The sequence below is a fragment of the Chiloscyllium punctatum genome, chromosome 37 (assembly GCF_047496795.1).
Source record: "Chiloscyllium punctatum isolate Juve2018m chromosome 37, sChiPun1.3, whole genome shotgun sequence".
In the NCBI taxonomy this organism is placed as follows: domain Eukaryota; kingdom Metazoa; phylum Chordata; class Chondrichthyes; order Orectolobiformes; family Hemiscylliidae; genus Chiloscyllium; species Chiloscyllium punctatum.
Genome location: NC_092775.1, coordinates 14,111,505 through 14,255,683, shown reverse-complemented (window position 1 = coordinate 14,255,683; position 144,179 = coordinate 14,111,505). Strand labels below are relative to the sequence as shown.

The window sequence follows — 144,179 nt, the reverse complement described above, 5'->3', positions numbered from 1 at the left end:
ACTCGCCGTGTCGAGTCCAAAGGCCAGGAATTGAGAATCCCACAACAAGAACCCGGACAAAGTTTCCCTGCAGTCAATGCACTTCACTGTCCGGATCCGAGCAGACCGGCTACATTTTCTCTCCCTTTTCCCAGTGACACCATGTCGTCCCAAAAGTACTTCTGAGGGGAGGTGTGGAGGACAAGGGTGATAACTTTAAGAAGTACCAAATTCTAACTTTTTTTTAATGCTCTGGAGCCTCAAACCTCATGTCCGTCAAGAACTTTAAACTCCTTTTCCCCTAGAGGACTTTAAGCCCTTTCTCACTTTATTTCTCATGGGGACTCTCACCCTGATTTAACCGTGGTTAGCGCAAAGCGACTTGTTGGTGTACAAGTATGTGAGCTACCTCAAAGATTCTGTCACCACCAAGTCCCAGGAGACGAGGGGTTGACTGAGCGTTAAGTTCAGAGAGAGTGATCAAGGTGAAGTTTAGCTTGTGGGCCCATCCGTCTCATGCAACCAACACTCAGACAATCGCTTATTCAGTCCACCTAGAAGCTCCATGTATGTTGGAATTCCACCACTGCTACCATATGGTAGGTTTTTTTTCCTGAGGTTTCACACATGAGGTGCGATTCACACACCCCGACATCTGAAAACAGTTAAAGTTTATTAAAGCCTGTACAATTTAGGTGACTCCGTTTGACATTCTTCGCAGGCATGCAAACTCGAGTCAGAGAGGCCAGAACAAAGAAAACACATCCCCTTTTTACAGGTCAGTTGGTAATGCTTACAAATACTCTGGCCACTCCCTCACAGTCACATGCCACTCAAGCCAACCCCCAATTCTGGTCTCCTTTCTATCGGAAAGATGTTGTGAAACTTGAAAAGGTTCAGAAAAGCTTTACAAGGATGTTGCCAGGGTTGGAGGAACTGAGCTATAGGGAGAGGTTGAATAGGCTGGGGCTGTTTTCCCTGGAATTTCGGAGGCTGAGGGGTGACCTTATCGAGGTTTATAAAATCATGAAGGGCATGGATAGGATAAAAAGACAAAGTCTTTTCCCTGGGGTGGGGGAGTCCAGAACTAGAGGGCATAGGTTTAGGGTGAGAGGGGAAAGATGTAAAAGAAACCTAAGAGGCAAGCTTTTCACTCAGAGGGTGGTACGTGTATGGAATGAGCTGCCAGAGGAAGTGGTGGAGGCTGGTACAATTGCAACATTTAAGAGGCACTTGGATGGGTATATGAATAGGAAAGGTTTGGTGGGATATGGGCCGGGTGTTGGCAGGTGGGACTAGATTGGGTTGGGATATCTGGTCGGCATGGACGAGTTGGACCAAAGGGTCTGTTTCCGTGCTGTACATCTCTATGACTCTAAGTTAACAACAGAGAGATTATTCTTAAACTTTACTAATGAAATAAAGCAATGATTCAACACTTTGCTATTCCAAGGTGTTTCTATTGTTACTTAAATTATAATGTTACTAAATTAACTTAATTACTGAGAAATATGTTTAAAATGTGGCCTGTTATTTACTTTCCTGTCATGCTTGAGATAGCACATTCCAAACTACTGCTATCTCAAAAGAAAGGCAGCAGATACATGAGAACACCATCAACTGCTCGTTCCCCTCCAAGTCACTTACCACCCTGACTTGGGAATATATCGCTGTTCCTTCACTGTTGCTGTGTCAAAACCCTGGCATTGTGGGTCAGACTACAGCACATGGACTGCAGTGATTCAAGAAACAGCTCACCACACAAGGGCAGCTAGGAATTGGTAATAAATGATGACCCAGCCAGTAATGTTCACATCCCTCAAGGGTATTTGTTCTCGTTGCATGTAACACATTTCAGTGAAGCCATCAGCCCTAATTCAAGGTTTTTGTTGGTCTGTGTAGAAATGTGTAACCACTGCAATTTTGTGTATATCTATCACTTATTAGAAACTGAGAAGCATGTCACATTCTCCAGATATGACATTGAATATACCTGTTTTTCTTTCCATGCTACCTGACCTGATGGTTTTTCAATGGCATTTTCTATTCATATTTCAGATTTCCAATATACAGTTTTGCCTTTCATATGGAATGTACTGCATTGAAGAAGGTTAATGGAATGTTGGCCTTTATTTCAAAGGGGTTGGAGTTTAAGAGTAGGGAAGTCTTACTTCAACTATATAAGGAGCTGATGAGACCACATCTGGAGTACAATGAGCAGTTTTGGTTCCCTTATTTAAGGAAATATATCATTTTATAGAGTCATACAGCATGGAAACAGATCCTTTTGTTCAACTAGTCCATGCTGACTATGTTCTGAAGCTACATTAGTCCCATTTGCCTTCTTTTGATCCATACCCCTCCAAACCTTACCTAGTTTTGGGAAGAGCAGTTGCCAAACCATATGTGATGCATCTAGTTAGGATACTTTCTATGGTTTATTCTATGGTCTTTCTATGGTTTCTATTCATGTATTTATCAAAATGTCGTTTAAATGTTGTAACTGTACCTGCATCTACCACTTCTTCGGGCAGTTCATTCCACATACAAAGCATTCTGTAAAATGTTGCTCTTCACATCCTTTTTAAAACTTTCTCCTGTCACCTTAAAAATATGCCCCCTAGTTTTGATAATTTCCACCCTAGGAAAAAGACTCTCGCTATTCACCTTATCCATGTCCCTCATGATGTTATAAACTTCCATAAGGGCACCCCTCAACCTCCTATGCTCCAGGGGAAAAAAAATCTCAGCCTATTTTTATAACTCACACCCTCCATTCCCAGCAACAGCCTGCTAAGTCTTTTCTGAACTCTCTCCAATTTAATATTTTCCTTCCTATCTCAGGGCAACCAGAACTGGACACAGTACTCCAGAAGAGGCCTCACCAATGTTCTGGACAACCGCAACGTGATATCCGAACTCCTATACTCAAAAGGTCTCAGCAATGAAGACAAGCATGCTGAATGCCTTCTTAACCACTTTGTCTACCTATGACGCATCTTTCAAAGAATTATGTACCTGAACCCTAGGTCTCTCTGTTCTACAACACTACCCAGGGTCCTACCATTAATTGTATAAGTCCTACCCTTGCTTGTTTTACCGAAATGCACATTTCAGTAGAGCCATCCCAGTTCATAGAAGGTTCACTGGGATAATCCCTGCTATGGAGAGATTGTCTTATGAGCAAAGGCCAAACAGGTTGGGACTCTACTCATGGAGTTTAGAAGAATGAGAGGTGATCTCAGTGAAACAAAAAGGATTCTTAAGGGGCTTGACAGGGTAAATGCTGAGAGGATGTTTCCCATCATAGGAGAGCCTAGCCTGAGAATAAAGGGGCACCAATTTAAGACTGAGATGAGGAGGAATTTATTCACTCAGAGGGTTGAGAGTCTTTGAAACTCCTTGCCACAGATAGCTATGGGGGCAGAATCCTTGTATATATTTAAGGCTGAGATAGATTATTGATCAGTTGAGGATGCAAGGGCTTTGGGAAAGGGCAAGCAAGTGGACAGGAGGAGCGTTGAATCAGCCATGATCCTATTGAATGGTGGAACAGGCTCAAGGGACAAATGGCCAACATTTATTCCTATTTCTTCTGGTCTTATGTTCCAAGCCATTTGGACCATCATGTCATTGTTAAAGCTATTCACTTAATACTGTTCACTTGATCTTTCCATTAGCCGTGCATAATTTTTCTTTCAAGTATTTACCTAATTCTCTTTTTGAAAGTTATTGAATCTGCTTCCACAGCTGTTTTAGGCAGAGTGATGCATAGCACACTCGTTGCATTAAAATGTTTCTTCATGTTGGTTTAGGCAAGCTCAATATTAGATAGGGTTATTCTCTATTTATATCACAACCTTTCATGGTGCAGCGGTAGTGTCCCTATCTTTAAGCCAAGAGGCCTGAGTTCAAATCCTATCTGTTCTAGAGGTATGTAATGACATCTCTGATCAGCTTGATTTGAAGTATCCTATATCACATTCCACACAGAATACAGGCTTTATCTAGTGAGGCCTCCTGGGGCAGGTGGGACATTGAGAGAGGACTTCACACAGGGGAGTTACATAACCCCTGTGAATCCTCCCTGGAGAAAGGCTTCATTGTCAGGCTAGGGGTGGACAGAGAGGTTTGTGAAAATTGAAATAGAGATAAAATTTCTCAACCAAGATTTGCAAGCATAGGCTTAATACACGATAAATAATTGTTCTCCTAGTTTTAGCTCTAATTTCTCTTAATGCTTATAAAAGCTTGGTACCAACGAAACAAAGATTCCCAGCTTCATAATATTTGGGCCAGCCATGTGCTTAAATCTCATATTACACTTTATTTACAAGGAAATGGAGTATAAAAATAGAGAAGTCTTCTTACAAGTATATAGGGCATTGATGAGACTGTATATCAAGAACAATGTGAAGTTGTCACCTTAAGGGGGAATATACTTTTTTGAAATCAGCTCAGAGGAGATTCACTGAGCTGATTTTTGAAATGAAGGTATTTATTTTATGAGACAAGATTGAGCAAGTTGGGCCTATCCTCATTGGGGTTTTCAAGAATGAGATGTGATCTTACTGAAACTATTAAGAATCAGAGGGGCCTTGATTGGATAATGCTGAGAGAACACTGGGCACAATTTCAAAATAAAGGCTATTTCAGTTAAGACAGAGCGATGAGGCAGAATTTCTTCTGTCAAAAGCAAGCAATGGAGGCTGGGTCATTGAATATATTCAAAGCTAATCTTTGATTGACAAGAGAGGCAAGGTTTATGGAAGGGGAGGATGATGGGCAAACAGGATATTGAGTTAACACCACATCAGATCATCCATGAGCTTACTGATTGCTGGAACAGGATTGATGGGCAAAGTGGCCTACTTCTGATCCCATTTCATATGTTCTTACGATTCCCTTCCCAACCCTATTGTACTTTACATACAGTCTCATCAATGCCCTATATATTTGTAAGAAGGCTTCTCTATTTTGTCCCTGGGGAAAGAAATAAAGAAGAACTGTGCCACATGAAGACTGATGAACACTTGGAATAACTCACTGGTTAAGATTAGGTTAGGCATAAATTCTTGAATTGTTCAGGAGTCAAAGCGCTGGGAGGGGAAGTCTTTGCAGGTTTTGCCTTTGGAAAGAATAACTGCTAACTTCCTGGTCAGTATTTTCCATTCGATCTTTTAGGCTGCGTTTAAAGAACTCATTCTGTGCCTCTTTCCTTCTCTCAGTGTTTTATCGAGAAATCAATCAGGTTCAAATTACTTCATTGGGGCACTTAATTTGCTTACGTTGCCACATTGAAAATTTTAATTACAATAGGATGACCTTAATTCTCAGTGCTTTGTATATTGTAAGTATCTTCTTGTATATGAAAATTAATACACACCCCATGATTCACCAGTCAATTCATCCCTGTGAAACCTCCTGTAGCCACACCACCATTAAGTTAAATACCTGAGGTGGTTTAAGACCCACCCTCTACACAAACATGTGAACACTTGGCAGCTGTTTAACTCAAGATGGTGACAGCTTAATTTGTTTTCTGCTTCCTTCCTTTACATTTGATCAGGTATTCACTGAAACTTGCTTTTGCAGCCACATGTCCTTCCTCAGTCACTATCCCTGGCTTTGACTTATTCCAAATGAAATTTCACCCTGACTAAAGATAATCAGTGTTCCTCAAAGCACTGCCACATCCTCAGATCCAGGTTCCATACACTACCTCAGGTGACTTCTCTCCTCAGTAGCACTGAAATCCATATATTTCAGTCAATCCTGGTTTGGACTTGCATTTCATGTTTTGCCTCATCAGGAATGCAACTTTCAATTACTTTTTTTCCAATCAATTGTCAAATTTCAACATCCCTTGGCTATCAAATCTTCTCTGTATCCTTGACTTCCTGGATGTAGGTTTGTTCACTGAGCTGGAAGGTTCCTGAAATGAACCTCCCAACTCAGCGAGCAAACCTACATCCAGAACTTCAACCTGAGCTACAAATCTTCTCAAAACTTGCTAACTCCTTAACGGCCATTCAATTCCATCCATCCTTCAAATCACAGCCCTTTCTCACGTTTCCAGTATTCCGCCTTAGACCCTGAATGATCAATCCTTTGCTGAGGCATCAACTTAAACCCCATACACTCCCAACTCAATCACATTCCACCTCAGCATGGGTTCAAATGCCACCATGGCAAACGATGGAATTTGAATTCGATAAAACTTTGGAATTAATAGTTTAATGATGATCACAAAACCAATGCCAATTATTGGAAATCCTATCTGGTTCACTAATGAGGGAAGGAAACTTTTGTCCTGACCTGGGATGGCCTACATGTGACTCCAGACCTACAGCAATATGGTTCACTTTTAACTGCCCTCTGGGCAATTACAGATAGGTAATAAATGCTAACAGGTGATGCCCACATTCAGTGAATGAATTAAAAATGAAATGACATTGAGCTCTTCATCTGACATCTTCATCCCTGCATTCCATCAGGGCTCATTGCCCCTTGCCCCCTTTTTAAGAATGATTTTAACTCCCGAATCCTCCTGCACATGTACCTTGCATTTAAGATATCTTACCATTAAGAATTCCATGTGTAGTGTGTACACAATGTTGCAATTTTATTGTTCTGCATTGGGTTTGCAACCTGTGTGCACAAATCAGTTTGTTTACTGTAATACCTGCTTTATAATTTGTAATGTGTTTTACTAATTTAAATAAATTGACTCATGGAGTTAATTAATCCCTGACAAGCAACTGATTTTTTTGATCATTATCTTGAATATGATAGATTCCTGTCCCTGGCCTCCTACCCTTTTCATTGGGAACTCTTAGTGTAACATTGGCCACAACAATTTTCCTACAACCCTCAGCCACTCTGACTTACTTCTGTTTGAATTTTGAGCAGCACTTTGTTCTCCTAAGTTCAACCCCAACATTGTCATGAAGCCTGCTGACATGAGTGGTGTACTGTTTAATGAATTGATCTCTGCAGAGTCAAACATCAACTCCCTTATCTCCCACCTTCCTGGGACCCTGACCCCATTACGGAACGTCAAGTCATTGTTTCCCATCTTCTCTGAAGATCTTCCCTCCAGCTGAGACAACTGATTTCTACCTCTTCCCTGCAACAATAATTTGGGCTGCCTTGGGAGAGCCATCATTTCAGCCTTAGAATTTACTTTCTCCTAACATGACTCGATTTTACTTCCTTTGTCCAATCTTTTCACATGTACTTGGCAGCTCTGGACTCTATGGGCAGAATGATGTGTGATTTCAAAGGGAATTTGCAGGTTGTGTTATCCCCATTCGCCCCCTGCCCTTGTCATTGTGGGTTTGGGAGGTGCTGCGTAAGAAACCTTGGTGAGTTGCTGCAGTGCCTCCTGTAATCACTACACTCAAGGTTAGCCAGAGGTGGATGGAGGGAGTTGGGTTGGTAAATGGGATGTTGATCAAACAGGGCCTGATTTTCATTCTGGAGGGGGTTGAGGTTATCTTCCTCAAGTTCCATTGCCTTACTGGTCCTTTCAAATCCATCAGTCACTGTTGAGTGTAGAGTTGAACGCTTTCTTCTTCTGAGTACTCACCCAATATTTGGGGATCAAAATGAAGAGGCAGCTGCCCTACTCTCCAATAAGTGATCAGAAGCTTTGCACTTGCTTCAACACGGGTGGCTCAGTGGTTAGCACAGCTACCTCATAGCACCAGGAACCTGGGTTTGATTCCAGCCTCGGGCAGGTTGTCTGTGTGGAATTTGCACATTGCGTGGGTTTTCTCTGGGTGCTCTGGTTTCCTCCCACAATCCAAAGGCGTGCAGGTTAGGTGAATTGGCCATGTTAAATTGCCCATAGTATTCAAGATGTGTAGGTTAGGTGCATTAGTCAGGGGTAAATGTAGAGTAATGAGTTTGCGTGAGGTGCTCTTCAGAGGGTCCGTGTGGACTTGTTGGGCCAAAGGGTCTGCGCCCACACTATAGGGATTCTATGATGTCAGGACAGTAGATTTCTAAAGGACGTTAGTGAACTTGATTGGGATTCTAATTCTAACAGAAGACAATTGACTCTTTGCAGCTTGTTACTTACTGTTCATTCCTGCAATGCTAACAGTAACTACCAGGAGTCAATGTGAGCTCAGATCACAGGGCCTGCTCAGCATCACAGATTGTTTCAGCTGGAAGGAAAGTCTTACATTTAAGTAGTGTGACCACTGGACATCTCAAAATGCACACCAGCCAACTCATACTTTTTTGAGTGTCATCACTATTGTCACAGAGGAGTCAATTTGTACACAGCAAGATCCCAAAAGCAGCAATGAGATAATGACAAGATAAACTGATGTTGATAGAGGGATAAACGTAGGATGGAACACTGGGGATAACTCCTCTGCTCTTCCTCAAAATACACTCATGAAATCGTTGAATCCACCTGAGCAAGCAGTTGGGACCTCAGTTTCACATCTCCTCTCTTAGATGGCCCCTTCAACAGGGCAGCATGCCCTCAATACTGCACAGGAGCCAGATCAAACATACTGACATTGAGCAGTAACATGGAGAGTAAAGAAGGACTCAATTTTCAGCCACAATTTTGTCTTTTCATGGAATGTGGGTTTCATTGGCAAGGATAATAGATGTTGCCCATTCCAAATTGAACGAATTAGCCTATTTCAGAGGGCAGCACAGGATCAACAATGTTCCTGCAGATTAGGTGAATTGGCCATGCAAAATTGCCCATAGTGTTCAGGGATGTGTAAGTTAGGTGCATTAGCCAGGAGTAAATATAGAGTAATAGCGTAGGGGAATGGGTCTGGGTGGGTTACTCTTCACAGGGTCGGTGTGGACTTGTTGGGCTGAATGGTCTGTTTCTGCATTGTAGGGATTCTATGATTCTATAATGTCAGGACAGTAGGTTTCTAAAGGACATTAGTGAACCTGATTGTTTTTTTCACAACAATGGAGTACCTAGTACTAAGACCAGCTTTAAGATCTAGAGTTTATTTTCAAAAGTGAAATTTAAATTCCACTAGCTGCCATGGTGGGATTTGAACAATATGTCCCAAAGGTTTAGCTTGGGCTATTGGATTAGTAACAGTGGTTAGCACTGCTGCCTCACAGCGCCGGAGACCCGGGTTCAATTCCCGCCTCAGGCGACTGACTGTGTGGAGTTTGCACGTTCTCCCCGTGTCTGCGTGGGTTTCCACCGGGTGCTCCGGTTTCCTCCCACAGTCCAAAGATGTGCAGGTCAGGTAAATTGGCTATGCTAAATTGCCCATAGTGTTAGGTAAGGGGTAAATGTAGATGTAGGGGTATGGGTGGGTTACGCTTCGGCGGGGCGGTGTGGACTTGTTGGGCCGAAGGGCCTGTTTCCACACTGTAAGTAATCTAATCTAACCACTCCAACACAGTCTGTCTTGAAGGCACTACCTGATAATACACTGTCACATCTAAAACTCAGGGAATGCTATGAGAAAGGAGCAGCCAGTGTTTATTTTAAAATGCAAGCCATTTTACATGTCTTATTTTGAAAATTAACAGGGCAGAGTATTTCAAATGCTCTCAACTCTTTAGGATTGTTCCAGAGTCCCTTGCAATTGGACGATAATTTGCAGGACACTCCTACAAGTATAACCCAGAGAATAAACCACAGTAACCATTAAAATAAAAAGCCAAGTTTATGTATTAGTCTTTAAAATGTTAGAATTAGGTGCAGGTGCAAAAAGGCTGCTTGATTGGATGAGGAGGTTGGTGAGCAGAACATAGTGAAACCCGTCAAGAACAGGTCTAACCAGAGGTGACAACTCCAGCCAGTCACTGGCATTAATCTCAAAGTTCATTACCATTGCCTTTGGTAGTAGATGCCAGAAGATGCAGGAATGCAAACCTCACCAAATGTGATAATTTCATTGCATATTTACATCAGTTAAGTTTACATGCTGACTCAACAGAGTTGCAGCAATATTTTGCTGATCAAAGCCAACCAATTTTGATTTCTAAGAAAAACTCAGAGCATGATTATTAAGCTGTGAAGAGAGGCATTGGCAATAGTCCCCGCTGTGAAGAAAATGGTCAAGTGAAAATCAGGAAAGCAATCAGGAGCAATTAGAAGCAATCAGGAAACTGAGGATATATTTCCCTCCCCACCCCTTTCCGCCTTCCGCAAAGACCGTTCCCTCCGTGACTACCTGGTCAGGTCCACACCCCCCTACGACCCACCCTCCCATTCTGGCACTTTCCCCTGCCACCGCAGGAACTGTAAAACCTGTGCCCACACCTCCTCCCTCACCTCTATCCAAGGCCCTAAAGGAGCCTTCCACATCCATCAAAGTTTCACCTGCACATCCACCAATATCATTTATTGTATCCGTTGCTCCCGATGCGGTCTCCTCTACATTGGGGAGACTGGGCGCCTCCTAGCAGAGCGCTTTAGGGAACATCTCCGAGACACCCGCACCAATCAACCAAACCGCCCCGTGGCCCAACATTTCAACTCCCCCTCCCACTCTGCCGAGGACATGGAGGTCCTGGGCCTCCTTCACCGCCGCTCCCTCACCACCAGACGCCTGGAGGAAGAACGCCTCATCTTCCGCCTCGGAACACTTCAACCCCAGGGCATCAATGTGGACTTCAACAGCTTCCTCATTTCCCCTTCCCCCACCTCATCCTAGTTTCAAACTTCCAGCTCAGTTACTGCCTCCTTGGCTTGTCCGACCTGCCTATCTTCTTTTCCACCTATCCACTCCACCCTCTCCTCTTTGACCTATCACCTTCATCTCCTCTCCCACTCACCCATTGTACTCTATGCTACTCTCTCCCCACCCCCACCCTCCTCTAGCTTATCTCTCCATGCTTCAGGCTCACTGCCTTTATTCCTGATGAAGGGCTTTTGTCCGAAACGTTGATTTCGCTGCTCGTTGGATGCTGCCTGAACTGCTGTGCTCTTCCAGCACCACTAATCCAGGGTTATAATCTGGAGTACATTGCCTGGAAGGGTGGTAGAAGCAAATTCAGTAAAAACTTTCAAAAGATGTTGAAATAAGTATTTGAAGGGGAATACACTAAAGGTCAATAAGGAAGGAGTAGAATGGATCAAATGAAGGAGCTCTTTCACAATGAGTCAAATGGGAATGCAAACCGTAAAGGGCCAGAAATGGCTAGAGTTCAACCTGTACATTTGGGAGAGCAGTGGAATTTTTGAGGCTGTCCTTTGCTTACACAATGCAACACTGCAGCTGATGTGACTCAGTTCAAGTAAATAATTGCAATAACGCTTCTGGACATAATTGAGGAAAGTCACAATCCCTGAATGAATCTGGTAGCAACTGAAAAAGCTTGGATTACAAGTGTCTGTTTGTAGATTAAAAGCTCATTCACCTCTCCTTGCCATTATTGAAGAGCGAGGAAATTGAGTGCCTGAGAATGTGTCAATTTGTAGATCCCAGTCCAGCAGTGAGAGGTCTGGTACCACAGGGACACCGATTGGAGAGATCTGTTCTTTCACATTATTACATCACTTATGACTGCAAAGGCAGGAGGTGAAGTCTTTTGACCATCAAGTTCATGATAGCTTTCTGTGCAGCAAGCCAGTCCTATTCCCAGTACTTTTCCCCCTCACGTGCTCATCTAATTTCCTTTTCGATATCATTGAACATCTCCTCTTCCACCAACTTTATAGGCAACCAGTTCTAGATATTAACACTTGCTACCTAAAACAGGTGGGATGCTCTTCTGAGGGTTAGTGGAGACTCAGTGTCCTGAATGGCCTCTATCTACACTGTAAGGATTCTACAGTTCCATGAAATGTCATACATTCAAAGCTATGGCCAAGAGCTGGAAAGTGAGACTAATGTAAATTTAGGGTAGTCTTAATTGGTGCAGATTTGATAGGCCTCTTCTGTCCTGGATGATTCCAAGATACACATTGGGTGACTCTCGATTATGACTGTACTCTCTCAGTCTCCCAACAAAAACCTGGTGAAGCAGAATTTCTTTGAAAGTCGATCCCCTCAATTGTACAAACTGCCTTTACATCATTTTTAAAACAATTCCTCAGTAAAAGAAACTAACCCAACCTCAAATTTGATCTGCTGGAGAGGTCCACAGTGCCAGCTTGTCTCCAAATTTGATATCAAGTCTCCATTAAAGCTGAAGCCACAAAACACAGAGAAACCCTTAATTTCCGAGACACTTTTTTTCACAATAACTGAAGCACACTTCTACATATGAAAATCCATCACCCTAAACACATTGCCTGCAGACTGACCGGTCAGCTCACATCCCAGGAGTGAATAAAAACAAGTTCCTCTTCCGGTGTGATCTGTCCAATTTGTACAGATCCTGTCCCCCCCAGAAATGGTCCTAATGCTTAAAGAAGCTATAGCCCTCCCTCCTGCGCCAACCTCTCCAGCCACACTCTATCCTCCTGTGTTTGGACTCACTTAGTGCCTGGCAGTGGGTGTAATACGGAAACTGAACTCCTGCTTTTCAATGTCCTAGTTGTCCAGACTTGTGTAAAAGATGCAAATTCTTCTACCACATCAAACCCCTATTAGCCTAAAAGAAATGTTACTTAAATTGCTGAGACCGTAACGTTTACTAATTGTTTGTGAAATTAATTCTACTCAATGTGACGTTTTGGTCTTTGATACAGGGATTCAACGTTGCAATATCATCTGTGTTTTTGGATGAACTAGGTCAAAAGACTTCACCTCCTGCCTTTGCAGTCATAAGTGATGTAATAATGTGAAAGAACAGATCTCTCCAATCGGTGTCCCTGTGGTAACAGACCTCTCACTGCTGGACTGGGATCGACAAATTGACACATTCTCAGGCACTCAATTTCCTTGCTCTTCAATAATGGCAAGGAGAGGTGAATGAACTTTTAATCTTCCTATCAAACAGACACTTGCACTCCAAGCTTTTTCAGTTGCTACCATTCCTGCAAACCTCTAGGAACATTTAAAAACTAAGGAGAGCAATAGGAAAATCGAGAGTCCGTTAGATTTCACTGTGATCCTGGTGAGCTCTCTGGTTTTTAATGTACAGAACCTTTCTGTTTTGCTTGACATTAGAAGTCACCTGTTTTCAATCACTTGGGTGTCTGGGGGACTTTCTCCAGCAGTCTGTGATGGTGAGATTCAGTAACACAGCATTCGCATTGTTTCATTGAGCTGTTGGAAATTTGTTGCTGGGGGAGAGACTGAAGCCTGTGTAGGATGTGCTTGGAGATAGTTTTGCCCAAGGGTGCAATTTAGGACACGCTGTCATTGCTCCAGCAAACAGGGTTGGATTGGGGTTAAAGTCGAGCAAGGACCTGCCTCACTCTACTTCATTCATGTTGAACGATTTGAGGGTGTCAATTCTTTCCAACACTAATTATTGTCAAATATGAAGCAACAACTGGTTTGAGTGGAAACTGTCCTGACAGCAGAGGCACGTCAAATAGATGTGTTTAAAAAGAAACTGGACATGAATACCAGAGAGCAAAGAAATAAAAGCAGGCTTACTGGAACTGAAATGTTAACTCTGATTTCTCTGCACAAATGCTGCCAAACCTGCAGAGTTTTTCCAGCAACTTTTGTTTATGTTGCAAGTTAGATGGAGCAGGGGGTTGACAGGAGGCTGCAGTAAGTTAAATGGCCAAATGGCCTGTTTCAGTGTGGGATATTCTAGATACTTTATATTTGTTGTGCCAGGTCATAACCCTGGCAGTGGAGGTTCAATTCCCACACACACTTGCAGTAAGATGGGCATCTACACCTTCAGCAGAAGGCCCCAGAGCTCAGCTAGGAACATCATATGCCTTTTCCTTGCCTTCGATATCTTACTGCTGGGAGGAACAGTGGTCAAAGTGCTGACCTACTTCACCATCCGCCAGCACTGCACAACCAGGAAGACATTAGTTGGATCTGAACACACTTCTCAGCCCCTCACCACCACCCAGAAAAAACATCAGCTTTTCAGACATAACCACGGCCAAATCCATCGCCTCTTTTCACCATGCTATGATGCAAGTTCCCCTGCTACACCTTTTGGATCCTGACCTCCAAGAATGACAGGAATGTCATCACCTACAGCATCCATGATCACAGGTTCCATCTCAGGTTTCGGGCGCTGTCCACTATCTTGGTGCTGAATCCCAGGTGTAGCAGAGAGAACTCAGCCAGACAGTGTGGGGCAAGGAGGACCTTGTGCCTTGGTCCTGAAATAGATCACCAATCCCACCACACTTTGAAAGGTCTGCTTTTATCACTGGGATGCTGAGTAAAACTTATCCATCTTAATTAAGCTTTGATCCTATTTGCTGCTTTTATGTTTGTGCACTCTGTCCCTTCTTGTCCCACTCTGGGATTCATTATCCACTAGTTGCCACACAATGCCGTCATATTCCTTTGCTTTATCAGCTTATGTAACTAATGTCCTCTCTACACCTTATTGCTGTGAAGTGCATGCCCTGTTGAACTCATCTGTTGGCCCTGTGGTGGAACTTTAGAAGTATCCCACTTGAAGTAGGTTATTAATTGCTATCTTATTCCACCTGCCTCACCATTAATAGCTGGACAGTAAGGAAGGGAGATGGGATGGGAGGAGAAATGATTGCACCCAATGTGACCATTTGGTGCTCAATGTTTCCCTCCCCATCCATATTATCCCATCTCCACCATGAAAGAAGAGAGATAACAAAACAGAAGACTTAAAGAGAGAGTTGGGAAATATGAGATGGAGACAGCATGTTGCAGTGTAAGTATAGTGAGGACAACCCAGTGATAGCACTCCAAGCTTTACAAGCTCCTTATGGGCAGCAAGTCTCACATTGCACCGATAGTTTGTAACTCACACACTGTGTTGAAGTTGTTTTTGCTTCATCTGTTCCCTTTCAGTGTTGCCACTAAACTTCATTGTCACTTCAGTCAAACATTTCTTCACAAGGATACAGACTGACCAACTTAGCGATTCAAACGCCTTGATTTTAATCTGCTCATCACAATATTGCAATTATAGATATCATTGCCACTCACTAAATTCACCAGCAGTGTTTGAGGGCATGGAAGAAAAATAACAAGGGACAATATGATAAAATCAGAACAAGATGTTTGGGATTGAATTTCTCAGCATGATTTATGCAACTGATGAGTGAATATCTCTATTAGCGTTCCATTTAAAGATTAGGAATTCATCACTTTAGCCAAAATTGCAAAGATTTATATTGTCCTTTGGATATTTTCTAATCAATCTATTTCAAGATGTTATTACAGACCTGTGGAGCAGGTGGGAATTGAACTCAGGCCCCATGCAAGGTCACTGTTACTGCACCACAATAGCCCTCAACGTACCTGTTTATTTTATTTTTATTTACATATTTCATCGACTATTTAAAAAGCAGCAGGTGCCATTTAAATCACTGCATAAATTGGTCAGAATAAAACTCTGATGTTGCCGTGGAGGGGGTCATTAGGGCCAATTGCCTGCCCCTCTTCCGCGGTTATGTTAGAGCCCGGGTGTCTCTGGAGAAGGAGCACGCGGTGTCCACCAACATCTTTAAGTTGTTCAAGGAGAGATGGGCACTGCAGGGAATGGAGTGTATTATTGCCCCGTCCAACTCTATTTTGATTTAATTCCTGCCCCCTTCAATGTTTGATCACGCAGCATTTCCCTTTGATGTGAAGGGCACGGCTTATCACTGGCCACTTGGGTGTTTCTTTTCTTCCCAGTGGTGGAAATTGAAAAAAAAACTCTGATGTTGATGTTGAAAGGGTAAGGGAGATAATGGTATAAACATTTGTAGGAAGATAGCAATACAGCAGCAGAGTTACTGGACGAGTAATCCAGAGATAGATGCTCTGGAGATATGAATTCAAAGACTCGTACAGAGGTAAAAGGAAAATTACCCAATAAAATCTAGAATAAAATGATAGTTTTATGATTATATATTGCATCCACCCATCTTGAGAGTTGATGGATTGTACCATAAGTGAGTGCACTTCTAGAATGAACGTTGACTGTACGGGCTGTTTTATAAGTCACGGTCCCTTTCTACAGGTTGCATAGTCATCTCATGTTTCACTCCAACCCCAAGCTTTCTTTTTCACTATCTGGTCATCTATTTTGTCTGCTGTTTTTCTGCCATGTACTTCCTGACTATTGTCTCCAGGAATTCTGGTCAGCAGTGAGGACTTCCGAGCATTGATTCCAGTCCGTTTGAGTTCTTGTTCAAATGTATCATTGTACAGCAGACATTGATCTGTTGGTGTTCTGAAGAAGGTCACTGGACTCAAAACGTTAACTCTGCTTTCTCTGCATAGTTGCTGCCAAACTTGCTGAGTTTCTCCAGCAAGTTCTGTTTTGTTTCAGATCTTTAGCATCCTCAGTTCATTATTCTATTGATTTGATGGTCTTGTGCCAAAACTGAGTTCATTGTGGAGCATAGCTTCATACATATTTGATTTGATTTATTGAAAAAGTTTTTGTTTTGTATGCAGTACAGGCAGATCGTAGCATAAAGGACATGCAAATCATAGGGTGTTTAGTCAGACAGAGGCATACAAAATTACAGCTGCACAGGAGGTGCACAAAAGCAAGATCAACAGTGGGTGAAATTAGAGGTCCATCCAGAAGCCTAATAATAGTAGCGAGAAGCTGTTCTTGAACCTGTTAGTATGAGTGTTTAAACTTCTTTATCTTCTTCCTGATTGAAGAGGTTGGAAGAGAGGGGTAGGAGGGGTCTTTGATGATGTTGAGAGCCTTTCAGCGTCGATTAGAAGTATAGATGGATTCCATGAATGGGAAGTTGGCTTGCGTGATGATCAGGGCTGATTACCCAACTTTCTGTAGTTTCTTAAATCCTGGGCAGAGTGTTGCTGTACCAAGCCATTATGCACCCAGATAGAATGTAACTGTAAAGACTGGTGAGGGTCCTTATGGACATGCCAAATTTCCTAAACCTCCTGAGGAAGGTGTCGTGGTGCCTTCTTGACCCTTGCGTCCATGTGAGGGTCAAGGATGGATCGTTGGTTATCATCACTCCTGGGAACTTGATGCTCTCGATCCTCTCCACCTCAGCTCCCTTGATATAGACAAGGATGTGTCCTCCTCCTTTCTTTCTGGTCAACAATCAGTTCTTTTGTTTTACTGACATTGACGGAGAGAGATTGTTATTATTGCACCATGACGTAAGGCACTCTATCTCCTTCCTGTATTTTAACTCATCATTGTTTGATATCTGGCCTAAAATACTGGTGTCGTCAGCAAACTTGTAGATGGCAGTTATACAAAATTTGGCCACACAGTCGAGAGTATAGCAGGGGGCTAAGTATGCACCTTTGTGGGGCACCTGTGTAAGGAATATCATGGAGGAGGTGCAGTATTCTATGTTCACTGATTGTGCCACGTTAAGGCCATGATCCATTCCATTCTTGTAAAGAACTATGTGGTCACCGCTGACTTGAAGGGAAACATGTTGGGGTCTGTATTACCAGAGCACTTCTATCTTTGGCCATCTGACCTGCCTGGCGATGACCAATATTCACCTGAAGTAGTGGAGGGAAAGCTGTTCAAATGTTTCACATGGCTTACCTAAGCTATTCTTGATTTACTGCAGAAAAGGAGGGTTCACTTTGGGTCCACACCCGACCATTCAGCTTTGATTTGATAGCTGTGGCTCTGGCTGATTTCAACAGCAAGGAACAGGTTTATGGCAATAGTTGAAACAAGGAATATGAAGCTTCAGATGTGCAGAGTTATCCAAATTGGTAGGAGTTGGAGTCATCATGCTTAATCCTAAGTTTTGCCATCCTGACCCTGATCATTAGTCCAAAGTCCCTGCTGCCTTGGGAGAACACATCTATAAGCTGTTGCAAGTAAACCCGAATATAGAATGTCAGTTCATCATGATCAGCAAACAGCAATTCATAGACTAGAACATTATTGGCATTGATTTTGGGATGGAATCTTGCTAAGTTGAACAGCTCTGACATGTGGGTAGATGTAGGATAATGGGGTTAACAACAGCAGTATACATAAAAGATGATGTATAACGATATAATGACAATGTCAACATAATATGATCATGTAGAGCAAATTGGAAGGAAGTAGAAACTCCTTAACATATTAACAGAATGTGTGTATACATAAAGCTGTAAATAAAGTGTTCTTCTAGAAAGGTCCATGATCTCCAGCAGCAATACTTTGGAAACCTAAATAAAGTTAGATATCATATGTACAAGAAAACAGAGGACAGTCTCTTTTGAGTCAATGGCAACAGGGGGAAAAAAAATGTCAAGGAGATTTGGTGCTAGTCCTTTCCATTTATTGTTATATGTGGGTCTGAAAGGGTTAACGTAAGATATCTGTGATGTTGTGGTGGCATCCCTACTTCTGAGCTAGGAGGAGAGGGTTTAAGTATCATCTGCTCCAGAGGTATGTTATCAAATCTTTGAAAAGATTAAAGAGAAAATATCTGGGTGAGTTAATACTATGGATTTCCATAAGCAACACTGATTATGAGGGTGTTATATGGTGCATATGTGAGCAGAACAACTCAGAGGTTTGAAGGGGAAAGCTAATATTTGTTCCCTCTCAAGAGTGAACAGAGCTCAGAATAGGTGACAGCTATCCACTCTCCATGTAATCACCACTGGCCTTTCTTGCAGTATCAATGTTGATTTTCCCTTTGAACTGGCATCTTTGCAAATTGCCCAGATAAGTACAAGATGGGTTGTTTCAACAAGATGTGTCTTTTTTTAAACTAATACTCAAAGTGTAATTTTGGGTAGAATATAAAAGCTATGTTTGACCTAGTCCAATGAATTGGCTATCTGGGGGATGCCTTAAAACAACAATGTCTAGCATATCAATGTAATGGGTAACTAGTTGCCAAACACAATAACTTGGTAAAAACAATGACTGCAGATGCTGAAAACCAAATACTGGATTAGTGGTGCTGGAAGAGCACAGCAGTTCAGGCAGCATCCAACGAGCAGTGAAATCGACGTTTCGGGCAAAAGCCCTTAACTTGTTAACTGCAAAAGACTATTCTAGTTAGACCAGGAAACATTTTTGCTTGACCACATTCAGCCAAGCAGGCCCTGTAGTTTCCTGCATTTAAAGCAACATTCACTGCAAGCAGCAGTTCAGAGAGTGGGTTGAGCTGGCATGGTGTGATGAAAGGTTTTGACCTGAAACGTCGACTCCCCTTCTCCTCTGATGCTGTCTAACCTGCTGTGCTTTTTCCAGCTCAACTCTATCCATATAATGAGCCAGTCAATCAACATCACCAGATAACTATTAGAGAACATGTAGACAAAAGTTGCATCCCAATGTGCCATTCTGTGCAGTTCTAAAAAAGGTTTGCACTCAAGAATGGAAAAAGCTGCTCGACTGAATGACTTCATTGTGGTCTTTTATTTAAACTCAGCATTTTGCTAGAAAATACTGCAATGATTTAATAACTTGCTTTTCTGCGTCGAAGCTAAAACTAAAGTAAAAACTGCTGGCTGAAAAAAATCTACCGGTTATGACAGCAATGCTATTATCCCTCAGTCAGCCAGTCCACTGGATTAGGTCAAACATCGCTTTTACATTCTACCCAAAATTACACTTTAATATTAGTTAAAAAAGACAATCTTGTTGAAGCAATCCATCTTGCACTCATCAGGACAATTTGCAAAGATGCCAGTTCAAAGGGAAAATCAACATTGATACTGCAAGAAAGGACAGTGGTGATTACATAGAACACAGAACATAGAATGGTACAGCACAGAACAGGCCCTTCAGCCCACGATGTTGTGCCGACCACTGATCCTCATGTATGCACCCTCAAATTTCTGTGACCATATGCATGTCCAGTAGTCTCTTAAATGTCCCCAATGACCTCAACTGCTGCTGGCAACACATTCCATGCTCTCACAACTCTCTGTGTAAAGAACCTGCCTCTTACATCCCCTCTATACTTTCCTCCAACCAGCTTAAAACTCGTGTTAGCCATTTCTGCCCTGGGAAATAGTCTCTGGCTATCAACTCTATCTATGCCTCTCATTATCTTGTATACCTCAATTAAGTCCCCTCTCCTCCTCCTTTTCTCCAATGAAAAAAGTCCAAGCTCAGTCAACCTCTCTTCATAAGACAAGCCCTCCAGTCCAGGCAGCATCCTGGTAAACCTCCTCTGAACCCTCTCCAAAGCATCCACATCTTTCCTATAATAGGGCAACCAGAACTGGACGCAGTATTCCAAGTGCAGTCTAACCAAAGTTTTATAGAGCTGCAACAAGATCTCACGACTCTTAAACTCAATCCCCCTGTTAATGAAAGCCAAAACACCATTTGCTTTCTTAACAACCCTGTCCACTTGGGTGGCCATTTTAAGGGATCTATGTACCTGCACACCAAGATCCCTCTGTTCCTCCACACTGCCCAGAATCCTATCCTTAATCCTGTACTCAGCTTTCAAATTCGACCTTCCAAAACGCATCACCTCGCATTTATCCAGGTTGAACTCCATCTGCCACCTCTCAGCCCATCTCTGCATCCTATCAATGTCCTGCTGCAGCCTACAACAGCCCTCTATACTGTCAACAACACCTTCAACCTTTGTGTCGTCTGCAAACTTGCTGACCCATCCTTCAATCCCCTCATCCAAGTCATTAATAAAAATTACAAACAGTAATTTGTGGGCGGCACAGTGGTACAATGGTTAGCACTGCTGCCTCACAGCGCCAGAGGCCCAGGTTCAATTCCCACCTCAGGCGACTGACTGCATGGAGTTTGCACATTCTCCCCGTGTCTGCGCGGGTTTCCTCCGGGTGCTCCGGTTTCCTCCCACAGTCCAAAGATGTGCAGGTCAGGTGAATTGGCCATGCTAAATTGCCTATAGTGTTAGGTAAGGGGTAAATGTAGGGGTATGGGTGGGTTGCGCTTCGGCGGGGCAGTGTGGACTTGTTGGGCTGAAGGGCTTGTTTCCACACTGTAAGTAATCTAATCTAGAGGCCAAAGGACAGAGCCCTGTGGAACACCACTCACCACAGACTTCCTGGCAGAATATTTTCCTTCTACTACCACTCGCTGTCTTCTGTTGGCCAGCCAATTCTGTATCCAGACAGCTAAGTTCCCCTGTATCCCATTCCTCCTGACCTTCTGAATGAACCATGATGAGTGGATAGTTGTCACCTATTCTGAGCTCTGTTCACACCACAAGTATAATACTGAAATCATTTGCATCGAAGCCAGTCTGCTCGATAACAGCTAGCTTGATAAGGTAATTTTGCTGTATATCATGCAAACACATGAAAGGGCCAAAGATGAACCTGAAATGTGCCCATACAACTTTAGATTATTTTGGAGTATGGGCTTTCGAAGGCTTAAGCAACATATGAAGCATGCTGTTTCACTCTGCTACAATGCAGTAGCAACACAAGTGGTATTTGCCACTAACAGGATGTTGTTTGCCTACCAAATAAATAAGTAGTGTGGCATGTGAATTTCAATGCTGATGTGATGCCAGGTATGAAGGCCCAAAATTGGCAAATTGCATTAAACAGCATAAGCTTTCAGCTGTTTACAATAAGCAAGGCACTGACAATACCCAAATGTTGCAAAATTCTCAAGAGTGTCCAATATTAGATGCGATTCTGCAATTGGACAACACTTGCTTGATAATCCTAACTGTGGGAAGAATTACATTGATATCCAATTTTGGGCTGTCAATCAGGCTCACAGTCTGATCCAGTTATGTGTACCAGAAGTTACATATATCAATTCACAGGGTCCTGTTCTTTGCAAATGGAAAAGCCAGCACACTTTGCACCTGTTTCAGCTCAACAAAAGCTGACAGCGAATACTGCCTCATTTTTCAGGACAATGGCACAACCAGAGTTATCCTGCCTGGTTTTAAAATGTAAACAAAGCCTGGTTGTTAACTGTCAATCACCGTTAACTGATACAGTCTCCATGACAACACTTCTACTAAGCAGAGTCCACTAGTCAACCAATCAGCACCCTTTCTCTTGCAGGATAAATGTTGCAGCCCGGGTGTCCTTGGAGAAGGAGCACGCGGGTGTCCACTGACACCCTGGAGTTGTGACTGGCCACTCGAGTGTTTCCTTCCCTTCTGGAGAGACTGGATCATTCTGTGACTGTAAGAAAAGAAAAAATAAATGTTGCAGCCCGGGTGTCCTTGGAGAAGGAGCACGCGGGTGTCCACTGACACCCTGGAGTTGTGACTGGCCACTTGAGTGTTTCCTTCCCTTCTGGAGAGACTGGATCATTCTGTGACTGTAAGAAAAGAAAAAATAAATGTTGCAGCCCGGGTGTCCTTGGAGAAGGAGCACGCGGGTGTCCACTGACACCCTGGAGTTGTGACTGGCCACTCGAGTGTTTCCTTCCCTTTGGAGATTGGATCATTTTGTGACTGTGACCGTGCAAGGACTGTTCCTGTTGCTGCTTGGGGCCTGCCTCCCTGCTGGTGCCTGGGGCTTGCCTTGGGGCCCCTCCCCAGGACTTCCACCACCACTACCACTGCTGCTGTGGCCTGAGGAGAGGCCTGCCTCTACTGCTGCTGCCCGGGGCCTGCCTCCGCCTTTGCTGCCTGGGACTCGCCTTGGGGCCCCTCCCCAGGACCTCCACCACCACCACTGCTGCTGCTGTGGCCTGAGGAGAGGCCTGCCTCTACTGCTGCTGCCCGGGGCCTGCCTCCGCCTTTGCTGCCTGGGACTCGCCTTGGGGCCCCTCCCCAGGACCTCCACCACCACCGCTGCTGCTGTTGCCTGAGGCCTACCTCCACCACTGCTGCCTTGGGCTCGGTTTTGGGGCTGCCTGGGACTTTCCTTGGGGACCCTCCCCAACAGGCCTGCCCCCCACTGCTGTGACTGGAGGAACTGCCCAGGACTTGCCGGAGGCCTACTTTCCACCACTGCTGTTGCCTGAGGCCTGCCTCTACATCTGCTGCCTGGGACTCGATTTTGGGGCTGCCTGGGACTTGCCTTGGGGACCCTCCCCAACAGGTCTGCCCCACACCGCTTCGACCGAGGGCCTACCTGGGACTCGCCTGAGGCCTGCCTCCACCGCTGTTGTCACCTGAGGCAGGTCTCCACCTTCGCTGCTTGGGGCTCTCCCTGCGACCTCCACCACTGCCGCTGCCAGAGGACCGACTCCACCACCGGCAGCAGAGGATGGCGAGCCCGAAGGTCGCGGGGCCCAGCCGCACCTACGCCGGGGTAGCCGCTGCCTTAGGCTCGGCTGGCCCAGCCCCGGCTGCGAACCACACCCCCTTCAGGCACCTGACCAAACGCCTGGGGGTCAAGGCCTATCCCCACCCCAATATGAGCATCGAGGCCTGCAGCAAGGCTATGGCTAGTGTGGTCGGCCCACTGGCCATAGTCGCTGCGGCCCGGATGTACGGGAAGGCCGTATTTTTCCTAAAGACCGAGCAGGCGGTCCACCTGGCCGTGGAGAGGGGGCTCGCTGTGGGCGGGACGCATTTGCCCGTCGACCCTCTGGAGGTCACGGCCCAGAGGGTCGTGATCTCCAACGTCCCGCCCTTTATTGCCAGCGAGCTCCTTCTCCCCCACCTCACCACCTTGGGGGAGATCCGGTCAGGGATCCAGCCGCTCCTGCTCGGTCTGAAGGACCCCGCCCTCCGGCACATCTACTCCTTCCGTCGCCAGGTGTTTATTTGCCTGGCCCGGGAGGAGGTCACGGAGGGCTCCTTTACCCTCCTCCACGAGGGCGCGGCCTACCGCGCCTTCTGGACGGCGGACGGCGTGCGGTGCCACCTGTGCCGCGAGGTGGGGCACATTAGAAGAAACTGCCCCACCCAGAAGGCCGCCCAGCCCTCGCCAACGGCTGACGGTGGTGCCGCCGCGCCCACTCCCCCTCCCCCAAAGTCAACGCCACAGGCCCCGGCACCGGAGCCTGAGCCGGAGGCTTCCGATCCTCCAGCCTCCGGCAGGGAGGGTGGTGAGCGTCCAGCCGGCCGGAAGGCGCTCAGGAAGGCGCGACGCGTCAGGCCCGCCCACGGGGAGACCACCCTATCCCCATCCCCGACACCCAGCCCGCGACCTGCCCCGCCCCGGCACGACGATGCCCCTGCGGCCGTGCCAGCGTCGCCCCGGCGCGGGAACCCTGACCCCCAAACCCCCGGACCCGTACCCGACCCTGACCCCACGTCTACCCCCCGCCCCGATGGAGAAACCCCTGGGGCTGCGACGCCTGCCCCAGGCCCTGCAACGCCTGGCCCCGGGGACCCCGAGCCCGAGCCCGAGCCCGAGCCCTGCCCCGCCCAGCCACACCCTGGCACTAACCTGGGGGGGACCACTGCTGCCCACTCTCCTGCAGCCACCGTGTCTCCGGGCCCCGGAGAGGGAACTGGGCCCCTGCCCCGCCCGCCGTCATCTGATAAACCAGGGGCGGGGCAGGAAGTGACACGGCTGACCCTCCCCACCCTGGCCACGCCCCCTGCCTTCCCCCAGCCAATCGTATTCCGGGAAAGGCTGGGGGGAGGGGCTTCAGGCCCCATGACCACCAAGGCGGGCGGGGAGGGGAAGGCCCATAAATCCCCCCCTGTCTCTCTGGGGAAGAGGGGCTGGCCCTTGGAGGGGAGAGACAGTCCTGCAGCGCGCCGGCGGCGCTGCCCCTCTCCAGGGGATGGGCCCACAGGACCCACCAACGATCCCGCACCGCGGCCTGACCTGCCCAACAACGACGACGAGGGCCGCGGTGCGGGCGTCGACAAAGGACCCTTTACTGGGTCGCCGAGCGGCGGAGGGGAGGTAGGTGTTATCCCCGCTCCTCCCTCCCAGACTGTTCTTCCGGGAGCCTTGGCCCTGGGGGATGACCTTTTCCTGGGGGATGACCTTTTCCCCGAGGAGCCAGGCGTCCCGGTGTCGGGAGGAGAGCGGGGCCCCGAGCCTCCGCCGCCCGACGACCCGAACTCGGGGCGTTCCGGGACGGGGTGCGCCGAGGAAGGTACCGCCGGTGACCCTGGGGGTGGGGTCGCCGGGGGTTCGAGGCCTGTTGGCGGCGCCGGACCAGCCCCCATCCTCTCGGTGGGGGAGGGGTCGGCGACCGAGGGCGACCTCCCGGAGGAGGGTTCGGGATCGGTGGCGGACACCGGGGACGACGCGGACTCCGTCTGCAGTGACGTTTTTGAGTCCCAGGTGCCCCCCGCCGATCTCCCCCTCATCCCCCTCGAGGAACTCCGGGAATTTGTCGAGGAAACTCGAGGTCGCCGGGATAGAGCCCAACTGGCGCTCGACCGCTGGAGCTCTTATGAAAAAGTTTATTGGTCGGTCCACGCTGCTCGCCAGGCGCCTGGGCTCGACGTCAACGAGCGAAAGCGAGTCAGGAACTTCCTGGGGGCGCTCCTGGTGAGGGCGAGGGACTCCTGTGCCCCTCCCTCGTCCTCCCAGTAATTGTATTTGTTTTTAACTGTACTGGTGGTGGTAGCACAATGCTTCCGACATGGAGACTACTATAGCCAGCCTCAACATCAACGGCAGCAGGGAGTCACAGCGCAGATTCCAGACCCTCTCGGTCCTTCGGGACGGGAGGTATGCGGTGTGCTTCCTGCAAGAAACCCACACTACCCCGGGAGACGAAGCCACCTGGCTCCTGGAGTGGCGAGGGGGGGTCTACATGAGTCACCTCACCCGCAGATCTGGCGGGGTGGCTATCCTGTTGGCCCCGCATTTTCAGCCCGAGATCTTGGGGGTCAGGGAGCCGGTGCCAGGCCGTTTGCTTCACCTGACGGTTCGGCTGGGGGGCGCGGTGCTTCACTTGGTGAACGTATACGCTCCCCTGGCCGGGCCGAGGCAAGCGAGCTTCTTCGAAGAACTGTCCGCTCATCTGGCTTCCATCGACGAGAACCAGTGCGTCGTCCTCGGGGGAGATTTTAACTGCGTCCTCGAGGGCAGGGACCACGGCGGTACCCGCACTGGCTGCGCGTCGGGGAAGAGGTTGGGGGACTTGGTCAAGTCCTTCGACCTGGTGGACGTCTGGCGGACTCTCCATCCCGACTCCATCGCCTTCACCTTCGTGAGGCCTGGGGTCGGAGCGTCCAGAATCGACCGCCTGTACGTTTCGCGGGCGTACGCCTCCTGTTTTCCGAAGGCCTCCACGCGGCAGGTGTCGTGCACGGACCATCACCTGGTGTGGGCGGAACTCCTTCCGTTCGGCGCCAGGCTCGGCTCCGCGTACTGGCACTTTAACAACCTGCTGCTGGAGGACGAGCGGTTCCGGGACTCGTTGCGTCGTTTCTGGGCCGGCTGGAGAAGGAAGCGGGGAAGCTTCCCCTCCCTGAGGCTATGGTGGGACGTGGGCAAGGCTCACGTCCGCGTCTTCTGTCAGGAGTACGCGAGGGGGTCGACCAAGAGGCGGAAATCCAGGATCGCGGAGTTGGAGAGGGAGATGCTCGACCTGGAGTCACGCCTCGGTCAGCCCGACGCGGACCCGGCCCTGCGCGGGGTGTACGAAGAGAAGAAGGCCGCGCTCCGGGACCTGCAGCTCGTCGGGGCTCGGGGCGCGTACGTGAGGTCGCGGATCCAGCTCCTGCAGGACCTGGACCGCGGCTCCCCCTTCTTCTACTCGCTGGAAAAAAGGCGCGGCACCCGTCAGCAGCTCCTTGTGCTGCTGGCCGACGACGGGTCCCTCGTCTCGGATCCGGAGGGCGTCAGGGCCCACGTCCGAAACTATTACACGGCTCTGTTCTCTCCGGATCCGTCCAGCGAGGACGCTCGCAGAGTTCTGTGGGAGGACCTGCCGCAGCTCAGCCCGGAGGACGCCGGAAGGCTCGACGCTCCCGTCACCTTAGAGGAGCTGACCGGCGCCCTCGACCGGCTCTCGAGGGGCAAAACCCCAGGGCTGGACGGGCTGACTGTGGAGTTCTTCAGGGCGTTCTGGGACGTCCTGGGGAACGACTACGCACAGGTCCTGGGGGAGTGTCTAAATGCCGGACAGCTGCCCCTTTCTTGGCGCAGGGCGGTCATCGTCCTGCTGCCGAAGAAGGGGGACCTTCGTTCTTTGAAGAACTGGCGTCCGGTCTCCCTCCTCAGCACGGACTACAAAATCTTCGCCAGGGTGTTGTCTTCTCGCCTGGCTTCCGTGCTGGCCCACATGATTCACCCGGACCAGTCCTACACGGTCCCGGGCCGGAGGATACACGACAATGTCCACCTGGTCCGGGACCTGATCCATTTCTGTCGACGGGCTGGTCTGCCGAGCGCCTTCCTGTCCCTCGACCAGGAGAAGGCGTTCGACAGGGTCGATCACGAGTACCTGCTCGGGACTCTGCGGGCGTTCGGGTTCGGGACGCGGTTCGTCGCCCGGATCCGACTTTTGTACGCCGCCGCAGAGTGTCTGGTTAAAGTTAACGGGTCCCTGACGGCGCCCCTTCGCTTCGGGAGAGGAGTGCGTCAAGGCTGCCCCCTGTCCGGCCAGCTGTATTCCCTGTGCGTGGAGCCTTTCCTGCGCCTCTTGCGGAGGAGGTTGTCGGGGCTGGTTCTGCGCGGCGCGGGCACGGGGGTGGTCCTCTCGGCCTACGCCGACGACGTGCTCCTCACTTTCACCGACCCGGCTGACCTGGGGAGGATGCGCGAGTGCCAGGCCGTGTACTCGGCGGCGTCTTCCGCCAGGATCAACTGGGCCAAGTGTTCCGGACTACTGGTCGGCCCGTGGCGGGTGGACTCTCTGCCGGAGGAGTTACGGGGGTTCAGCTGGAGTACCACCCATCTCCTCTACCTGGGGGTCTACCTCAGCCCGGCTGAGGAATCCTGGCCGGCCAACTGGCAGGAGCTGGAGGCCAAAGTCTCGGCTCGCCTAGGCCGCTGGACAGGACTGCTCCGAGTGCTATCTTACAGGAGTCGAGTGCTGGTCATAAACCAGCTGGTGGCCGCCATGCTGTGGTACCGGCTGGTCACTTTGGTCCCTCCTCCTGGCTTTGTCGCTGACATCCAGAGAACGTTGGTCGACTTCTTCTGGGACAAAAAGATGCACTGGGTCGCCGCGCAGGTTCTGAGTCTCCCTATCGAGGAGGGCGGTCAGTCGCTGGTGTGCGTCCGCACCCAGGTCGCGACGTTCCGCCTTCAGACCTTGCGGCGATACCTTTACGTCGAGCCTCCTCCTAGGTGGTGCGCCCTGGCGACGTATTTTTTCCGCCAGGTGCGTAACCTCAACTACGACACGCAGCTCCTGTTCGTCGACCGTGACGGTTTGGAGGTCGCCCTCAAGGTGCTGCCTGTCTTTTACCAGGACCTGATCACTGTCTGGAACATGGTCGAATCGCGTCGCGCCTACCCTCCGGCTGGAGTAGCGGCTGTCGTCAGGGAGCCGTTGCTCAGGAATCCGCACCTCCGTACTCGCGGGTTCGAGTGGCTGTCGGAGGGGAGGGCGGTGGCGGCGAGGGCGACCAGGGTCGGGGACGTGCTGGGTGCCGGGGGCCTGGGCTGGACGCTGCCGCAGGACATGGCGAGCAGGGCAGCGGTAGACGTCCGGTACGTGGCCACCGCCATCCGACGCCTTAAAACGGCGGTGCTCGGACCCGACGTAGTGCACCGGTTGGAGGACGCTCAGGTGTGCGGTGGGATCCCGTCCGCGCTCACCCCGGCCCGGACGGAATTTCACATTGGCCCCAAGGTCCCGTACTTCCCGCGGGAGCCTGTGCCCCACAACCTGAGCCGCCTCCGGAATTTTAATTTTGTTTCTTTTAAGGATATTAAAAGGAAGGCCCTGTATAGACTGCTGCTGCACACCGTCCACCTCTTCTCCCTCATCCACCGTCCGGACACGCCTTGGCGTGCCCATTTGCCACCGGGCGGCGGAGATCCCCAGTGGAGGGCTCTCTACGCGGGAGTCCTCCCCCTTTCTCTCGGGGATCTGGGGTGGAGGGTGCTGCACGCAGCAGTCCCCTGCAACCGCAGGTTGCGGTGGTTCACGGACTCCCAGCCCAACTGCTTGTTCTGTGGCGCTGTGGAGTCCGTGGACCATGTATATATTGGTTGTGGGCGTTTGCACTCCCTTTTTGATTTTCTTAAGAACCTTCTCCTCTGTTTCTGGCTGCACTTCAGTCCCACGCTCCTGATCTTCGGGCACCCGGTACGGAGGAGGGAGGGCAGGTCCGAGGACCTCCTCGTGGGTCTGCTCCTGGGCCTGGCCAAGCTGGCCATCAACAGGTCCAGGCAGCGGGCCGTGGAGGGGGTCGTTAGGGCCGACTGCCTGCCCCTCTTCCGGGGTTACGTTAGAGCCCGGGTGTCCTTGGAGAAGGAGCACGCGGTGTCCACCGACACCCTGGAGTCGTTCAGGGAGAGGTGGGCGCCGCAGGGAGTGGAGTGCCTCATTTCCCCCTCCAACTCTATTTTGATTTAGTCCCTACCCTCCCCTTCACTGTTTTGATCACACAGCATTGCCCTGTGGTTTGAAGGGCAGTGCTTGTCACTGGCCACGCGGGTGTTTTTCCTATCTTCCTGGTGGTGGAAATTGAATAAAGATTCGTACACTTTGTGTCTTTCACTGTGTCTCACACCTGCACACACACACCATGGGTGCTGGGGAAAAAATAAGCACTACCGCACTTAGGCGGTAGTGTGGGGGTTAATAAAAAAAAAAAAAAAAAAAAAAAAAAGAAGAAAAAAAAAGAATAAAAGAAAAAAAAAAAAAAAAAATAAATGTTGCAGCCCGGGTGTCCTTGGAGAAGGAGCACGCGGGTGTCCACTGACACCCTGGAGTTGTGACTGGCCACTCGAGTGTTTCCTTCCCTTCTGGAGAGACTGGATCATTCTGTGACTGTAAGAAAAGAAAAAATAAATGTTGCAGCCCGGGTGTCCTTGGAGAAGGAGCACGCGGGTGTCCACTGACACCCTGGAGTTGTGACTGGCCACTTGAGTGTTTCCTTCCCTTCTGGAGAGACTGGATCATTCTGTGACTGTAAGAAAAGAAAAAATAAATGTTGCAGCCCGGGTGTCCTTGGAGAAGGAGCACGCGGGTGTCCACTGACACCCTGGAGTTGTGACTGGCCACTCGAGTGTTTCCTTCCCTTTGGAGATTGGATCATTTTGTGACTGTGACCGTGCAAGGACTGTTCCTGTTGCTGCTTGGGGCCTGCCTCCCTGCTGGTGCCTGGGGCTTGCCTTGGGGCCCCTCCCCAGGACTTCCACCACCACTACCACTGCTGCTGTGGCCTGAGGAGAGGCCTGCCTCTACTGCTGCTGCCCGGGGCCTGCCTCCGCCTTTGCTGCCTGGGACTCGCCTTGGGGCCCCTCCCCAGGACCTCCACCACCACCACTGCTGCTGCTGTGGCCTGAGGAGAGGCCTGCCTCTACTGCTGCTGCCCGGGGCCTGCCTCCGCCTTTGCTGCCTGGGACTCGCCTTGGGGCCCCTCCCCAGGACCTCCACCACCACCGCTGCTGCTGTTGCCTGAGGCCTACCTCCACCACTGCTGCCTTGGGCTCGGTTTTGGGGCTGCCTGGGACTTTCCTTGGGGACCCTCCCCAACAGGCCTGCCCCCCACTGCTGTGACTGGAGGAACTGCCCAGGACTTGCCGGAGGCCTACTTTCCACCACTGCTGTTGCCTGAGGCCTGCCTCTACATCTGCTGCCTGGGACTCGATTTTGGGGCTGCCTGGGACTTGCCTTGGGGACCCTCCCCAACAGGTCTGCCCCACACCGCTGCGACCGAGGGCCTACCTGGGACTCGCCTGAGGCCTGCCTCCACCGCTGTTGTCGCCTGAGGCAGGTCTCCACCGTCGCTGCCTGGGACCCTCCCTGCGACCTCCACCACTGCCGCTGCCAGAGTCCCGACTCCACCACCGGCAGCAGAGGATGGCGAGCCCGAAGGTCGCGGGGCCCAGCCGCACCTACGCCGGGGTAGCCGCTGCCTTAGGATCGGCTGGCCCAGCCCCGGCTGCAAACCACACCCCCTTCAGGCACCTGACCAAACGCCTGGGGGTCAAGGCCTATCCCCACCCCAATATGACCATCGAGGCCTGCAGCAAGGCTATGGCTAGTGTGGTCGGCCCACTGGCCATAGTCGCTGCGGCCCGGATGTACGGGAAGGCCGTATTTTTCCTGAAGACCGAGCAGGCGGTCCACCTGGCCGTGGAGAGGGGGCTCGCTGTGGGCGGGACACATTTGCCCGTCGACCCTCTGGAGGTCACGGCCCAGAGGGTCGTGATCTCCAACGTCCCGCCCTTTATTGCCAGCGAGCTCCTTCTCCCCCACCTCACCACCTTGGGGGAGATCCGGTCAGGGATCCAGCCGCTCCTGCTCGGTCTGAAGGACCCCGCCCTCCGTCACGTCTACTCCTTCCGTCGCCAGGTGTTTATTTGCCTGGCCCGGGAGGAGGTCACGGAGGGCTCCTTTACCCTCCTCCACGAGGGCGCGGCCTACCGTGCCTTCTGGACGGCGGACGGCGTGCGGTGCCACCTGTGCCGCGAGGTGGGGCACATTAGAAGAAACTGCCCCACCCAGAAGGCCGCCCAGCCCTCGCCAACGGCTGACGGTGGTGCCGCCGCGCCCACTCCCCCTCCCCCAAAGTCAACACCACAGGCCCCGGCACCGGAGCCTGAGCCGGAGGCTTCCGATCCTCCAGCCTCCGGCAGGGAGGGGGGTGAGCGTCCAGCCGGCCGGAAGGCGCTCAGGAAGGCGCGACGCGTCAGGCCCGCCCACGGGGAGACCACCCTATCCCCATCCCCGACACCCAGCCCACGACCTGCCCCGCCCCGGCACGACGATGCCCCTGCGGCCGTGCCAGCGTCGCCCCGGCGCGGGAACCCTGACCCCCAAACCCCCGGACCCGTACCCGACCCTGACCCCACGTCTATCCCCTGCCCCGATGGAGAAACCCCTGGGGCTGCGACGCCTGCCCCAGGCCCTGCAACACCAGGCCCCGGGGACCCCGAGCCCGAGCCCTGCCCCGCCCAGCCACACCCTGGCACTAACCTGGGGGGGACCACTGCTGCCCAATCTCCCGCAGCCACCGTGTCTCCAGGCCCCGGAGAGGGAACTGGGCCCCTGCCCCGCCCGCCGTCACCTGATAAACCAGGGGCGGGGCAGGAAGTGACACGGCTGACCCTCCCCACCCTGGCCACGCCCCCTGCCTTCCCCCAGCCAATCGTATTCCGGGAAAGGCTGGGGGGAGGGGCCTCAGGCCCCATGACCACCAAGGCGGGCGGGGAGGGAAAGGCCCATAAATCCCCCCCTGTCTCTCTTGGGAAGAGGGGCTGGCCCTTGGAGGGGAGAGACAGTCCTGCAGCGCGCCGGCGGCGCTGCCCCTCTCCAGGGGACGGGCCCACGGGACCCTCCAACGATCCCGCACCGCGGCCTGACCTGCCCAACAACGACGACGAGGGCCGCGGTGCGGGCGTCGACAAAGGACCCTTTACTGGGTCGCCGAGCGGCGGAGGGGAGGTAGGTGTTATCCCCGCTCCTCCCTCCCAGACTGTTCTTCCGGGAGCCTTGGCCCTGGGGGACGACCTTTTCCTGGGGGATGACCTTTTCCCCGAGGAGCCAGGCGTCCCGGTGTCGGGAGGAGAGCGGGGCCCCGAGCCTCCGCCGCCCGACGACCCGAACTCGGGGCGTTCCGGGACGGGGTGCGCCGAGGAAGGTACCGCCGGTGACCCTGGGGGTGGGGTCGCCGGGGGTTCGAGGCCTGTTGGCGGCGCCGGACCAGCCCCCATCCTCTCGGTGGGGGAGGGGTCGGCGACCGAGGGCGACCTCCCGGAGGAGGGTTCGGGATCGGTGGCGGACACCGGGGACGACGCGGACTCCGTCTGCAGTGACGTTTTTGAGTCCCAGGTGCCCCCCGCCGATCTCCCCCTCATCCCCCTCGAGGAACTCCGGGAATTTGTCGAGGAAACTCGAGGTCGCCGGGATAGAGCCCAACTGGCGCTCGACCGCTGGAGCTCTTATGAAAAAGTTTATTGGTCGGCCCACGCTGCTCGCCAGGCGCCTGGGCTCGACGTCAACGAGCGAAAGCGAGTCAGGAACTTCCTGGGGGCACTCCTGGTGAGGGCGAGGGACTCCTGTGCCCCTCCCTCGTCCTCCCAGTAATTGTATTTGTTTTTAACTGAACTGGTGGTGGTAGCACAATGCTTCCGACATGGAGACTACTATAGCCAGCCTCAACATCAACGGCAGCAGGGAGTCACAGCGCAGATTCCAGACCCTCTCGGTCCTTCGGGACGGGGGGTATGCGGTGTGCTTCCTGCAAGAAACCCACACTACCCCGGGAGACGAAGCCACCTGGCTCCTGGAGTGGCGAGGGGGGGTCTACATGAGTCACCTCACCCGCAGATCTGGCGGGGTGGCTATCCTGTTGGCCCCGCATTTTCAGCCCGAGATCTTGGGGGTCAGGGAGCCGGTGCCAGGCCGTTTGCTTCACCTGACGGTTCGGCTGGGGGGCGCGGTGCTTCACTTGGTGAACGTATACGCTCCCCTGGCCGGGCCGAGGCAAGCGAGCTTCTTCGAAGAACTGTCCGCTCATCTGGCTTCCATCGACGAGAACCAGTGCGTCGTCCTCGGGGGAGATTTTAACTGCGTCCTCGAGGGCAGGGACCACGGCGGTACCCGCACTGGCTGCGCGTCGGGGAAGAGGTTGGGGGACTTGGTCAAGTCCTTCGACCTGGTGGACGTCTGGCGGACTCTCCATCCCGACTCCATCGCCTTCACCTTCGTGAGGCCTGGGGTCGGAGCGTCCAGAATCGACCGCCTGTACGTTTCGCGGGCGTACGCCTCCTGTTTTCCGAAGGCCTCCACGCGGCAGGTGTCGTGCACGGACCATCACCTGGTGTGGGCGGAACTCCTTCCGTTCGGCGCCAGGCTCGGCTCCGCGTACTGGCACTTTAACAACCTGCTGCTGGAGGACGAGCGGTTCCGGGACTCGTTTCGTCGTTTCTGGGCCGGCTGGAGAAGGAAGCGGGGAAGCTTCCCCTCCCTGAGGCTATGGTGGGACGTGGGCAAGGCTCACGTCCGCGTCTTCTGTCAGGAGTACGCGAGGGGGTCGACCAAGAGGCGGAAATCCAGGATCGCGGAGTTGGAGAGGGAGATGCTCGACCTGGAGTCACGCCTCGGTCAGCCCGACGCGGACCCGGCCCTGCGCGGGGTGTACGAAGAGAAGAAGGCCGCGCTCCGGGACCTGCAGCTCGTCGGGGCTCGGGGCGCGTACGTGAGGTCGCGGATCCAGCTCCTGCAGGACCTGGACCGCGGCTCCCCCTTCTTCTACTCGCTGGAAAAAAGGCGCGGCACCCGTCAGCAGCTCCTTGTGCTGCTGGCCGACGACGGGTCCCTCGTCTCGGATCCGGAGGGCGTCAGGGCCCACGTCCGAAACTATTACACGGCTCTGTTCTCTCCGGATCCGTCCAGCGAGGACGCTCGCAGAGTTCTGTGGGAGGACCTGCCGCAGCTCAGCCCGGAGGACGCCGGAAGGCTCGACGCTCCCGTCACCTTAGAGGAGCTGACCGGCGCCCTCGACCGGCTCTCGAGGGGCAAAACCCCGGGGCTGGACGGGCTGACTGTGGAGTTCTTCAGGGCGTTCTGGGACGTCCTGGGGAACGACTACGCACAGGTCCTGGGGGAGTGTCTAAATGCCGGACAGCTGCCCCTTTCTTGGCGCAGGGCGGTCATCGTCCTGCTGCCGAAGAAGGGGGACCTTCGTTCTTTGAAGAACTGGCGTCCGGTCTCCCTCCTCAGCACGGACTACAAAATCTTCGCCAGGGTGTTGTCTTCTCGCCTGGCTTCCGTGCTGGCCCACATGATTCACCCGGACCAGTCCTACACGGTCCCGGGCCGGAGGATACACGACAACGTCCACCTGGTCCGGGACCTGATCCATTTCTGTCGACGGGCTGGTCTGCCGAGCGCCTTCCTGTCCCTCGACCAGGAGAAGGCGTTCGACAGGGTCGATCACGAGTACCTGCTCGGGACTCTGCGGGCGTTCGGGTTCGGGACGCGGTTCGTCGCCCGGATCCGACTTTTGTACGCCGCCGCAGAGTGTCTGGTTAAAGTTAACGGGTCCCTGACGGCGCCCCTTCGCTTCGGGAGAGGAGTGCGTCAAGGCTGCCCCCTGTCCGGCCAGCTGTATTCCCTGTGCGTGGAGCCTTTCCTGCGCCTCTTGCGGAGGAGGTTGTCGGGGCTGGTTCTGCGCGGCGCGGGCACGGGGGTGGTCCTCTCGGCCTACGCCGACGACGTGCTCCTCACTTTCACCGACCCGGCTGACCTGGGGAGGATGTGCGAGTGCCAGGCCGTGTACTCTGCGGCGTCTTCCGCCAGGATCAACTGGGCCAAGTGTTCCGGACTACTGGTCGGCCCGTGGCGGGTGGACTCTCTGCCGGAGGAGTTACGGGGGTTCAGCTGGAGTACCACCCATCTCCTCTACCTGGGGGTCTACCTCAGCCCGGCTGAGGAATCCTGGCCGGCCAACTGGCAGGAGCTGGAGGCCAAAGTCTCGGCTCGCCTGGGCCGCTGGACAGGACTGCTCCGAGTGCTATCTTACAGGAGTCGAGTGCTGGTCATAAACCAGCTGGTGGCCGCCATGCTGTGGTACCGGCTGGTCACTTTGGTCCCTCCTCCTGGCTTTGTCGCTGACATCCAGAGAACGTTGGTTGACTTCTTCTGGGACAAAAAGATGCACTGGGTCGCCGCGCAGGTTCTGAGTCTCCCTATCGAGGAGGGCGGTCAGTCGCTGGTGTGCGTCCGCACCCAGGTCGCGACGTTCCGCCTTCAGACCTTGCGGCGATACCTTTACGTCGAGCCTCCTCCTAGGTGGTGCGCCCTGGCGACGTATTTTTTCCGCCAGGTGCGTAACCTCAACTACGACACGCAGCTCCTGTTCGTCGACCGTGACGGTTTGGAGGTCTCCCTCAAGGTGCTGCCTGTCTTTTACCAGGACCTGATCACTGTCTGGAACATGGTCGAATCGCGTCGCGCCTACCCTCCGGCTGGAGTAGCGGCTGTCGTCAGGGAGCCGTTGCTCAGGAATCCGCACCTCCGTACTCGCGGGTTCGAGTGGCTGTCGGAGGGGAGGGCTGTGGCGGCGAGGGCGACCAGGGTCGGGGACGTGCTGGGTGCCGGGGGCCTGGGCTGGACGCTGCCGCAGGACATAGCGAGCAGGGCAGCGGTAGACGTCCGGTACGTGGCCACCGCCATCCGACGCCTTAAAACGGCGGTGCTCGGACCCGACGTAGTGCACCAGTTGGAGGACGCTCAGGTGTGCGGTGGGATCCCGTCCGCGCTCACCCCGGCCTGGACGGAATTTCACATTGGCCCCAAGGTCCCGTACTTCCCGCGGGAGCCTGTGCCCCACAACCTGAGCCGCCTCCGGAATTTTAATTTTGTCCCCTTAAGGGATATAAAAAGGAAGGCCCTGTATCGACTGCTGCTGCACACCGTCCACCTCTTCTCCCTCATCCACCGTCCGGACACGCCTTGGCGTGCCCATTTGCCACTGGGCGGTGGGGATCCCCAGTGGAGGGCTCTCTACGCGGGAGTCCTCCCCCTTTCTCTCGGGGATCTGGGGTGGAGGGTGCTGCACGCAGCAGTCCCCTGCAACCGCAGATTGCGGTGGTTCACGGACTCCCAGCCCAACTGCTTGTTCTGTGGCGCTGTGGAGTCCGTGGACCATGTATATATTGGGTGTGGGCGTTTGCACTCCCTTTTTGATTTCCTCAAAAACCTTCTCCTCTGCTTTTGGCTGCACTTCAGTCCCACGCTCCTGATCTTCGGGTACCCGGTACGGAGGAGGGAGGGCAGGTCCGAAGACCTCCTCGTGGGTCTGCTCCTGGGCCTGGCCAAACTGGCCATCAACAGGTCCAGGCAGCGGGCCGTGGAGGGGGTCGTTAGGGCCGACTGCCTGCCCCTCTTCCGGGGTTACGTTAGAGCCCGGGTGTCCTTGGAGAAGGAGCACGCGGTGTCCACCGACACCCTGGGGTCGTTCAGGGAGAGGAGGGCGCCGCAGGGAGTGGAGTGCATCATTTCCCCCTCCAACTCTATTTTGATTTAGTCCCGACCCTCCCCTTCACTGTTTTGCTCACACAGCATTGCCCTGTGGTTTGAAGGGCAGTGCTTGTCACTGGCCACTCGGGTGTCTTTCCTATCTTCCTGGTGGTGGAAATTGAATAAAGATTCGTGCACTTTGTGTCTTTTCACTGTGTCTCACACCTGCACACACACACCATGGGTGCTGGGGAAAAAAATAAGCAAAAAAAAAAAAAGAAAAAGAAAAAGAAAAGAAGAAAAAAAGAAAAAAAAAATGAAAAGTATAAAATGTCCTTGGAGAAGGAGCACGCGGTGTCCACCAACACCCTGGAGTTGTTCAGGGAGAGGTGGGCGCCGCAGGGAGTGGAGTGCAAAAAAAAAAAAAAAAGTTGCAGCCCGGGTGTCCTTGGAGAAGGAGCACGCGGTGTCCACCGACACCCTGGGGTCGTTCAGGGAGAGGAGGGCGCCGCAGGGAGTGGAGTGCATCATTTCCCCCTCCAACTCTATTTTGATTTAGTCCCTACCCTCCCCTTCACTGTTTTGCTCACACAGCATTGCCCTTTGGTTTGAAGGGCAGTGCTTGTCACTGGCCACTTGGGTGTTATTCATATCTTCCTGGTGGTGGAAATTGAATAAAGATTGGTGCACTTTGTGTCTTTCACTGTGTCTCACACCTGCACACACACACCATGGGTGCTGGGGAATAAAAATAAGCACTACCGCACTTAGGCGGTAGTGTGGGGGTTAAATATAAGAAAAAAAAAAAAAAAAAATTAAATAGGAATGCTGGCCCGAGTGTCCTTGGAGAAGGAGCACGCGGGTGTCCACTGACACCCTGGAGTTGTGACTGGCCACTCGAGTGTTTCCTTCCCTTTGGAGACTGGATCATTAAAAAGAAAAAAAAAAAAAAAAAATAAATGTTGCAGCCCGGGTGTCCTTGGAGAAGGATCACGCGGTGTCCACCGACACCCTGGGGTCGTTCAGGGAGAGGAAAAAAAAAAAAAAGAAAAAGAAAAAAAAATAGAAAAAAATAAACTGGACTGTCTCCCGGGTGTCCTTGGAGAAGGAGCACGCGGGTGTCCACTGACACCCAAAAAGAAAAAGAAAAAAAGAAAAAAAGGAAAAAAAGAAGATAAACTGGACTGTAAAAAAAAAAAATAAATGTTGTCTTTCCCCATGAAGTGCTATTCTTGTGAATAGTCCTACTGAGTTTTTAAAAAATTCAGTCATTGGATGAGGGTGTCGCTAAGCAGTATTTATTGCCCATCCCTAATTGCCCAGAGGGCAGTTAAGAGTCAACCATATTGCTGTGGGTCTGGACTCAAATGTAGGCCAGACCAGGTAAGGATGACCAGTTTCCTAAGGACATTAGTGAACCGGATGGGTTTGTCAGTCAATCGACAATGGATTCATGGTCATCATTAGATTCTTAATTCCAGATATCTATTGAATTCAAATATCACCATCTGTCATGGCAAGATTTGAATCTGGGTCCCCAGCACATTATTTGGGTCTCTGAATTAACAATCCAGCAATAATGTTATTAGGCCATTGTCTCTCTGATTACCAGATGAAAACATTCAACAAAATATGTTTTTGTTCAGCATTAATCAAGTACTATACAATCAAATGATTAATTACACATTAATTTAAAATGGAGAATGAGATTAAGCAATGTATAAAGCCAAGAGAAAGGACTGCAGATGCTGGAGATCAGAGTCGAGTGTGTGGTGCTGGAAAAGCACAGCAAGTCAGGCAGCATCTGAGGAGCAGGAGAATCAACGTTTCGGGCATAGGCCCTTCATCAGGAATCAGCAGGAGAATCGCGTTTCGGGTAAAAGTCCTTGATCAGGAAAGCTGGAGAATCGGCATTTCGGGCATAAGCCCTTTATTAGATGCAGTAGAATCGACATTTCGGGCATAAGCCCTTCATCAGGAATCAGCAGGAGAATCAGTGTTTTGGGCATAAGCCTTTCATCAGGACAAGGTATAATGCCAACTTTGTATTGATGGATTAAAACTCCCCCATTGGGTGAGATGTGAATTCCATCTGATCCCATGGCTTTTTTGCCCCAGAGAATTGGAGACAGATGAAGAGAGACAAAAACAGGCAGAGATTATTTGATGCAAAGATATGAAGAGATTACAAATAGATTATGAGAAAGGGATCACCAGAGAGGGAGGAACTGTCCATGATACATCTCCTTGTTTTCCAATTTCCTACAAGATTTGAATAAATTGAGTTAGTATTGATTCAGATTGAACTCAAATTCATTTGAGTTAACATGTGCTTATCAAAGAGGTCACCGCAAGGTGAAGGTGTCAACCCTGATTTCAACTGGGCTAAGGGATGAGTGTGTAACCCTAACCTCCACTCCCCACTGCAGTCTCCCCAATCCCCCACAACCCCTCCCCACACCCAGACTGTCATTGAGTGACTTGAACTACTTTAAAACATCCAATTAACTTGTACTCCAGTAGAGGCCCCGGCATCAAACCTGAGACACAGTCACCTGTTCAAACCTCTGGAAATTCACCATTTGCAAAGCAGGATAAGCCCTAGGACATCAGAGGGCCAGGAATAAAACTGAACAAACCAGTCAGCCTTGTTTTGGGTTAGCCACTTGTTAGTTCCTGCCAAGAAACTGTTAAAGAAGCATCATGGTCTGCAATCACCTCATAATTATCACTGACTTACATTTGGATTATCTGGGCCAAGGCTGATAAGGAATAGTCTGAAGAGAAATGGTTAAAATAGTAAAAATGATGCAAACTCTGTTTGGATGTGAAGATATTCACCATGATTTTAATCCCTGTTATTATTAATTCCTGTGGGGCAGGCCAGTTGGGTGGGGAAGTACGTTTAAAAGTCAGGGCTGTCCAAATTGGGGTCATATGAGACCAATAAATAGAGAGCCTTGGTGAGATTTTGTGAGGATATAAACAGGAATTCAAGCAGATTGAAGCCTATATAGTTTAAAAATGGAAATGGCTGCAACAAAAAAAAACAGCACCAGCTGCAACTGCATTGATGTTCCCAGTGAAAGAAAGAACCTGCTTTTTCTCAGAGAATGGAATTTTTGCCACAGCTTTTTTTGTTTTTGTCACTTGTTCGTAGGTCACAGGTAAAACACAGTAGGTTACAGGCATCATAAAGCATATGTATAGCACCATTTACTGAGATGTACAATATGGAAACAGACCCTTCAGTCCAACTCATCCATGCTGACCAGATATCCTAAATTAATCTAGTCCCATTTGCCAGCACTTGGTCCATATCCCTCTAAACCATTCCTATTCATATACCAATCCAGATGCTTTGTACCAATCTCCCACTTCTTCTGGCAGCTCATTCCATACACGTACCACCCTCTGTGTGAAAAAGTTGCCCCTTAGGTCTGTTTTATATCTTTTTCCTTTCACCTAAACCTATGCTCTTTAGTTCTGGACTCCCCGACCCCAGGGAAAAGACTTTGTCTATTTATCCTATCCATGCCCCTCATGATTGTATAAACCTCTTTAAGGTTATCACTTTGATGCTCCAGGGAAAACAGCCCCAGTCTAATCAGCCTCTCCCTATAACTCAAATCCTCCAGGATTTCAAACAAATTAAAATGCTTGACAGTTATTAACAAAAGTATAATATCTGTGCAGAACAAACTAAAACATGTGCAGCACATGTCTGATTTAACGCTAAACTAAAAAATATCTTATTCTGGTATAAGTGTGGACACAAGAGGGTGCCACTACTCTCTTCCCTCTTTAATTACACAAATATCACATAAAGCTCAAAATTACACACAACCTTTATACTCACCTTCTTTTCTGTTTATTTACAAATCTAACTTGGTTTCCTATTCTTATGAGGATGTCTGCTTTACTAACTCAAACCTTCAGCCTGTGACTGAGGAAAATTTCTCTGACCAGGGCTGATGTTGCCTTTGACCTTAAATTGAATTTTCCCCTTTGAAACAATTGCAGAGAGGCCAGTATCCAGTCACTAAGTCACGCTTTATTTACCTGGGCATAGTATACTGGCTGTAGCCAGCCAACTCGGAGTCAGTCTGTTAGGTTATTTTCCTGAGGTTTCACACACGAGAAGCAACTCGCACACACCAACTTCTGCAAATAGTTATAGTGTCATTGAGTCAGAGATGTACAACATGGAAACAGGCCCTTCGGTCCAACTCGTTCACGCTGACCAGATATCCCAACCCAATCTAGTCCCACCTGCCAGCCCCTGGCCCATATCTCTCTAAACCCTTCCTATTCATATACCCATCCAGATGTCTTTTAAATGCCGCAATTGTACCAGCCTCCACCACTTCCTCTGGCAGCCCATTCCATCCACATACCACCCTCTGCGTGAAAAAGTTACCCCTTGGGTCTCTTCGATATCTTTCCCCTCTCAACCTATACCTATGCCCTCTAGTTCTGGACTCCCTGGCCCCGGGGAAAAGACTTGTCTATTTACCCTATCCATGCTCCTCATGACTTTATAAACCTCTACAGGTCACCCCTCAGCCTCCGACGAAAACAGCACTAGCGTATTCAACCTCTCCCAATATCACAAAAATTCCAACCCTGACAACATCCTTGGAAATCTTTTCTCAACCCTTTCACGTTTCACAACATCCTTCCAATAGGAGGGAGACCAGAACTGCATGCAATATTCCACAGGTGGCCTAACCAATGTCCTGTACAGCTGCAACATGACCTCCCAACTCCTGTACTCAATTCTGACCAATAAAGGAAAGCATACCAAACACCTTCTTCACTATCCTATCTACCTGTGACTCTACTTTCAAGGAGCACTGAACACGCACTGGCCTTCTGGTCTCTGGCTGCCTTGCATACTGACTGATCCTCCCCAGGCCGGTCGTTGACCACCCAGCTCCCAGTCTCCCAGACTACCCCGGGCCACTTTCCTACAAGCTGGTTGGCGACCTTCTGGTCTTTGGCCACTTTGCATACTGACTGACCCTCCCCAGCCAACCTTCCTCTGGGATGGATGTCGGCCACTGGCTCCCAATCACCCCGCATACTTTCCTACAGTTGGGCTGTCAGCCTCCCAGCACCCGGCTGCCCCACCTACTGACTGACCCTTTCTCCTGGCCAGCATTTCTACAGACCGGCCATCAGCTGTCCAGCTCCCAGCCTCCCTGCGTAGTGAGCGGCTCTCTCTTAGTTGTCCTTCCTAGCGGCTGCCTGGCTCAGCCTCCCCACATACTAACCGGCCAGGACCCTATCCGTTACCTGGCCCCACCCGCCCCACATACTGACAGATCCCTTGTTAATTTTTTCCTTTCTTTCTTTCTGCAGGTGTGAGACACAGTAGAAGACACAAGGTGCATGAATCTTTATTCAGTTTCCAGCACCAGGAAGAAACACCCGAGTGGCCTGTGACAAGCAGTGATCTGCACATCAAAGGGAATGCTGTGTAATCAAACAGTGAAGGGGAGGGCAGGGGGTTAAATCAGAATAGAGTTGGAGAGGGACATAATACACTCCACTCCCTGCGGCGCCCACCTCTCCCTGAACAACTCCAGGGTGTTGGTGGACACCACGTGCTCCTTCTCCAGAGACACCCAGGCTCTACCGTAACCGCAGAAGAGGAGCAGACAATGGGCCCGAAAGACCCCCTCCACAGCCCGCTGCCTGGACCTGTTGATGGCCAGTTTGGCCAGGCCCAGGAGCAGATCCACGAGGAGGTTTTCAGACCTGCCCTCCCTCCTCCGTGCCGGGTGCCCGAAGATCAGGAGCGTGGGACTGAAGTGCAGCCAAAAGCAGAAGAGAAGGTTTTTAAGAAAAATCAAAAAGGGAGTGCAAACGCCCACACCCAATGTATACATGGTCCACGGACTCCACAGCGCCACAGAACAAGCAGTTGGGCTAGGAGTCCGTGAACCACCGCAATCTGCGGTTGCAGGGGACTGCTGCGTGCAGCACCCTCCACCCCAGATCCCCGAGAGAAAGGGGGAACGACTCCCGCATAGAGAGCCCTCCACTGGGGATCCCCACCGCCCGGTGGCAAATGGGCACGCCAAGGCGTGTCCGGACGGTGGATGAGGGAGAAGAGGTGGACGGTGTGCAGCAGCAGTCGATACAGGGCCTTCCTTTTAATATTCTTAAAAGAAACAAAATTAAAATTCCGGAGGTGGCTCAGGTTGTGGGGCACAGGCTCCTGCGGGAAGTACGGGACCTTGGGGCCAATGTGAAATTCCGTCCGGGCCGGGGTGAGCGCGGATGGGATCCCACCGCACACCTGAGCGTCCTCCAACCGGTGCACTACGTCAGGTCCGAGCACCGCCGTTTTAAGGCGTCGGATGGCGGTGGCCACGTACCGGACGTCTACCGCTGCCCTGCTCGCTATGTCCTGCGGCAGCGTCCAGCCCAGGCCCCCGGCACCCAGCACGTCCCCGACCCTGGTCGCCCTCGCCGCCACGGCCCTCCCCTCCGACAGCCACTCGAACCCGCGAGTACGGAGGTGCGGATTCCTGACCAACGGCTCCCTGACGACAGCCGCTACTCCAGCCGGAGGGTAGGCGCGACGCGATTCGACCATGTTCCAGACAGTGATCAGGTCCTGGTAAAAGACAGGCAGCGTCTTGAGAGTGACCTCCAAACCGTCACGGTCGACGAACAAGAGCTGCGTGTCGTAGTTGAGGTTACGCACCTGGCGGAAAAAATACGTCGCCAGGGCGCACCACCTAGGAGGAGGCTCGACGTAAAGGTATCGCCGCAAGGTCTGAAGGCGGAACGTCGCGACCTGGGTGCGGACGCACACCAGCGACTGACCGCCCTCCTCGATAGGGAGACTCAGAACCTGCGCGGCGACCCAGTGCATCTTTTTGTCCCAGAAGAAGCCGACCAACGTTCTCTGGATGTCAGCGACAAAGCCAGGAGGAGGGACCAAAGTGACCAGCCGGTACCACAGCATGGCGGCCACCAGCTGGTTTATGACCAGCACTCGACTCCTGTAAGATAGCACTCGGAGCAGTCCTGTCCAGCGGCCTAGGCGAGCCGAGACTTTGGCCTCCAGCTCCTGCCAGTTGGCCGGCCAGGATTCCTCAGCCGGGCTGAGGTAGACCCCCAGGTAGAGGAGATGGGTGGTGCTCCAGCTGAACCCCCGTAACTCCTCCGGCAGAGAGTCCACCCGCCACGGGCCGACCAGTAGTCCGGAACACTTGGCCCAGTTGATCCTGGCGGAAGACGCCGCCGAGTACACGGCCTGGCACTCGCGCATCCTCCCCAGGTCAGCCGGGTCGGTGAAAGTGAGGAGCACGTCGTCGGCGTAGGCCGAGAGGACCACCCCCGTGCCCGCGCCGCGCAGAACCAGCCCCGACAACCTCCTCCGCAAGAGGCGCAGGAAAGGCTCCACGCACAGGGAATACAGCTGGCCGGACAGGGGGCAGCCTTGACGCACTCCTCTCCCGAAGCGAAGGGGCGCCGTCAGTGACCCGTTAACTTTAACCAGACACTCTGCGGCGGCGTACAAAAGTCGGATCCGGGCGACGAACCGCGTCCCGAACCCGAACGCCCGCAGAGTCCCGAGCAGGTACTCGTGATCGACCCTGTCGAACGCCTTCTCCTGGTCGAGGGACAGGAAGGCGCTCGGCAGACCAGCCCGTCGACAGAAATGGATCAGGTCCCGGACCAGGTGGACGTTGTCGTGTATCCTCCGGCCCGGGACCGTGTAGGACTGGTCCGGGTGAATCATGTGGGCCAGCACGGAAGCCAGGCGAGAAGACAACACCCTGGCGAAAATTTTGTAATCCGTGCTGAGGAGGGAGACCGGACGCCAGTTCTTCAAAGAACGAAGGTCCCCCTTCTTCGGCAGCAGGACGATGACCGCCCTGCGCCAAGAAAGGGGCAGCTGTCCGGCATTTAGACACTCCCCCAGGACCTGTGCGTAGTCGTTCCCCAGGACGTCCCAGAACGCCCTGAAGAACTCCACAGTCAGCCCGTCCAGCCCCGGGGTTTTGCCCCTCGAGAGCCGGTCGAGGGCGCCGGTCAGCTCCTCTAAGGTGACGGGAGCGTCGAGCCTTCCGGCGTCCTCCGGGCCGAGCTGCGGCAGGTCCTCCCACAGAACTCTGCGAGCGTCCTCGCTGGACGGATCCGGAGAGAACAGAGCCGTGTAATAGTTTCGGACGTGGGCCCTGACGCCCTCCGGATCCGAGACGAGGGACCCGTCGTCGGCCAGCAGCACAAGGAGCTGCTGACGGGTGCCGCGCCTTTTTTCCAGCGAGTAGAAGAAGGGGGAGCCGCGGTCCAGGTCCTGCAGGAGCTGGATCCGCGACCTCACGTACGCGCCCCGAGCCCCGACGAGCTGCAGGTCCCGGAGCGCGGCCTTCTTCTCTTCGTACACCCCGCGCAGGGCCGGGTCCGCGTCGGGCTGACCGAGGCGTGACTCCAGGTCGAGCATCTCCCTCTCCAACTCCGCGATCCTGGATTTCCGCCTCTTGGTCGACCCCCTCGCGTACTCCTGACAGAAGACGCGGACGTGAGCCTTGCCCACGTCCCACCATAGCCTCAGGGAGGGGAAGCTTCCCCGCTTCCTTCTCCAGCCGGCCCAGAAACGACGAAACGAGTCCCGGAACCGCTCGTCCTCCAGCAGCAGGTTGTTAAAGTGCCAGTACGCGGAGCCGAGCCTGGCGCCGAACGGAAGGAGTTCCGCCCACACCAGGTGATGGTCCGTGCACGACACCTGCCGCGTGGAGGCCTTCGGAAAACAGGAGGCGTACGCCCGCGAAACGTACAGGCGGTCGATTCTGGACGCTCCGACCCCAGGCCTCACGAAGGTGAAGGCGATGGAGTCGGGATGGAGAGTCCGCCAGACGTCCACCAGGTCGAAGGACTTGACCAAGTCCCCCAACCTCTTCCCCGACGCGCAGCCAGTGCGGGTACCGCCGTGGTCCCTGCCCTCGAGGACGCAGTTAAAATCTCCCCCGAGGACGACGCACTGGTTCTCGTCGATGGAAGCCAGATGAGCGGACAGTTCTTCGAAGAAGCTCGCTTGCCTCGGCCCGGCCAGGGGAGCGTATACGTTCACCAAGTGAAGCACCGCGCCCCCCAGCCGAACCGTCAGGTGAAGCAAACGGCCTGGCACCGGCTCCCTGACCCCCAAGATCTCGGGCTGAAAATGCGGGGCCAACAGGATAGCCACCCCGCCAGATCTGCGGGTGAGGTGACTCATGTAGACCCCCCCTCGCCACTCCAGGAGCCAGGTGGCTTCGTCTCCCGGGGTAGTGTGGGTTTCTTGCAGGAAGCACACCGCATACCTCCCGTCCCGAAGGACCGAGAGGGTCTGGAATCTGCGCTGTGACTCCCTGCTGCCGTTGATGTTGAGGCTGGCTATAGTAGTCTCCATGTCGGAAGCGTTGTGCTACCACCACCAGTACAGTTAAAAAACAAGTACAATTACTGGGAGGACGAGGGAGGGGCACAGGAGTCCCTCGCCCTCACCAGGAGTGCCCCCAGGAAGTTCCTGACTCGCTTTCGCTCGTTGACGTCGAGCCCAGGCGCCTGGCGAGCAGCGTGGGCCGACCAATAAACTTTCTCAAAAGAGCTCCAGCGGTCGAGCGCCAGTTGGGCTCTATCCCGGCGACCTCGAGTTTCCTCGACAAATTCCCGGAGTTCCTCGAGGGGGATGAGGGGGAGATCGGCGGGGGGCACCTGGGACTCCAAAACGTCACTGCAGACGGAGTCCGCGTCGTCCCCGGTGTCCGCCACCGATCCCGAACCCTCCTCCGGGAGGTCGCCCTCGGTCGCCGACCCCTCCCCCACCGAGAGGATGGGGGCTGGTCCGGCGCCGCCAACAGGCCTCGAACCCCCGGCGACCCCACCCCCAGGGTCACCGGCGGTACCTTCCTCGGCGCACCCCGTCCCGGAACGCCCCGAGTTCGGGTCGTCGGGCGGCGGAGGCTCGGGGCCCCGCTCTCCTCCCGACACCGGGACGCCTGGCTCCTCGGGGAAAAGGTCATCCCCCAGGAAAAGATCGTCCCCCAGGGCCAAGGCTCCCGGAAAAACAGTCTGGGAGGGAGGAGCGGGGATAACACCTACCTCCCCTCCGCCGCTCGGCGACCCAGTAAAGGGTCCTTTGTCGACGCCCGCACCGCGGCCCTCGTCGTCGTTGTTGTTGGGCAGGTCAGGCCGCGGTGCGGGATCGTTGGGGGGTCCCGTGGGCCCGTCCCCTGGAGAGGGGCAGCGCCGCCGGCGCGCTGCAGGACTGTCTCTCCCCTCCAAGGGCCAGCCCCTCTTCCCCAGAGAGACAGGGGGGGATTTATGGGCCTTTCCCTCCCCGCCCGCCTTGGTGGTCATGGGGCCTGAGGCCCCTCCCCCCAGCCTTTCCCGGAATACGATTGGCTGGGGGAAGGCAGGGGGCGTGGCCAGGGTGGGGAGGGTCAGCCGTGTCACTTCCTGCCCCGCCCCTGGTTTATCAGGTGACGGCGGGCGGGGCAGGGGCCCAGTTCCCTCTCCGGGGCCCGGAGACACGGTGGCTGCAGGAGATTGGGCAGCAGTGGTCCCCCCCAGGTTAGTGCCAGGGCGGGGCTCAGGCTCGGGGTCCCCGGGGCCAGGTGTTGCAGGGCCTGGGGCAGGCGTCGCAGCCCCAGGGGTTTCTCCATCGGGGCGGGGGGTAGACGTGGGGTCAGGGTCGGGTACGGGTCCGGGGGTTCGGGGGTCAGGGTTCCCGCGCCGGGGCGACGCTGGCACGGCCGCAGGGGCATCGTCGTGCCGGGGCGGGGCAGGTCGTGGGCTGGGTGTCGGGGATGGGGATAGGGTGGTCTCCCCGTGGGCGGGCCTGACGCGTCGCGCCTTCCTGAGCGCCTTCCGGCCGGCTGGACGCTCACCCCCCTCCCTGCCGGAGGCTGGAGGATCGGAAGCCTCCGGCTCAGGCTCCGGTGCCGGGGCCTGTGGTGTTGACTTTGGGGGAGGGGGAGTGGGCGCGGCAGCACCACCGTCAGCCGTTGGCGAGGGCTGGGCGGCCTTCTGGGTGGGGCAGTTTCTCCTAATGTGCCCCACCTCGCGGCACAGGTGGCACCGCACGCCGTCCGCCGTCCAGAAGGCGCGGTAGGCCGCGCCCTCGTGGAGGAGGGTAAAGGAGCCCTCCGTGACCTCCTCCCGGGCCAGGCAAATAAACACCTGGCGACGGAAGGAGTAGACGTGACGGAGGGCGGGGTCCTTCAGACCGAGCAGGAGCGGCTGGATCCCTGACCGGATCTCCCCCAAGGTGGTGAGGTGGGGGAGAAGGAGCTCGCTGGCAATGAAGGGCGGGACGTTGGAGATCACGACCCTCTGGGCCGTGACCTCCAGAGGGTCGACGGGCAAATGTGTCCCGCCCACAGCGAGCCCCCTCTCCACGGCCAGGTGGACCGCCTGCTCGGTCTTCAGGAAAAATACAGCCTTCCCGTACATCCGGGCCGCAGCGACTATGGCCAGTGGGCCGACCACACTAGCCATAGCCTTGCTGCAGGCCTCGATGGTCATATTGGGGTGGGGATAGGCCTTGACCCCCAGGCGTTTGGTCAGGTGCCTGAAGGGGGTGTGGTTTGCAGCCGGGGCTGGGCCAGCCGAGCCCAAGGCAGCGGCTACCCCGGCGTAGGTGCGGCTGGGCCCCGCGACCTTCGGGCTCGCCATCCTCTGCTGCCGGTGGTGGAGTCGGGACTCTGGCAGCGGCAGTGGTGGAGGTCGCAGGGAGGGTCCCAGGCAGCGACGGTGGAGACCTGCCTCAGGCGACAACAGCGGTGGAGGCAGGCCTCAGGCGAGTCCCAGGTAGGCCCTCGGTCGCAGCGGTGTGGGGCAGACCTGTTGGGGAGGGTCCCCAAGGCAAGTCCCAGGCAGCCCCAAAATCGAGTCCCAGGCAGCAGATGTAGAGGCAGGCCTCAGGCAACAGCAGTGGTGGAAGGCAGGCCTCCGGCAAGTCTCAGGCAGTTCCTCCAGTCACAGCAGTGGGGGGCAGTCCTGTTGGGGAGGGTCCCCAAGGAAAGTCCCAGGCAGCCCCAAAACCGAGCCCAAGGCAGCAGTGGTGGAGGTAGGCCTCAGGCAACAGCAGCAGCGGTGGTGGTGGAGGTCCTGGGGAGGGGCCCCAAGGCGAGTCCCAGGCAGCAAAGGCGGAGGCAGGCCCCGGGCAGCAGCAGTAGAGGCAGGCCTCTCCTCAGGCCACAGCAGCAGCAGTGGTGGTGGTGGAGGTCCTGGGGAGGGGCCCCAAGGCGAGTCCCAGGCAGCAAAGGCGGAGGCAGGCCCCGGGCAGCAGCAGCAGTAGAGGCAGGCCTCTCCTCAGGCCACAGCAGCAGCAGTGGTGGTGGTGGAGGTCCTGGGGAGGGGCCCCAAGGCGAGTCCCAGGCAGCAAAGGCAGAGGCAGGCCCCGGGCAGCAGCAGCAGTAGAGGCAGGCCTCTCCTCAGGCCACAGCAGCAGTGGTAGTGGTGGTGGAAGTCCTGGGGAGGGGCCCCAAGGCAAGCCCCAGGCAGCAGCAGGGAGGCAGGCCCCAAGCAGCAACAGGAACAGTCCTCGCACAGTCACAGAAATGGTCCAATCTCTCCAGCAGGGAAGGAAACACTCGAGTGGCCAGTCACAACTCCAGGGTGTCAGTGGACACCCGCGTGCTCCTTCTCCAAGGACACCCGTTCCTCCTTTTTTTTTTTTTTTTTGGCACCCATGGTGTGTGTGTGTGCGCAGGTGTGAGACACAGTGAAAGACACAAAGTGTACGAATCTTTATTCAATTTCCACCACCAGGAAGATATGAAAAACACCCAAGTGGCCAGTGACAAGCACTGCCCTTCAAACCACAGGGCAATGCTGTGTGAGCAAAACAGTGAAGGGGAGGGTAGGGACTAAATCAAAATAGAGTTGGAGGGAGAAATGACGCACTCCACTCCCTGCGGCGCCCACCTCTCCCTGAACGACTCCAGGGTGTCGGTGGACACCGCGTGCTCCTTCTCCAGAGACACCCGGGCTCTAACGTAACCGCGGAAGAGGGGCAGGCAGTCGGCCCTAACGACCCCCTCCACGGCCCGCTGCCTGGACCTGTTGATGGCCAGTTTGGCCAGGCCCAGGAGCAGACCCACGAGGAGGTCCTCGGACCTGCCCTCCCTCCTCCGTACCGGGTGCCCGAAGATCAGGAGCGTGGGACTGAAGTGCAGCCAGAAACAGAGGAGAAGGTTCTTAAGAAAATCAAAAAGGGAGTGCAAACGCCCACACCCAATATATACATGGTCCACGGACTCCACGGCGCCACAGAACAAGCAGTTGGGCTGGGAGTCCGTGAACCACCGCAACCTGTGGTTGCAGGGGACTGCTGCGTGCAGCACCCTCCACCCCAGATCCCCGAGAGAAAGGGGGAGGTCTCCCGCGTAGAGAGCCCTCCACTGGGGAATTCCTTGTGAATATTGTTCAGCCAGTGCCTCCTGATTGGCCCAGGTTAACAACCCGAATCAAGGACCTTGTAGTCAATGAGTTTCACCTAGTTCCAAATACTACTCCCTTCAACACAAGTTTGCCTAACTCTGACCTGATCTGGTTTCAGACGCAGCTTGTGTTGGAGTCAAGATTGGATTGATACTCTGTTTGATTGCAATCCATCAGACTCATTTAATTATTCCCAACTCACTATTTCTTTACAAAATTCTGAAGACAAACTACAATCCATACATACAAACACAATATCTTGGCAAAATGTGTGTAAGGGCCACACATTTTTTTCAACTCTCCCTGGTAGTCACTTCAACCACTTACGATGATGTCCTTCCACCTTAACTTTCTGTTTCAAATCCAGAATTCCTTTTTTTTTTCTACTCCTGCCATGACTTTGTTTCTGCTCAGTCTGTTTTCCTACTACAAACTATGCCGAATGTGGTTTCAGCAGTGAAAACTTTATTCTACACTGTCTTCTAAGAATATTAGGACTGGTAACATTACAAAGTTTTCTGGTGAATACACAAAATGCTTGTGATTCAGTGAAATTTGACATTTCCTCCAGTTTGTCTCCAGCTTTAAGGGAAGGCAAAACCTAGTGATATTATTACAGGACTATTAATCTAGAGATGGAGCATTAGAGACTGAGGGATGACCTTATTGAGGTTTATAAAATCATGAGAGGCATGGAAAGGGTGAATAGCCAAGATCTTTTTCCTGGGTAGAGGAGTCCAAATCTAGAGGGTATAGGTTTACGGTAAGATGGGAAAGATATAAAAGTGACCTAAGGGGGCAACATTTTACACAGAGGGTACTACATGTATGGAATGAGCTGCCAGAGGAAGTGGAGGCTGGTACAATTCCAACATTTAAAAGGCTTTTGGATTGGTATATGAATAGGAATGGTTTAGAGAGATATGGGCCAAATGCTGGCAAATGGGACTAGGTTAATTTAGGATATCTGGTTGGCATGGACAAGTTGGACTAAAGGCTCTATTTCCGTACAGCTCTATGACTTTAAATACCGTTGGAGGGTAATCAGAATGGCAGAAATTGTGTTGATTTTCTGGAGGAGTAAAATACAAGAGCAATCCATACTCTGAACACTAAAACAGTTATAACTATGACAATTAGGATTGCTGAACAATTAGCAAAAGTGTGAATGAGCTGTTAAAACAGCAGAGTGTCTGACTGAATCAATCTCTCTTCTCAGTGTTCCGACTGAAATGCTGAGGACACCTTCAGTTTGTAGGGAGCATTGCTGGATATTTAAGATCTGGGGTCACAATTTCAGATGGTTTTGCTTGGCTGGTAGAAGTGGTAGACTGCCAACTACAAAGGCAGTAGACAGATCTAATAGTCAACAAAATTGAGAGGTCTTTCTGGAGCAACAGAACATTTCAGCTATGAAGTGAGGCTGGATATACTGATGTTGTTTTCTTTGGAGCAAAGAAAGTTGAGAGAAGACCTGACAGAGACGCAGAAGCTTATGAGGGGGTAGACCCTTTGAATAGAAAGCAGCAGTTCTCCTTAACTGAAGGGTCAATAGAGTCATAGAGATGTACAGCATGGAAACAGACCCTTTGGTAACAAGGGAGCATAATTTAAAGTGAAAGGCAGGACATTTATAGGGGATGTGAGGGAAAGCTTTTTCACCTAGAGGTCTGGAATGCACTGCCTGGGACAGTAATTGTCACAACTTCTACTTGGACAAGCAATTGAAGTGTCATAACATTCAAACCCATGGGCCCTAGTGCAGGAAAGTGGAACCAGTAAATATAGTAGGAGCAGGAGAATCGATGTTTCGGGCATAAGCCCTTCTATTTGCGTCATATTCACCTCGGTATTTCTCTCTGCTATTACTTTTTGGTTTCCATTCTCCTGCCATGGCACTAGCAATCGTCCTGCAAGGAAATCGGTCCGAGCTCTGTTTAGATGCAACCATTTTGGCTTGTAGAGGTTCTACCTCTCCAACAAACTTGTGCCAATGACCCAGAAATCTAAACCCTTCCCTGTTGCACCAACTTTCCCATCTCACCTTCATTCCTGAAGAAGGGCTTATGCCCGAAACATTGATTCTCCTCCTTTGATGCTGCCTGACCTGCGCTTTTCCAGCAACACATTTTTCAGCTCCGATCTCCAGCATCTGCAGTCCTCACTTTCTCCTAGTAAATATAGTAGTATATTTTGGCAGGACAGACTCTATGGGCTGAAGAGCCTCCTCTTCACTGTGTGATACTTTGATTCTAAGATGTGAATCTAATGCCAAGCTAATTTTTACTACTTTTCTATTTGTTTTAAATTCTTAAATTAAAAGACATTTTTCTTGCTCACCACAAAAGAAATGATTAACTCCCCTGCATTTGAGAACCCATCACAGAGAGATTTATATAAGAAGTACCATTAAAAATAAAATATTTCACGTTCCTCGCATCTCCTGACAGCTCCTTGTGCAGAGAGGTCAGTGAACAGTTGACAGGGTGTGAAGGGCCAACAGCCAGCAGATGAGGTCCACATTGGTACCAGCAACACAGGTAAAAAGAGGGGTAAAGTATAGCAGGAAAGATGGTGCAACAGGGAAGGGTTTAGATTTCTGGGTCATTGGTACAAGTTTGTGGGAGAGATAGAACCTATACAAGCCAAAATGGTTGCATCTAAACAGAGCTCGGACCAATTTCCTTGCAGGACAATTGTTAGTGCCATGGCAGAAGAATGGGAACCAAGAAGTAATAGCAGAGAGAAATACCGAGGTGAATATGACACAAATAGAGACAGAACGACATACTCCAAAAAGAACGATTTTTAAACCGAATTCAAGTCCATACTTTTAGTGATCGCTTTATTTCATTTAGACACGCTCCTTAAAACACTCACCCACTGCTTTCCAGTTCCCTTATATTATAAAACCAACTGAAACCCAATTAACTCATTAATTAATATATCCATCACCTCTTCCGCTCCCTACATTCAGTCTCAGGCATTACTTCAGACAATGTTTGATGATAACAGAAAAATGACAACAGAATATATTCCCAATTTTTTTCATTGCATGTTAAAATCCAGGCATCCTTTTCCCAGTATGTTCAACAGTTTCTTAGAACTTGCTGCTTTCTTTGTAAAATCATCAGATGGGTAACTGCCGCTGTCCACCCATTACAATTTGGAGATGTCCCAATTTTTCCACCATCTATTTTAAAACTGCAATATCGATCCTCAGTCTTTTTTCAATCACCCATTTGTTGAGTGTACTTTATCCCATAGTGACTTAGTATCAATGTAGCAGTCAATGGGTGTTGCTGCTGTTTTCCTTTATAGAATTTCTTCCAATATTTTTGGAAAGGAGAATGCCATATTTGAAAGCTCACCGAGAGTGAGAATCTCTGCTGCTACGGCACTTTTTACTTTTTGTTCTGTTCGTTTTAGCTTAGAGTCATAGAGTCATACAGCACGGAAACAGACCCTTCGGCCCAACCAGTCCATGCCAAACATAATCCCATACTAAACTAGTCCCACCTGCCTGCTCCTGTCCCACATCTTTCCAAACCTTTCCTATTCATGTACCTATCCAAATGTCTTTTAAACATTGTAATTGTACCCACATCCACCATTTCCTCAGGACGTTCATTCCACACTCAAACCACCCTCTATGTAAAAAAATGTGCCCATCACATCTTTTTTAAATCTTTCTCCTCTCACCTTAAAAATGTGTCCCCTAGTCTTGAAATCTCTCATCCTAGGGAAAAGACAACTACCATTAGCTCCATTATGCACCTCATGATTTTATAAACTTCTATAAGGCCACCTCATGTTCTGGTGGAAAAAGGTCCCAGCCTTTCTTTTTAACGCAAACCTTCCATACCCGACACCATCCTGGTAAATCTCTTCTGAACCCTCTCCAGCTTAACAATATCCTTCCTAGAATTGGGCAGCCAGAACAATATTCCAGAAGAGGCCTCACCAATGTCCTGTCCAACCACAACATAAATTCCCAACTCCTATACTCAAAGGACTGAGCAATAGAGGCAAGCACCCTAAACACCTTTTTAACCATCCTGTCTATATATGACACTCTTACGTTAAAGGACAGTATCCAACTTGCTTACCCATGTGAGAAATTATAAACTCTCTGGGATTTGGAACCCATCACAGAGATAGACATAAGAAGCATCACAAGAAAAACTAAACATTTCATGTTCCTGGCATCTTCAAGGAAGGAAACTTCAAAACACAAGGCTCCATCTTTGCTTTATTTTTCCCAATCCTTTGTTTGCCTGTATAATATCCTCCCCCATTATGATTTGGAGGTGCTGGTGTTGGACTGGGGTGTACAAAGTTTAAAAATCACACAACACCAGATTATAGTCCAACAGATTTATTTCGATGCACTAGCTTTCTGAGCACTGCTCCTTTATCAGGTGTTGTGGGACCCATAAGCTGGTATTGTGTGATTTTTAACTTGATCTTCCACAATGGGATTTTTAATAGCTGTACTTAACCCTAATACTTTAACTAAGAGACTTGGCCTTGTTTGGGTGCTCAGCCAATTCGATTGTCCAATTGGAATTTGAAATTCCTTCATTTCAGTTTTCAAAGCTATTGTATCTTTTTTTGTGAAGCCTGAATTTGACAAATAGCAATGGAGCTAACATTTTCCAATAAGATTGTTGGTGCAGTGACACTTCTACCTGATTCTCAATCCAATGTAGTTCGAAGACTAACTTCCAGTTTTGAATTCTGCTTTATGCCCATTTATTACAATGTTTTCAAATTAAATGCTATCACACCACAAAGAAAATGTATCATACAGAAAAGACAAATAAGACATAGGAGTGGAAGCAAGGCCATTTGGCCCATCGAGTCCACTCTGCCATTCAATCATGGCTGATGGGTGTTCCAATTCCACTTACCCACACTCTACCCATAGCCTTAATTCCTTGCGAGATCAAGAACTTATCAATCTCTGCCTTGAAGACACCGAATGTCCCAGCCTCCACTGTGCTCTGTGGCAATGAACTCCACATGTCCACCACTCTCTGGCTGAAGAAATGTCTCCTCATTTCCATTCTGAATTGACCCCCTCTAAAGCTAAGGCTGTGCCCATGGGCCCTAGTCTCCCCGTCTAACAGAAACAACTTCCCAGCGTCCACCCTTTCTAAGCCGTGCATTATCTTGTTACTTTCCATTAGATCTCCCCTCAACCTTCTAAACTCTAATGAATACAATCCCAGGATCCTCAGCCGTTCATTGTATGTTAGGCCTACCATTCCAGGGATCATCCGTGTGATTCTCCGCTGGACACACTCCAGTGCCAGTATGTCCTTCCTGAGGCGTGGGGCCCAAAATTGGTCACAGTATTTTAAGTAGGACCTAACTAGAGCTTTATAAAGTCTCAAGCACATTGCTGCTTTTATATTCCAACCCTCTTGAGATAAATGACAACATTACATTTGCTTTCTTAATCACAGACTCAATCTGCAAATCAACCTTTAGAGGATCCTGGACTAGCACTCCCAGATCCCTTTGTACTTTGACATTATGAATTTTCTCACTGTTTAAAAAATAGTCTATGCCTGTATTCTTTTTTTCCAAAGTGCAAGACCTCGCACTTGCTCACATTGAATTTCATCAGCCATTTCCTGGACCACTATCCTAAACTGTCTAAATCTTTCTGCAGCTTCCCCACCTCCTCAGTACTACCTGCCTATCCACCTAACTTCGTATCATCGGCAAACTTCACCAGAATGCCCCCAGTCCCTTCATCCAGAGCATTAATGTATAAAGTGAACAGCTACGGCCCCAACACTCAACCCTGTGGGACCCCACTTGTCGCCAACTGCCATTCTGAAAAAGAACCTTTCATCCCAACACTCTGCCTTCTGTCATACAGCCAATCCCCAATTCATGCCAATGGCTCACTTTGAACACCATGGGCCCTCACCTTACTCAGCAGCCTCCCATGAGGTACCTTATCAAAGGCCTTTTGGCAGTCTAGATAGATGACATCCACTGGGATTCCCTGGCCTAACCTACTTGTTACCTCTTCAAAGAATTCTAACAGGTTTGTCAGGCACAACTCCCCTTACTAAATCCATGCTAACTTGTTCTAATCCGACCCTGCACCTCCAAGAATTTAGAAATTTCATCCTTAACGATGGATTCTAGAAATGTACCTACAACCGAGGTTAGGCTAATCGGCCTATAATTTTCCATCTTTTGTCTTGATCCTTTCTTGAACAAGGGGTTACAACAGCCACTTTCCCTGACTCCAGTTTGAAAGATCACAGTCAGCGCCTCTGCTATTTCCTCAGCCACCTCGCTCAGAACTCTAGGATGTAGCCTATCTGGGCCAGATTTATCGATTTTTAGATCTTTTAGCTTTTCTAGCACTTCCTCTTTTGTAATGGCTACCATACTCAACTCTGCCCCCTGACTCTCCTTAATTGTTGGGATATTACTCCTGTCTTCTACTGTGAAGACTGACACAAGTACTTATTAAGTTCTTCAACTATTTCCTTATCTCCCAGCACTAGCCTTCCAGCATTAACTTGGAGTGGCCAAATTTCTACTTTTGCCTTTTGTTTGTTTCTTCTGTATTGAAAGAAACTTTTACTACCATCATTTATAATATTACTGGCTAACTTATATTTGATCCTCTCCTTCCTTATTTCTTTCTTTGTTATCTTCTGTTTGTTTTTGTAGTCTTCCCAATCTTCTGATTTCCCAGTGCTCTTGGCCACTGAATAGGCTCTCTTTTTCTTTGATACATTTCCTGACTTCCTTTGTCAGCCATGGCTGTCTAACCCCTCACTGGATAATCTTTCTTTTCTTTGGGATGAACCTCTGTACTGTGTCCTCAATTACACCCAGAAACTCTTGCCATTGTTGCTCTACTGTCTTTCCCATTAAGCTCTGCTTCTAGTCGATGTCTGAAAACTGCCCCTCATGATGCCAATAAAATATGGTAGGGTCTCTTTTTAACTGAAGACAACCCAACTTTAATCAGACAGAATGTACTGAGAAATATCAACGTGTATGCTTTTATTCAATCTCCAAAGTGACTCCACTACATTAGGTGTCCCTTTTAGAAAACGAAGTCACATTTCCCTCTTAAGACAGTCTTCCTGCAGAAATGCAACTTTAATATCAGTTGATCTACATTTGAAGAAAAACTCAATTGGTGAAGGAGAAAGCAGCCCAGTAAAAGTAAAACACTGCAGATGCTGGGAGTCTGAATTTTAAAAATCAGAAAGCACCAGAGAATCTCAGCAGATCAGGAAGTATCTGTGGAGAGAGAAACAGTTAATGATTCGAAGAAAGGTCATATCAGACTCAAACTATTAACTCTATTTCTCTCTCAGATGTTGCCAGAACTGCTGAGTTTCTCCAGCACTTTGTTTTTATTAAAGTAGCCCAGTGTCTTATTCTGTGGCAAACCTAGATTGCTGCATTATGAATCTAATAAAGACCACAAAACCATTGTCATTTTGTTTGGAAAAACATATCTAGTTCACAAATGTCCTTTTAGGGAAGGACACTGCTATCCTTACCTGGTCTGGCATACATGTGACTTCAAACACACAACAAAGTGATCGATGCTTAACTGCTCTCCGGCTTGGACAATTAGCAATGAACAATAAACACAAGCCTAGCCAGTGACACCTACATTCCATACATGAGTAAAACAAAGGGTAGGGGCAGTCATGCCAGAGTGAGGAAGCTGCAAAAAGCTAGGCCAGGTTTAACACAGGGTTGAAAACCATGGCACAAAGTAGACCATCATGGCAAAGAGTTGTATCTCATTATCTCATCATCTTACAAGATACCAAAAAGGCCACAGACATTCAACATCTATGTTTTGTCTGCAAAATGGCCCTGGACTTCCTATTGTCTGGCAGTTCAACACACCACCCATGTTGCCTGGCCAACATCTCTATCCCGGGCTTACTACAGTGTTGTGGTTCTGTTCGCCGAGCTGGGAATTTGTCATGCAAGACAAATTCCCAGCTCGGCGAACAGGACCACAACAACGAGCACCCGAGCTACAAATCTTCTACCAAACTTACTACAGTGTTCCAGCAAAGCTCAGTGCGAGTTGGAAGAATTGTATCTCATTTTCCGATTGGTGACCTACAACCTTTCAGACTCCAAATCAAGTTCAATTATTTTAGGGCCTGCTCACCTGCTCCCATATCCCTATCCCAACCTACACACACCAGGCCTTGTTATCACATGGGCTGCTACCCCACACACAGCACACTGTCAGCCACTAATGGTCCCCATTAGCAGCCATTGATCAACCAAGGTTGACCTTCACCCATTCCTTTGTCTGCCCAATTGTATTTTTGCCCTCTGGACCTTAAATATTAACTCTGATTTCTCTCTACAAATGCTGAGCTTTCCCCAGCAATTTCTGTTTTCTTTTATTACTTACTTAAACTGTGTTTGGGCATGAGGGGCAGAGGAACAGTCTTAAGGAAGGGCATCAAATGATTTCGACAATATCTTCCCCACACTGACTGACTGCTCAAAACATCCCAACGCGAAACCAGAGACAGTCAATTCCCCTGGCGGCCACCGTTGTGCAACTTCCGCACGGGACCAGCCGTCGGGACCGCGCGGTGCATCACGGTCCCCGTAGTCCGACCGGGGGGGGAGGTGGCGCGGGGACTACAGCGACCGTGCTGCATCGCGCTCTGCGTCACATCCGCTTCCGCTCTTCCCACTCTTGCCCCTCCCCTCCCGCCGCCGCCGCTGTGGCTGGTGGTTGGGACAATGGCCGCCTCCTTAGTCTTGGTGCTGGTCGTGGCCGTGACCGTCAGGGCTGTGCTGTTCCGCTCCTCGCTGGTGGAATTTATCTCAGAGCGAGTAGAGGTGGTCTCCCCTCTGAATTCTTGGAAGCGAGGTATTTGTTTTGTGTGTCTTTTATCATTTATTCCACCCGTGAAGCTGATTCCCCTCCCCCACCCCCCACCTCCTGTCAGTGTGGATTGGCCCCTGGAGCTTGTCATTGTCACTAAGCTGCAGAAATCCCCCAGCAGTGTTGTCCATTTTTATATATTTAATGCTTAATACATGTGTGTAACGCACCAAAAAAAAATGCACATTCCAATGCTGTTGCCAGGATGTCAGGAAAGTGTAACTGTGACAGTCAAATGTGCTGCTGAGATCTTGCAGTTAAGCAGCTCCCCCATCGAATCTTTCCAAAACCTTTTCCCACGCATTTGCTCGCCCCAGATGTGTACTGGCACCTCCGCAAGCAAATGGTGCAGTTACTGTTGCTTTGCAAGGCTTACTGGCCAGCAGGGAGCTGCAGAGTCGATCTTATTGCTTTCTCTCTTTTTAAAAACATGCCTTTCACAAGCTTAGAAGTCACATGATTCCAGATTATAGTCTTGACTATATAGATCACAAGCTTTTGGAGTGCTGCTCCTCCATCAGGGTTGGTTCAGGGTACTCTACTCCGAGTGAAATTCTTCTGATTTGTAGTCACTGATGTAATGCAAGAAAAGTGGCAGCCAAAGTATACCCAGCAAATTCTCACAAATAGCAATGTGGTGACCAGAGTTTTTGTTTTGGAATGTTGATGGAAAGTTAAATATTAGCCAGGACACCAGTGAAAAGCGTGCCTCCTCCTATTTGAAAAAATGACATTGGATCCCTAAAATACATCCGAGTGTATGTGGACAAAGTGAGGACTGGAGATCAGAGTCAAAAGGTGTCGGGCTGGGAAAGCACAGCTGATCAGGCGGCATCTGAGGAGCAGGAGAATCAACTCTTCGAGCATCAACTCTTCATCAGGAATGTGTCTGAGAGAGTATGCCAAGTCTTCACTTAATATCTCATTTAGTTAATGCCATGTCTGACATTGCAGCATTCTCTCATTACTACCCTGGGTGACCAGCGTAGAGTTTTCTGCTCCAGTTTTAGAGTAGGACTTGAATCTATGATAGTCTGGGACAGAGGTAGGTTTACACGTGAGGACTCTGGATGAACTACAAAAATGGGTAAATCATTTAACATCTCATATGAAGGATAGCCCTGACATTGCATCAAGTGTCCTCTACCTAGCAAGTATGGGTATGTGCTCAGTTTCTATATTGTGTGTGCCTTGAACCTACATCGACTACCAAGCACTTTGACTTTAGAACTTTTTCAAACTGTTGCTGATCCTACCTTTGCAAAACTTGACTTGTTTCTGGCAAGGTTGTTTTTGAGCTGTGAAGTACTCGGGTGATGTATTTATAGTTGCTCTTGTTGGAACCTGTTGAGTTAAGTTAGTAGGGCTGTCATCAATAGTTTTATTTTTAAAAAAGGATTGATCATATACTTAAATGTTTATTTGCCAATTTTGCTTTTCTGACATCCCTGTTAGATATATTCATGTCTTGTTTTGGTAACTGTGTCAGGATGCCAGAATTATTCTTATCAGTAAAGGGGGACTGCACAAAACACTACATAGGACAAACAGGAAGACAGCTAACGATCCGCATCCATGAACACCAACTAGCCACGATACGACATGACCAGCTATCCTTAGTAGCCACACACGCAGATGACAAGCAACATGAGTTCGACTGGGACAACACTACTATTATAGGACAAGCCAAACAGAGAACAGCTAGGGAATTCCTAGAGGCATGGCACTCATCCACAGATTCAATCAATAAGCACATCGACCTGGACCCAATATACCGGCCACTGCAGCGGACAGCTGGAACTGACAACTGGAAGCGGCAGATACAAATCACTATAAATGCCGGAGGAAACATCACAGAAGCGCTTCACAGGAGGCTCCCAAGCACTGAGGATGTCACCTAGACAGGGGACGAAACGTCTGCAACACAAATTCCCAGCTCGGTGAACAGAACCACAACAGTAAAGGGGGAATATGGCTGACGAGAAATTGGAAATATTAGCAGAGACAAAATTAGTGGTTTTACCTTTTATAAATGCCATTTAGATAAATGATTTGGATGTGAACATAGGTATAGTTAGTAATTGTGCAGATGACACCAAATTTAGTGGTGTAGTAGACTGCCAAGAAGGCATCTCAGAGTACAGGGAGACCTTGATCAGATGGGCTAATGAACCTAGGAGTGGCAAATGGAATTTAATTTAGATAAATATGAGGTTCTGTATTTTGGAAAGGTAAATTAAGGCAGGCCTTATACACTTAATGGCAGGGCCTTGGGGAGTAGTTGCTGAACCAAGAGATGTTGGGGTGCAGGTTCATAGTTCCTTGAAGGTGGAGTCACATGTAGAAGGGATAGTGAAGAAGGCATTTGGCACACTTGCCTTTATTGTTCAGAGCACTGTATATAGGAATTAGGATGTTATGTTGTAGCTATACAGGATGTTGGTTCCACAAGTTTTGGAACGCTGTGTTCAATTCTGGTCTGCTATAGGAAAGATGTTAAACCTGAAAGGGTATAGAGAAGATTTACAAGGATGTTGCCTGGTTTGGAGGATTTGAGCTATAAAGTGAGGCTGAATAGGCTGGGGCTATTTTCCCTGGAGAATCAGAGGTTGAAGGGTGACCTTCTCGAAGTTTATAAAATCATGAGGGGCGTGGATAGGGTGAATAGACAAGGTTTTTTTTGAAGTAGGGGAGTCCAAAACTAGAGGGCATAGGTTTAAGGTGAGAGGGGAAAGATGAGAAAGGGACCTAAGGGGCAACTTTTACATGCAGACGGTAATCAGTGCATGAACCAAGCTACCAGGGTAAGTAGTGGACGCTGGTACGCTTACAACATTTAAAAGGCAGGTGGATGGGTATATGAATAAGATTTGGATAAATCTGGGCCAAATGCTGGCAAATGGGATGAGATGAATTTAGGCAATCTGGGTGAGTTGGACCAAGGGGTCTGTTTCCATGCTGTACAACTTTGTGTCTCTATAATTAGTAATTCTACTGTGTGGTCATTGTCACTCATATACGATTCTAAATTTATCTGCATTGAACTATATCTGTGCATCTCATTAAACAGTGGTCTCCCATCATTGACCTCACCTTCCATCATTTTAATGCATCAAATTTGGTGTCATTTGTAAAGTTTGCAATAGGGGCTTTTTATGCTGCTAATTATTTACTTTACTATTTAGACTAATAAGGTACAATTTTTAACAATTACCATGTAATAATCTTTGCAATTAATAGTTTCCCTGAAATGATAGATGTAGGAAATGAAGTTCTTGAGTGAACGTTACAGCTGATTATAAGGAGTACTAAATTTGTGTGAGTGTTAAAATGTGTGTCTCCTTTTCGATATTTGGTATCCAATTTATTATATACCATATAAAGATTATGCATTTTATCAGTGGAAGAAAGGAACAAAAAATAATTTCTCTTGAATTTGAAATTTCATTTGTGGGTGTACCCTGATGAAGGGCTTATGCCCAAAACGTCCATTGTCCTGCTCCTTGGATGCTGCCTGACCTGCTGTGCTTTTCCAGCGCCACACTTTTCAACTCTGACTCTCCAGCATTTGCAGTCCTCACTTTCTCTTACCCTGTGTAGTGAGTTAAGTTTGAAGAAACTAGCCTGTATTGTGAAGACTTTATTCTATCCTCCCAGCTTTCTTCATTGAAGATAACTGGGTGCTCCAGGCCTACTTACTAAAGTTTGGAGCATGATAATGAAGTGAACAGATTCCAGTTAAAAGTGTGTTCAGGGGTTTCCATATATGAGCAAGAAGTAGTTGCTATTTTATGGTGGAATTTACTTAATTTCTATATAGTTTCTTTCCTGGTAGAGTAAGGCACTTTAGAAGATTTCTGAACAATTTTGGAGCTGTGGAAAAATTTCAGCCTTAAACTATTAAAAATGTTTGATAAACTTATCTGGAGGCTTTCTACCCCTTAGGTCCCTTTCTCATCTTTCCCCTCTCACCTTAAACCTATGCCCTCTAGTTTTGGACTCCCCTATTTTGAAATTAATCCACACCAAGCATTTCCAATTCTACTTCTTGCAGCTTGTACTGTAATTTTGCAGTACTGTAATGTTCTGTTTCTTTTTACGTTTTAGTTGTGGAAGGGCTTGCTTTGCTGGATCTAGGAGTGTCCCCATATTCTGGAAATCTGTTCCATGAAGTAAGTACCATACTATTAGCTGTGTGTTTCTGGTCACCTCAGTTAATTGTATGACACTGAATTCAACATGAATCTATTAACAGTTAAATGAATAACAGAGAGTAGAACAGTAGGAGTGCTGTTAAGTGTCCTCAATATTGAATGTTTTCTGAACTTGAAGGCTTTTTCTACATAGACTTCCTCTAAATTTAGCAAATGTGTGTGTTCATAATGTATTAAGGAGTCTTTTTTTAACCATTCATTCATTACTGATCAAATGTATTTTACTGAGAGGCAAAGAAAGCCTTACATTTATAAAGTGTATGACCTTGACCTTTATGACCTTGAGATGAGCAAGAAGTTAAGAACTTTTACAACATAGTCATTTATTGTGGGAAACACAGCAGCCAATTTGTACTCAACAACCTCCCACAAACAGCAGTGGGAAAATGACCAGTACCACCTTATGAGTTGAGAAATAATTCTTTTTCAGAACACTAGGCAGCTCCCCTGTTACTCTTTGACTATTGCCACGGAATCTTTAATTGCTCCTGAGCATGCAGATGGGAACTTTTAAAGTTGTTTAAAAGTTGACACCTCTGAAAGCTGAGTCCTGTCTGGATCATGTGTATCTGGAGTGGGACTTGAAGTCCCAGTGTTCTGACCAATGAACTTTCTTGTTTTTTTTTAATTTTTGAGCACTGACCTATGTCGCAAGTGAACTGCATTTCATATGTTCGGAGACTGGAGGAGATTTTATACTGAATGTTAAATTTGTATAAAATAACTCATTGGAGATCCTGTAGCAATCCAGATCACTGACAAAATAAACTGCAAATATGTAACTGAGCCATATAAGCACAAAAAGGAAGCTCAACATAACTATTTGCCAAACTCAGCTAAGGTTTTGGAAAAATGGAAAGTATCTTAATATCCTTGCTGTTGGGGGCAAGACAAATCAATAAAGATAGTGATCTTTGCTGAAAAGTTTGCTGGTAAAGCTTGTTGGATTGCTCAATGCAGTCAAAGAATTGCTTCTGCTCAATGGAGGCTCTAACCTTAATAATAGCTACTGAATGTAATATCAGACAGGAACAGGCATTTGCAGACCATATGTTTGTTAAGCCTTAACCTAATAGCTCATTCTTCACGACAGGGAGAGTCTGACCAACTTCCAGCAAAGGAATTGATTCTTTGTAGTGGTTTTACGTAGGTATTCGTTTGACTCATGGATAATCTACATCCCTGTCTCAGTACACCACAAAAATCTTTATCCCTGTCATCCTGATGGCCTTTCTTGCACGTCTGTAATCTTGCTATTAGGCTGAGAGAGAAGGGAGTTAGCCAGGTAAAAGTAGGGGACGGTGACTGGGGTGTTTGTCTTCCATGATTCACATTAAGCAACTACCTTTTTTTTTAAAAGCACCTTTTGAATCAAGTGGGCTAGAAGAGCTGATACTTCAGTAAATGTGGGTCCTGAGTTTGTCAATTAAACTACAAAAGGGATGTTTGTTTCAGCAGGAACTACCCTAAAACCTTGCTTGTCTGTCAGTGATGTGATTCTGTTATCCTTGTATAAAGACAGTAGAAATTGGAGATGGGAACCTAACATTCTATCACTCTATTTCTCTAAATGTTGCAGTCTTTATTGCTACATTCTGTTTATTTGGTGAAAATTTACATTGGCAAAGCAGGCTTGAGGGGTCAATTTCTGCCCCTATTTCTTATGGTCTTATTACATATGTTAACTTGTGTTTTTATTATTTTATTTTACAGACACCTCTTACATTATATCTCTTTCATTTCCTTATTGATTATGCAGAGTTTGTCTTTATGGTAAGTGATATTGTTGAATAGTGCATGTTTACAATACAACCTAAATTTTTGTGTGGATTTTTGACAATGAATGAATTTTGTTTCCACAGGCAATGGATGTTATAACTGCAGTTGCACTGTATATTGTTGCTGATGATTTCAACAAAGTTGTGGTAAGAAAATTGTAGTGAAAGACAGTGTTGTGACTATGCAAGCTTCTCGTGTTGACATTCTAAAAAGGCCAAAGCCCTCCTTATTCATAGCTCTTGCATATATTTCTTCACGCAAGAATAGTCCCATAATTAAATAGCAACATAGATTCCTACCCTAACCAATCAGTCGTTATTCAGCATTTTTTATGCTTGAAAACTTTGAAAAACCATCTGCATATTATGAAAACAACGGTTTTGTACATTTTCATATTTTTAGTGAATGAATTCTGAATAAATTATAATGCCAACATGTACAAATTATCAGTTCCCAGCTTCAGTTTCTAAGTATGTTTATCCAAGCAGGAACTTTCCTGCCAAACTAGGATGTGTCATAACAGGAGATGTTTAGCCCACAGTAATGGATAAGAATGCTCACTGGGGTTGCATCAGTCAGTTTTGGATTATAATATTTACATAACTGAGCAGAGGCTGATAGCTAAGTTCGGTACCCATAGGGAGGGCCTCAACCGGGACCTTGGGTTCATGTCACATTACAGGTGATCACCATTGCACTACACACACACACACAGATACTCCTACACACACACACACTCCTAGACACACTGACACACAGGCACCCACATGCACCCTTACAGAGAGACACTCCCACACTCACACATGCACCCCCTCACAGCCTTAAGACACTCTGTACTCACTACACACACACATACACTTTCTCACACTCTCAACCCCCAACTCAGACAGACAAAAACCCACATGCGCACATATATTTTGTGGGATGAATTTATACTTGCAGCGTTACATTGCACTTTGCTCAAAAACTGCATGCATTCATGTAGAACTCTGAGCTCAAAAACTGCACGAATTTATGTAAAACTCCGTAATCTCACTTCTTGGATTAGAATCAATCTAAACATCATGGCATAGACAGAGAACACAGGGGGCCAACACCTTCAACATATTGTCTAGCTATCACCATTGTTAACAGCTAACCCGAGAATGCAACTTTTTGAAAAAAAAGGTTTTGTGATTTACACATGAAAGAAGTGAAACTATCACTGTATTCTAACAGATGAAAGGCTTAACAGACAATCAATTTTTCAATGTATAATTTCAGTTACATCACACTGTAAAGTTTTGCTATAAATTCTGTTACTATTGAGCCCTCCACAATCACCTGATGAAGGAGCGTCGCTCTGAAAGCTAGTGTGCTTCCAATTAAACCTGTTGGACTATAACCTGGTGTTGTGTGATTTTTAACTTTGTACACCCCGATCCAACACCGGCATCTCCAAATCAAGATTATTTTTGTCAGTGATTTGAAAGCAGTTTGCATATCTCTTTAAACAAAGATGTCGTGAAACTTGAAAGGGTTCAGAAAAGATGACAACGGATGTTGCCAGGGTTGGAGGATTTGAGCTATAGGGAGAGGTTGCATGGTTAGGGCTGTTTTCCCTGGAGCGTCAGAGGCTGAAGGGTGACCTTATAGAGGTTTACAAAATCATGAGGGGCATGGATAGGGTAAATAGACAAAGTCTTTTCCCTGGGGTGGGGGGAGTTCAGAACTAGAGGGCATAGGCTTAGGGTGAGAGATAAGAGACCTAAGGGGCAACTTTTTCTCAGAGGGTGGTACGTGTATGGAATGAGCTGCCAGAGGAAGCAGTGGAGGATGGTACAATTGCAACATTTAAAAGGCAACTGGATGGATATATGAATAGGAAGAGTTTAGAGGGATATGGGCCAGATGCTGACAGGTGAGACTAGATTAGGTTGGATATCTGGTCGGCGTGGAAGAGTTGGACGGAAGGGTCTGTTTCCGTGCTGTACATCTTTATGACTCTATGACTCTAAATGTATCATCTGTGAGTCCCAGTAGTTTACTGCATAAATACAAAATGCAACATGGCCCTAATTTTATGCAGACAAGTAAGATTCTAAACCTTTATGATTTCAGCTGGGAATAATGTGTACAACAAATGTCACATTTTGGCCTAAGGAAAAGTTTCTAACTGGTATCAAGTGGTATCTGCTGTAATTGAATGGAGATTTGTATATTGGGTGAAAATAGAATTGAGCTCAACACAGTATGCTCCAATATCCATCATCTACAAGGCATAAGTTAGAAGTATGATGGAACACTCTGCATTTGTGTGGATCGGTGCAGCTCCAACAACACTCAAGAAACTTGGCAGCATCTAGGACAAAGCAGCCCACTTAATTGGCACCACCCCCACTTCTTCCGTCACTGGCGCTCAGGATCAGCAATGTGTTCCACGTACAATATGCACGGCAGAAATTCACCAAAGATTCTCCGACAGCATCTTCCAAACCCACAACCACCTTTATTCAGAAGGATAAGGACTGCAGATACATGGGAATATCATCTGAAAGTTCCTGTTCAAGCCTCTCACCATCCTGACTTGGAAATATATTGCCATTCCTTCACTGTTGCTGGGTCAAAATCCTTGAATTCCTTCCGTAATGGGTCAACCAATCACAGGTGGACAGCAGTGGTTCAAGAAAGGAACTTATCCCCACCAGGGATAGACAACAAATGCTGGTCAACCAACAATGCTCACATCCCACGAATGAATTTAAAAAAAAGCTCAACAATGCACATGACCACGGTATAGCTTTACATTTAATGCAGCGATTGATTCTTCTAATTTTGTCTCTGTATGGGAATAAATACTCAAACTATCAACATAAGTCCAAAAGTAAAATTATCGTCTAATGGAGTTAATGAGAATGAGGAAGTAGCCCCGGACAGTCAAAAAGTAACTCTCACGAAAATGTCAAGCAGAACCTGAGATGATGATTATTTTGTGCCTCGTGATAAATCATTAAGTCTTTATATTTGACAATTGCACATCTCACATTGCATATGTGAGACGTGCAGCTTGAGAGAACAGAATTTAGAGACATTCTAAACTAAATGTGTAGAATTTAATTATAAACTCGGCATTGCATCTTTTTAATGTCATTTTTATTTCTCAGTTTAGAAAACAGCGGATTGCTTTTGAATTCCAGAAGTATGCTCCTGATGTCATCACGCTGGTCAGGACTCCAAAAGAAATGTATCATATTCCTCTTAAGGTAGCACTGTTGTAAGTAAGAAAGCACATTGCCATTATCAGTACTGTGATATCTGTGCTCAGGTATGGCTACAAGCATGGCCATGTAGCACAGTGTGTTTGTACAGTGTGACAAAGATTGGGATATCCTCCTGCTATGACCTAACTGGCAATGGCACCCTACTTAGATCGATAGAAACTTTACATTTAGCCCAATGTGCTTGATTGAATGGGAAATGAATAATCTCACTTTACAGCTTTTGATTCTGCAGTTAATGTGACAAGTTCAGACCTAAGTTTCAGTGTCTGCCGCCATTTCAGGCAATAAGCTCGCAACATCCATTGCACTCACTGGGTGAAAAGAATTCTCAACAGGCCTCTAATTCTGTTACCAATTGATTTAATCTAAGTCCGTTTTTTTTTGTTGTTTACCTATCTACTAAAAGCCTGTCTCCTTCCAAACCACTCGATCTAGATCCCTTGGTCATTTTATACTATAGTTACAGAATCTCAGAATTATTACAGCACAAAACAGCGTCTTCAGCCCATCCTGTCTGCGCTGATTCTCCAAGTGTGCAATTATTTACCACCGTTCTCCTCTCTTCTCTCCGTAACACTGCACGTTCTTCCTTTTCAGATTGCAGTCTAATGCCTTTTGAATATTTCGATTGCCTCCACCACAGTCTCAGACATTGCTGTCCAGACCTTAACCTCTTGTTGCATGATTTTCTTTTTCTTTTGTGCTTTTGCTGCTTTTAGCAATTACTATAAATCTTTGCTCTCTCATTCTTGTTCTCTTCATGAGTGAGAACAGTTCCAACCTTACTGCTCTCTCCAGACCCCTCATGGTTTTGAATTCTACTTGATCAAATCTCCTCTCAGCCTTTTCTCCAAAAGAAACTTCTCTGATCAGTTTGCATAGTTGAAGTTCCTTAATCATGGAACCATTCTCGTGAATCTTTTCTGTACTTTTCAACACCTTCACATCCTTTCTTAAATGTATGCCCAATACTGGATGCAGTCACATAGTTGAGAATGAACCAGTATTCTATACATGAACAGTAAAATGTTCTTGCTGTGGCACTCTGCGGCCCTATTAATAAAGCCCAGGAAATTAAAGATAAAGGTCCTGTAGTCCGATCAGACCATGGGTCTGCGCTCTCATTAGAGTTGACCTGTGATCATTTAACTTGATGGTCACCGTGCCTCAGACGAGGGAGAGGTTGAGAAGGAGAGTCTTTCGTGGTAACCTCAGCCACTGTGGGGAATCACCCATGCTGTTGGCATCACTGTAGCCAACTGAGCTAACTGACAAATCTGTATGCTATTGTAACCACTCTCTCAACCTGCCCTGTCATCTCTGTACATGTACACTCAAGTTCCTCTGTTCCTGCACCTCCTCTAGAGTTGTGCCATTTATTCCACATTGTATCGCTATGTTCTTCTTACCAAAATGAATCACTTTAGATTTTTTCCAAATTGAACTTCACCTGTCACCAATCTACCTATTCCACTAACTTATCTGTGTCCTTTTGAAGTTCTGTGCTCTCTGCCTCACAGTACAATGCTTTTAACTTGTGTATCATCTACAAACTTTGTCTTTTGCACCAAAGTCTATGTCATTAATATATCTCAGGAAAAGCTTGCATCCCAACACTGATTTCATTATAAAGCTCCCACCAGCCAAAAAGCATCATTGACCATTACTCTCTATTGCTGGTGCCTCAGCTAATTCTTAATCCTTGATGCTACTGCCCTTTAAAGTGCATGAGCTATAATTTGTCCCACCAGTTTTTCAAGTTGTGCTGTATCAAATGTCTTTTGGAAAACCTGTTTACCAATTCAGTTGCATTGTTGTCATCAACTCTGTCTCTTCCCTCTTCAGAAAACTAGCATGATTTACCCTTACACAAATCTAGGCTGGCTTTCTTTAATAAATCCATATTTCTCTGTGTGATTGTTAATTTTGTCCAAGTTATTGTTTCTGAAAGCTTCCGCACCACTGAGGTTAAACTGATTGACCTATAGCTATAGAGTCATAGAGATGTACAGCATGGAAACAGACCCAATCTAGTCCCACCTGCCAGCACCCAGCCCATATCCCTCAGAACCCTTCCTATTCATATACCCATCCAAATGCCTTTTAAATGTTGCAATTGTACGAGCTTCTACCACTTCCTCTGGCAGCTCATTCCATACACGTGCCACCCTCTGTGAAAAAGTTGCCCCTCTCACCCTAAACCTATGCCCTCTAGTTCTGCACTCCCCCACCCCAGGGAAAATACCTTGTCTATTTACCCTATCCATGTCCTGTTGTGCTTATCTTTACATCTTTTGAATAAGGTTGTAAAATTTGCAATTCTCCAGTCAACTGCAGACATTAAATAAACATGGAAAATTATGGCTAGTGCCTCTGCAACTATGAATTTCATTTTCCTTCCACATCCTCAATGTGTCTTATTTCGTTCTGGTGCCTGATCGATTTTAGGTGCAGGCACCTTATCTAATGCCTCCTCCTTATCAATTATAGTAGTTTCTAGTGTCTGAATTACATTCTTTCTGTGTGGCCTAGGTTGCATCTTCCTTGGTAAAGACATGTATAGAGTTTTCATTTAGTGTCTTAGCTGTGCTCTCTGCTTCCATTTGTGCATCCTCTGCTGGTCCCTAATCAACTGTAATCTCCCTTTCATCACCCATTTACAATTTATACACTAGAGAAAACTGGATCCCATTTTGTGGTAGCTGCTGGACTCTCTTCATTCTTCCTTTTTACTTCTCAATTACATCTCCACTCAGCCTTCTCTCTTCCACATAATTCAATCCAAGTCAATCCAGTTTTCTTTTGTGATGCCAGCTCCAGTTCAGTTATCGGAACTTGAACTGCTCCAGCTGATGGTATTCCTTGAAAACGTGACACATCCTAGAGTTCCCATGTGGAAAGGATATGCATTGTATGAGACTGAGATGACCTGTCATGCCTCAATTTACTAAACCAACCAAGCTTGCTGGAAATAACTGAAGGTTGAATCAGAAAATTACTTCCAGTTTTTCCAGTTAATTTGTTTAATTGTACAATGGGTTACATGCTCCTGATTCTAAGTTTGACACACAATCCTAACTTAAAGAGCAAAAGGAGAACTATAGTATTCACTCACCAACCATCTATCAGCTAACCATTTTGTTTGTTGACTTTTGAGTCATGTGCTGCTCTGGTCATTGCAACCTCAGTTATGTTTATAGATTCTACTGCTGCTTTGTTACTGTTCTGTGTTATCACTCCTTGATTTTTTTTGTTGCATTTGTCTAATTTCTCTCTCCCTGACACTACTGCTACTTCTATCTCAGTTGTACTTTCATTTTCACAGTGCTTCTGACAGAGTTAATGTAATTAAATAATGCACTGACTTATAAATAGAACAGTGAGCACAGGAATGGGCCTGTCAGTGCATGATGTTGTGCTGAAACTTTGTTGTAACCCCTAATGCAATTCTTGCCAGTCTCTGCTCTTCCACTTAGTCAGTGGTATGTCCCAGCTCCTGTGTACATTTGTTCCAGTTGCTACCTAACATCAACTAGAAACCATTCCATACTTCAGCCTTTTGTCACCATTCAGCTGCCTCCTCCACTCAACCTCTGCTTTCTGGCCCATGTTGCATTTTTCACTCAGTTACTCTGCGACACTTTAATCCCGTCATAAATATCCACACTGCTTCATCCATACTGTGATATTATGACATCTTTTCAAAACTAAAAGCTCTGCAACTTGTAATTGCTTCTCTTCATGTCAAGTGCTGAAATCTTTGTAAACTCAAACTTTTAAACTTTTTTTCATAATATTGTTGTGATGAACTCTTGCTAGTAAAAGCCTGGTGTGCCAGTGATGGGTGTAGCATGATAGATGCACAGACTATTCCAATGCATTTCAACACATCCTATATGTTGTTACGTTCTCATATGCAAGCTTCTTGCAAAACTTGAATAAACATAAGTGTGAGGTAAGAATAGATAATCTGTTATTTTCCAGTATTTGTAATATATGTGCATGCAGAATAAAATGTTTGCGACATGGCTACTCAGTATCATTGGCAGCTAAAGTGATTGTTGATGCATGGAGAGAGTATGTTGGATAAATGAAATGGAACCAAGGAGAGGATCTCTGAATGAAACTGAGAGAATAATTTCGACAATCCCCACCCAATGTAAAGAGAATGAACAAAATATCTTGTGTATTATATAGTTTTATGTTTGATGAGATAAATTTGTGTGAGAGTGATTGATCTTTTTGAATAAGTTAAGAAGTAGGAGCAGGTAAACTCTCCTAATCTCAATCCTAAAGGAACACCCCTTTTATCCTGAGACATGTCCCCATGTTCTAGTTTTCCTAGTTGGGGAAAACAACTACTCAGTGTCCTTCAGAATTTTATACATTTCAGTGAGATCACCTCTCTTTTTTTCAATCTCCAGAGAATATAGGTACAATTTAGTAAATTCAAATACTTATTCTGAAAGAAATTGAGAACACTTGAATGTATAGTTGCATATGAGAGGAAGCTTTGTGATAGGAATGCACAGCAAGTTGAATGTTGTCCAGACTATTGGGATCAATTACGTCAGCTATCTGCTTGTTTGCTCATGACTAAACAGTAATTGGCAGAAGTTAATCCTTCTGTTCAAAGACCAACACTTACAATTTTCTAGCTGGTATTGACAAAGTCAAATCTATCCTTGTTAAGGAACGCTTGCCTACTCCTAGTTTGTATGTTCTTAGACCCTCTTGATCATCTTTATGTAATTTCAACCTGTGACAATTTTTTCCCACTGTCTTCCCAAAGTGTTTCCTATGTAATTCTCACATGTCAAGACTATGATTGACTTTGCTGATTGGTTACAAGTTGTCATAATGGGTATAGAGTGAAACTGATTCCTTAGGTTGGGTAGACATTTGGGTAGAGCATTACCTGAAAATTAAAGATGGGATGTTTAACAAGAATCCTCAGGAAGCATTTAAGCATGTAGAGTGGTAAAAATCTGGAACACTTACCCCTCCCTGCATTGACTGTTGAAAATAAAGTTGTTTACATAGGAGAAAGTGAGGACTGCAGATGCTGGAAATCAGAGTTGAGAGTGTGGTGCTGGTCAGGCAGCATCCAAGGATGTGATGTGGCTGTGATTTACCAGCACCACACTTTCGACTATTTACATTAGGGTCTATTGAACAAATTTAAAACTAAGATTGATAGGTATCAATATTAACTATGTTAGTCAATAGTTTTAAATGTTAAGGAACCAAACCAAGTAAATTACATGAAAGTACAGATCAGTCCTGGTCGAACTGAATGGTGAGAAAGGTTCAGGGGGCTTAGTGGCCGCCTCCTGCTCCTGTATTTTGAGATTCAGCACTTTGATTTTGTTTCCTTGCATGGACTCCTGATGAGCAAAAACCATTTTACGAAATATGGTTTGATAAAGAGCTTGAAACCTATTTCCTTTCTGCCATGACTTTGCTGTGTGAAGCAACATGATTATTTTGTGCAGTGTCCTAGTTGACTGGAAGAATGCCCAGAAAATCAAAGTGAAAAATTAATTTATTTTAATACAATCCTCCTAAATCAATAGCATAAACAAGAAAGTATCGAATGTACTTTACATTCAAAGTAACTTAGATTGGATTGAATTTAAATCAGCTAGGTATCAATAAGCAACTGATGGTCACTGCATTAACCTTAAACATTTAGAAATAAAATATGTGACAGCTTTGATTCCTATATATACAACAATAATCAACATATCTACCATCTTTATGCACGTCACTGATAAATGTGAACTTTGGTCTTTGCAACTGATTCAAAATGAAATTCAAAAAGAGAACTTTCTGTTCTGTTCTAGCTACCTCCTGAATCCATTCACTGTGCTCACCTGCGTGGCAAAATCTACTTGTGCTATCAACAATGCAGTTATTGCAATTTTTATTTTAGCCACTGTGAAAGGTGAGATTTCTTTCTTTATGAGCAAAACCGTTAGCATGCTATGGCTGTTTCATATGTCAGTACTCTGTCTGATTTGGTGATTGATCCCATTACAAAACACAGTTGAACGAGGCTTGCCTGTCATGTACATGTGCACCAGAAAAGTTAGAAATTTACAGCTTAGACATTCTCTCAAAAATAGTGGAACATGCCAGGAAATGGAAGAACAGTAGAGGAAAATTTGAACAAACACTTGTGATATTTTTGTTCATGTTTGAAAGAAAGTTGCAGAGACAAAGGAAGAAGTCTCATTTGATTCTGTTTTAATTTGCTGCATAGAAAGATTGGACTTGTCTTACTCATGAACTATGGAAGGAGTGCTGCTCCTGCGGGGCAGAAGGTTAAAGGTACTGCTGAATCTAGCATCAAGCCACATAGTGCAAAGTCCCAGATTTAATCACTCACCCCACCACACACACATCTCCATCCCAACCCCAGTATTTGGGAGAGAGAAGATCAACCACAGCTCCTGCTCGTTTTCTGGATGTCCATATTTGTGAACATCAGATCAAGTAGGATTATGCTGAACCCTGATGCCCTCCACAGTCGGATAGCTTGCTATTACTTAGGCTTAGTCAGTTGGGTGAGTTCATGGAGGACAATCTGTACCTACAAGATCTGCAGTTTAGGAAGATGGCAGGAATGAAAGTGGAAAAAATGATATGAGAAAAATAATTGAATAGATAGAAGACTGTGTATTTTGTTATTAAAAATAGCTCTACTCTTGAAACACGAGCAGTGATAAGATAACTAGAAATTTGAAACAGAAAGTGCTGCTGTCTCTGACAACTTGAGTATGTGCTTTTTTCAGATGCAGTCTTTTGTTTAGAGATCTTTGAAAAATTGCATGCAAAGCTGGCTAGGCTTTTCTCTTTATATATTAATATATTGCTCTTGAAGTCAATTTCATGAAGATTGTCTAATGCCTAGAATTGAATTGACATGTTTTCTGTTTGCCTTTTTTAGGAAGTGCCTTTCTTAGCGCTGTATTTTTAGCTTTGGCTGCATACCAATCCTTGTATCCTGTCGCATTGTTTGCTCCAGCATTACTGTACCTTGCACAGGTGATTATTTTTAATCACAGCTTTGTTATTAAAGAGCAGAATTAAATGCTAGCAAATCCTTTAGTAAAGATTGATGCCATTAGTCAAGCATTCCCTCCCCCAATGAGACTGAATGATTGCACTGTGGTTCTGCACCAAGCGGATCAGGACAGGGGCAGATTTAATGTTTGAACTGTGCAGAGTCACAAAGGACAGGATCAGACTTACTTATGTAGTACACATATCAGTCAAACAGCTTGACAGGGCATGCACTTTGCCATAAAGAATCTCCACTTGTGTGACAGTTGTCTTTGTCCCTGGAGCTGCACCACATCCCAGATTAACTCTTTCAGAAAGGGAAATTGAAGTGTGAATGTATATGCTATATATTTTGGAAAATTAGTGCCCCTTGATTTTTTAAAATGATCTATTCAAATGGCTGTCACAAATTGAGCTTGTAATAGTAGGAGTTTGGCTAAGACTAAACCTATGACAGCAGTCAGTGGAACAGTCTATTTAATGCAGGGATAGTAATGTACTTTTGTTAATAAATCTTAAAGTCATGTCATGTAAGTCTGGAATGTTAATGTTTTATAATTGCTGTAGTAGTTTTCAGAAATATATAGTTTGAATACTCATTGTAAAAGCACTAGGGGTGTAGTCCTAAACTTATACAGACCTTGAAGGTTTTTAGTTTGATCTAAGTTGGCTAATCTCCACAAAGACAGTGATGAATGTGTAAGAGAAAAATAACACTTGCATGTGTATTTATATATGAGAGAAAGCTTTGAGATAGAAATACATAGGAAATTGAATGTTATCCAAACATTTGGGATCAATTATGTCAGCTGTCTGCTTGCTCCTGTTTCTGAGCAAGGATGAAATAGCCAGAATTCTAGATTACACCTGGATTCTGTGACTGCGGCTGGCACATATGCATGTTTGGGCACGGGCTGATACCTGCATTGAACTGGGTGGGTGTAATATTTGACCACCCATTCCCATAGTGAAACAACTTGCTGAGATCTGTTGATATCACAAATACTCCTATATAAGCAATGACTGCTTTGGGAATTAGCCTGTATCTTGGGCTATAGAATCCAGACATCATTGTTTCAGATGAAATGACTGATTGGGCTGGAATTTATGTCGAGCACATAAATTACCTGTATAATCTGAGGATTGACAGCCAGCCGTAATTGTAAAAATAAAAAAGACTTGTGTTTTTCACAACTATAAGTCATCTCACAGCATTTTACAGCCAATTAAGTATTTTTACATGTGTAATCCACCGTTGTGATGTCAGAAACACAGCAATTGGTTTGCGTTTACCAACTCCAATAAACAGTAATGTGATAGTAACCAAATGATGTTCATTGAGAGATTTAAAAATGACCACAGATATTTGTTCCCTGCTATTTTTCGTGGTTATGCAGTGGAATCTTTTGCATCCATTTGAAAAGGCAAGCAAGATCTCGGTTTAATATATCATCGAAGAGACAGCATCTCTGACAGTGTAGTGCTCCTTTTGTATTGCATCAAAGTGTCCACCTTGATTTTTGTCCCCAAGCCTGAAGTGGGACTTGAACCTAAGTGTTTTGTGAATCAGAGATAAGTGCATACACAGGCAATTTCTTTTTGGTTTCAACTATCACCTTAATCTGTTCAGAATCAAACTACAATGGTTGCTAGATATCTGAGATAAAAACAGAAGATGTTGGGAAGACCCAACAGGTCTGGCAGCGTCTGTCAAAAGAGAAATATCTAATGTTGCAGGTTGATGGCCTGTTCTGATGAAAGGCCATTAACTTGAAACATTAATTGTTCTGAAATGGTTACTGTCCCAAAATGATAGTTCTGATCTGTTGGCTGTCATTGTCAGCTTTGAAGTACTTATGAGTATCAATTCCGAACTAAGAGGTTGTTCCCACATAGCATATTCCAAAAGATTTTTTTCTGAAACAACCAAACCTTAACTGTCCTCTTTTACAAAGGCAGTACTGCACTTTGCTGTTATTGTAAACCAGAATCATTCAAAGCAATAGACATATTGTTAACTTATTGAAGAATAGAATAGACTGGCTTCTACAGGGAACACAATACTCAGCATTGGTGGTGAATGGTGAACTAAAACCTCTCTATGCAGGGTGAAAGTGGAATGTTTGCCTTGGGAGAAGTGCGAGTTCACAACTCAACCTGTTTTGCCTTCAAGGCTGAAGCACAATTTGTAAAAGGGAACGATTGTTAATGGGCAAATAGACTGACTACAGTTGCTGCCAGTTATTTGACATTACCTCTTATAAGTAAATTTTCTGGTGGGTGATATCTCCAAAGCTTTCTCTGCATTGAAATAAATGTTTGACTGTAGAGATCAAGAGACTTTTTAATTACAGACCTCTCTGGAAGTAGAGGAATGAATACTTTACATTAAAAGCATAGATAACATAGCGATACTGCCTTGATGCTACAATGGATTGAGCCGTTGTTGGTGAGAAAAATCCACAGGGCAATTAGGGATGGGCAATAAATGCCACCCAGTAGTCCTGTATTGAGAACTTAATGCAACTGTCATATTGGTGTCCTGTAAGTTAATGCAGATAGTAATATTTTCTAGTAGATAAGGCATATGTCTGGGCAGCTAAAGGGAACACTATATCTCACCACTATAGTGGAACTGAGGAATGGAGCAACTGTTCAGTATTCAGAAACCATTTTGCCAACCTGAAGATGAACAGCATTGTTTTGATCATTAACTGGTGAGAAAGTAAGGCTAAATAAGGACCAATTTGACATTCAATAAGAATGTATGTAATACCTTTTTTATTTAATCTCGCCACAGAAACACTATGTGTTGGTGAACCTACACAGCACTACTTTCTTGCTACATTTGCTCAAGTATGCAGTCATGTTTTTGGGTTGCCTGATGGTCATCATATGCTTATCGTTTTTTTTGCTGAATTCGTGGAGTTTCATTCCCTCTACCTATGGCTTCATGTGAGTTGTCAATGGAAAGCATCTTTAAACAATATTTTCTCTGTGTTTTATGTTAATGACTTGCTGTGCCATGTTGAGGACTTGCTTACAGAGAAGAGTATTATGGTAGGATAAGTGCCTGCTAACAATGAAAGGGAAATGGAGCAGAATTAAATCATCAGTAAATGCTTTTAAGAACCAGTGACGTTTTCCTAGCTTCCATGCACTTTTACAGTTTGGTAAGCTTCGCAAAGATATTTGAAATTATGTGGAACTTGGTTAAACCAGATTGCCAACTCAGAAAATTCCCCCTTTAGTTAGTTTAACTTACATGGCAATACTGCATATATAAACATGAACAATGCAGGCTATTCTAGCAAATATTTTTCCATCAAAGCCAAGATTGGCCAATGTGGTGCCATTATTTAAAGGCTGTAAGCAAAAGCTGGGAACTGTAGGCAGGTGACTGGTGGTTAACTTGTTGGAGGGATTCTGAGGAGCAGGATTTACATGCATTTGGAAAGACAGAAACCGATTAGGGATAGTCAGCATGGCTTTGTGTGTAGGATGTTAAGTCTCACTACCTTGATTGAGGTTTTTTGAAGAGATGACAAAGAAAGTTTCCTTCATTGGTCAGTGCATTGAGTATAGGAGTTGGGAAGTCATGTTGTGGCTGTACAGGACATTGGTTAGGTCACTTTTGGAATACTGCAGACAATTCTGGTCGTCCTTCTATAGGAAGGATGTTGTTAAACTTGAGAGTGTGCAGAAAAGATGTTGCAGAGTCTGGGGGGTTTGAATTACAAGGAGAGGCTGAATAGGCTGGAGCTATTTTCCCTGGAGTGCCGTAGGCTGAGGTGGTTTATAAAATCATGAGGGGCATGGATAGGGTAAATAGCCAAGGTCTTTTTTTTCTAGGGTGGGACACTCCAAAAAGCGGCATAGGTTTAGGGTGAGATTGGAAAGATTTAGAAAGGACCTGAAAGGTAAATGTTTCACGTAGAGGGTGGTGCGTGTATGGAAGAGCAGAAGCGGTGGAAGCGAGTACAACTACAACATTTAAAAGACAGATGGATGGTATATGAATAGGAAGGAATTAGAGGGATGTGAGCCAAATGGTGGCAAGTGGGACTTGGTCAGGTTGGGATGTCTGGTCAGCACAGATGAGTTAGACTGAAGGATCTGTTTCCAAGTGTATGATTCTATAATTGCCAAAGTTAAATTTGATTAATGAAGTAAATTTAGTACCTGTATAAAAAGCTAACTGTAAGCATGAAATTATGGGTTGCATTAAAAATGCATCAGGTTCACTAATGTCCCCTAGGGAAGGAAATTTACCACCCTGACCTTGCTGAGTCACAGCAATATGGTTGACTCTTGCTCTTTGAAATAGCCTCGAAAAAAATCCTTCTCCTCCAGTAAGAATGTGGGATCTTTCATGCTCCACTTGAATGAGCTGCAGACCTTATTCTGTCTGAAAGGCACCACCCGCTGACCTTTAAGATAGCATTAACATTAGTGTAGATTAACTAGTTTAAACACAGTTTGATATCTAATTGTTAACTCTGCTGAGCAACCTAGTTAATAAACTGGTATTAAAAGAGCAACTGCGTGAAATTAAGATGAAAGATTCCTAAATGTATAGTGAACAGAATGGGTTTTATGAAAAACTTAAAACCTATTGTTTTTGGCTAAATCCTTTATTTTCTTTTAGTCTTTCTGTTCCAGATCTTACACCAAACATCGGTCTTTTCTGGTACTTCTTTGCTGAGATGTTTGAGCACTTCCGCTTGTTTTTTGTGTGTGTATTTCAAATCAACGTGTTCTTCTACACACTTCCTCTGTCAGTGAAATTAAGGTGAGACTTTTTAAAATTGACTTTTTCAATATGTACTTCTGTCTTTTAACTACTTCTCTCGCTAGGTTTTGCCACCACACGGCACTTCCAACCTCGCAAGAGGGATGAGATAAATTGACTACTTTCAAGACTGAAATAAATGGATTCTTAACTTGTGAGAGTGAGTGTGGTTTATGGGAATGGTTAGGTTCAAGGATCAGTGATGATCTTATTGAATGGCAGAGTAGGCTAGTGGATCTAAATGGACTACTCCTGCTCTTAATTCATACGATCATGTGATATCTCAGTCAAGCAGCCATTATTAAGTTCATCTAAGAGCTTGACTGTTGTCAAGCTACTCAACTTTGGAGGCGTTTCTACTGATTCAATTCTCTCCTTGCCCAATAGCCTCTCTCACACTTGCTCTTTGGTTACTACATTTGGCTAGCAGATGCAGACAGCCAGTACTCCACCACAATTGTTTGCCACTTCCAAACCTTGAAAGAAAGGTATGTGTTCAAGTTTGACAAACACAGGACATCTCAAAGAGCCATGAAGCTAATTAAGTGCGTTTGACGTGTACTTTGATCTCTGGAGTGGGACTTAAACCAGCAGCCTTCCAACGGAGAGTTGTGAACCCTAGACCTTCCTTGCCTGGTAACTTATCTTCTCAGTCGTAAAGAGTTAATGATTCCAGTCGTATTGGATTTCTCTCCACTCATGCTGCCAAACTTGCTGAACGTCTCTAACACTTAGTTTACTTCAGATTTCCAACATTTATTTATTGAGGTGTGACTGACACACCTTAATTTAAGACTCTGGAGGTTCTGCTGGGGCAATATGAATAGCTAGGGGCTATATTAAAAAGCTGAACCAAAAAGGTAAACTTCTCCGGACTATTACCTGAGCCATGAGCAAATTGGAATAGGGTCAACAAGATTCAAGAAGGAAACACGTGGCTGAAAGTTTGGTGTGGAGGAAACTGGTTCAAATTCATGAGACATTGCACCAGTACTGGAGAAGGAGGGAGCTGTTCTAATGGAGCAGGTTTTACCTGAATGATGCTGGGACCAGAATCCTGCTGGATCAAGTCCTGGCTGTGGATAGGGCTTTAAACTAAATAGTGGGGCGGTTGGGTTCAGTTGCATGCAAAATTATGAAAAAGCTGAAGGTGGATAGTGCTCAGCTGATATTATAGTTTCCAGAACATGTGATAGGACAGAGTTTGGAAAAGGACAGGAATCTAACTTCAGGCACAGAAGATGAAAGAACAACTATGAGAAAGGGCTAATCATATCAGGACTGAGGGTGTGTACTTAAATGCACGCAGTGTATGAAACAAGGGAAATGAGCTTGTAGCGCAAATAGTAATTGGCCGATACAATGTTGTGGGAATCACAGAGGCGTGGCTGAAAGGGAATCAGGGCTGGGAATTAAATATCTGAAGATTTGATATTGTAAGGACAGTAAATGGTTCTGCTGAAGACCTGTTCCTAAGCACTTCTGTTCTCATTTGTTTTTTCTGTTGGTGAAAGGACCACTTAATATGCAAAGCTGAGAGCAACATGCTAAAATCCTGATGATTTAAGCATGCTTTGGTATAGAACACTAAATGTTAATAATAGCTCAATTACATACCAGGTTTATGAAGCATGGTATTAGCTATTGAAAGTTAGTTTTGTGCTGACTCTGCAGTGTGTATGTTGTAAGCTTGCCTATTTGTTGGCCTGCAATCTTCCTTTTTAATAACTTGTTTGTGATTGATACACAACTCTTTATTCCATTTGCAGAGATCATCCCATGTTTTTCATGTTCGTTCAGCTTGCAGTCATTGCAATTTTTAAGTCTTACCCTACAGTAGGAGATGTAGCGCTATACATGGCTTTCCTACCCATGTGGAATCACCTTTACAGATGTAAGTATACAAATGGATGCATTTGTATACATATTATTGACCTCCTTTCTGCTACTGAAGCTGCAGTCCTTTGACTGACTGGGAAATATTTGCTGGAACAACCCAGGTCCCTCATGCATCAGACCATCATTTGAGTCAATGGTTAATAGATGGGCTGTTTGACTTTAGAAGATGTCAGTGTGGTGTCTGAGTCACTTATCAGCTAATATCCACAGAATTGCACCTGTTAAGAGGTTAATAATGGCAATGTGTAAACCTTGTCATCCATCATTTTTGGGAACTCTAAACAGTTGTCAAGTGGATGATAGGGGTTCATCATTGCAGAGGTTATGTTTCTGGACTAGATATGGAATTAATAATACAAAAGGGACTGCTTCTGATCCCATCACAGTGATGTGAATATTTCAGTCTGGTTTAAAAAAGAGCTAACGTCGTTAAAGACCTTGATTCTCTATAAGATGCATAAATACACAAGAAGCAGCATATAAGAAGCAATTTCTTTAAGATGTGTGCTTGTACAAAATTCTTAAAGGAACATTACCATGCGCAAATGAAGTTGAAGCCCAATTGGTTTGCTAATGTCTGCTCAAAAAGAGTAAGCTGCTGTCCTTATCTGGTCTAGACTGTTTACCATGGGATTAGTCACAGTGCGGTTAACTGCTGTCTGAGGTGACCTCATGACTTACTCAGTTGACCCATCAACTTGGTAACTAGGGGTGGGTATTCAATGTCAATTTTCCAACAACGCTCGTAAACCAAGAATGACAACAACAGAAGCATTGATGCTCTGGCTGAGATCAGTTAAATCATCACGAATTAGGAATCAAATCACTTAATGAATAAAGTTGCATAGAGCATAGAGATGTACAGCACAGAAATAGACCCTTCGGTCGAACTCATCCATGCCAACTAGATATCCTAACCTAATCTAGTCCCATTTTCCAGCACTTGGTCCATATCCCTCTAAACCCTTCCTATTCATATATCCATCCAAATGCCTTTTAAATGTTGCACTTGTATCAGCCTCCACCACTTCCTCTGGCAGCTCATTCCATACAAGCACCGCCCTCTGTGTGAGAAAGTTGCCCCTTAGGTTTCTTTTATATCTTTCCCTTCACACCCTAAACCTATGCCGTCTAGTTCTAGACTCCCCCACTCCAGGGAAGAGACTTTGTCGATTTATCCTATCCATGCACTTCATGATTTTATAAACCTTTTATAAGGTCACCCCTCAGCCTCCGACGCTCCAGGGAAAACAGCACCAGCCTATTCAACCTCTCTCTATAACTCAAATCCTCCAACACTGACACCATCTTTGTACATCTTTTCTGAACCCTTTCAAGTTTCGCAACATTTTTCCAAGAGGAAGGAGACCAGAATTGCACGCAATATTCCAAAAGTGGCCTAACCAACATACTGTACAGCTGCAACGTGACCTCCCAACTCCTGTACTCAATGCTCTGACTGATAAAGGAAAGCATACCATGATTGAACATCATGTCTTGAATTTGGAACTTCCCAATTATCTACAACAACATATTATCTACTAAACTGCCAAGGGAAAATGGGGACTTGTGTTGATTCGTAAATGGAGCAAACTGCTCCTTCAGAGCTCCTACGGGCTTGACATACACCTGCCAAATTCTTGAACTCAGCTGAGTCCATTAAAAGTTTAGCATAGTCTTTCATTCTCCATGCAATTAACATAGGAAAATGTGGAATGAGAACTTTCCTGTCTGTGTGTAGCCAGGTCAACATCATTCTATGTATGTCCTTGTTTTGGATGATAACTATAATAAACTAAAGTGACCAAATTAAATTTTTGTATTTTTCAGTCCTTCGGAACATCTTTGTGGTGACTTGTATGCTGATATCTTCATCAGTGTTGTTCCCTGTTCTCTGGCACCTTTGGATTTATGCTGGAAGTGCAAATTCCAACTTTTACTATGCCATTACCTTGGCTTTTAATGTGGGACAGGTTAGTATAATAGTCAAACAGTACAATAGTCTGTCTCTGCTATGTGGATTAATGTTAAAGCAGAAGACCTGCCTGGGTGAATGGGGTCACAACTTGTAGGTACAGTCCCCATTAGTGAACTACCAGATGGAACTTAGAGGTTGAAAGAGAGGAAGTTATGCACACAACATCATTTCAGCTGCTGCTAATCTGCCTGTCTAATGCATAAAATGGGTCAAGAGGTGGCTGTGTAAAGTCACAGTGTACATCTAGGTTCTTGTTTTGCTTGAAAGTGATGTTGGAGGTGTCAGTATAATATATTACTTATTTTTAAGATGTTACCAATTCTTGTCACAGACATAGTCATGATTTTGGTCTGCCTAACAAAGGCATTTTTCCTTGCCTCTCCAGGAATAAGTAATTGAGGCCTGCAGTTGCAAATGAAACGTATATTAGTAGAGCTTGGGTGGCTGACACAGCTTTTTAGAACCGTGTAATATGAAATGTACTATTCTGCTGTTTCAGTGAAGCAGCCTCTCTTTAAGGCTACAGTATATAACAAAAAGAAAGAACTTGTAATTCTGCAACACCTTTCACAGCCTTAAGGCATCTCAAAGTGCTTTACAGCCAATTAAGTATTTTTGAAGTCATGTAACTTGTAACAGCCACTTTGTACATAGACCTCCACAGACACTGCGCTGTGATAATGGATACATACTTAGTCTTAGTGATGTTGGCTGAAAGATAAATATAGTCAAGTACACCGCAAGTGAGAACTATTGTATATGAGAAACACAAAGCTGTACTGTTTTGGATACAGCTGCATTTTAGAATAATGTACAGTATCAAGTATAATGCTTCTGAACTTTTAAAACAATGTGTTTTCCCAAAGCTGACATGAGCAGTAAAGACATTTAATTTACTTGCATTGCCAATGAAAAATGGTGACAGGCATTCATTGGAAAGATAATTCTGAATCACTCACTAACCATCAAGGCAAGATTCAAATTGCAGAAGGCCTTACTCAGTATATGCATGGTATACCGTCCATTTCAGTTTGTTAACAAGACAATTTGTGTGATCTTTATTTAATGTTGGTCCGTACATGGCACAGTGACTGAAACTGCCTGATATTCTTCCACAGATCCTGTTGGTTTCTGATTACTTCTATGCCTACATTCGGAGAGAGTATCATCTCATCGAGGGACTTAATTTGAAATCCAAGGATGGCAAAGAAGCCCACGTTGTTCTTAAATAAGGGACCAATTAATGCCATGTATTAATATTAAAATCCCAACACACTCCCATTTTACTTTGTAAAGAAGGTACTGTTGCTCAGGACATCAGTGTCCCTCATTGTGATACAGCTATGGATTGCAGGATTCAATCACTTAAAAGCATTTGTTTTTATGGTGCTTGAAGCACCAGGAGGACAAGAGTTTAAGTTCAAAGTACTGTCAACTAAAACAAAGTTTTAAAAATATATTAAGTTTTTTTTGGAAGTTAATTATTTTTTTCTTCTTTCTAAACAATAAGAGTCATATTGCAGTGGAGCTGTGCTAGCCTGGGAATTCAGATGCTCGTGACTTGATGTTCATGTTGAGATATGCTCCTGTTTTTTCCCTCTGCAGCCCTTAGCTGGGAATGAGTTACAAATGATGAAGGTTCCTGTGGAATGTTGGTTAACTACTGATGGGTCTGTCTTCCCAGTGTATTTAGTTTGACTTTCCTTGCACTGATTCCCAAGTTTATTACCACGGAGCTCAGCAGTACCTAGCTTAAAGCTGTGTTACACGATTGTTGGACTAGAGGCCATCCTTTCTGATGGGTTCACATTGCACGTATCTCAACTCAGGATACTTGACCACACTTCTGAGAAGTGGAACTGGTCTTGTCAGAAATCTAAAATTGGGTGGGGTGAACTGTGTAATATATGGGCTCCAAATATAATTGTCAAGTCTAAATCAGCAACTGAATGTACAAACATCCTTTTCAATATAAACTTCAGTTACAACACTCTCTGCTTTATACCCCTTAAATGATTGTAAGATTCTGTTGATAAAGCTAATCAAAGCCTTTGGATTCTGAAATGTTCAGTTTACATTATTAGCGTGCGTTATGGATTACTTTCCCCACTGCCGAGCATGTACCTCAAACTAGTAAGCAGTATGCTTTGGTCATGAGGACAACGTATTGACTGGTAGATATTGCACTTGCTCTCAAATTAAGTTTAAAGACGTGTAAGTCGGTATTACGCATCGCATCACATTGAGACTGCTTATAAAGTGTATAGTAATGTCTATCTTAAAGCAGTAAAGAAAACGGGTGAGTAGAGCAACAGTGAGAAGATATTCAATTGAAGTGCTGTCACAGGACTGGAATCTAATGGGGTAAGTACACTGGTAAGGCTAGAAGTTTTGGAATTTTTATTTTTATAAATTTTAACTAATCAGTATTTAAAGATAGACCAGATAAATTAATTTAGCATGAAATGTAACACTAATTTGATAATTTACAATCATTGTTCAATTCAAATCTACAAGATAAAATTAATTTCAAAAGAACTGTAGCATTAAATGGATCTGTAACTTTTGGAAATTGAAATCTAAGACGTTTTGGAAATGGGTATTAAGTAAAACGTATTCTGTTAACCATCCTGTAAAATGAAGTAGCATCAGGATAAGAAAGCTAGCAGATAGAATAGAACAGCCTTTACGTCAAATGCATGCGAATGAGTGCAGTGAAAAGTTTGGAATGTCGCCTCTCGGCACCATCTTAGGTATGGCATACCTAGGTACAGATACTTCAAATGTTTGTTATAAGATCGAAATAGTATAAAAAATAGATTAGCATAGGAATACGGTGTTTTAAAAGTTCAGAATGAGAATGAAAAGTGTCTTTAAAGTACTCGGGTTATAGTCTTTTTCCAACATGAGTCCATGCTCACCGAGTTTCAGAACACGAGGCCATGCGCTGGCCTCTGTCTAGGACTCTCTCTGCCCCGTGCTCTGGGACTCGGCCCGTGACTTGTCTCATTTCCATGCTCCTGCATTCTCCAGGTTGGGTATTTTAAGAAGTTAAAAGTTGGGGAGGGGGGTGGAAAGAAAAACTGCAGCAAAGAGGGAAAATAAAACAAAGAAAAAGGAACTGCTGAGCAGAGGAGCTCCAACTGGAGCATCTTACTCTACCGCCACCTTGTCCAACAGGTGAGTAACTGGCAAATCTTTATATATTTAAATGTATGTTTAATAGTCAAATAAGTAGAGGCATGACAGGAAGGAGATTGGGAAAGCAAAAGGATTAGAGAAACAAGAGAAACAAACATCAATCCAGGAGTGGTACATTCCCTCTAGTGCCAGGGTCAAGAATATTTCACTTGAGTATCTGTGAAGCACAGGAGTGATATTTTAAGAAAAGGATTTTCTCATTTAAAACAGAGATGAGAAATATTTTATCTGAAGAGCATAGATCCCTACAGCACAAGAACAGGCCCTTCTGCCTGCCAGGTCTGTGTTAATCTTGATGCCTTTCTAAACTAATCCCTCCTGCCTGAACATGGTTCATGTCCCTCTATTTCCTGCTGTTCATATGTCTAAGGTCATCAGCCTGTAGAATGCTCTTTCCGAGAGGTCAGTAGATACAGAGTCCTTGAACGTTTTTACTGCAGTCCTGACTAACAACAGAGTCATAGTGTGTTTTGGGGGTAGGGAGGAAAGTGGGATTGAAACCGCAGTCAGATTAGCTATGATCAAGCCAAATGGTGAGCAGGCTCAAGGGAGTGAATGACCTATTCTTGCTTCTAATTTGTATGTTAGATCTAAATAGGAGGGTGTCATGGTCTGTATTGGTACCAACAACCTAGTTAGAAAGAAGGATGAGATCCTAGCTAAGTTAAAAATCACACAACGCCAGGTTATAATCCAACAGGTTTAATTGGAAGCACTAGCTTTTGGAGCACCACTCCATCAGGTGGTTGTGGAGGACACAATTGTAAGACACAAAATTTATAGCAAAAGTTTACAGTGTGATGTAACTGAAATTATACATTGAAAAATACCTTGATTGTTGGTTGGGTCTTTAATCTGTTAGAATGACCATGCTAGTTTCACTTCTTTCATATGTAAATCACAAAACCTTTTTAAAAGTTACATTCTCAGGTTTACTGGAACAATTGGTGTCAGCCGGATAATGTGTTGAAGGTGTTAGCCCCCTTTTTTTCCTGTCTGTGCCATAATGTTTACGGATTCTAACCTAAAAAAGTGAGTGAACAGAGTCTTACATGGGTTCATGCGTTTTTTGAGCAAAGTACAATGTAACTCTGCAAGTACAAATTCACCCCATAAACGTATATATGTGTGCATGTGGGTTTTGTGTGTCTGTCTGTCTGTCCGTCTGTCTGTTGTGGGGGGTTGTGAGTGTGAGAGACAGTGTCTTTGTGTGTGTGTGTGTATGTGAGTGTAGAGTGTCTAAGTCTGTGAGAGGGTGCATGTTTGAGTGTGGGAGTGTGTGCGCTTGTAGGAGTGTGTGTGAGAGAGTCTGGGGTGGGGGGGGTGTCTGAGAGAGTGTGTGTGAGTGTAAAGTGGTCTAAGTCGATGAGAGGATGCATGTGGGAGTGTGTGTCTGTAGGAGTGTGTGCGAGTGTCTGTTTGTATACGTGTGTGTGTATCGGTGTGGGTGTCTGTGTGTGTGTGTAGTGCAATGATGGTCACCTGTAATGTGACATGAACCCAAGGTCCCAGTTGAGGCCCTCCCTATCAGTACAGAACTTAGCTATCAGCCTCTGCTCAGCCACTTTTCACTGCTGCCTGTCCCAAAGTCCACCTTGGAGGATGGTCACCAGAAGGTCCAAGGTCGAATGTCCTGGACCACTGAAGTGTTCCCCAACTGGGAAGGAACACTCCTGGCTGTTGTTTGTTGTGCGGTGCTCATTCATCTATTGTCGTAGCCTTTGCTCGGTTTCCCCAATGTACCGTGCCTCCGGGCATCCTTGCCTGCAATGTTGGCTGAGTCACATGAGTACCTGTCACGTACATGGTGGGAGGTATCCCCACCTGTAATGGTGGTATCCATGTCCACACTCTGACACGTCTTGCAGCACCTACCGTGACAGGGTTGTATGGGAGTTGTCCTGAAAGCCGGGCAGCTTGCTACGAACAATGATCTGTTTGAGGTTTGGCAGTTGTTTAAAGGCGAGCAGTGGGGGTGTGGGGAAGGTCATGGTGAGGTGCTCATCCTCATCCTAGCTAGGACGTCAAAGGTAGTAATCCTCAGTGACCTCTTGTTGCCGTATACTGATATATATTGAAATAGGGTAGAACACATAGATATATGACTACAGACAGGTGCAAGAGGAAGCACTTTAGACTCCTGTTGCTATACCACATGGACTGTATCGGTTCACGAAAGTGATTAACCCACCATTTTCTCAAGGGCAATTAGGGATGGACAGTAAATGCTGGCCTAGCTCACAACAGCCACATTCTGTAAATGAATAAAATAAATCCATTAACGTTCCCTGCCCCACTTTCATTTTTAAAATTATATATGTATATGTAACTTAGCCTCCATGTGTCCTTACTTCCCCAGCATGAGTTGAAGTCAGTGTTGGAATGCTTACTTTAAAAGTCCAAATTCCATTGTACTTGAATTACTTTAAACATGCTGTATACGATCAATCTCTCAAGAAAGTCCATTATGGTACAGTATTGAGATATACATCAAATATCATTGCATTGAAATGTTCCAGAAAATGTTCTTTATGGACAAACCTTGGTATTTGTGCTTTAGGGCACCTGGTACCATATTAATGAAGAAGCAGTCCCCCACTCTGGGTTCGGTGAGAAATTGAATAGGAACAAGGAATATTTCTGAAGTAACCCTCCAAAAGATGAAACAACAGAAATTGTTGGCAAAACTCAACATATTTAGCGGCATCCATGGGCAGAATGTAGAGTTTGTGATTCAGGTCCAGTGATACCTTTTCAGAACTCCACAGGTAAATCATTGCTTCACCTGGAAGGTGTGTCTAGTGAGCAGGGAGGAGGTAAATGGATGGTGTTACACCTATGGCTGCCTGGTAAGGTGCTGTGGTAGCATAGGGAGGTGTTGTGAATGAAGGAGGAGTAGACCAGGGTGTGCTAGAGGGAATTGTCCCTATGGAATGCTGACAAAGGAGGGGAGCAGAATATGCATTTGGTTGTGGTATCATGTTAGAGACGATGGAAATGGCAGCTAATGATCCTTTTGAATGCTGATGGATGGTAAGTGAGGACTGCGATCACTGTCAATGTTGTGGAAGAGAAGAGAAAGGATGAGGGCAGCAATGTGGGAAATGGGCTGGACATGGATAAGGGCCCTGTCAACCATGGTAGCAGGGAATCTGAGGTTGCAGAAAAAGGACATTTCTGATGCCTCCCTGTGAAAGCATCATCAGAAGAGATGCAATGGAGACAGAGAAACTGGGGGTGGTGTTGGGGTGGGGGGGGGGGGGGGGAGGAGGAGAGGAGGAGGAAGAGGAATGGTGTTGGGATGGAGTCCTTACAGGAAGCTGGGTGTGAAGTGACTGTGCGAGTTGGTGGGTTTGTCACAGAAATGGAAACAAGAGATGTTGAGGAAGAGAAGGGAGGAGTTGGAGATGGCTCAAGTGAAAGTGAGGGCAGAATAAAAGTCAGAAGAAATCTCTTCAAAACAGAAGAGGGAAGCGGACCAATGATGTCATCGATGTACGAGGCAACAAGTTGTGAGGAGAGATTAGAGTCAGATTGGAACAAGGAATATTCCATGCACGCCACAAAGAGTCAGGCAAATCAGGGACCCATCTGGGAACCTATGGCCACCCCTTTGACCAAAGAAATGCAGCTATCAAGTGAGTCGTGTTGACTTTGCAATTTTGTTCAAGCCCCTTTCTTCACCAGCTTCAGTGTAGAGTTGAGAATAGGTTGCCTATAGACAATAGGTATTAACTACAAATTTCTTCAAGGCCAACCTCAGAGACTTGAGCATTTCTGTTGACATTTCAGCACCATACTAAGGTAACTGCACTTTCTAAGCTGTGATCTTTTGAATAAGCCTTTCAGGTAAGACCTAAAGGGCACTCTGTGATGGATGTGAATGATCCCACAATACTTAGTGTAGAAGAGTAAGCAGTGTTGTCAGTCCTGCCAAGTATTTATCACTTAACTAAAACTGGTTTTCTGGTTATTTATAGACAATAGATGCAGGAGTAGGCCATTCTGCCCTTCGAGCCTGCACCGCCATTCAATATGATCATGGCTGATCATTCCTAATCAGTATCCTGTTCCAGCCTTATCTCCATACCCCTTGACTCCACTATCTTTAAGAGCTCTATCCAATTCTTTCTTAAATGAATCCAGAGACTGGGCCTCCACTGCCCTCTGGGGCAGAGCATTCCACACAGCCACCACTCTCTGGGTGAAGTAGTTTCTCCTCATCTCTGTCCTAAATGGTCTACCCCGTATTTATCTAATAGGACCTTACAGAAAACCAGTTAGCTGTTATAAGAAGTTGGAGAAGGAGTGGACAATATGGTCTGCTGAGCTTCATCTTCCATTCAATATGATGATTCTCTGTCTAAAGTCTAATCTTCTGCTCACTTATCATAACTGTTTTCTGCATAAGTCCCTCCACTTAAAAACAGCATGTGGTTCAATTTTTAATGTAATTAATGTTCCATGTCATGTAAAAAAGCATGATTTGACAATATTTGACCATGGGCTAAAAAGATATATTGGGACAGGTGAGCAGATATTTGGTCAAAGAGGTAGATTTTAATAAGAAAAGTCAAACATTTAGTGAAAGAGAATTTGGACTCCTAAATGGTTGAAGGCACAATCCCAATGCTGGGGTGGAGGCGATGATCGAGATGGGAGGGTCAAGACCTTTGACTGCAATAAATGTGAATTCCAAGATTGAGGCATTTTGGGGCGGAGATCCCACTTAGACCAATGTATACACAGATTACAGGTGAACAAGACTGTGCAAGTTAGGACTCAGATGATAGAATTTTGGATGCTCTCCATTTTATGGAGGGCGGAATGTGGAATCATTTAATCAAGCCTGGTGACAATAATTGCACATTTGAGAACTTCTTTAGTAGATAACATGGGGCAGGGGCAGAGACTCGCAATATTAGATTGGAAGTAGGATGTGTTGCTGTACAATGCTTTGGGCTGTAAAAAGTATTAAAAGTTGCTATATGCTTTCCAGGTTTAGTTGGCACTACTCTTGTTTCAGGCTATGGTTTTTATTTCAAGTCCTATGCTGGACTGAAATCGTGGTAAATGCAAAGAGTATATCTCGTCTGATTCCATGAATGGAAAAGATCCTCTGTAATCACTGGTCAAACAAGAACAAAACATGTTCTCCTGTACAATGTGTGCTTCTGCAAACCATCTCCAACAGATCAGCAACTATTAATCGCACTAGTGTTCGTGAGTTTGTACTGTGTGCATATTTAGCTAATGTGTCTTTCTGCATTGTAATGAGTCTACTTCAGAAGTACCTAAATGATTGTCAGGCACATTCAAATACAGAATTAGCAAGGCAGCTGAGGTTTTTAACCCTTGGTATTTGACAGATTAGCATAGACTGTTCAATGTGGTCAAATTCATCCAATTTAGACCAGGAGGAATTCTAATAGTGTAAAATGATACACCAAAATTGTTAAACTGTGGACACATTTTTGTCTGTGTGCATTCTCTTTCACTAAATGTTTCACTTTTCTTATTAAAACCTACCTTTTTGACCAAATATCTGCTCACCTGTCCCAAAATGTCTCTAGCTTATGATCAAATATTGTCAAATAATGCTTTTTTGCATAGAACATCCATTACATTAAAAATGGAACTGTTACTAATCTGCCAGTATTGTTCATTTCTCTTGTAATTTGTTGCTGTGAAACAACATTATCATTAACTGACAACCAACCGAAAAGACTATTGCTCTTTCTTCCCTTCACTATTCCCACCATTCAGCCTTTTATGTAATCTCTTCTTTCTGTTCTGACTTGAAATGTTAATCTCTTGCTTAAATAATGGGGTAATTTCTGGTCAGGTACCTGACTCATTGTTTACATGTCTAGCCGTTGCTGTTTCCCAAAGCAAATATCATCCAAACTGGGAACCACAAAGTCGGGAGAATGGTCAAGGATCTGACAAAAGATGGATTTCTAATTAAAGGAACCACCATATGGTTTACAAGGACAGGCAGTGAAAGGAAACTTGGAAAAGCTGATCTCTAGGTGTCTTACCTGTAGATCCTACTGAAGGGGTCTGAGGGTTTGCAGTGAGATGTGTTCTCTCGAGCACAAATGAAAGAGAGTATCTCTATGCAAGCAGGAAGGGACTGAGGAAGTCAGCAGTAAGAGTGTTTGAAGACCGTGTACCAGGAGGACCAAGGCCCTCAAGAGGATGGGAAAGTTGGCTGGTATACCCCTAACATGTTCAGCATTCTCCTGCATATTTGTCCAGATATAACACTTTAAAGCACAACTCATTCTCTACTGGCATCACTTCCACTTAGGAGAAAGTGAGGACTGCAGATGCTGGAGGTCAAAGTTGAGTGTGTGGTGCTGGAAAAACACAGCAGGTCAGGCAGCATCGAGGAGCAGGAGGAACAGGCATCGCTTCCACTTACACTCAGCCTATCTTCAATTTTCATAAAAAGGTGTCCTTCAATCCTTCCCACAAAGGATATTGTCATATCTGACATTTCTTCTTGTAAAAGAGAACTGTACTTGGCGAGTGGCAAAGAGAAGAAGCTTACCACCAACCCCCCTCCACCCCCAGTGACATGCACCTTTGTTGGCCACTGGCGCAATGTGAACATTTGGCTCCACTGGAAGGTGATCTTGTTGCAGGAGGTGGAGGATCTCAACAACAACTTGCCCTGAAAGCCTAAGTCTCCTGGGACACTGAAGCTTGAGACATGTTGGGAGATTGACCCTGAGCCTGTAGCCCCCATTATTCATATATTTGTACCTCAGAAAATTGAACCAAATATATTGAAAAGACAGCAGAAAGGAGCACTTGGGTAAATTCAAATTATTCAGGAAGCATCAACATGGTATTGTGAAAGGAAAATCATGTTTGACCAAACTCTTGGAATTCTTTGAGGAGCTAACATGTGCTGTGAATAAAGAGGGACTGAGGAATGTACAGTCCTTAGATTTCTAGAAGGAGAAAGGACTGGAGGTGCTGGCGATCAGAGTCAAAAAAGCGTGGTGCTGGAAAAACACAGCCAGTCAGGCAGCATCCAAGGAGCAGAAGGGTCCACGTTTTGAGCATAAGCTCTTCAAGAATGTCCTGATGAAGAGCTTATGCTTGAAATATTGACTCTCCTGCTCCTCAGAAACTACCTGACCAGCTGTGTTTTTCCAGCACCACTCTTTTTGACTTAGATTTCCAGAAGACATTTAGTAAGGTGCCACAAAAATTATTGCAGAAAATAAAATTTCATGGTGTCAGGAGTAGCATGTTGTCACAGATAGATGATTTGCTTGCAAGCTGTATTGAGTGGTGTCCCATATAGATCAATGCTGCGACTAAAACCATTTATAATTGATATAAATGACTTCAATGAAAGGATGGAAGATGCGATTGCAAAAGTTACTGATTAAAAAGGTATGTAGGAAAGTAAATTGTGAAGAGAATGCAAAGAGATTACAAAAAGGCAGACAGGTTGAGTGAGTATAATGTGAGAAAATGTGAAGTTGTCCATTGTGGCAGTAAGAATAAAAAAACATTTTATCCAAGTGATGAGAAATTGCAGAGGGATTTTGGTGCCCTCCTGCATGCACCTCAAAAGGTTTGAATGCATGTGCAGCAAGAAATTAGGAAAGCTAATCGAATGTGATTATTTATCATGAGGAGAATTGAATACAAAAGTAGAGAGGTAATGCTCTGGTTATACAGGGCATTGGTGAGACTGCACCTGAGGTGCTGTACATATACTTTATGTAAGGAAGGATGGAAATGCATTGAGTGCAGTTCAGGGAAGGTTTATTAGGCTAATACCTGTAAATGAGCATTCTATCCAGGCCTCTTAGTATTCTGTAAGTTTCAGTTAAATCCTCCCCCATCCTCCTAAACCCAGACTCCTCAGCCTCTCCTCATATGGCAAGTCCCACGGCCTTGGTGAGGGATCTGGGTGTCCTTGTGCATGAATCATAGAAGATTAATATGCAAGTACAGGAAGTAACTAGGAATGCTAATGAAATGGTACAGTTTATCATGAAGGGAACGAACAGTAAAGTAGGGAATCTCATGTTTCCATTACACAGGCCACTGATATGATCATCTCTGGAGTACCATGCACAGTATCAGTCATCTTATTTAAAGAGGGCTATAAAATGCAGTTTAGAGAAAGTTTACTTGGGTAATACCTGGAATGAGCAGTTGCCTTATGAGGAAAGGTTTGCCAGGCTTAGCTTGTATCCGCTGGAATTCAGAAGAGAAAGACAGGACTTGATTAAAATCTACTAAATGGGTGAGGGTCTTGTCAGGGCAGCTATGGAAGGGATGTTTCCTCATAGGCAAATCTAGAACTAGAGGTCACTGCTTAATAAGGTTATGCCTTTGGAAGACCTTTTAGAGGTTGTGGAAGCAAAGTCCTTCAATATTTTAAAGGCAGAGATGGATAGATTCTTGTGAAACACAGGGAGAGAGATGAAGAGTAGGTGGGAATATGAATTTGAGATTGCAACCAAATCAGCCGTGGACTTATTGACTGACAGAACAGTCTGGAAGGAGCTGAATATCCTCCTCCTGTGCTAGATTCCGATGTCCTGCTGGTTTTGTGACCATCCACTCGAAACTGAGTTGAAGAGGAGGCAGTTGATGCAGCTGCTAGTGTAGCTCCCGCTGGTGACATGACTTCTGCTCTTGTCCCTCAGTGGAGCTGGAAATTGCAAAGCAAAACGTGGTGAAGACTGACTGCTGGGAAATGTAATTGAAAGTGAATGAAATGCTAGACAGATGACGTGTCTTCCAAGAAGTTGACAATCGCATAAGAAATGATGGCACACTCTGGGAGAAAAAAGTTACTTTGAACAGCAGTCTTCTTACCTGGCCAAGGCAAGAGCTCTTCTTTGTAATTGATCAGAGTCTTCCCAGTTTGTCAATTTCACTGAGGGGGGAAAAAAAACTTATGCAGATGCCTCAGTAATGCTGATGAACTGCAGAGACAAACTGGAAACCAAGCACTATTGAGGAAACAGGATTTCATGGTAAATCTGACCCCCTTTTGTTCACTCAGAACTGTTTCTTACTAGACCCACAGAACCTGAAACCGTCCAAAGAGAAAACTGGTGGAGGGCAGGATGCCATTGGCATCTGATCTTACATGGTTTTCTGTGTCTATAATCCTGTGTTTTCTGAAAACTGCCTCGATTTGACTGGGGAAATTCTGCCCGTTATCTGTACGTTTCTCTCCATTGTTACTGCAAACCTGCCTTGTGTTTTTCAGAATTTATCTTTATTTCAGGTTTGTGGTATTTTGCCTTATAGCCTAAACAAACGGACAGCAAAACATGGAAGTGTGTATGCTTTGCAGAGCCTCGCAAGCTGCTGGATTTACCACAAATGTTGCAGTGTGGACCTTTCCAATATCCCTGATCCTTAAAATTGATCAGCTTGAATTGGCAACCATACCGTTACTTGTTGGATGCAAATAAAGGAAGGGTGGGGATAGTAGAACTCTAGAAACTTTCAACAGCTAATGGTCAGCAAAACAACCCACTGGCTCATAAACTGATTCCTTAAAAGATTACAAGTGCTTCTGTGCTCTGCCTACAAGGATAACACTGTTTCCAGACCACAGTTTCAATCTGCACAGGACATGCAGGCGAGAAACACAAAAGGTAATTCCAGGAATCTAGAATTTAAAAATATTTGGAATGGTTACAGAATTTGAGTTTCTTTGAAAGAGAAATTCCATGGTCTATCATATTGAGATTATGAAGTGAGCTGGCTAATCTTGCACTGGTGAAGTTATAAATGAAGCAATTAACCAATGGAATATGTTTACCATCAGATACTGGGTATGCATTACCTAAAAAAAAGCCAATAAATGGATACAATAAGGCTCAAGTTTTTTTCTAGCTATTTCTGGATCAAAGAGAATTTGTTGATCAAAAGGATCACAAGTTGGTCTCAAGAGATAAATACCTAGGAGCTCTCCTAACAAGAAATCATGAGGGTGGATTGGTTATTGCACATAAAACAATGCTGTTGTGTGAAGTGGGCTTTCTTTGTATTTTTATTGTAATCCTTTCTTAATTCTCCATCTTCCCACCCACCACCTCCCCTTCAGAAGACCCTTTGAGTTCAGTGAAAATGTACTGGTCTTATAGGGCAGCACGGTAGTTCAGTGCTGCCTCACAGCGCCAGGGACCTGGGTTCAATTCTGGCCTCTGGCAATTCTGTGTGGAGTTTGCACATTCTCCCCATGTCTGAGTGGGTTTCATCCACTGTTCAAAAGATGTGCAGGTCAGGTGAATTGGCCATGCTAAATTGCCCATAGTGTTAGGTGCATTAGTCAGGGGTAAACATAGAACATAGAACATCGAAGAATACAGCGCAGTACAGGCCCTTCGGCCCTCTATGTTGCGCCGATCAAAGCCCACCTAACCTACACTAACCCACTATCCTCCATATACCTATCCAATGCCCGCTTAAATACCCATAAATAGGGAGAGTCCACTACTGCTACTGGCAGGGCATTCCATGAACTTACGACTCGCTGAGTGAAGAACCTACCCCTAACATCAGTCCTTTATCTACCCCCCCTTAATTTAAAGCTATGCCCCCTTGTAGGGAAATGAGTCTGGATAGGTTATTCTTTGGAGGGTCGGTGTGGACTTCTTGGGCCGAAGGCCTGTTTCCACACTGTAGGGACTCTAGATCTTCAAACAAGATAATTAGATTATTCTTTATGAAGGAAATTCAATAGTAAATGCTGAAAGCACCTATGACTGTGTTCATTTACTCCTGAGTTAGTGTAGCAGGACTCAGCAGATGGTAACAAAAGAAATGCAACACCTTTTCCTAATCTAAATGTACCCAACACTCCCCCACCCCAGTAGAGATCCTCAATATGAGCTGTGATCAAAGATCAAAGCCAGATACACACTGGACGGTGCAGTTCAGGTACATATTCCATTTGGGAACCCCACTCTCAACAGGCTGTTCTGGGTTTTACAATTCAAAGACAAACCAAATGTTGAAAATACAAAATGCATTAAGGAGACATGGGCCTGTTTAAATCATAACTTTTGTATTGGACTTTTTTTGTAAATTATGCAAGTTTTGTTCAAAAAGAAGAAATTTTAAAAAAATCAACGATTATGAGAATTTCCGTGAATGCCATTCCCTTTTTATCACACATTAAACAGGTGCCATAACTACACAGAACTGATGAACAAAACTAAAATAATAGCCAAAGTAATCAGATAGCAACACGCACACATAAAGAATTAGAATTGTCACCAAAAAAAACAGGATCCAACCACCTACATTAACATTCTACCTCTGAATATGCTACAATGTGACAGTACTAGGGTTTTCCTAAACACCCGTGCTGTTTGTAAAGTGCATTAAAAGCAAATTCTACCTACAATAGCTGATCATGAAAACCAGGAAAGAACATTTTACACAGTTCTAAGTTGCTTTCCTCCTCCCACTTTTCCAATTCTCCCCCCACCCCCAGTCTTCTCCCCTCCCTAGTTATTGACTTGTAGCACCGAAATTCGATATGCACTTAAAATCACTTTTAAAGTCATCGGTACATTTATATATATATATATAGATTTTATATATATATAGATTATAATATATATCTCAGCCTCTCCATATAAGGCCATCCTCATCATTCAGTACCAGTCATCCTAAGGCCTTGAAACTCCTCATTGCTTCGGTAGGTGGACCATGCATTAATCACTTTTTTTTAATTACAAAATGAAAATAAAACACAAGGGATAAAAGACCAATAACTAGCAAATAAACAATTGCCAATCGTATAGATACAAGTGAGAGAGGCTATTGTTCAATGTTTTACATGACCCCGGTACACCATGCGTTCATAGTATGTGTGAGTGACAGAATGCAGGATAGAAATCCTGGTGGTTTGGGTTTTTTTTTGTTTTGTTTTTTAAAAACACAGTGAAATTCTCTCTTCTCTCTATCCTTGACCAGTTAACGAAGTGCAGGGATCCTCAACATAGTGGTGCTGCTGCTGCTGCCTTCAGCACCCAAAGGTTTCCTGAGAGGCGTATACCATGTAGAGGAAGCCATCTTCATCCTTCTCCTGCTCATAGATCTCCGAGATTGAGGTCGAGACGCTAACCATGCTCCGTTGGTTGACCAGCAGGAAGAAGGCTTGATTGGGGTTCAGCTGGAGTCTGCGCCTGTGTGGAGGTTTTTTTTGGGGGGGGGGAAATGGAGGTAATGGAGAGAAGCAACAGTTATTAAATCTGAGGGATCTACTCCAAAAAGAAAATTGTCAAATAAAAACATGGTCTCCCGAAAGACTAATCCTGGAGGCCAGCACATGGAGCAGTGACCCCCTCATGTTCTGAAGCCCCGGGGGCATAGACTCAGTGAAAAGGACAATAATTTAAAGATACCTCTTATTCTGGACTTTGAATAAGTCAAAACTTTGTATTCCTATGTTAGACCTTTTTCTTTAAACTCTTTCAATTCAAACACATGAAGTACCTCAGATGGCACCAAAGAGGTGACATTTCAAACTTTTCACTGCTGCACTCACGTGGCAATAAAGCTGTTTTATTCTATTCTAAAACAGAAGTTGCTGGAGAGAGTCAGCAGGTCTGGCAGTTTCTGTCAAGAGAAAACAGTTAGTGTTGAGTCCAGTGACTCCTCTTCGTAGCTAGGAAAAGATAGTAAGTATGGTGCAGCTTGGGGAAAGAAGTGAGTAAATTTATGGCTTACTATTATCTATAGTCAAAAAGTGTGGTGCTGAAAAAGCACAGCTGGTCAGGCAGCATCCGAGGAACAGGAGAGTTGACACTTCAAGAATAAGCCCTTCAACTTTTGACTGTCTAACTGTATTTTTCTCTCTTTCTCTGGGCTTCGTGTCCATCAATATACTCACTCCTTTCCCCTAACCCCCAAGGAATAGAATAGAACAGCCTTTATTGTCACGTGAGTGGCAGTGAAAAGTTTGTAATGTCACCTCTTTGGCACCGTCTTAGGTACTTTGCGTTCGTTACAAAATTGAAAGAGTTTAAAAAAAGATCGAGCATAGGAAGTTTTGACCTACTCAAAGTCCAGAGTAAGAATAAAAGGTATCTTTAAAAGTACTCAAATTATAGTCCTTTTCACTGGAGCACTGCAGCAAGCCCAAGACAGACACGTTGGCCAGGGAACATAAAGTGGCAGGCAACTAGAACCTTGAGGTCAAGAGTGTGGTGCTGGAAAAGCACAGCCGGCCAGGCAACATATGAGGAGCAGGAGAATTGATGTTTCAGGCAAAGGCCCTTCATCAGGAATGAGACTGTGAGCCTCTGGGGGGTTGGGGGGGGGTAGGTGGGAGGAGGTAGCTGAGAGTGCAATCGGTAGACAGAGGTGGAGGTAATGGTGATGGGTCAGAGAGTGGAGTGGATAGGTGGGAAGGAAGATGGACAGGTCATGAGGGCGGTGTTTAGCTGGAAGGAAGGTGGGGGTGGAGGGGAAAAGGAGGAAACTGGTGAAATCCACATTGATGCCATGGGGTTGAAGGGGCCCAAGGCAGAAGATGTGGCGTTCTTCCTCCAGGTGTCAGGTGGTTAGTGAGTAGCGATGGAAAAGGCCCAATACCTGCATGTCTTTGGCAGAGTAGGAGGGGGGAGTTGAAGTGTTTGGCTATGGGGCAGTGGGGTTGGTTGGTGCGGGTGTCCCGGAGATGTTCTCTGAAGCGCTCTGCGAGTAGGCTTCCTGTCTCCCCAATTTAGAGGAGACCGCATCGGGAGCAATGGATACAGTAAATTACATGTGTGGACGTGCAGGTAAAACTTTGATGGATGTGGAAGGCTCCTTTGGGGCTTTGGACAGAGGTGTGTTGGGGGGGGGGGGGGGGGGGGGGAGGGTGGGGCTGGGGAGGTGTGGGCGCAGGTTTTGCAATTCCTGTGGGGAATTGGTGGGGAAGGTGCCACGAGGGGAGGGTAGGTTGGTGGGTGGTGTGAACTTGTCAAAGGAGTCGCAGAGGGAATGGTCTTTCCGGAAAGTTGATGGGGTGGGGATGGAAATATATCTCTAGTGGTGGGGTCGTTTGTAGGTGGCAGGAATGGCAGAGGACGATGCGATGTATAAGGAGGTCGGTAGGGTGGAAAGTGAGTACTGAAGAGTTCTGTCCTTGTGGTTAGAGGGTTGGGGTTCAAGGACAGAGGTGCTGGAAGTGGATGAGATGCACTGGAGAGCATCATCAACCATGTGGGAGGGGAAATTGTGGTCTTAAGGAAGGAGGCCATCTGGTGTGTTCAATGGTGGAACTGGTCTTCCTGATGCGGCAGAGGCAGAAGAATTGGGAATAAGGGATAGCATTTTTGCAGAAGGCAGGGTGGGAGGAGGTGTGGGTAGCTGTGAGTCAGTTTGTAGATGTCCATGTTGAGTCAGTCACCATTGATGGAGATGGAGAGGTCCAGGAAGGGAAGGGAGGTGTCTGAGATGGTCCAGGTGAACTTAAGTTCAGGGTAGAATCTATTGATGAAGTTGATGAACTATTCAATCTCCTCGTGGGAGCACGAGGTGGCACCATTACAGTCATCAATGTAACAGAGAAAAAGGTAGGGAATGGTGCAGGTGTAACTACGGAAGATAGGCTGTTCCACATAACCAACAAAGACAGGCATAGCTGGGGCCCATGCGGTTCTCCATGGGCTATCTCTTTCATCTGGAGGAAGTGGGGGAATTCAATGGAGAAATTAAGGACCAGTTGAGCCAAATGAATGAGTGTATCAATGGAAGGTACTGGTGGGAACGTTGGAGAGGATGAAACGGAGGGCCTGGAAGCCCACATCATGTCAGATGGAGGTATAGAGGGACTGGGAGTCCATGGTGGAGATGAGGCGTTGGGGCCAGGCAAACAAAAGTCTTGGAGCAGGTGGAGGGCATCCCGAACGTATGTGGGGAGTTCCTGGACCGGTGGGGATAGGACATTATCAAGGTATGTGGAGAGGAGTTCGGTGGGGCAGGAGCAGACCGAGACAATGGGTCGGCCGGGGCAGTCAGACTTGTAGATCTTGGGTAGCAGGTAGAAACGGGCGGTGCGGGGTTCCCAATCTATGAGGTTGGAAGCTGTGGGTGGGAGATCCCCTGAAGTGATGAGCTTGGGGTCATTTTTACGGACTGAACATAGGTGTTTGGCGAAGTGGCTGGCCGGTCTGCATCTCATCTCAACGTGGAGGAGATCACACTGTGGAGGATGCTAAGGCTCTCCAGTACTTTCAGCTTTTATTTCAGATTTCCAGCACCTGCAGTATTTTGCTTCTACTAGTAAATAGGTTAAACCCTAGCAAAGTCAGATTGAGAATGGCAGACACAAATATAAACTTTTCTTTGACATCAGGGGCCTAGATCTCAATCCAATCAGCCCACTGGAGCTAAAGGTTTCACCTGGTGTTGAATTTAAGGTGCCAATGCAGAGTTCTCAGTTCTGCTTGGACATGTTTCTGGAGGCTTCATCACAAAAACATTCCAAATAGTCTTCTACTCAAATAGCTGTTTTGCTACAAATTAATTTACACAGCCCCCCCATATGTAGCAAAGTAATAGTGATCAGAAAATCGGATGTTGAAAGATAAATAAATATTGTCAGGATGTTAGCAGATGATAGTCACTAGATGTAGTTGTCAGGAGAAAAACAAAGAAAATGGATATTAAGGATTGTTAAATGTTGCTAAAGTCCAAGACTACAGATATTTATTGTTGTTAAATATTTATTTCTGAAAATGTGTGGACGTAATATTGCCATTTCTGTCCAAGATTTGGGTTTTCTGTGAGAAATGTCTTGTGGGGAAAGTCAATTGAAAAAGTGACATTAGGTTACCAGGGATCGGGGACAGCATTGTTGTCCATCAGCCCTCACTGAATCCTGGGCCTTTTCCACTCAACATCAGCCACCTTTAAAAGTGAGGAATGAAAGATTTGCAAGAGGAGCTAATATGTGAGACAGCAGAATTAAAAGATTTACATTTTTTTATATAAAAGAGTTGTCTGGTAGGACAGAAATTGAACGTTGCTGAGAAGATGGACATGGAGTCAAAGGCTTGGAGAACCTATAATTCCGCCCTAATGTTGCCATGGCAACAGCATAGCCAACCAGAGTCAACTTAACAACTAATCAGTGCACTTTTCTCCTGCAGCATATATTACTGGGAATGTTTGTGATTCGGTACTCTTGCATTTGTCCTGATGAGTGTATGACACAAAAACCTAGTATCTCTTTCCAGCAGTATTTGCTGTCGCACTTCACCACATCAGTCAGAAATGTTACAAGCCTGACACAATGAATTGCTCTGAAAATAAATAATTATTATACAATATACTGTTAATGTGCATGGCAAGATCTCAAAAAAAGGAAGAATAGACAGCTACTTGTGGTGGTTGATTATCAAAGAAAGAAACTATTGGCCATGGAACGGGGGAGGCACTATTCTCCCAGATAAAGCTGCCATGGACCTTTGCTATCCACCTACTTCATCAAAGTTCCTTTAGGATGGCCACAAATCAGCCATGATCTCCTTGAATGGTGGAACATATTTGAAGAACTGAATGGCCTCTTCCCGTTCCCATGATGCACATTAAAGAGTTCAAGCTTATTCGAGGGCAGATACCTCTGGCAGTGTAGCTTTGAAGTGTTAGCCAAATACGTATTCTCAAAAACTTTGAATGTACACCATGGGAGGTTTGATGTAATTGCCTGAACATCTACCTTTGAGGTGGACGAGGTAACTATCATTTTAATGTAGAGATTTCAAGGAGGTATGCCAAGGGAATCAAGCTTAGAAGATGGAGCTGACATTTGTACAGTGCTTTTCACAACTTCAAGATAAAGTACATTTTTTAAAAAAGTATAGTTTTAAAGGAGGCACAGCAACTTCCCACAATACCTATATGATAAAGGCCAAATAATCCATGTTTAGTGATACTGGTTGAGGCATTGATAGTGGCCAGGACAACGGGGAGAATTCCCTGGCCTTTCTTCACAACTGTGTCACAGGATATTTTACATTCACCTGAAAAGGGTTAACTTGTAACAACAGAAGTGGGAACCTTTTTCACTTAATTTCAGTTAATGGGTTTGTGAAATTACCTCATATTCAGCCTGAGATGCAATGAGATAACACTACCAAACGACAGCATTAGCTGCACCTGCCAAACTTCATTGTGTAAAAAGTAATAAGGATATTAGCAAAGGAACACAGTAGACTTTATAAAAGCTGTCAAATGGAATTATCTACTCAAATAAGTTCTCACTGCTGTACTAAGCTATCTGCGCACAATACTGGAGGAGAATTTAATGAAATATTACAGCACAGCTCATCAAGTCTGTGCCAGCTTCCCCCCCGCCCCCCCCCCCCCCCAACAATGTCCCTGCAATTACTTCTGTTCCAAGTGTATTCGCAATTCTTTCCCAAAAGTGGTGTGATCCATCACCATCTGTAAGTTCCCCTCCAAGCCACTCACCATTCTGACTAGGAAATGTATCACAGTTACTTCAGTGTCGCTGGGTCAAAATCCTGGAATTCTGTCCCTAATGGCACTGTGGATCTACCCCCAAACCAAAGGGACTCCAGCGGTTCAAGGCAGCAGCTCATCACTAACTCAATGGGCAATTAGGGATGGGCAGTAAATGCTGGCCTAGCCACCAACACCCATATCCCTCAAATAAAAACAAAAAAGGAAGCTTTTATTGCATTTACTTCCAACATCTTTTCAGGCAGTTTGCTCTAGTAGTACAGTGGGTTGTAAACCCAAACATGACTGTGGTGGTGAGAGGGGGTTGGGGGGGGGGGGGGGGGGGGGGGAATTGCCGATGGTGGGAGGAGAAGAAAGGCTCCAATTTATGTACACATTTCACTGGTGCCATCCAATTTTGGCTGCACGTGCTGGACTTTGTTATAATCAGTCAGACTTTAGGTTTGGAGAAAGTGAGGAGTGCAGATGCTGGAGATCAGAGTCGAAGAGTATGGTGCTGGAAAAGCACATCAGGTCAGGTAGCATCAGAGGAGCAGGAGAGTTGACGTTTCGGGCATAAGCCCTTCATCAGATTTCTGGTTTGATACAGAAACCCAAACATTGTGACTCAGACATTGCTGACAACTGATTCAGGTAAAGAAACAGTGTGCGAAATCAGTGCAGAATCTCCTGGAAGGCTACTTTGGATACCATATTTTTGTTGTTGTGTCACCACAGTCTTACCAGACCAAAGGGGGTGCTCTCTCAGTAGAGAGAGAAGCGACTGGTGGCAATTTAACCTGAAGGCCACCAGACCTCAGGGGGAGGGAAGAGGTTGAGCAGGAGAGTCCTTCAGGGTAACCTTGAACTGGTGATAGGATTTGAACCCATGCTGTTGGCATCACTCTGTAAACCAACAATCCAGCCAACTGAGCTAAACCAATTCCCAGATACTATAAAGCAGGGTTTTAAATATCTTTTTATGATTAAGAAACCCCATAGTATCTTGTGAAATTCTGTAGAACCCACACCCCCCCCACTCCCATGAAATATAATCATGCCATTTATGTTGTCTAGTGCATAAGATGTAGGATCAGAATAGGGCATTCAGCTCATCGAGTCTGCTCTGCTGTTCGATGAGACCATGGCTGATCTCAATCTTCAACTTCATTTCCTTGCCTTTTCCCTTCTCACCCTCAGTTCCCTGACTGAGGGAGTGAAACATTATTGAATGAACAAATTAAAAATTCAAAAATATTTAATGATTATGTCTCATTAAATGCAAGAACAATCTCTCAAAAAATCTGACACAGTTTTCAAACAACCTTAAAATTACACTCTAGCCCATTAAAGAATAATTGCAAAGTTTTCCAGAGAACCTTGGTTGTAATCAACTGCCGTACTGTGCAATTTCTACTAGCAAAGCATCATGACAGATTATCTACTGTTCAATTAAAATATCATTTGGCATCTTTAGGATTTTGCTAATGTAATTTTAAAAGCACTGCCCTTGACTGAAGACAAGCCACAACTTCCCAGATTACAAGCGCATCACTTTATTTTGTCCCATTTTCCAACACCTAAACACGTATATTTGATAACATGCACAACAATTCAAGGTTTTATGTTTAGCCAAGAAGATTCAGCTATTAAATGATCACAGATATCTTTATTCTTGTCCATCTGATACCATATCCCATTCTCTGATTACAATGTATCATTGGCTTAATTTACTGATGGTTTAACCATTACTGTACAGAACAAAATGGGAATTTTGAAGAAAGCAGCTCCCATCCTTGATAAAATTAGTCATGACCATTTATACCTGTAAAAAATGTGTAGATTTCTCATTTAATACAAGTGTTAAGATACATGATAGACCCAAGAAATGATCTGAAATGAGATCAAGCCAAATGTCAAACACTAAAGCTTTTCTCATTACACAACTTTGTCAGTGAGCAAATAAAAATATTTTAGTCATGGAAGTTTACACTTTAATTTTTTAAAAAGCTTACTGGCATGGAAGTCTTTTAATGCATGACAGGGAAAACAATGATTTTTCCACACTTCATTTTTGTTGGCAAGTCAATACGTGGCAGTCCTGAAATACAAGATTTGCATATCTGCATATAGTTTTAATTACTAATCCTTTACACAATGACAGTTCAGTTTAGAAATAAACTGGTCAATTTAACAAGATCGGAATACAATGCTGGATAACATGTTAAGATTGTTAACTTGTTGCTGCATGTTTTGACTAAAAACATTGACTCAAAAATCATGCAAGAATCATAAAATGGAAATCAGTCATGCTGGATAACCAGTTTGTGTTTATCCTCATGGATCTTAATTAATATCCCTATCCTGCTCTCATTACAATGTAATTGTGATTATTCGACACAAAACATGTCCTCCTGCTCTGTCCTCAAATCTTTTAAATTCAATCTTCTTTATCCATTTGTTCTAGACTTCCCCAACCATATTCCATGCCTTCTTAATGTTAAACTTCTCTCTCAAGTCATCCACTGTTTTATTAAAATCAGCTCCATGTTCTTTCCTATATTTCCTCAAACTAAGCAGTATTCTAGTAGGTCTAGTAGCAGCACCTTCTCTCTCTTTACCACCAATTCCTCCCCAGGAGGAGGAACCGAAGACCACTGTGTAGGAATTTAGTTGGGTGTATTTCTAGGTAAACTGGCAGGAGGCTGAGATAAAGGGAAGGGTTGGGGGTGGATTTTGGGTGGGGAGGGGGCAGAGTGGTGAGGGAGGGATGGGTGAACACAGATAGAGGGTACGTTCTGGCTGGTCAATGGGAGGAATGAATCTGGTTTTTCTAGATTTACCACTGCAATGGCACTTTCCTATTTTACAGTTTTATGATAAATGCCAGTATCTGTTTTTTTTTGAAAAAAGACTGGCCTACATAAAGTTGGTTCACAAAAATGCAGCGAAATGAAAGGACGAATATTAAATTCCTAATTTTCTTGGCAATGCATAGGGTTAGGGGAATGTCCCTCCAGTCCATCGGTCCCAAAAACATTTAGTTGTTTCACATGGCCAGTTTTTTTCCCCAATCGCATAGTCTTCCAGTTTGTTTTTCGCATTGCAAATTATGGTATTTAACAGCGACATGGACTTGCACGGGAGCTTCCACACTGTTCTGCAGCCATATAGCATTATATCAAGAACATTTCCACGGACTAAGCTAGAGAAAAAGATTTCAGCAGTACCCCTCCCCTCCCGTCCAAAATTTACATTTTTATAGCCCCGGTCAACTGTGTAATATTAGAAAGTTCTTTCTTTGCATGGAGTGTACTTCTGAAGTGTTGTCACATTGGCTTCTCTTTCCCACATGATAATGTGCATGCGGCAAACTTCTGTAAATTCTTAATGTGATATTAAACCAGCTAATCTCTAACATTGATCAAAACGCAAATACTGGCAAGAGATTCCAGAGCACTGGAAGTACACAGCAGGTCTGGCAGCATCTGCAGAGACAGGAACGGAGTTAACGGTTCAGGGCGTTGACTTTTCAAGAGCACTCTTCCTGCTCTTCTTCAGAATAATGCCAAGGGATCTCTCTCACCCACTGGAGTGGACAGTCGGCACCTTGGTTGAAGGTCTCTTCCAAAGATAGTACCTCTGACAGTGCAACACACTCCTCAGTAATGCATCAAATTGTCAGCTCACATTTTATACTGTTTCCTGTTCAACTTATCAAAGACTGAATGTATGTGGAGACAGTCTCTCCTCTTTTACAGAAAGAGAGGACTGAAAGAACTGAACGAACAGGATATTAAGTATATAAACATTACATTGCTTACTGCCACTCTTTGTCCAATTTCAGGCCTGATTAGTAACTGAATGGAGACTGCCTGGAAATACCAGATGCACTGGATCAGTGTAGGGTTATCTGATCAGTGCAGACAAGTAGGATTGATGGGTATCTATCCATGCTGTATAACTACGATTCTATGAGTAGGGTTTTGGACTTTTGTGACAGAGTGGTAATTCCCTAACTCTAGGCCAGAAGTTCTGGGTTCAAGTCCCCCTGCCCCACAGGTGTTGTAACATGTCTGAACAAGTCAACTAAAAATACCTATAGGTTGGTTGACAAGATGAGTTTGTGACTAGCTATGTTTATTTATACACAAGCATCTTCTTTGAAGAGGAAGGTTTGGAAACGAAATGGAGGTGTTCAAAATCATTCATGGGTTTGATAGAAGATATAAACAAAAAGGGTGTACAGCAACAAATCCTCGGTTTTCTTTAAAACATCTGGCTGATTTATTTCACTATGTACACAGACCTTTTCTTTAAATGTAAATATAGCCATGCATAATACCTGCTTAAAAGGAGCCAGACTGTGCAGAGGTACAGTTAACATGGAGTATTCATTTCCAATCACAGAAGGGTCAATGACCAACATTCAACTCTTTTAGAGGCAATTAAGAAAAAGGGCAACACGAGGAAACATTTCCTTTAAAACAAAACAGCAAGTTGTAGTAATCTAGAATGCACTGCATTAATACAGGTGGTGAATGCAAAGTAACTTATGGTTTTCATGAAGAATTGGATTAAATGTATCGTGAAAAATAAAACTTACAGGGCTCTGGATTAATTGGGTAGTTCTCCCAAATACCTAGCACAGATATGATGGGCAGAAAGCTCACCTCCTCTTGCTGCATCAGTCTACAATACTGTTTGCAGTAATGGCTTAAAATGCATGTCCCATTTATTTATTTATCTTTCCACAGAACTGTTCCAAAATTTCTTTTCAGGTTATTTTCATCATTTTTCACTGCTCCTAATGGGTTAATAGTTGTTCCTTGCAGCAGGAAGGTTTCTTCCATCAATAACAAGTATCTAGTGACCAGCACTTTGAACATGTGTTCATTTGGATTAACTCCAGGCACAACATGTGAGCCTCAGGACATCGTAAGACCTCCCCACCATCGCCAAAGCTGGCAGAGACACCAATCTGCTGAGGCAAGGCTAAAATTTCTTTTAAAAGAAGTCCCTCTGTATACATCACTAACTCAGAATTTTTATCGAGCAACTGTGTGAAATATTAAAGTAAACAAGAGAATTGCTTGGTACTTGATGATTCATCTTTCCACCGGTTTTAAGTTGTGAATCACACTTGATTCCTCCAAAGTCTCCTCACTATCCACAAGGCACAAGTCAGGAAGGTGATGCAACCTCCCCGCTTTCCCAGATTAGTCAGTTTCAACAACGCTCAAGAAACTCAACACCATCCAGGAAAAAGCAGCCTATTTGACTGACGCCCCATCCCCCACCTTAAAACATTCACTCCCTCCACCTCTGATGCACACAGAAGCAGCAGGGTAATACTATCTACAAAAGACAACTCACCAAGGCTCCTTTGACAACAGTTTCCAAATCCAATGACCTCCACCAGCTGGAAGGACAAGGGCAGCAAATGCATGGAAACATCCTTGGCAAAGTCACACACTATTCTGCCTTGGAACTGTAGTCACCATTGCGGGGTCAAAATCCTAGAACTTCTTTCCTAACAGCACTGTGGGTGTACTGACACTTGATAGATCACCTACTCAAGGGCAATCCGGGATGGACAATAATTGTTGGACCAGCCTGCAAAGCCCACATACCATGAATGAATACATTTAAATGAAACCTTCTGCCTAGCTGCCATACAGCAGGAATTGTCATGCCTGGCAAAAGGGTCCACATGAGTAGTGAAAACTATAACTCACTTGATGCTCCTTCTCTCACATACAGGGGGTTAGCATAGATGGGTATTTTGGTTGGCATGAACCAGTTTGGGCCGAAGGGCCTGTCCCCATGCTATATATAGGACTGACTCTAGATACCTTGTCAAAAAGAAGATACAAATCCAAAGTTGGCGATTCCACTCTAGCAGTTAACTCACCTCATGAAATATAATCCCATGAAAGACTAATAGAAACGTTCACATACTGATCAGAATTCTTCTTTATGGATTTTTCTTCCCAAAAAAAAAAAGGATAAAACAATGGATACCCAGGATTGTTTTCTTTGGAACAGCAGTGGATTATAACTGCTGGTCCAGACAGTGGCCACCCCTGTCCCATGATCTTACTGAAGTATAAAACATGATGAGGGGTCTATGTTGAGAGTATATAGAAGGGCCCTAATCCCCTCTGCATTTAGGACAAGAGATCAGAAATCTGGAGGAGAATTTGAGAGATTTTTCTTGCTTAGAACAGGATACCTAGAACCCACTGCCTGAAAAGGGCATTAGAATCGCTTTTTAAAAAATAAAACACAGAAATGAAAACCTCAACAGTCTGACAGTATCTGTTGAGAAAAAGTAAGAGTTAACATTTTGGGTACAGTGATCCTTTTTCAAAACTTGGATGTAAACTTGAACAACCATAAATGCTGGGAAGGCTTAGGTTAATTAGATTAATTCCCTACAGTGTGGAAACAGGCCCTTCGGTCCAACAAGTCCACACCGACCCTCCGAAGAGTAAACCACCCCCCAACTAATGCACCTAACAACTATGGACAATTTAGCATAGACAATTCACCTGCACTTCTTTGGATTGTGGGAGGAAACCAGAGTACCCAGAGAAAACCCACGCAGTCACAGGGAGAAAGTGCAAACTCCACACAGACAGTCACCCAAGGCTGGGGCAGAACCTGGGACCCTGGCGCTGTGAGGCAGCAGTGCTAACCACTGAGCCACTGCGCCTGTGTTACTGTTGCTGGAATAGTAATCCAGAATCCCAGACTAATGTCCAAGAGAAATGGGTTCAAATCCCACTATGGCAAATGGTGAAATTTGAATCCAATATGTTTTGGAATTAAGAGTCTAATAATGCTTGTTATAAATATCCATCTGGTTCACGAATGTCATTTAAGGATTGAGATAGCTTTTAGCTATCCTTACCTACATTTGCCCGCAGACCAACAGCAATGTGATAAACTATTAACTGCCCTCTGAAATGGCCTAGCAAGCCACTCAGTCCAAGGACAATAAGAATGGCAAATAAATACTGGTGTGATCAAGTGCTGAAATATGGAATTAGTTTGGGCAGTACCATGTCATCCAGCATGTTAGGTTGCCAGGGACGGAGTGTTTGAGCTATAGGGAGAGGCTGAATATGCTGGGACTATTTTCCCTGGAGCATTGGAGGCTAAGGGGGTAACCTTGTAGAGATTTATAAAATCATGAGGGGCATGGATGACGTGAATAGCCAAGGTCTTTTCCGTGGTCGAGGTCCCTCCCGAGAATGGCCAGGTGTAAACTTACAGGAATCTATGATTTTTGAGTCACTCACATGGTCCATTGTTTCAGTATGTTTGCTGCATCACCTCGTCAGATGGACTGGTCCCATTCCAAGGTTAGAACAGGAATGTGGGGAACAGCAGACATCGCACTCCTGGACCATCCTGAGAGAGAGGTACTCTGAGCTTATAAATAATTGCTGGCTTCAACCATGCATTGCAAGTTAGTAACATAACCTTCAGGCTTAGATTACTGTTGCTCTTGTGGTTTGCAGCATGTCTGAGTCAGCAAACTGTACTGAGACACATTCATCTATTCAGGGATAATACTTGGTGAATAAGCCTTGGGGAGGGAATGTTGTCGCAAGTTACACTTAGTAATGTTAGATGGCAGCTGGGTACCAAAAACACACCAGAGGCCCACTCTCATATTTCCAATAATGTTCTGGAGACATGAACCCCACCTCAACCTCTGCTCATCATCCTGATCACTCTTAGAGATATACTCTTGGAGTCAGAGTTATACAGCACGGAAACAGATCTGTGTCCATGTTCAATTAGCCCAGGCCGACCAGATCTCCCAAATTAACCTAGTCCTATTTGCCAGCACTTGGCCCATATCCCTCTAAACCCTTCCTATTCATATACCCGTCCAGATGCTCATAGACAATAGGTGCAGGTGTAGGCCATTCTGCCCTTCGAACCTGCACCACCATTCATTATGATCATGGCTGATCATCCTCAATTGTTATCTCCATTACCCTTGATTCTACTATCCTTGAGCTCTATCCAACTCTTTCTTAAACGAATCCAGAGACTGGGCCTCCACTGCCTTCTGGGGCAGAGCATTCCACACACCCACCACTTTCTGGGTGAAGAAGTTTCTCCTCATCTCTGTCCTAAATGGCCTACCCCTTATTTTTAAGCTGTGTCCTCTGGTTTGGGACTCACCCATCAGCGGAAACATGTTTCCTGCCTCCAGAGTGTCCAATCCTTTAATAATCTTATACGTCTCAATCAGATTCCCTCAGTCTTCTAAACTGAAGGATATACAAGCCCAGTCGCTCCAATCTTTCAACATAAGATAGTCATAAATGTCATAGTATCTACCTCCACAGCTCATTCCATACACACACCACCCTCTGCTTGAAAAGGATCACCCAAGATCCCTTTTAAATATTTCCCTTCTCACCTTAAACCTATGCCCTCTAGTTTTGACTCCCACACCCCAGGAAAAATACCTTGGCTACTCAACCCATCCATGCGCTGCATGATTTTATAAACCTCTCCAAGGTGACCCCTCCGCCTCAGATGCTCCAGGGAAAACAGTCCCAGCATATTCAGCCTCTCCCCATAGCTCAAACACTCCAACCCTGGCAACATCTTTATAAATCTTCTTGAAACTCTTTCTAGTTTAATAACATACTTCCTATAGCAGGGAGACCTAGAATTGAACGCAGCATTCCAAAAATGGCCTAACCAATGTCCTGGACACCTGCAACATGACCTCCCGATTCCTACATGCAACACTCTGACCAATAAAGGAAAGCAAACCAAACGCCTTCTTCATTAACCCAACTACTAGAGACTCCACCTTCTAGAAACCATGAACCTGCACTCCAAGGTCTCTTTGTTCAGCAACACTCCCCAGGACCTTATCATTAAGTGTATGAATCCTGCCCTGATTCGCTTTTCCAAAATGCAGCACCTTGCATTTACCAAAATTAAACTCCATCTGCCACTCCTTGGCCAATTAGGCCATTGGATGGAAATCTTGTTGATTCCATAGTACCTTTAGAGTGCAGCTCCATGTTTTTTTTTAAAAAATTTACCCATGGAATGTGGGCATCGCTGGCTAGGCCAACATTTATTGCCCATTCCTAATTCAACCACCTTGTCACATGTAGGCCAGACCACGGAAGAAAGACAGATTTCCTTCCCCAATGGACATTAGTGAACCAAATGGGCCTTTCTGACAATCAATGTTGTCATCATTAGACCCTTAATTCCGGATTCTTTATTGAATTCAAAATTTCACCATCTACCATGGCAGGATTTGAACCCAGGTGCCCAGAGTATTAGCTGAGTTTCTGGAATAATGGTCTAGCGATAATATCACTTGCCCAACTGGACACGCTTGCTCGCAGTTTGGTTGCCTCAATCGGATGGGCTTGTTCACCTAGTCAGACCAGGTGTGGCATGGTGGCTCAGTGATTAGCACTGTTGCCTCACGGTGCCAGGAACCTGGGTTCAATTCCAGCCTTGGGCTGGAATTTGCACATTCTCCCAGTGTCTGTATAGGTTGCCTCCAGGTGCTTTGGTTCCCTCTCAGTCCAAAGATGTGCAGGTTAGGGTGGATCGGCCATGTTAAATTGTCCACAGTGCTCAGGGATGTGCAGGTTAGGTGGATTGGCCTTGTTAAATTGTCCACAGTGCTCAGGGATGTGCAGGTTAGGTGCATTAGTCAGGGGAAATGTAGAGTAATACAGTAGGGGAATGGGTCTGGGTGGGTTACTCTTTGGACGGTTGGTGTGGGCTTGTCGGGTCAAATGGCCTGTTTCTGTACTATAGGGATTCTACGCAACCTCTCAAAAGTGGTAACAACAACAGGTCAAACTGCAGGTGGAGTTTTCTCAGGGGCTGATCGACATGCAGAAGCTTCACAACAAGCAGTGCAAGTGTTTGTGCAAAGAAAGGGCTTGGTTATGAAGGAGCCATGTTACTGAAGCAGCCTGGAGCTTAGAGGGAGAGGTCTACCATGTTAGGTAGATTTTTCAAAAATGTTTCTATTGAATCCCCTCAACAGCTTTCTGGGAGAAAATTCCATAAGATTTCCATAGAGAAATGCTTCACCTTTTAATGGCCTGCTCATAATTCAACAAGTCTCCCGCTTTATGGGCTTCAGATCGCGGGCAAATATATTCAGAAAATAAAATAACTAAAAATAAGAAAGTGTTAAACTTGATCAATAACTCCACACCTTTGCTCTTTTCTTTTAACCTCAATCACTTCCCCATGCCATTTCCAGGATAAAACAATTAGTAGGCCTGAAAATAAAAAGGTTTATAGCTTGTGGCAACGTGTTTAAGGGTTAAACTTCTTTATACCTCTTCTGTGAAATGAAGTGTGGATACTGTGAGCATTTCCTGTAACAACAGATGCTTGAATATAGGCCTTGGATTAATATTACATTAGCAGCTAATGCACAGATGGTGACCAGGAAGTGATATGTCATTTTTGTTTAAGGACAGAAGGGGTGGGGTCACTGGGACCAGAAACATTAACTCTGATGTTTTGTGGGTGGCACAGTGGCTCAGTGGTTAGCCTGCTGCCTTACTGCACCAGGGACACAGGTTCAATTCCAGCCTCGGGCCGGGTCCTCCCCCCCCCCCCCCCCTCCGGGTGCTCCGGTTTCCTCCCACAGTCCAAAGATGTGCAGGTCAGGTGGATTGGCCAAGCTAAATTGCTCATAATGTTCAGGGATGTGTAGGTTAGGTGCATTAATCAGGGGTGAATGCAGAGTAATAGGGTAGCGGAACGGGTCTGGGTGGGTTACTCTTTGGAGGGTTAGTGTGGACCTGTTGGGCCAAAGAGCCTGTTTCCACACTGTAGAGATTCTATGATACTGAGTTTCCTAACCTGAGAACGTACCATAAGGAAGCCTGCCAGGATACAATTAAGAGAGGGCTGCATAAATCTCCATTACTCTATTGTCCTGAATCTTTCGAAGGGAAATTAAATTCAGAGTTCCCACAGTGCAGAAGGAGGCCATCTGGCCCATCGGGTCTGCACTGACTCTCTGAAGAGCAACCCACCCAGACCCAGGTCCCCATGACTCCATGTTTACCATGGCTAACCCAGATTGCGTGCAGACTATGGGGGTAATACAGCATGGCCAATCCAGCTAACCTGCTCATCTTTGGACTGTCTGTGGGAGGAAACTGGAACACCCGGAGGAAACCCACAGTCATGGGAAGAATGTGCAAATTCTACACAGACAGTCATCCAAAGGGTGGGATCGAACCAGAGTCCCTGACACTGTAACACAGCAGATATTGGCTAATTGTGAAAGAAGCAATACTCTGCGAGTGTTGTACGTCTGAAACAGAAAATGCTGGAGGAACTAAATGGGTCTAGCAGCATCTGTGACAAGAGACAGAGTTAATGTTTCTATTTCGGTTGTGAGGAAGGGTCACTGGACTCAAAATGTCAATTCTGTCTCTCTCCACACATCCTGCCAGACCTGCAGAGTTTCTCCAGCATTTTGTATTTATTTCAATATTGCTACTTGGTAACGGCCTCTTTAGGATAATTAGTTAATGGCAATCCTCTGCCTAAAAAGTTATTGTATTGAACATCCTCCCAGCCTGATGAATGCACCAGGAAAGTGAACCACAGAGATCACGTTGGTTTTCTGGGGATATGAGGGCAAGACCTGTCTCTTTTTTTGGTTTCATTCACGACGTCACGGCCTGAAGCAACTTTTTTTTCAGCTCATCCCAGATTGCCCTTGGAGATGATTACGAGAAGGTAACTTCAATTCTTGTGGCACAAGTACACCCACACTGAGCTGTTAGAGGGAGAGTCTGAGCAAGCTCAACATCATCTAGAAATTCCTTCATTTTTCTCTCTCTCACCGTTCTTAAATCATTAGAGTGATATGCATGGCTTCCCAATTTAAAGGGATCAGTCTGGAATGAAGATGCCTTGAGAAGGCTAGACTTAGGGCATCTGCAACATTCTCACCTACTTCCACCAGAACTACAGGGTGAGTTTGAAAAGCCATTATTTGCTCCATTACTGTTATTTTGCTTATATGAACATCCTGTTGGATCCCAGTCCTGATTCAATATTAATTTCCTTCAAAATTTCTGATGTGCTGGCCTCTTCCTCTGCAGTAAATAGAGACAAGTTGAATATTCAACTTCTCTACCACTTCTGTTTTTTTTTTGTTGACAACATAACTGAGCAGTTTTCAAGGGGTCCACGTTACTCCTGAACAACATCCTTTAAGACCATGAGAAATAGGAACTGGAGTAGGCCATTCAGCCCCTTGAGCCTGCTCTGCCATTCAGTGAGATCATGCTTGATCCAATACTTGATGCAGTCTCCCTACATTGGAGAGACAGGATGCCTACTTTAAGAATGCTTCAGAGAACATCTCCAGAACACCCGCACCAACCAACCCCACTGCCCTGTGGTGGGACACTTCAACTCCCCCTCCCAATCCACCAAGGACATGCAGGAGCTGGGCCTCCTCCATCGCTACTCCCTAACCACAATGCCTGGAGGAAGAATGCCTCACCTTCTGCCCTGGGACCCTCCAATGACACGACATCAATGTGGATTTCACCAGTTTCCTCATTTCCCCTCATCCCAACCTTACCCCAGTTCCAACCTTCCAGCTCAGCATCTTCCTCATGACTTGTCCATCTTCCTTCCCATCTATCCATTCCACCCTCCTCTCCGACCTATCACCATTACCCCCACCTCCATCCACCTATTGCACTCTCAGCTACCTTCCCCCGCCACAACCACACCTCACCTCCCATTTATCTCACCATGCCCTTGGCTCACAGCCTCAATCCTGATGAAGGGCTTTTGGCAAAACATCGATTCTCCAAGTCCTCAGATGCTGCCTGACCTACTGCGCTTTTCCAGCACCACACTCTTGACACCAATAATCCTCACATCCACTTTCTTGCCTTTTCCCTATAACCCCTGACCAAGAATCTATCTCAGCCTTGAATAGCCGCAAGGACTTTGCCCCACCAATCTGTGGCAAGAAATTCCAGAGGGTCTCACTCAAAGAAGAGGTTCCTCCTCACCTCAGCCTTAAATTATTGCCCTTTTATTCCGAAACAAGTCTTCTGGTCCTAAACTCTCCCATGAAGGGAAACATCTCTCAGCACTTTACACAATCAAGCCCTTTCAATCACGTCTCGCGCTTCTAAATTCCAGAGAGTAGAGTCCCAACCTGTTTAACATTTGCTCACAAGATATTCCCTCCACACTGGGGATCATCCTAGTGAAGATTAGAGTGGTGCTGGAAAAGCACAGCAGGTCTGCAGCATCCGGGAGCAGGAAAACAGACGTTTTGGACAAAAGCCTGTCATCAGAAATTTTGCCCGAAACATCAATTTTCCTTCTCTGATGCTGCCTGACCTGCTGTGCTTTTCCAGCACCACTCTAAGCTCCAGTATCTGCAGTAACCACCTCCCCCTATCATCCTAGTGAAGCCTTCTTTAGGTTATTTTCTAAAATACTTTGGTGCTGAGTTTGGAATCTTCTGCTCATTCTCCGGTTGATAATTCTTACTGCCTGCACGGTGGCCTTTTGCTCTTTGCAAAGAATTTTGTTTGGTTTCTTTTAGTTTTGTTTTAAGTTTTCACTTAGGTCTCGAGACATCCATGGCGTGTCTTTTTTTGGAAAAACAAAACACTTACATCACAGATTACATAATCTGGTTCTGGGTCATATTTTCCATGCTGATCTGTCATTATACACTTTCCTGCGAACATTTGCCATTTTATTCTATTGAAGTCAGCTTGGCCAAAATCTATAATCTTAGTAATCTTCGTATTTCAAGTCTACAGAGGGCGGGTGGAAATGCTAGAATTGCATGGACACCTTTGTGCGTCACAGTCTGCATTCTGAGCTGGAAAGACTCAATATAGAGACATCGACAAAAGTAGCATTCATTCCAAACAAATACAGCTTCACCATCCACAAACTCCAATCCAACTTTCAATTTCTAGTAATATTTTTGGCCACACAATTTTAAATATGGTCTCAAACATACACAACCATTAAATACCACTACAAAAAGCAGTACCTTTCTCCTCTACTGCACAAAATTGCCAATTTTATCCTTTATCTGCTGACTCTATCACAAATGCAGTTTATTTTTATTTACATACATTTTTGAGCCACACCTAAATTACAGGTGTACAAACCAGCTCTTTGTTCACAGTAATTAACTGAATAGGTGCTAATTACTATCAGTTTTTGTCAGCTAATCTGCAGTTTCATCAATGTTAAAGTGCACTCAAAGTTAAATACAAAATGTTAAACTAAAATGTTCGCAGGTCTGGCATCATCTGAGGAGAGAAATCAGAGTCAACGTTTTGGGTCCAGGGACCCTTCTTCATAACGTTTGAGGAAGGGTCCCTGGACCCAAACGGTTATCTCTGATTTCTCTCCACAGATGCTGCCAGACCTGCTGAGATGTTCCAGCGATTTCTGTTTGTGTTTCAGATTTCTAGCATTTGCAGTTCTTTCAGTCTTTGAATGAAAAATGTTCACCTGGTACTTACCAGAAAACTCCCATCCTTGCCACTATATTATGGTGTATGTCATTGTTGAATGATCTGGATGTTAGCAGAAATTCTGTGATTGTCATGATGTCAATGAACATCCCCGCAATGAAATGTATAATGAAGGAAAGGTCATTGATAACACTGAGGTTGGTAATTATCAATGCTGACGTAAATCTTAAACCAAGGGCTTGGTAACACAATGGTAGTGCCCCTACCTCTGGACCAACAGTCCCATCTGCTCTAGTAGTATGCCATAACATCTAAATTTTAGGCCTTTATAGATCTGATACAGTAACCCTCAGCACTGCTGTTAGGTAGAAACAAAACAAGCCCAGGTAGCACAATCCAACAATCTCAAACCAACCTGTGGATATAAGTGTTATGGTTGTTCAGAGAAAGTAGTGTACAAACTCAGCCCAAATGGTACATGCTAAAGTTGATGTACTGAGCAGCCATATAGTGGGTCTACCTACAGCACATCACATGGACTGCATGGTTCAAGAAGGCAGCACATTACCACCTTCTCAAGGGGCAACACTCACATCCCATGAGCAGATACAGTCTAGTAGGAGGTGGCTTTTTGTATCTAACCCTATGAATCATCCTGTTATTACTTGGAGATAGTAAGGACTGCAGATGCTGGAAATCAGAGTTGACAAAACGTGGGGCTAAAAAGTCTCAGCAGGTCAGGCAGCAATGTTTTGGGTCAGGACCCTTCATCAAGGATTCCTTCTCACCTAAGTGGTCCACCCTTCCCACTGACCAATTACCATCCCACCTACCTTTCCCTCAACTCCATTTCCCCCCCTCTTCTACTTATTCCCGAATTCCCTTCCCCCTCCCCAGTCCTGACCCAAACCAGCGACTTTCATTTTATTACTTTGTCCCTCGAGTTCCACGTTAAACACTCCAGGGGACAGGCGTAATACGGGGACCTAAACCTCAGACTGGCCAGCAGCTCCACCCAATGAGGTGGGACCACCTGGGACAGAGAGCTGAGCATGTCTCCAAATGCACGTCTCTAAGGCCAGCTGAATATTTACAATTAAAGTAGCCCACGGTCATTTGGCAAACCAAACATTCCACAAGAATGATTTTAGCCAGAATTGCCACCTGTTTACAATGGTGGATCATTCATTGCATCCACAAGAGAAGATATTGAAGACCCTCTCTGACCTGTCACTAGTCACCTCCAAGCAGCTGCTGGCCTCGGAGCTCAGGAGTGGGTTTTGGGACGGTCAGTAAACAGCGGACAGCTTCAGAAAGTGGTCACTGAGTGAGGTTTCAATGGGTTGCCCATCTCAATGGAGCAGACTGCAGATTTCCAGAAGGAAACGTGCCTGGAGATGGGACAGCATTATACAATTCCATCCCACCCCACACCATCATCCCAATAAAGCTTCTGTCAAACTCAGCCAATCCTCTCTGATGTATGCCATAGCAAATCCCTTTCAGAATCTCTATCAGCCCTCTCTTGTCTAGAAGGAGCCATAACCTGTTTGTGGTATAACTTCTACCAGATCTGGTATCATCCACATAAACATTACCAGTCACTTCTCCACCACCTTGAAATTCTTTACACAATACAAAAATAGGGTTTAAAAGGAATATGGGCCAAATGCTGGCAGCAGGGCTAGATTAATTTAGGATATTTGGTCTGCATAGACGAGTTAGACTGAAGGGTCCGTTTCTGTGCTGTAAAACTCGAGGTGTGTACACTGTACCATAGTGTGTTGTAATCAGGGTTTCGTACACACTTCCCGTAACTTATCTGCTTTTCAATTCCCAAACCACGAGGAAAACGCCAACAATCTGAAAATTTGACAGCACCGATTAACATTCACCGTAGAACTGAGTCTTTAAAAGGGAGAGAAGGAAAATTATACGTGGCAACAAGGAAGCTGGGAAGTTTAAAAATGTGTAATCTGAATATAAGAAATAGGACACAAGATTAGTCCATACTCCTCCTCCAACCATTTAATAAGGTCATGGCTGATCACCCTCCTTATTTCCATTAGTTTGTCCTAGACTTTCATTCCGTTAGCCTTCATTAATTTAATGAGCACCCATAGCTCCATGGTGTATAAGCTTCCAAAAGATAGAGAACCCACCAAGTCTTGGTCCTAAACTGATTTAGACGCCTAAATGTTAAATTTTCCAGCCACAGGAAACAGCTTCTCAACATCCACCCTATCAACGAGGTAAAAACAATGACTGCCGATGCTGGAAACCAGATTCTGGATTAGTGGTGCTGGAAGAGCACAGCAGTTCAGGCAGCATCCAAGGAGCTTCGAAATCGATGTTTCGGGCAAAAGCTCTTCATCAGAAATAAAGGCAGTGAGCCTGAAGGGTGGAGAGATAAGCTAGAGGAGGGTGGGGGTGGGGAGAAAGTAGCATAGAGTACAATGGGTGAGTGGGGGAGGGGATGAAGGTGATAGGTCAAGGAGGAGAGGGTGGAATGGATAGGTGGAAAAGGAGATAGGCAGGTAGGAGAAGTCCAGACACGTTATGGGGACAGTTACTGAGCTGGAAGTTTAGAACTAGGGTGAGGTGGGGGAAGGGGAAATGAGGAAACAGTTGAAGTCCACATTGATGCCCTGGGGTTGAAGTGTTCCGAGGCGGAAGATGAGGCATTCTTCCTCCAGGCATCTGGTGGTGAGGGAGCGGTGGTGAAGGAGGCCCAGGACCTCCATGTCCTCGGCAGAGTGGGAGGGGGAGTTGAAATATTGGGCCACAGGGCAGTGTGGTTGATTGGTGTGGGTGTCCCGGAGATGTTCCCTAAAGCGCTCTGCTAGGAGGCGCCCAGTCTCACCAATGTAGAGGAGACCACATCGGGAGCAACGGATACAATAAATGATATTAGTGGATGTGCAAGTAAAATTTTGATGGATGTGGAAGGCTCCTTTAGGGCCTTGGATAGAGGTGAGGGAGGAGGTTTGGGCGCAGGTTTTACAGTTCCTGCGGAGGCAGGGGAAAGTGCCGGGATTGGAGGGTGGGTTGTTTGGGGGCGTGGACCTGACCAGGTAGTCGCGGAGAGAACGGTCTTTGCGGAAGACGGAAAGGGGTGGGTAGGGAAATATATCCCTGGTAGTGGGGTCTGTTTGGAGGTGGCGGAAATGTCGGCGGATGATTTGGTTTACGCGAAGGTTGGTAGGGTGGAAGGTGAGCACCAGGGGCATTCTGTCCTTGTTACGGTTGGAGGGGTGGGGTCTGAGGGCGGAGGTGCGGGATGTAGACGAGATGCGTTGGAGGGCATCTTTAACCACATGGGAAGGGAAATTGCGGTCTCAAAAGAAGGAGGCCATCTGGTGTGTTCTGTGGTGGAATTGGTCCTCCTGGGACCAGATCCGGCGGAGGCGGAGGAATTGGGAATATGGGATGGCATTTTTGCAAGAGGTAGGGTGGGAAGAGTTGTAATCCAGGTAGCTGTGGGAGTCAGTGGGTTTGTAAAAAATGTCAGTGTCAAGTCGGTCGTCATTAATGGAGATGGAGAGGTCCAGGAAGGGGAGGGAGGTGTTAGAGATGGTCCAGGTAAATTTAAGGTCAGGGTGGAATGTGTTGGTGAAGTTGATGAATTGCTCAACCTCCTCGCACGAGGTGGCGCCAATGCAGTCATCAATGTAGCAGAGGAAGAGGTGGGGAATGGTGCCGGTGTAATTACGGAAGATCGACTGCTCTACATAGCCAAAGAGACAGGCATAGCTGGGGCCCATACATGTGCCCATGGCTACCCCTTTGGTCTGGATGAAGTGGGAGGATTCAAAGGAGAAATTGTTAAGGGTGAGGACCAGTTCGGCCAAACGAATGAGAGTGTCGGTGGAAGGGTACTGTTGGGGATGTCCGGAGAGGGAAAAATAGAGGGCTTGGAGGCCCTGGTCATGGCGGCTGGAGGTGTAGAGGGATTGGATATCCATGGTGAAGATGAGGCATTGGGGGCCAGGGAAACGGAAGTCTTGGAGGAGGTGGAGGGCGTGGGTGGTGTCTCGAACGTATGTGGGGAGTTCCCTATCAAGCCCTTTGAAAAATTGTTATGTTCAATTAGATGACCTCTCATTCTTCTAAATACCAGAAAGCAGAGGTGCATTCGACTCAATATCTCCTTTCAGACAACCCCCTCATCTCAGGAATCAATGCACTGCAATCCCTCTCAGGCTTCCTTGGATAATGAGACCAAAACTGTACAAACTATTCTCATCAATTGCGTTGAGACTTCCTTACTGTAATAAGCCAACCCCTTTGCTGTAAAGGCCAACAGATCACTTGCCTTCCAAACTGCACACTGTACCTACATATGAAATTCCTGTGATTTCTGAACAAGAGCAACCAAATCCATCTGACTATTGACATTAATAACTTTATATTTACAATCTTTCTAAAATTTGGATAACATTTAAGAACAAAATGATTCAGTTGAAATGGGGAACTCAGGCAGGTTGGTCTTGTACTGTTTTCAGTCTTGATTCAAGAGCAAGCTCATACATTAACAACAAAAACACTTGCTCTGTTTACATGGAGGACAAATGATTCTCTAATTAATAACAGTGCCAACATTTCTTTACAAAAGATCAATCAAAACCAAATAACTGCATGACTCGACTCTGAGCATAAATTAAAAAAAGGCCCTCTGAATTTGGGTTGGTGATTTGACTAGGGACTAAATTAATAAATACAAGGAAATTCTTCAGGGAACAGAATCTAACACCCAATCCAGATGGAGATCAGGACTGTTTCAAACCCTTTTTTGTTTGAGCTCTTACCATGCTCGAACATAAGAAAACAACGGCACTGCTTCAATGAACCGAGAACAGCGTACACACCTATGCAGGGATTAGTACACCAGAGTTTAACAGCTGAATCTAATGAGCCTTATAGGTATTGTTATCAAGGCCAATGCTGACAGTCACTTAGGGACAAAAGTGCCACTCGAAGAATTGACATCAGTCACATGTTGATTTTGTGTCCTCTGAATTCATGGCATTTTCTCCCTTCTTTCCTCTTGCCTTCCCTTCAGATTTGGACACCTTATTCCCCCCAACACACACACACACACACACACACACACACACACACAGAAGAGTTGAACAGATGACTGCAGATCAAATTAAACCATTCTTCTGATGCAACATTCTGTGAACCCAGATATTTAAGATAACATATATCGATCTACAGGGCCGACTCAAAGAGCCGAGCTTGAAACAGTCGAAATAGAAAACAGGAGGTCAGCAAGAAGGACAGATGTTAAATTTAAATAGAGATGTTATCCTGGAGAAACTAGAGAACAAAGAACAGAAATGTGAAACCATGAAAATCCCTTGATTCTGAATGGAGGGATTTTAAAAAAATATTTACATCATAAATGCAAACCATTTTAAGGAAGGTGTTCTCTAATATCTCATCCAATGGACCTTGCTATTGAAAGGGACACAGGACAGAGGTAGGCCATTCAGCCTGGATTAGAAGCATTGATGCTTTCAATCGCAAACATCAGCAGGCAGTGTCCACAAAACCCAAACAAATTCAGTCCATGGGACAACAAAAAGATAACTCCAGAGATCCTCACTGGCAGAGAGAAGGATCAAGTATGCTGAATGTTTCCCCAGCCTCTACATCACGTCACAGGGCACAATTGCTGTCAGCCGCAAATGAGGAAGAGAGCCACTCTAGTCTTCAGTGAATAGCAGATGCTTTGTGCATGTGCTTATGTGGTGTCCAAACCTCAATCATAGCTTTTTTTTTTTAAAAAAGAAAACAGGTTTCTCACGTCAGTTCCTCACTTACAATGAAGCAGTCCATTCAAGCTATAAACATACATAAAGAAACAAAAGGTACAATGACCCACAGTGAACATCCATCCACGGTGCTGTCTGAATGGGTTTAAAACTGATATTTCAAAACAAAGGGGTATCATTTAACATCCTGAATCTCCACACGGCAGGTGCTTTGGCTTCTCTTTACTGGGAGAAAGTGAGGACTGCAGATGCTGGGGATCAGAGCTTAAAAATGTGTTGCTGGAAAAGCGCAGCAGGTCAGGCAGCAAAGGAGAAGGAGAGAAGGGCTTATGCCCAAAACGTCGATTCTCCTTCTCCTTTGATGCTGCCTGACCTGCTGCGCTTCTCTTTACTGGGACAGTGACACTCACCGAATAATCTTGACAAGTTCACTCATGTTGACATGGTCGGGAACTAAGAATTTGGTCTTGTCTAGCACAGGCAGCTGCTTTTCCCCCTTGTATCTTTCAATAATCACCTATTGACAAAAGAGATTGAAGGTGAAGATGCAGATATACACTTTTATTTAAAACAATAAATGTTTTATTAAAGTTGCAGCATATTAAAAAAAAAGGTATTCAGAAGCTACAGCAGAATCACCATTTCCCTTTGCAACAAAGTAATCGCCACCTCTCATAGGCTGTTCTCTTTTGTTATTGACAATGACCATTTCTTAGATTCCAACATGGCTTTGGATCCAGTTTAAAAACCGATGAGGCTTTCTACAGTATGGCCAAGGATGAATTGTCTGATTTAGTTGGAACTGTCCAGCCTCTCTGGCTTGTTTTTTGTCCTTAGCTGTTGGAAGGCACTAAGAACATGACTTCAGATTGCCAGCCAAGCAGTTCGTTCTTATGTATTTTTTATCTCAGTCATAGAGTATGGAGTTATACAGCACGGAAACAGACCCTTCGGTCCAACTCGTCCATGCTGACCAGGTATCCAACCTAATCTAGTCCCGTTTGCCAGCATTTGGCCCCTATCCTGCTACTGGGATGGATTGAGGATTGGCTGTCAGACAGAAGGCAGAGAGTTGGGAGAAAAGGTTCTTTTTCAGAATGGCAGCCGAAGACGAGCGGTGTCCCGCAGGGTTCAGTGTTGGGGCCACAGCTGTTCGCATTATATATTAATGATCTGGATGAAGGGACTGGGGGCATTCTAGCGAAGTTTGCCGACGATACGAAGATAGGTGGACAGGCAGGTAGTACTGAGGAAGTGGGGAGGCTGCAGAAGGATCTAGACAGTTTGGGAGAGTGGTCCAGGAAATGGCTGATGGAATTCAACGTGAACAAATGCAAGGTCTTGCACTTTGGCAAAAAGAATAAAAGCACAGACTACTTTCTAAACAGTGAGAAAATTCGTAAAGCCAAAGTACAAAGGGATCTGGGAGTGCTAGTCGAGGATTCTCTAAAGGTCAACATGCAGGTTGAGTCTGTGATTAAGAAAGCGAATGCGATGTTGTCACTTATCTCAAGAGGGTTGGAATATAAAAACACCATTGTGCTTCTGAGACTTTATAAAGCTCTGGTTAGGCCCCATTTGGAGTACTGTGTCCAGTTTTGGTCCCCACACCTCAGGAAGGACATACTGGCACTGGAACGTGTCCAGCGGAGATTCACACGGATGATCCCTGGAATGGTAGGCCTAACATATGAGGAACGGCTGAGGATCTTGGGATTGTATTCTTTGGAGTTTAGAAGATTAAGGGGAGACTTAATAGAGACGTACAAGATAATACATGGCTTGGAAAGGGTGGATGCTAGGAAATTGTTTCCGTTAGGTGAGGAGACTAGGACCCGTGGACACAGCCTTAGAAATAGAGGGGGTAAATTCAGAACAGAAATGCGGAGACATTTCTTCAGCCAGAGAGTGGTGGGCCTGTGGAATTCATTGCCGCAGAGTGCAGTGGAGGCCGGGACGCTAAATGTCTTCAAGGCAGAGATTGATAGATTCTTGTTGTCTCGGGGAATTAAGGGCTAAGGGGAGAATGCGGGTAAGTGGGTTGAAGTGCCCAGCAGCCATGATCAAATGGCGGAGTGGACTCGATGGGCCGAATGGCTTTACTTCCACTCCTATGTCTTATGGTCTTATGGTCTTAAACCCTTCCTATCCAGATAAAACCATCCAGATGCCTTTTAAATGTTGTCATTGTACCAGCCACCACCACTTCCTCTGGCATCTCATTCCATACACACACCACCCTCTGCGTGAAAAAGTTGCCCTTTAGCTCCTTTTTAAATTTTGCCCCTCTCACCCTAAACCTATGCCCCCTAGTTCTGGACTCCCCCACGCCAGGGAAAATACTTTGTCTATTTACCCTATCCATGCCCCTCATAACTTTATAAACCTCTGTAAGGTCACCCCTCAGCCTCTGACGCTCCAGGGAAAACAGTCCCAGCCTGTTCAGCCTCTCCCTATAGCACAAATCCTCCGACCCTGGCAACATCCTTGTAAATCTTTTCTGAACTTTTTCAAGTTTCACAACATCCTTCTGATAGGAAGGTGACCAGAATTACATGCAGTATTCCAAAAAAGTGACCTAACTAATGTCCTGTACAGCTGCAGCATGACCTCCCAACTCCTGTACTCAATGCTCCGACCAAACACATATCAAATGCCTTCTTCACTATCTTATCTACCTGCAAATCCACTTTCAAGGAACTATCAATCTATTTATCGGTGTCTTGGCCACAGTTAGTGGCTCACCAGCATTTCATCGTGAAGTTGCTGTATCTGATTTACAACTCTATCAGAACGCCTATGGTTAGCTAAGACTTTCCACAAGGCCTCTCAACTTACCATATCAAAGGCTTTTATCAAGTCACAGGCACACCAAAGTCCCACCTGTTGTTTGCAACCTTTCTCTTGCATTTGTCGGAGGGTGAAGATGATGGTGCAAACACCACAGCCCTTCCTGAAACCACAGGCAGGTTGCTGATGCAAAGGCTTGGAGGATTCTACTATTTGTATTTGGAGATAATGAGTTCAGACAATGGTCCATGGACTTAATGGAACTACCAGTCTTGACAATCAGTCCCACAAAGACCAGGAAGCTTTGCCTGGGTTGTTCATAGGCTTTGCTTGCCACGTTAAATTGGTTGGGCTTTGTTTTACTTTTAGATTAGATTACTTAGTGTGGAAACAGGCCCTTCGGCCCAACAAGTCCACACCGCCCCGCCGAAGCGCAACCCACCCATACCCCTACATCTACCCCTTACCTAACACTACGGGCAATTTAGCATGGCCAATTCACCTGACCTGCACATCTTTGGACTGTGGGAGGAAACCGGAGCATCCGGAGGAAACCCACGCAGACACGAGGAGAATATGCAAACTCCACACAGTCAGTCGCCTGAGGCGGGAATTGAACCCGGGTCTCTGGCGCTGTGAGGCAGCAGTGCTAACCGCTGTGCCACCGTGCCGCCCACCATTTATTTTTGAATAAGGAGATCTACGTTAATATTGACGGAAGACTGAAATTGCAAATCACAGAGTCATAGAGATGTACGGCACAGAAACAGACCCTTCGTTCCAACTTTCCCATGTCGACCATATACCCTAAACTAGTTTAGTGCCACTTGCCAGCACATGACCCATATGCCTCTAAATCCTTCCTATCCATATATCCATCCAGATACCTCTTAAATATTGTAATTGTACAAACGCCACCACTTCCTCTGGCACCTCATTCCATATACATGGCAACCACCTCTGTGAAAAGTTGCTCTTTAGGTCCTTTTTATGTTTCCTCTCTCACACTCAATCTATGTCCACTAGTTCTGGACTCCCCCCACCTCAGGGAAAAAGACCTTGTCTATTTATCCATTCCCAGAGAAAGTGAGGACAGCAGATGCTGGAGATCAGAGCTGAAAATGTGTTGCTGGAAAAGCGCAGCAGGTCAGGCAGCATCCGAGAAGCAGGAGAATCGACGTTTTGGGCATAAAGCCCTTCTTCAGGAATGAGGAGGGTGTGCCAAGCAGGCTAAGATAAAAGGTAAGGAGGAGGGACTTGGGGGAGGGGCGTTGGGAATGCGATAGGTGGAAGGAGGTTAAGGTGAGGGTGATAGGCTGGAGAGGGGGTGGGGGCGGAGAGGTCGGGAAGAAGATTGCAGGTCAAGAAGGCGGTGCTGAGTCTGAGGGTTGGGACTGAGATTGCATGATTATACGCATCTCTATAAGGTCACCCCTCAACCTCCAATGCTCCAGGGAAAAACAGCCTCAGCCTATTCAGTCTCTCCGAATTGCGAAACCCTCCAACCCTGGCAATATCCTTGTAAATATTTCCTGAACTCTTGCAAGTTTCACAACATTCTTCCTATAGGAGGCAGACCAGAACTGCATGTAATACTCCAAAAGTGCCTTAACCAGTGACCTAGGAGCAGCACGGTGGCTCAGTGGTTAGCACTGCTGCCTCACAGCGCCAGGGACCTGGGTTCAACTCCTGGCTCAAGTAACTGACAGTGTGGAGTTTGCACGTTTGCCCCATGTCTGCATGGGTTTCCTCCGACAATCCAAACATGTACAGGTCAGGTGAATTGGCCATGCTAAATTGCCCATAGTACTAGATGCATTAGTCACATTAGTCAGGGGTAAATGTGGGAAGATGGGCCTGGGCAGGTTACTCTTTGGAGGATCAGTGTAGACCTGTTGGGTCGAAGAGCCTGTTTCTACACAGTAGGAAATCTAATCTAATCAATGCCCTGTACAGCATCAACATGACCTCCCAACTCCCTATACTCAATGCTCTGACCAATAAAGGAAAGCATACCAATCGCCTTCTTCACTATCTTATCCACCTGCAAATCCACTTTCAAGGAACTATCAATCTACACCCCAAGGTCTCTTTGTTCAGCAACACTCCCTCAGACCTTAACATTAAGTGTACAAGTCCTGCCCTGATTTGTCTTTCCAAAATGCAGCACCTCATATTTATCGAAATTAAATTCCACCTGCCACAGTTTAGCCCATGGGCCCATCTGATCAAAATTCCATTGTAGTCTGAGGTAACCTTCTTCACAAGTCACATTAATTCAATGTTATATAGCCCAACTAGGTCTCTGACATTTGTTTTTGCACAAGAGGACAGTTTCTATTCTGTAAATTTAAGACAGAGGGCACGGAAACAGACCCTTCAGTCCAACTCGTCCACGCCGACCAGATATCCCAATCCAATCTAGTCTCACCTGCCAGAGCCTGGCCCATATCCCTCAAAACCTTTCCTATTCATATACCCATCCAAATGCCTTTTAAATATTGCAATTGTACCAGCCTCCATTACTTCCTCTGGCAGCTCATTCCATACACATACCATCCTGTGTGTGAAAACGCTGCCCCTTAGTCCCTTTTATATCTTCCTCCTCTCACCCTAAACCTATGCCCTCAATTCTGGACTCCCCCACTCTAGGTGAAAAACCTAGTCTATTTATCCCATCCGTGCCCCTCAGGATCTTATAAAACTCTATAAAGTTGCTCTCTGGGTCCCTTTTATGTTTCCTCTCTCTCACTAAATCTATGCCCTCTAGTTTTGGACTCTCTCCACCTCAGGGAAAAAGACCTTGTCTATTTATCCTGTCCATTCCTCTCATGATTATACACACTTCTATAAGGTCACCATTCAGCCTCCGAAGCTCCAGGGAAAACAGCACCAGCCTATTCAACCTCTCCCGATAACTCAAAGCTTCCAACCCTGGCAACATCCTTGTAAATCTTTTCTGAACCCTTCAAAGTTTCACAAAATACTTCTGATAGGAAGACCAGAACTGCATGCAATATTCCAAAAGTGGCCTAACCAATGTCCAGTACAGCCACAACATGATCTCCCATCTCCTGTACTCAATACTCTGACCAATAAAGGAAAGCATACAAAACACCTTCTTCACTATCCTATCTACCTGTGACTCCAATTTCAAGGAGCTATGAACCTGCACTCCAAGGTCTCTTGGTTCAGCAACACTCTCTAGGACCTGACCATTAAGTGTATAAGTCCTGCTTAGATTTGCTTTCCTTGCATTTATCTAAATTAAACTCCATCTGCCCCATCTCAAAGATCCCATTGTAATCTGAGGTAACCTGCTTTACTGACCACTACACCTTCTATTTTTGGTGTCATCTGCAAACTTACTAACTATACCTCTTATGCTCACATCCAAATCATTTATATAAATGATGAAAAGTAGTGGATCCAGCACCAATCCTTGTGGCACTCCACTGGTCACAGGCCTCCAGTCTGAAAAACAACCCTCCACCACCACCCTCTGTCTTCTATCCTCAAGTTCTGTATCTAAGTGGCTAGTTCTCCCTGTATTTCATGAGATCTAACCTTGCTAACCATTCTCCTGTGGGGAACCTTGTCAAACGCCTTAATGAAGTCCATATAAATCACATCTACCACTCTGCCCTCATCAATCTTCTTTGTTACTTCTTCAAAAAACTCAATCACGTTTGTGAAATGTGATTGCCCATGCACAAGGATAAAGACATGTCACCACTCCCTAATCAGTCCTTGCCTTTCCAAATACATGTACATCCTCCAATAACTTGCCCACCAATGACATCAGGCTTACTGGTCTATAGTTCCCTGGCTTGTCCTTACCACCCTTCATAAACAGTGGCACCACATTAGCCAACCTCCAGTCTTCTGGCATCTCACCTGTGACTATCGATGATACAAATATCTCAGCAAGGGGTCCAGCAATCACTTCTCTAGCTTCCCACAGAGTTCTCTGGTACACCTGATCAGTCCTGAGGATTTACCCACTTTTATGCATTTCAAGATATCCATCACTTCCTCCTCTGTAATATGGACAGTTTTCAAGATGTCAGCATCTATTCCCCCACATTCTATATCTTCCATATCCTACATGTTTCAAGACTACTTGGACTTTGGTTTTTACGTATGTCTGAAGTTCTAAATATTTCTGTAGCCATCATGATTTCTTTCAAAACAGTCTTCAAGGCCTACTTTTAGAATTAATAAGTTAGGTGGTTTTGTAGAGAGTTTTACCACTGAAAAAGATAAACAAGCTCTAGTTTAGAAATTCACAGGTTTTTTTTGTTAAGATCGCAATAAACAAACTATAGTTTAGAATGTTTTTGTTTAAGTTTCATTTTGAGCTTTGAGTAGTCCTGTGAAATCATTGGATGAAGACCGCTGTATGGACCAGGGCTCTTGAAAATGGAAGCATATTGTGAAACTAAGTTATCTGAGATTAAAGAGTTAGCTTGGCTTGAAGGAGAACTTACAGGTGGTGGTGTTCCCACGTACCTGCAGCCCTTGTCATTTGAGATGTAAGTGGTCGTGGGTTTGGAAGGTGTTCTCTTGGGATCTTTCCAGGAATTTCTCCACTGCATCTTGTAGATAGTCCACACTGCTACTATTGTGTGTTGGTGGTAGAGGTAATGGATGCTTGTGGATGTGGTGCTAATCAGGTGGACTGCTTGGTCTTGGATGGTGTAAAACTTCTTGCATGTTGTTGGAACTGCACCCATCCAGGTCAGTGGGGAGTATTCCATTTTACTCCTGACTTGTGCCTTGTTCATGGTGGACAGGCTTGAGGGAGTCGGCGGCGGTGTATGTTAGTCACCACAGTTTTCTAGTCTCTAACCTACTCTTGTAACCACTGTGTTTATGTGGCAAGTCCAGTTGAGTTTCTGGTCAATGATAATCCCCAGGATGTTGATAGTGGGGGATTCTGCAGCGGTAACACCATTGAACGCCAAGATATGGTGGTTAGATTGCCTCTTATTGATGGTTATTGTCTGGAATTTGTGTTGCATTTGCAATCATTGCCCAGACCTGATTATAGGAATTTGGACATGACATCAAGACTGTACAAGACATTGGTGAGACCTCTTCTGGAGTACTGTGACCTGTTCTGGTCACCCTGTTATAGGAAGGATATTACTGGAAAGATTCAGAAGAGATCTACTAGGATGTTGCCAGAGATGGAAGACTTGAGTTATAAAGAGAGGCTGGACTTTTTTCACTGCAGTGTAGGAGATTGAGGAGTGACATTATTTGACATTTATAAAATCATGAGGGGCACAGGTAGGATGAGTAGCTGCGTTTTTTTTCCTACGGTGGAAAATTTCAAGAAAAGGTGACATATTTTGGAGGAGAGAGAAAGATTTTAAAAAGGCATGGGGTAATTTTTTTTTATAAACAGAAAGAATGAACTTAGAGGAAGTGACAGACGCAGGTACAGTTACAATGTTTAAAAGGCTTTTAAATCAATACATGAAAAAGAAATGTGAGGAAGGATATGGGCCAGGTGCAGGCAAGTGCGAACTCATTTAATTTGGACTTAGGGTTGGCATGGACTGGTTGGACCTAAAGGGTCTGTGATCGTGCTGCATGATCTATCTCAAATGACCAATCCTATTGCAAATTATTTTAATAGCCACGTTCAGAGTATATAGGCACTGCAGGATATGCCAACTAAGAGAGAATGGCCTTAAATTAGCCCATATTATGAACTCAAAGCCTCCAGTCAACTAAGTAATGACAAAGTTGCTGGTGATTTTACAGGCTAAGGAAAGAGAGGAACTAATACTCTGATCTAACAGTCTTTTCAATCTCTTTTGAGATGCAGAAAGTTTGATTAGAGAAGGACATCAAGTGGCACGCTGAGTCAGTGATTAGCACTGCTGCCTCAAAGTGCCAGGGACCCGATTCAATGCCATCCTTCAGGTTTCTGTGGAGTTTGCACATTCTGCCAGTGTGTCTGGGGGTTTCCTCTGGGTGATCCAGTTTCCTTCCACAGTGCAAAGATGTGCAGTTTAGGGTGGATTGGCCATGTTAAATTGCCCAGAATGTTCAGGGATATGCTGGCTATCTAGATTAGCCATGGGAAATGTGGGGTTACAGGGATAGGGTAGGAGGGGTGGTTCTGGTGGGGGATGCTGTTCAGGTGGTCAGTGTGGACTTGATGGGCTGAATCGCCTGCTCCCACATTGTAGATGTCCTATGATTCTTGGAAGCTTTGGTTTAAACCTGACTTGGTCAGAATTGTAGACCCAGTGTTTCATGGAAAAATCATCTCGGAGATGCCGAGATAGGACAGATGAAGCCAAGGTGACCAGACACTCAGGAAAAATGAGCTCATGACATTTGAATTATAGTCCCAGGGAGACAGACTGTGTCAGAATGTGTAATATTATCTGCTTTTATAAATTTATATGCCAAAATTAAGTTAGAACTCAAAACAACAGGAATAGATAAAGTATCTAGGACTACGTTAATGAAATTATTTGAACCCACCTAACCAAGGGACAATGGTAAACAGCAACTGCTGGGAAAAAGGAATGGATTTTTTTTTAAAAACAGTGAAGTCATTGCATCATTGTTATTAATAGGGTCTGGACTTTTCAGTCTGAGTCTGCCTCAAACAGATACATGGGACAAGTGGTTTAACATTGTACTGCGCTAACAGTTATCCTCCTGAAATTTCAAAAGCTGGTGATAAAGACGAGTAATGAAAACGGCTCAGGAGCTGAAATGCAGTGTGACTGCACACAAGACCAGTTAGGTCACACTACTCTCTCTCCATGTAAACATGGACTCTATGGGGTCCATGGGTTATTACAAAGAGCAGCAGTTGCATGCGTCGGCCCTACTTTGATGGATAGTTTTGCAAGCTTGCCCCTTGACATCAAACCTTGATATGTTCAATGGCAACAGACTGTAGAACATGGTTCCACACTTGGCTCATCATTGAAAACAGGACAAACAATTTGCATGGATACTGCACAAATATACTCACATAGGGAGTATACCATTCAGCTCCTCTAGCCCATTCTGACATTCACTCAAATCATGACCCTCACAAAATCTCAGCTTGACCTCTGCTGAGGGTATCTCCACTAACAATACCTACTCATCCTGGAGTTCTATGAACACTGGCAATTATCCAGCACCTCAACAAAACTGCCATTCTTCATTTGCAAATGAAAATTCCACGGAGGTGGGTTTTAAAAATCTAAGTTTCGAAGTATACTACCAGCCAGCATTACAGAAACTGAGTTCTCACCAAACGCTCCCCCCACCCCCCAAATCTTATTTACGGTATTTTTTGTTTTCGAAGTAATTCTAAAATGTCAATCCTCCATCCAATCACCACCACCCCCAAACTCCTCCAAAAGAACGCAGTGATCTGAAACTCGATTTAAACTAACACAAATGCACACAGCCTGACAATCTTGTGTCTTGAAGACTAGCTCCCAGCGCGCACACACACACACGCAAATGCAACGTGTAATGTTAAAATCCTGCACTCGCCAGCCAGAGCCTTTGTTTCTGGCGGCTTGGTGGATTGTATTGGGTTGAAGGGAGGGGGGGTCTGGTTATCACTTAGTTCAGTTTGCACTGGAGCTATCGTGCCTTTAAGCTTCCTTCCCGAAACGCAATGCGGTAAAAAGCAATGAGGTAATGCCGCCTGTGTTTTATTGACAAAGGCAGGGTATTCCGCTCTCCAACGGCACGGAGCACGTCTGCAGAGCGAGGCCTGATCCCGGTCTGTGTGTCGCCGGCACGGGCAGAAAAGGGGCGGGATCGCTTCCCTGTTTGCCACACCCTTATCATGCACAGCAAAACTAAAACTGACGACAAAAGAAACAGCCCAGGAACTATCCATAGCATAAAACAAAAGAACTGCGGATGCTGAAGATCTGAAACAAAAACAAAGAGGTCACTGAAACCTTAACTGTTTCTCTCCCCGAAGATGCTGCTAGACCTGCTGAGTTTCTCCAGCAATTTCTGTTTTTGTTCCTTAAACTATCGAATTAACCCCGCTCCCCTCCTCTCTCGCCATAGTTCAGTCATTTGTTGCTCTCCAGGTAGGGTCTAAAACGAGGCATTACATCAAAGATATATTTCCAATAAAAAATGTTTTGACATGCAAAAAAAATTAGCAATGAAAGGCCACTTACTGGTATCTTGTTAGGGTGCTGGTCTCTGATCTGTTGAACTTCTTTAATTCGATCAGCTGTACCACAAATAAAGAAAAGTAAGATAATATTATTCTGAGCTCATCTGTCACGGAGAAAGCTGACTTCTTGAATTGTTCCTTGTCCCAAGCCTGCCAACGCCATGACCTCTACCAACTGGAAGGACAAGGGCAGCAAGTAGTTGGGAAGACCAGCTACCTGGAAAAGTTCCCTCCAAGTCACACACCATCCTGACTTGGAAATCCATACACATTTCTGTACAGGCATTGGGTCAAAATCCTACAACTCCCCTCCATACTACTTCCTCCCCCCACAGACAGGAGTCATTCAAATGTTTGATGGCTATCTCACACAAAAGGAAAGAAAATAATGCTGTCCGAGATCAATTCAACTGGGGGAAAAAGGTGGGTTTACAGAATGGTGACCACACAGTACAGAATACAGCCTTTGCATCATGAGCTGACATTGGCTATGCACCAGTGCTCACCACAACAACAAATGCAATGCCGGTGAAACCCACACCCCATGAAAGGTTACATTTAAAAATATTAGATTTCAGATACCATCTGTGGGTCATCACAATGTTTGTAATGAAGGTTCCACCTTCTCAACTTCAACTGAAGCACAGTGACCCTCAGGTTAAACCACCACCAGTGGTCTCTCTTAATAACGACAGACCAGTCCTTTGGTGACTTTACAGAATCAGGGTATTGAACAAGCTCAATACAGTTCTCTAGAAATAGTTGAGTGGATCAAGGTCCTTGGGTAAGGTGTGGACATTGTTACAGCCTTTGCAGGAACTGGGAGAGGTTGGGGGTCTCCCACGGTCAAGCATGTCATTATGGGGAAAATTGTGGCAATGTGTTGTCATTACTGATCTGATCATTTAGAACCCCATTACTTTAATTGACCATGGCAGATGATGAAATTTGAATTCAACAAAAATCTGGAATTTAGCTGAATGGTGACCATGGAGACACTATCGATTGTTGTAAAAGCACATCCATTTCACTATGCTGTTTAGGGGAAGGAAATCTGCCATCCTTACCTGGCCTGGCACACCTAGGTCTCCAGACCCACAACAATATGATTCACTCTTTACAGTTCTCTGAAATGCCACCCAGTCCAGAGCAATTCAGGACAGGCAAGAAATGTTTGATTCTAGATTAGTGGTGCTGGAAGAGCACAGCAGTTCAGACAGCATCCAAGTAGCTTCGAAATCGACGTTTCGGGCAAAAGCCCTTCAGGCTTCCTGATGAAGGGCTTTTGCCCAAAACGTCGATTTCCTAGCTACTTGGATGCTGCCTGAACTGCTGTGCTCTTCCAGCACCACTAATCCAGAATCTGGTTTCCAGCATCTGCAGTCATTGTTTTTACCTCAAGAAATGTTTGATGCCCATCTCACATGAAAGAAAGAAAATAATGCTGTTCAAGATCAATTCAAATGGGGGAGAAAGGTGGTATACAGAAAGGGGTCCACACAGTACAGAATACAGCCTTTGCATCATGAGCTGACATTGGCTATGCACCAGTGTCTCACCAGGTCAGGTGCTGTGTTGCTCCACATCAGTGGATTGAATGCATTTGGAAGCAAGGTGAAGGAAGGTCCTTCAAGGGCCTGGTAGCCTCTAGATCTTCATCCACAAAAGCTGAAGACAGCAACATCAACAGAATGTGGTGAACAACAAGATTTTATGGCAAGAATGATTGCCTTTGTTAGTTACCTTGAAAGCTGCAATGTCTTATTAAAACTTTAAAACCTTCCTAACCTTAGTTTTTTTTTAAAGTGAATTTAGTAAAATGTAGTGATATCTGTCACTTAAGCAAACTAGACAATAAAGGAGCTGAAAAATGTGTTGCTGGAAAAGCACATCAGGTCAGGCAGCATCCAAGAAGCAGGAGAATCGACGTTTTGGGCATAAGCCCTTCTTCAGGAATGAGGAAGGTGTGCCAAGCAGGCTACGATAAAAGGTAGGGAGGAGGGACTTAGGGGAGGGGCGTTGGGAATGTGATAGGTGGAAGGAGGTTAAGGTGAGGGTGATAGGCCGGAGAGGGGGTGGGGCGGAGAGGTCGGGAAAAGGGCTTATGCCCGCTCCTTGGATGCTGCCTGACCTGCTGCGCTTTTCCAGCAACACATTTTTCAGCTCTGATCTCCAGCATCTGCAGTCCTCACTTTCTCCTAGACAATAAAGGGCAAAATATTTACTCATTGATTTATTGGATCATTGACAAGCATTATAGAAAAATACAATATTATAGAGCATCTTGGTTTTATAGGGAAAGAGCAATGCGTTTACACTCCTACTGTTGAAGGAGAGAGAAAAAGTACAGTATTGCAAACCACAACGTAGTGAGGAAAAAAGAATCATAATTTACATATAGTCATTCTACTGCGTCTTGTTTTAGCTAAAAATGGAAATTACAGGCTTTTGTGTGAAATCTGAAAATCACATTTAAGAAAGAAATGCCAGGGTTCAACTCCCCTGGTGATAACCCATCTCAAAACTAGGCCTCAACTCAGTAATTGACATAAAATGGAATTATGGTTTCAAATATCTCCACCATCTGCGACATTAGTATGGGAAAGCAGAAACATTTTTTGCTCAAAGTTAGCACATTTCAAAAGATGAATATACTTTGAACCTTAATTAGCTCCTATTATCCTAATTCATAATAACCTATTGCATATACACAATTTGTTACCCTCTCAACTGAAACTGTCTTCATATCAGTTTTTGACTTTTTTATTAAATGGTAATTGAATGGTTAAGCAGATAATAGAAAAAAAAAGTGTAGTTGTTTTGCTTCACAAATTAGTGCCAAATATGTAACTGAACACAGACTGAAATGATTTCTGCCTTTGTTTTCACTACAGAACAAGTTACCCTGGGAGTTCATAGTGAAATCTGTAAAAACAAACTGTCTGGGTCAAATATAAAGATCGAATGTTTAAAATCTCCCAACATTTATTCCAGTACTTCTTGACAAAATCATTTAGTTTTTTTTATAAAGTCTATTTTTAAACTAGATTATCCAACGTCAAACAGAATTTGCCAAAATGTTGTAACTACGTTTTGCGTAGAAAACGAAAGATCTGTTTTTTTAAAAAAAAGTGGGGGGGGGGGGAAGGAGATTAATTTCCATTGTTACTAAAACAGGGTTTAAAAAGGGCGATTTTACTGTAAAATGGCTTCCAAAGTATGAATACTGCAACAATAAACCCTCACGTCCTTTAAGAAGCCCTGGCTCACCAATTATTTTAAGGTTAGCTCCAGACACAGTTATAAAAACAATGTTACAAAAAGAGGATCAATGATTCACAATATTAGGCTGATTCGTTCCAGATATGGAGAAAACGGCGAGGAAATAACTGAAATTCACTTCAACAAATAAAATGGTTAAGTACAAAGATTCTGGGGATTAGGTGCGTGCACGCATTGTCCTCGGGCTACCAGGGATCTCAGACTTTCCCTTCGTAAGGCACTTCTGGAGACGTTTGCATCATTGGTGGCTGCAACCGATCCATCTCGTTTTTCTCCTCTCTCTGTCTCTGTCTCTGTCTCTCTCCCTCATCGCCCCTCACCACCCCCCTCCCCCCCCGCTCCGATTTGCCTGTGTCCTCCGAGCAGCTGTTTACAAGAATCCTCACCGATATATCCCCTCCACCCCCAACCCAGTCAGCTGAGAGAAGGTCAAAGGCAAATAAGAGAGAAAAATAAAAACAGCAACAGTCCCGCAGAAGAAGAGGGGGGTGGCGGTGAGAGAGGAGGAAAGACAGAGACACATAACTAAGACACACTCTTCCCCAAGTGGTACATCTCCCCCTCTGCCGTCTCTCTCTCTCCTTCCCTCTCTGTCTGTTCATCGGTGGGTCTCCCCTTTGCTCGACCACCTACCGAAGCTTCTCCTCTGTTTGAATGACTTATCAGAAGGCATTTTCTGAGCAGGAGAACCCGAGAATAATCAGCTCAAGCGGACGGTGCAGTTCCTGGTGTGTCCAAACACAGGGCGATGTAACAAACCGCATCACGTGAACACTTTGACGTCAACGCAAAAGATACTTCAGGGGGAGGACCCGGGGAAGAAAGTGACAAGTTCTCTTCACAGTTTAAATGCCCACCTCTCACAAACACCCCAGGGCAAGGCAGCAAGGGGAGTGGGGAATGTCTTCATTTTGTTTTCGGTTGAACGGTATTCGAACGAAACACAACCATCTCAACTTAGATTACATTCAACGAGAAAAGATTGTTAGTTATCCTGATTTTAATTTTTACACAACTCGCTCGGCAGATAGTGTACTTTGTCCGCTTGCTGTGATAATATTATAAAATATCACGCCGTTAGTTGATCATAGTCGACACATTGGATAGTATCGGTCTCTTCACTTGTTGTTGATCTCTTTAGTTAAAGCGTGTGTTTTTTTAAATAACAGAAATTGCTGGAGAAACTCAGCAGGTCAGAAGAAGCGTCACTGGACCTGAAAGGTTAACATTTTCTCTCTCCACAAGTGCTTCCAGACTTACTGAGTTTCCCCAGTATTGCCCGTTATTGTTTGTTTCAGATCTTCAGCACCCGCAGTTCTTTGTTTTATTTTAGGTTTGTTTTTGTTTCTCTCTCTGGTGACTCAGTATTTGGGTGAGGTCACAGATCCATTCGGAATACTAATTAACCCTTTGATGCGATACTGATAACTGACATTGCTAAAGTGACTTAATTCTTCATCTGCCATTTCCAGGGTTTGCTTTAAAATGGGGTTTGATAAAGATGACATGGTGACGAAGTGGGGGAGACATAAATATGACAGAAATTTAAGATAGTCGTCACTCCAGTAGACAATTGAGAATAAACGTCTTCATCCAGAGTGATTAGAACATGCAGAACCAAAAGGAGGCAATAACATGGGATGTTATAAAATTGCTTTTTGAGTTGTGAGTCACTAACAAGGCCAATATTTATTGTCTATTCCTAATTGCCTCTGACCACAGCCTTCTTGAAGCATTCCAGTGAATGTAGTGTTTTCTGTAGCAGTTTTGTACAATTTATTAGCTTGCTACAAAAAATAGAAATGATTGGAGAAACTGGGCAAGTCTGGCAGCATTTGGACTCAAAATGTTAACTCTGCTTTCTCTCTACAGATGCTGCCAGACCTGCTGAGTTTCTCCAATTATTACTGGTTTTGTTTCAGACTTCCAGCATCTGTAGTTTTCTTTTTTACTTTAGCAGTTTGCTAGCTCATTGCAGATAAGTCAACCACAGTACTGTGGATCAGTAGGCCAGGCAAGGGCAGCAGATTTCTATTCTACTATTTTACTATTTACTACTTTAACCACTAATTTACCATTCCCTCTGGAATAGTAACATATTTGCTTTTAATATAGCAAAAATGGTAGTTCATGAATATTTTTTAACAATTGTTTTAAAATAAAGACTTACAAATTAATTACATTTAAAATCCTAGCTTCTAAGGCCAACTTTGATAGTTCATACCTCTAGAGCAGGTCCCTAGCGTTACCAGTCTAGAAACATCATTACTCTGCTACCATCCCCATGAAGGGGCAACTGGAAAAGATCATCAGATAGAAATGATCAGGTTTTCATCTCCCTGATCAGATTTTCTGATCAGGAAGATGAAGAGGGGCAGGATGAGGCTCTTTTTGAGTCAAAACACTAGCACAACCCAGTTGGGCCAAATGGCCTGCTCCTGTGCTGTCATTGCCATGTAGTTCTCACTCCACACTGCCCACACCTGACCTCAAGCACAAACTGTACTAACTTTGTCACCATGAAGTCTAATTCTTGTTCAACCTCATGAAGGATGAGAACTGACCAGTAGGGACTAATTTTGTCCACGCAGCATTTTTATATGATTACCAGTATTTGCTTCTCTGCTGTAAAATCTATATGATAAATAGAAGGGGAAATTAATCAGTTACTCATACACTGGATTTTACCTTGTTCAGAATGGCACGTAATGTTTCACTGAATTTTGCATCATAGCGATGTACAGCAGAAACAGACCCTTTGGTCCAACAAGTCCATGCCGACCAGATATCCCAACCCAATCTAGTCCCACCTGCCAGCACCCAGCCCACATCCCTCCAAACCCTTCCTATTCATATACCCCTCCAGATGCCTTTTAAATGTTGCAATTGTACCAGCCTCCACTACTTCCTCTGGCAGCTCATTCCATACACGTACCACCCTCTGCATGAAAACGTTGCTCCTTAGGTCTCTTTTGTATCTTTCCCCTCTCACCCTAAACCTATGCCATCTAGTTCTGGACTCCCCCACCCCAGGATGGCCTAACCAATGTCCTGTACAGCCGCAACACGACCTCACAACTCCTGTACTCAATACTCTGACCAATAAAGAAAGCATACCAAACACCTTCTTCACTATCCTATCTACCTGCGACTCCACTTTCAAGGAGCTATGAACCTGCACTCCAAGGTCTCTTTGTTCAGCAACACTGCCTAGGACCTTACCATTAAGTGTATAAGTCCTGCCAAGATTTGTTTTACCAAAATGCAGCAACTCACATTTATCTAGATTAAACTCATCTGCCACTTCTAAGCCCATTGGCCCATCTGATCAAGATCCTGTTGTAATCTAAGGTGACCTTCTTCGCTGTTCACTACACCTCCAATTTTGGTGTCATCTGCAAACTTACTAACTATACTTCTTATGCTCACATCCAAATCATTTATATAAATGATGAAAAGTAGAGGACCCAGCACCGATCCTTGTGGCACTCCACTGGTCACAAGCCTCCAGTCTGAAAAACAACCCTCCACCACCACCCTCTGTCTTCTACCATTGAGCCAGTTCTGTATCCAAATGGCTAGTTCTCCCTGTATTCCATGAGATCTAGCCTTGCTCACCAGTCTCCCATGGGGAACCTTACTGAAGTCCTCATCAATCGTCTTTGTTACTTCTTCAAAAAATTCAATCAAGTTTGTGAGACATGATTTCCCACACAAAAAGCCATGTTGACTATCCATAATCAGTCCTTGCCTTTCCAAATACATGTACATCCTGTCCCTCAGGATTCCCTTCAACAATTTGCCCACCACCGATGTCAGGCTCACTGGTCTATAGTTCCCTGGCTTGTCCTTACCACCTTTCTTAAACAGTGGCACCACGTTAACCAACCTCCAGTCTTCCGGCACCTCACCCGTGACTATTGATGATCCAAATATCTCTGTAAGAGGCCCAGCAATCACTTCCCTGGCTTCCCACAGAGAAGATGGTAAAAGGGGGGGAGGTGTGGCATTGTTGATCAGGGACAATATTACAGTTGTAGGAAGGATGTTTGGGGACTCATTAACTGAGGTAGTATGGGCTGATGTTAGAAACAGGAAAGGAGAAATCACCATGCTGGGAGTTTTCTATAGGCCCAGAGTAGTGGAGGAAAGGATAGCAAAGATGATTCTCAATAGGAGTGAGAGAGGCAGGGTAGTTGTCATGGGGAACTTCAACTATCCAAATATTGACTGGGATCACTACAGTGCGAGTACTATAGATGGGTCAGTTTTTGTCTAGTGTGTGTAGGAGGGCTTCCTGACACAGTATATAGACAGGCCTACAAGGGGCGAAGCCAATTTAGATTTAGTACTGGGTAATGAACCTGGCCAGGTGTTAGATTTGGAAGTAGGTGAGCACTTTGGAGACAGCGATCACAATTCTGTCAGGTTTACTTTAGTGATGGAAAGGGATAAGTATACTCCACTGAGCAAGAGTGGAAGGGAAATTACGATGCAATTAGGAAAGATTTAGGAAGCGTAGAATGGGGAAGGAAACTGCAGGGGATGAGCACATTAAAAATGTGGAGCTTATTCAAGGAAAAGCTCCTGTGTGTCCTAGATAAGTATGTACCTGTCAGGCAGGGAGGAAGATATAGAACGCATGAGCCATGGTTTACTAAGGAAGTGGAATCCCTGGTCAAGAAGAAGAAGAAGGCTTATGTTGGGACAAAATGTGAAAACTC

General features: G+C 45.8%; 2 protein-coding genes across 2 annotated transcripts; one reads left to right on the top strand and one right to left on the bottom strand.

Moving 5' to 3' along the window:
- The first annotated feature begins 59,072 nt into the window (after window positions 1-59,072).
- On the top strand, window positions 59,073-88,496 carry pigu (phosphatidylinositol glycan anchor biosynthesis, class U). Its single transcript, XM_072556305.1, has 12 exons — window positions 59,073-59,239; window positions 63,362-63,426; window positions 65,182-65,241; window positions 65,331-65,393; window positions 68,391-68,500; window positions 74,354-74,454; window positions 75,460-75,557; window positions 78,376-78,530; window positions 80,224-80,367; window positions 82,137-82,261; window positions 84,097-84,239; window positions 85,363-88,496. Exons 1-12 carry the CDS (start codon window positions 59,110-59,112, stop codon window positions 85,474-85,476), a joined length of 1,308 nt encoding a protein of 435 aa, XP_072412406.1. The 5' UTR covers window positions 59,073-59,109; the 3' UTR covers window positions 85,477-88,496.
- Window positions 88,497-98,493: 9,997 nt separating this feature from the next.
- On the bottom strand, window positions 98,494-140,237 carry LOC140462883 (microtubule-associated protein 1 light chain 3 alpha). Its single transcript, XM_072556304.1, has 4 exons — window positions 140,089-140,237; window positions 136,175-136,230; window positions 125,621-125,727; window positions 98,494-99,639 (listed from the first exon to the last, which is right to left on the bottom strand). The coding sequence occupies exons 1-4, from the start codon at window positions 140,126-140,128 to the stop codon at window positions 99,477-99,479; spliced, it is 366 nt and encodes a 121-aa protein (XP_072412405.1). The 5' UTR covers window positions 140,129-140,237; the 3' UTR covers window positions 98,494-99,476.
- Window positions 140,238-144,179: the final 3,942 nt, after the last annotated feature.

Excerpts from the sequence above, each read along its gene's own strand:
- pigu (XM_072556305.1), top strand. The coding sequence starts at position 59,110 with ATGGCCGCCTCCTTAGTCTTGGTGCTGGTCGTGGCCGTGACCGTCAGG. Across the intron at positions 65,242-65,330 it reads ATGCAGAGTTTGTCTTTATG|GCAATGGATGTTATAACTGC; the intron begins GTAAGTGATATT and ends TTGTTTCCACAG. Across the intron at positions 78,531-80,223 it reads CCCTCTACCTATGGCTTCAT|TCTTTCTGTTCCAGATCTTA; the intron begins GTGAGTTGTCAA and ends ATTTTCTTTTAG.
- LOC140462883 (XM_072556304.1), bottom strand. The coding sequence starts at position 140,128 with ATGCCTTCTGATAAGTCATTCAAACAGAGGAGAAGCTTCG. Across the intron at positions 136,231-140,088 it reads CAAACAGAGGAGAAGCTTCG|CTGATCGAATTAAAGAAGTT; the intron begins GTAGGTGGTCGA and ends TTTGTGGTACAG. Across the intron at positions 125,728-136,174 it reads AGCACCCTAACAAGATACCA|GTGATTATTGAAAGATACAA; the intron begins GTAAGTGGCCTT and ends TTTTGTCAATAG.